The 144,179-nt window shown below is 36.5% G+C and overlaps 6 protein-coding genes across 10 annotated transcripts; 3 read left to right on the forward strand and 3 right to left on the reverse strand.

Moving 5' to 3' along the window:
- Positions 1–2,163: 2,163 nt before the first annotated feature.
- Positions 2,164–5,107, reverse strand: LOC126824154 (von Hippel-Lindau disease tumor suppressor). Its single transcript, XM_050553329.2, has 2 exons — positions 4,701–5,107; positions 2,164–4,471 (listed from the first exon to the last, which is right to left on the reverse strand). The coding sequence occupies exons 1-2, from the start codon at positions 5,014–5,016 to the stop codon at positions 4,317–4,319; spliced, it is 471 nt and encodes a 156-aa protein (XP_050409286.1). The 5' UTR covers positions 5,017–5,107; the 3' UTR covers positions 2,164–4,316.
- Positions 5,108–5,199: 92 nt separating this feature from the next.
- Positions 5,200–18,839, forward strand: LOC126823601 (DDB1- and CUL4-associated factor 7). Its single transcript, XM_050552528.2, has 9 exons — positions 5,200–5,283; positions 6,096–6,261; positions 6,943–7,044; positions 7,410–7,508; positions 9,401–9,514; positions 10,284–10,416; positions 10,926–11,077; positions 11,512–11,629; positions 13,320–18,839. Coding segments are annotated over exons 1-9 (1,059 nt in total). The 5' UTR covers positions 5,200–5,281; the 3' UTR covers positions 13,493–18,839.
- Positions 18,840–51,883: 33,044 nt separating this feature from the next.
- On the forward strand, positions 51,884–89,328 carry LOC126824621 (uncharacterized). The gene is made up of 2 exons (XM_050553887.2): positions 51,884–52,017; positions 87,308–89,328. Exon 2 carries the CDS (start codon positions 87,308–87,310, stop codon positions 88,211–88,213), a length of 906 nt encoding a protein of 301 aa, XP_050409844.1. The 5' UTR covers positions 51,884–52,017; the 3' UTR covers positions 88,214–89,328.
- A 7,807-nt stretch (positions 89,329–97,135) lies between these two features.
- LOC126824566 (1,5-anhydro-D-fructose reductase) lies at positions 97,136–114,292 on the reverse strand. The gene is made up of 10 exons (XM_050553802.2): positions 114,087–114,292; positions 108,705–108,872; positions 102,482–102,598; positions 102,218–102,295; positions 101,971–102,087; positions 100,774–100,880; positions 100,062–100,143; positions 98,600–98,683; positions 98,040–98,122; positions 97,136–97,216 (listed from the first exon to the last, which is right to left on the reverse strand). The coding sequence occupies exons 1-10, from the start codon at positions 114,165–114,167 to the stop codon at positions 97,177–97,179; spliced, it is 957 nt and encodes a 318-aa protein (XP_050409759.1). The 5' UTR covers positions 114,168–114,292; the 3' UTR covers positions 97,136–97,176.
- Positions 114,293–117,042: 2,750 nt separating this feature from the next.
- Positions 117,043–125,957, reverse strand: LOC130010387 (1,5-anhydro-D-fructose reductase-like). The gene is made up of 10 exons (XM_050553804.2): positions 125,824–125,957; positions 124,477–124,644; positions 124,109–124,225; positions 121,531–121,608; positions 119,957–120,073; positions 119,447–119,553; positions 118,758–118,839; positions 118,271–118,354; positions 117,582–117,664; positions 117,043–117,186 (listed from the first exon to the last, which is right to left on the reverse strand). The coding sequence occupies exons 1-10, from the start codon at positions 125,902–125,904 to the stop codon at positions 117,147–117,149; spliced, it is 957 nt and encodes a 318-aa protein (XP_050409761.1). The 5' UTR covers positions 125,905–125,957; the 3' UTR covers positions 117,043–117,146.
- Positions 125,958–128,973: 3,016 nt separating this feature from the next.
- On the forward strand, positions 128,974–140,922 carry LOC126823999 (cryptochrome-1). Of its 5 annotated transcripts, none has more exons than XM_050553076.2 (11): positions 128,974–129,049; positions 130,012–130,240; positions 130,876–131,070; positions 132,178–132,296; positions 133,428–133,582; positions 134,421–134,567; positions 135,126–135,290; positions 136,052–136,192; positions 136,961–137,112; positions 138,539–138,744; positions 139,675–140,922. In XM_050553076.2, the coding sequence occupies exons 2-11, from the start codon at positions 130,017–130,019 to the stop codon at positions 139,779–139,781; spliced, it is 1,611 nt and encodes a 536-aa protein (XP_050409033.1). In that variant the 5' UTR covers positions 128,974–129,049; positions 130,012–130,016; the 3' UTR covers positions 139,782–140,922. The 5 variants fall into 5 exon arrangements, with proteins under 5 accessions (XP_050409033.1, XP_055957969.1, XP_055957970.1 ...); XM_056101994.1 differs by having other exon boundaries at positions 128,977–129,053; XM_050553078.2 differs by lacking the exon at positions 128,974–129,049 and adding an exon at positions 129,107–129,184 and having other exon boundaries at positions 138,539–138,738.
- The last annotated feature ends 3,257 nt before the right edge of the window (positions 140,923–144,179 follow it).

Here is a 144,179-nt window from a genome sequence, read left to right on the forward strand (position 1 = left end):
TGTTTTCTAGTCATTTGGATGAGACAAAAAATACTCAGGTTCACGGGTGAAAACATAGACGTGCACATAACGAACTATTAACAGTTGAAATTTGATGTAAAGTAAGCTCAAAATGTGTTGATTATTTTCGAAAATGTGAAAAACAGATGTGCAAAAGAGATACTTTTGATTTTGAACAATTTCTGTGTATTGGTTTATAGATGCTGCTTCTATTTTGTCTTTGATTCGCCAGAAAGTTGTTTCAATGAATACAATGAAATATTAAACAATGTTTGCTTGACATGCATCATCTGCATCATTATTACTGAGATCCAAGCGCTTGCCCATTTTTCCACCCACCTACTGAATATTTATTAAGCAGTTACCGGTATTTTGTGGAAGCCCTGGGAATTCTTATTGTATTTGTTAGAAATATGTCTATATTATTATTTCGGATTGTTTTTTTTTTGTCAATAATATTTGCTTACAGTTTGCATAAAGTAATAATGCCATATATATATATATGTGATTAAATGGTGCTCTTTTTCAAACATTTAATGATATTGACAATAAAATTTCTTGAACTTGAAAGTTTTGTTTAATTCTGAAGTAAAAGAAAAATAGACCAACATGGTGTTCCACCTGCCAGGGGATCTTTTGCATGCATGCCAATGTATACACAGGACGACTATACGTTGTTCCTTGCCAGGCCCTCTGTCCTGCACCACTGACAAATTCGAAAACCCTGATTAACTTTCTCAGCAGGCGCAGGGATCAAAACAAGAGACCTCCTAGTTATTTCCGATAATTACTGCCAGAGTTATGGCCCTTGATCACTTTGAAAAATATTGTAGGCTAAAGTTAATATCCGATTAACCTTAAATTTATACACTTTTAAGGTCATGAGACAAAGAAGTCTATTCATTTTCAGCGATTTTCGATAATTACTACCAGAGTTATGGCCCTTGATCATTTCAAAAAATCTTGTGGACGCTCTAAAGGCCAAAGTTAATATCCGATTGACTTTAAATTTATACACAGTGTTTAAGGTCATGAGACGAAGAAGCCTATTGATTTTCAGTAATTTCCGATAAATACTGCCAGAGTTATGGCTCTTGATCACTTCAAAAAATCTTGTGGATGCTCTAAAGGCTAAAGTTAATATCCGATTGACTTTAAATTTATACACAGTGTTTGAGGTTATGAGACAAAGAATCCTATTGATTTTCAACGATTTCCGATAATTACTGCCAAAGTTATGGCCCTTGATCACTTTGAAAAATCTTGTGATGCTCTAGAGGCTAAAGTTATCATCCGATTGATTAATAATTACTTCATGAGATTTTAGTGTATGATAAATGTTTCATTACCAACAAAAGTAAAAATATGCGACAACACTTGTTGACTGCCCGAACGATTTAGCTGCTGTGGGCATATGTTTTGTTGCCTGGCAACCTATCTTTACAAGACAGAAAGAGAGATGGGGTTTAACGTCCACTTGACACAAACTAGGTCATTTCGGGACTAACACATAGTTCAATTTTTATTTCAATAATTCACTTGCGTGTAGGGATCTTTAGCAGTGAGAAGAAACCAGAGGACCTGGATAAAACCCATGAGGTTGGACAGGCGACCCTACTCCTTGTCACACACAACTGTGGAATCGAAACCATGCCAGTTGACTCAATGACAGATCTTATAATACAGCGCGCACGCGCTAACCATTCAGTCATCCAACCCCCTACTTTTTACAATGAATAGTAATAAACTTGAAATGAAAATGAAATGAAATGGGGTTTAACGTCCTATTGTTCTGCTCCGAACTGGGCTAATGACTGGGCTAATGAAGACGGGCATACGCCATACAGTGTGCTATGAGGGAAATTTTGCCCGGACAGCGGCACTATGGCCTACTCTTATATCGAATTCCAACTGTCAAGGGATCTTTTACGTACACACCAATGTGTACACCGGACCTCGGTTTTTCGTTCCATCCGAACGACTAGACAGCTATCCTTGTCAGGCCCTCCGTCCTGCATCACTGACAAGGAGAACCACATCGGAAAATCTGGATGAACTTTCTTGGCCAATGCAGGGATCGAACACCCGACCTCCAGGCTAGCGAGAAAACGTCTTACCCACTTAGCCACCACGATCCCCAGTAATAAACTTACACATGTATAATAAATGAATATAAATTTTATTACATGTTTGATTATGATATCAAAAAATATACAGTAATAGAATATTTAATTGAAGAGATATACATGTAGCCATAGTAAATATAATAGTGTTAGTATTGAAATATTTCAATGTGTTCCTTTTAAAAAAGGATTGAAACAAACACATTAGTTAGCAGATTTGCTTCCAGCAATGTACATACCATATTCACCTAAAAATGACCTACAAGTACCCACCTAAAAATTTTTCTTAGAAATATACTTTAAGTTGCCACTCCCCTCTTATGTAATAGTACAAATAACTATTTATCTAATTTCACCTTTTAAAGTAAAAGTAAATCGATTTGAAATGAAATGGGGTTTAACAAACATCCTACTGCTCCGAGTTGCAACTCCTAGTTTCCCTTTTATTTACAATATTTATGTACAACAACATTATCTTTCTTGACTGATAGCTGTCTATCAAACAATTCATTCAGATTCTTGAGGTCACCAGAAACTAGTGTCCGTGCAGAGAATATTTACAAAGGCTTTATGGTTGGTCAGTGCCAATTATCGCTGTGACCCGGGAATTTTTTTTTTTTTTAAATGGGGTTTAACGTCCACTCGACACAAACTAGGTCATTTCGGGACTAACACATGGTTCAATTTTATTTCAATAATTCGCTTGCGCGTAGGGGTCTTTTAGCAGTGGGAGGAAACCAGAGGACCCGGAGAAAACCCACAAGGTTGGACAGGCGACCCTACTCCTTGTCACGTACAACCGGGGAATCGAAACCCCGCTATTTGACTCAATGACAGACCGTATGATACAGCGCAGCACGCACGTGCTAACCATTCGGCCATCCAACCCCCGTAACCCAGGTAAATTTGATATTGAAGAAATACGGAAGAAATTTGGACTAAATATATAAGATTAAATTATAGCCGGTTACAGCCAACTTGCATGTTGATGTTAACAGAAGATTGTAAGAAAGCAAAATTAATACTGGAAGGCTATCATATACTTCCTTAAAATACCAATGTGGCATTATCCTTTGATGTTGGCTAACCATTATTTCAAATAATGGTATGAGCAACATCCCAATCGTACATTATTTATACTATTGTACATGTAGATGAAATATTTGACTCGTGTATGTATTATAAGTTGCTTAATGGTCTTGCGTAAGACTTTGCGTAATATACATGTATAGATATAGACCATAGGATTTCGTCCTAAACCAGTGACTAACTTTTGGACGGGTAAGTATATGCCCTACATATGACATTGTGAACAACAAAGAGAAGGGTTATGAACAAAGAGAAGGGTTATGAACATAAAGGCCCTTAATCAAATGAATGAGAATCAGTCTGCTTTTTATCCATTTTCCTTTTATAAATTTATCATAATATATTGTTTTTGTTATGCATTAATATATTTGGCCATTTTGACTAAAGATTTGGCCGTTTCAAACAAATTATGGCCGTTTTGACCATAGTGAATTTTAGACGTTTTTTTTTTTAGAGCCTATGACCACATCCCAAAGAAAACAATGATCAAACAACTTGATAATTTTGTGCGTACAGAAAACCAAACTTAACATGAAAACAATCTGAAATTCTGTAACTTACAATGTTTACTTCTGAGCACTTCAAAACAATTCAATAAATGGTGGTCCCACATGTGGGGTCAAAGGTCAAATTCAACACCACACTTATAAAATAAGTGGCATTAAATGCACTGAACAATAAATGCAGTGTGGTTTATAGTCCTACTACCCAATGAACAGCAATGGCATTAGATATAATTAAAATTACTTGTGGAATAGTCATTTCCATAGAATGGTTGATCAATTTTGACTTGATGAAAGAGAAAGGACCAACCATGTTTGAATTACCACAAGCTGCTTAAAGATAGACGGAGTGGATTTAAACACTATGTGTAAGTCCAATAGCTTTTTTTCAGTTGTAATACCACAGTGTCCATTTTGATGCAAAGTAAAAAATTGCAACCTTTAATAGTAATACTGATGAGCTGTCTACATGTATTGTTACTTCAGAGTTTTTATACACATATAGATAGTGTTCCCATGCCAATATGATGACATAATCTTGTAGGTTTACTGGGTGGTAGTTGAATTTTCACTTTTAAGTCTCTGAGTATAACACTGATAGCTAATCAATTATAATTCTTTCGTACTCTCTGAAAGTCATGTTTGATCTCATACACATTTCCTCAATAAGTGTATGAGGAATTTCTAACGATGGGATGTCATTCTTGGCAAGATAATCCTTCAGCACTTGTATACATCTATTCTTCAGATTAAACACTGAAAGTAGAAATAAAAAATTGAATGACAATATAAATATATTAAAATACTTTATAGGCATAGACCATACCTGTAAAAGGCCTGAAAGTGTCGATTTAAAAACTGCCTGACAAGTAATGAACATGGCACAAACAGGTGGCATACAACACCTTGCCACCTGAGTGCCGAATATTCTGGACAAACTTGAATGACTTCTTGAATTATATAAATATAATACAAAACCAGTTACCTGGAACATGTATCCTTATTTCATTTCTTGATTGCTCCCCATTCCATGCCGATGGATAAAAAATACTTTTGCCATTAAACATAAGAGCATCATTTGTCACAGAGTCTCTAGCTATCCACGGGTGTGTAACAAATGTATTTATGTGATGGACATTTCCAGGACTGAAATTCTTCAAGTACTTCACATATTTTCCTTTAAAATCAACCCAATAAACGTCCATTTTTCTTGACGTGACATTTTTAAAGGTAATATATGATGGAATATCAGAATTCTGTGAGCACACTTTAACCACGGTATTCTCTGTACAATTGGTCATTTCTTAATTTTGTCAAATGCTAGGCCCAAACGTTTCAGTAAATTACTAGTTAGTTCAGCTGTCAAAATGAGTCTAGACTAAAAACTAACGGTTGTCGTAAATATAGGTCAAATTTCGAGTTCTTTCCCCTGGTTTATAGACTTACTTATCAAGACTAATAATCAATACTCATTGCTATTTATGACTGAATGTTCGAGACTAATTTGCAGACAGCGGCCGCCATATTGTTTTTGTTGACAGTCAAGATAAAAGAAGATTACAGAAAATGTAAATTATAACTTCTTTTAATTAATAGATTTATTTAACATTTGGTATTGGAGTTGTCAGATCGGACTGGCTTTTAATTGCAAAAAAATGATAAAATTTTCTATATTCTTACAGCTTAATTACTCAAAATAATGTCAGATAGGAGAGAAACTGAGAAAGAAAACGAACGAAGACGAAATTTTAGTTTTTAAAAATTAAATCTAGGTCTCAATTTGTTATTTTATAATTTCTTTTACATTCAGATTGAATCGTATTTATTCATTTCAAATATATTGGTCATAATTTCAAATTTGTATGCTACCATGTGAGTGTTACCGCCCATCCATTCCATTGAATTGATTAGACCTAGATAATCATGATATTTTAGGACATTTTTATAAATCTGATTTTATGACTAATCCAGTGCAAAAAAAAATTACATTCATACGTAAACCGGTAGGCCTACACCAGGCTGGCAACCCATCGCAAATTATAGGCTTTCAAACTTGTAGGTTATAAAGTGGCACTGAGCAATATATATAATATAATTCGGGAATAATTACTGAGTCCAACTCAGACAGCGATAACAATAACTTACTTTGATACTTTGTAAACATAAACTAGACCGCGTGTAGCTGGCGACGTTGTATTTATAGACCCTGGTATATTTAGTCCCGGACATCCATCCGGTCCCCAGAATCACCACATTTACTTCAGATGAATTAGATTATTTTGATATATTTTTATTTCACTATCAGATTCATACACTACGATTGACAGAATTATATATTGTTAATGTTATATACATGTATTAATATGGTGTATTTTGACAGGATGAATACGCTGCCACATAATCACGCAAATGCTCCACCAGGTAAACGAAAGGAAATATATAAATATGAAGCTCCATGGACAGTGTACAGTATGAACTGGAGTGTTAGACCAGATAAACGATTCAGACTGGCATTGGGTAGCTTTGTAGAAGAATATAACAACAAGGTAATAATTAATTAAATCACTGACACAACAGTTTTATATTTTCATGCCCACATCAGGAATTTTTTGGGAAGAATGTGTACCATGATATGCTTACATGTACATATGTACCAATAATTCACTATTTAGTCCAAGCTCAGTTTCTACGCATAATTTTTGTTTGCTGTAAATATTGTGTTTTCGTTCTTTTGGCATCTTGACTTATGCTTCAAAATGCACCACTGATACGGGGGAACCACGCCAGAAAATCCTGATGAACTTTCTCGGTCAGCACAGGGATCTAACATCCATGGGACCTCTAGGTTAGCGACCCATTGTCCTACACATTGAGGCCTGGAAATAAAACGCTATCCACTATCAATATCAGACACAGTTCCTCAGACTTAAACGGTGAAATTTGACAGGTAGAACTTCAGTTTAGACATTTTGTCTAACATAACTATATCCATAACCCCAATATATATTTCTATATATTTATTTTATTTTATTAAAAAATAAAAGACAAATTCCTGTTGAAAATTGTTGATTTGTAAAAACAAGAAATGTTTTGGTAAAACAATGTAGGACATGGAATTGGTCATGGGTAATCACTAGACTCTTGTAAGACTGCTTCAGCAATAGCATGCACTATATTCTAAAAACGAAAATACTATAAGACCAAGTCATTATTTTTTTTATTTACAGGTTCAAATTGTTGCCTTAGATGAAGATACATCAGAGTTTATGGCCAAGAGTACATTTGATCATCCCTACCCTACAACTAAACTTATGTGGATACCTGACTCAGTAAGTACATGTATACCTACATATAATTATGTTATATTATACATGTACATTACATGCAAACAAAAATAATAAGGCAAATGTATCAGGTGGATATTTTCGGTGTACCAGCACATGTACATGTATTTTCAGTGTACCAGTACTTATATTTTCGGTGTACCAGTACATGTGCATGTATTTTCAGTATACCAGTACCAATATAAGTATTTTCAGTGTACCGATACCGATACATGTATTTTTGGTGTGCCAGTACATGTATTTTTGGTGTACCAGTACCAGTACATGTATTTTCAGTGTACTGGTATTTTAACAAAGTCAACTTAGATTTATTGGTAACCATTAATTACCTATGATGTTTTTTTTTCTAGAAAGGAGTATTTCCTGATCTATTAGCAACTAGTGGTGATTATTTACGTGTTTGGCGTGTTGGTGATACAGATACCAGACTAGAATGTCTGCTAAATAATGTAAGATTTTATTGTTTACTATTTTGGGGTTGGGGCTAAATGGTTTAATGCTTGAGCTTTAGATTATAAGGTCTGTCATTGAGTCGCCTGGTTTTGATCCCAGGCTTGTACAATATGTCAGGTTGCCTGCCAAACCCAGTGGGTTCTCCAGATTTCTTTCGACTGCAAAGCAAACTAATGAAATAGAGAGAGAGAAGAAAGGAATGGGGTTAACGTCCACTCAACTCGAACTAGGTCATTTTGGGACTAACATATGGTTCAATTTTATTTCAACAATTTGCTTGCGCATAGGGATCTTTAGCAGTGGGAGGAAACCTAAGGTCCCGAGAAAACCCACGAGGTTGGACAGGCGACCCTACTCCTTGTCACATACATTTGTACAAGCAAGAAATCAAAACCATGCGACGTGTTTATCATCTACAGAGGATGCAGAATGTTGACAAGGTTTCAATAATTCAATTCATCATATCTTTATTGGACTGATATTCCCATTAAAGATTCCACTTTCCTAATGTTGTTGTTTATAATGGATTAAAGATCCCTCATATGTTGATCAGAGACTTTAACCTATGTACATTGGGTACAATGATCTCGGCATACCAACCACTTATGTTGTATTGTGTTATTTATAAAGGGGATCACGTGGCTAAGTGGCTAAGTGCATTGGCCGAGAAAGTTCATCCAGATTTTCCGACGTGGTTCCCCCTTGTAAGTGATGCAAGACGGAGGGCCTGACAAGGACAGCTGTCTAGTCCTTCGGATGAGGCAAAAAACCGAGGTCCCGTGTATATATTGGAATGCACGTAAAAGATCCCCTGGCAGTTGAAATTCTATATAAGACCGGACTTTGGCGGAAAAAAGTATTGACTTATACCCCGAAAAATATGGTAAATGTATTTTTGATGTACCAGTACATGTATTTTTGATGTACCAGTACATGTATTTTCTGTGTACCAGTACATGTATTTTCAGTATACCAGTACCAGTAGATTTATTTTCAGTGTACCGGTGCCAGTACATGTATTTTCAGTGTACCATTACATGTATTTTGGACGTACGATTACATGTATGTATTTTTGGTGTACCAGAACATGTTTTTTTGGTGTACCAGTACATGTACATGCGACGTGTTTATCATCTACAGAGGATGCAGAATGTTGACAAGGTTTCAATAATTCAATTCATCATATCTTTATTGGACTGATATTCCCATTAAAGATTCCACTTTCCTAATGTTGTTGTTTATAATGGATTAAAGCCCCCTCATATGTTGATCAGAGACTTTAACCTATGTACATTGGGTACAAATGATCTCGGCATACCAAACAGTTATGTTATATTGTGTTATTTATAAAGGGGATCACGTGGCTAAGTGGGTAAGAATTGCCTCGCTAGCCTGAAGGTCGGGTGTTCGGTCCCTGCATTGGCCGAGAAATTCATCCAGATTTTCCGACGTGGTTCCCCCTTGTCAGTGAAGCAAGACGGAGGGCCTGACAAGGACAGCTGTCTAGTCCTTTGGATGAGGCAAAAAACCGAGGTCCCGTGTATATATTGGAATGCACGTAAAAGATCCCCTGGCAGTTGGAATTTGATATAAGAGTAGGCGATAGTGCCGCTGCCCGGGCAAAATTTCCCTCATAGCACACTGTATGGCACATGCCCGTCTTCTTCATTAGCCCAGTTTAGGAGCAGAACAGTAGGATGTTAAACCCCATTTCATTTCATTTCGTTATTTATAAATGTAATTTACTTTCAACAAATAAAAGTGTTTGAAGATCTCCTGAAGAAAAGCCAATATTTTAGAAGCAAGGTTATTAAGACATCATGGCTGTTAATATTATTCTTCTTAACTGTCATTTTTGTGTTATGATTTTGCTTTGTTTTCTTTATAGAATAAGAATTCTGATTTCTGTGCACCTCTAACATCATTTGATTGGAATGAAGTTGATCCTAATTTATTAGGTACATCTAGTATTGATACAACTTGTACTATCTGGGGATTAGAGGTAGGTATCTTTATTATACATATTGGAGTGCACATAAAAGAACCCTGACAGAATTCAATATACACGTAAGAGTAGGCCATAGTGCTGCTGTCTGGGCTAAATTTCTCTTATTGCACACCGTATGGAGTCCCGTGTATACATTGGCATGCATGTAAAAGAACCCTTGACAGATGGACTTCGAAATAAGAGTAGATCGTAGTGTCGCTTGATGCTCATCTTCATTAGACCAGTGTCAGTGCAGAAAAGTAGGACATTAAACCACATTTCATTTCACTTTTATATAGTATATTGTATTCTGAATAATATTTATGATTACAACCTGTATTAATAAACTCTTTGTAACTGAGCCGATAGTAGATTGGTTTATTATTCCGACGTGGTTTCCCCCTGTCAGCGGTGCAGGACAGAGGACCTGACAAGGACAGTTGTCTAGTCATTCGGATGGTACAAAAAACTGAGGTCCCGTGTATACATTAGTGTGCTTGTAAAAGGTCCCTTGGCAGTTGGAATTCAATATAAAAATAGGCCATAGTGCCGCTGCAAAGGTAAATTTCCCCCAATAACACACTGTATGATGTATGCCAGCCTTTATTATCCCAGTTGGAACAGAACAGTAGGATGTTAAACCCCATTTCATTCCAGATAGATTTAAGATATTATTGTATCTGGTTCATTGTTTTATCAATTATTTTTTCAAACATCAGACAACTGTAGTTGACTATAATCAACTGATTATATGTATTTATGTGATTTTTTTTTAAATCTAAAGACAGGTCAAGTTTTAGGAAGAGTAAATATGGTATCAGGTCATGTAAAGACACAGTTGATAGCTCATGATAAAGAAGTTTACGATATTGCATTTAGTAGAGCTGGTGGTGGTCGCGATATGTTTGCTAGTGTTGGTAAGTTCCATACTACTAAAATGCTTATAATTAATGAGTTATAGCATAATTTTACTGTTGTTAAAGTTCCATACTACAAAAATACTCATAATTAATGAGATATAACATAATTTTACTAGTATTGGTAAGTTCCATAGTACAAGAATACTTTGAATTTGTGAGTTATAACATGTTTATTAGTATACATTGCTGATAAGTTCCATAACATGAGAATTAATGAGTTATGACATGTTTATTAGTATACAGTGTTGATAAGTTCCATAATATGAGAATTAATGAGTTATGACATGTTTATTAGTATACAGTGTTGATAAGTTCCATAATATGAGAATTAATGAGTTATGACATGTTTATTAGTATACAGTGTTGATAAGTTCCATAATATGAGAATTAATGAGTTATGACATGTTTACAAGAATTAATGAGTTACTTCAACAAGAAGAAAAAACATTATTTTTTTTTTTTAAAGTGTATTTGATGTAAATATATGTCATATTATATTGTTTTAGGTGCTGATGGTTCTGTACGAATGTTTGATTTACGACATTTGGAACATTCTACAATAATCTACGAAGATCCCCAACACAACCCTTTATTACGTCTGGCCTGGAATAAACAAGATCCTAACTATTTATGTACAATGGCCATGGAAGCACAAGAGGTTGGTAATTAATCCTAAATCTTTACGGGCATTTAGGGAGCCAAGGTGGCTAAGTGAGTAAGACGTTGGCTCACTAACCTGGAGGTCCACTTTTCGATCTGTTGGCCCCTCGAGAGAGGTCTTCATGATTTTTCTTGTGTGGTTCCTGGAGGTCCTGTGTACACATTGGCGTGTATGTAAATGAACCATTGACGGTTGGAATTCGAAATATGAGTAGGTTGTAGCGCCACTGCCTGGGCAAAATTTCCCACATATCTCGCTGCTTGGCGTATGTCTGTCTTCATTAACCTCCTGATTAGCAAGCAAGTGTAATATGCACCTAGTTACTGTGGCTCCCCATTTGACAAAATAAAAATCTGTCCCACGTTATATTTTTTTTAAAGGATTTTATGATCTTTTCTTACTGTATATATATATATGTGTTGTTTTTCCAGTGTATTATATTAGATGTAAGAGTTCCCTGTACCCCAGTCGCCCGTCTCAACAATCATAGAGCCTGTATCAATGCCATTACATGGGCTCCACATTCAAGTTGCCATATCTGTACTGCTGGTAAGTACAATTTTTAAAATCATCTATAGATATTGATTAAAGGGACAATAACACTCTTGCTGGCTTGACAGCTCCAGAAAATATAAAAAATAGCCTTATTCTAAGTACTATATGTGTTAGTTTCCTACCTGTTGTGTAAATTATCCATTAAATCCTATTTTACTTGTCCAAAGGGTTCAATAATATTTTTAAATCCAAGTCACATTTGAAAAGCTTTACGTCAGGCTTTTTAAATCATTTAGTTGAATTTTCCATTTTTTTAAATTAGGTGTGTTAAGATGAATTTGTATCATCAATTAATTGGAATATTGTAAAATAGTACAATTTGTTGACCAGAATAAAGATTGGGACATATTATTCAGTTACAACAAGAGTGGTATTGAGCCTTTAAATGAAGGGTTTAACAGGTGCACTTTAGATCATAAGGTCTATTATTGAGTCAAGTGGTGTGATTTTGATTCCCCACTTGTAGGTAACAAGGAGTAGGGTTGTCTGTCCAATGTCCTGCAGTTTCCTCTCACTGCTAAAGACACCTATATGCAAGCGAATTATTAATATAAAATCAGACCATATGTTAGTCCCGAAATGACCTAGTTTGTTTTGAGTGGACGTTAAACCCCATTTCTTGCTCTTTCTCTCTCCATTTTATGTTAGTTAGAAACTGGTACTGAATGGAATGAAATGGGGTTTAACATTCTATTGCTCTGTCAAACGAACTGTGACATTGATGTTGTATGTCCTGTCGTTTTATTAGCAAAACCAATGCAGAAAACCCAGAATATTTCGATAATACAGATATCTGCAGATTTTGTGAAATGTATGTTGTGGTAGTATTTGTATTATTAGGAGACTTGGTGGCTCAGTGGGTAGGACACTGGCTTACTAACCAGCAGGGGGGATTGGATGGCCGAATGGTTAGCACGTGCATGCTGTATCATACGATCTGTCATTGAGTCAACTGGCGTGGTTTCGAATCCCTGGTTGTACGTGACAAGGAGCACGGTCGCCTGTCCAATCTCGTGGGTTTTCTCCAGGTTCTTCGGTTTCCTCCCACTGCTAAAGACCCCTACGCGCAAGTGAATTATTGAAATAAAATTAAACCATATGTTAGTCCCAAAATGACCTAGTTTGTGTCGAGTGGACATTAAACCCCATTTCTCTCTCTCTCACTAACCAGCAGGTCTCGATTTCACTCCTGGTGTTGGTAGAGAAAATCTGTACTGACAAGACCAAAAATGAGGTCACGTGTATACATTGGCATGAATGTAAAATAACCTTTGACAGTTGGAATTTTAAAAAAAGTAGATCGTAGTGTCGCTGGATGGACAAAGTTTCACTCATAGCCCACTGTATGGTACATGCCCATCTTCATTAACCCAGTCATTGTAATGTTTCTGGGCCAAGAAGAACCACCTGAATATGTCAAGCAGTTCCTTCATTGTCAAGGTAGGCACATGCAAGGCTGATAAGGAAAGAGTGTCTTATTGGTCAAATGTGGGTGTATAATGTTGTCACACGAGTCTGTTTTTAGAGCTAATATGAACAGCTTTTTTGCTGGTGGGTGTATTTGTCACTTCACCACAATATTAAAGTCAAACCTTAATGTTACGTACATTAATCTGAGATAAATTCACATCCCAAAAAATTATTTCAATATTTTGATAAACATTACTGATCTTTGACTTTTTAGCTGATGATCATCAGGCATTAATATGGGATATACAACAAATGCCGAGAGCTATAGAAGATCCAATATTAGCGTACACAGCAGCAGGGGAGATAAATCAAATCCAATGGTCGTCAACGCAACCTGACTGGATATCAATATGCTATAATAATAACATGGAAATACTCCGCGTGTAAAAAAAGAACAAAATTATGACAGTTTTATTGAGAGGAAACTTAATCTGTGTCGATCTTTGAAGAAACAAGTTGTGAAATTTTGCAAAGACATTTTCTGCAGAGTTATTGTCAGAGTATTGTGCATTCGGCAAACTTAGGCAGACTCCAATACCCTACATCTAGCCTTGTCTGTATGACGAATTCCACCATTGGAACTACTTTCAAGTTCCCGAATTACAAATGGTGGCACTAATGAAGACGCCTGTGAAAAGTGTTTTATCATTCATACAAAGCTTTCAATGTCGGAAGCTGTTTTTCTTTCAAGTTTATCTGATTTTCTTTAAGGACAATTTTGCAGCGAAAACTCTAAACACACTTCGAATGATGCTATTTTGAGAACTTCTTTCTAAAAGTGGCAAGTTTTCCTAATAATTAAATGGGTATTATGGAAAATGAGATAAAGAGCTGGCAGTTCTCACTATAATAGTTAAAAACTAGATAATGCAAAGGAAATATGCTGAAAATTTCAGTCAAATTGCTCCACTCTGAACCGTGATATTAGCTATTGAATTTTAGGCATATCCTCGATCATCATTACTTAAGTCAATACCTTAAAAAAAACTTAGTCTTGATTATTCATTTTTGCATTTAATCATCAATGAGTGTTGTGCAGCGGTCGGATTCAAATTCAGTGAAAAGCGAACACATAAGATGGCGTCAAGAGTTGATTACGGTCTTTTCATGGTAATAAATATCTAATAGTTTATATAACATTTCAGGCCTATAGAAAAACCTGCAATAGGCAGATTTAGCTCTTGCATAATGTATGTTTAAATCGGTAGCCGCATCACAATTGTATGGGTGTACATGTAGGTACCAGGCCCGTAGCTAGTGGTGGGCAAGGGAGGCAGCCCACCCAATGTCACTCAGCTTTATGGGGCGCCCATACTGATATGGGCACGTTGGTCGTTGGCTTCGTAATGTGTCCAATGGAAAGGACGCGGTTCAGGCTCCCTTGCCCCGCCCTGCTCCGCTAGCTTATATGAGCATGTTGGTCGTTGGCCTCGTATTGCATCCAATAGAAAGGATGCGGTTCGGGCTCCCTTGCCCCGCCCCGCTAGCTACAGCCCTGGGTACATATCCCTTACCATCATATAGTCGGGACTAGATGGAGGGTACTGCATTCTGCCAAGGTTTGCTGAGTGAGTATTGCGTACTCAAATGTAACATATATTCATGGAAACTTTAATGTCTTAACAATATAATGTAACTTAAAGCAGCTGATTTTCATTAGAGGGATTTTGAATCCTTTGCCAACTACAATATTATGAAAGCTGAATCTCTAATAGGAATATCAGTCCCAAAAATGGTTCAATTCCATTCTGTATTTATAAACATATGAATTGCAAATTTGACAACATTCATCATCCTTGGCAAACCATATATACAAGCCAGCACCACATATAAGTTTTGGGTAAAAAATTTGGATGACTCTTTAATTTAATACAAGCCGGGAGATTATCGACCATTGATATTTTCAATTTGTTTTCCTAATTTAATGTTAATTAATCGAGCATGGATTAAGCCTTGAAAAAATTAGATATTGTCTGAAATTTGCAAATGGCGATCAACAGTTTTAAAATCAGTTAGGCAGTATTTATCATTGACTTGTATATTGCCAGTTTTGTGGATGTGTGTCAGTTTCGGTGCCTGGATAATCAAGATAATTCTACTACTTGTCGCTCTATCATACACATAAATATAGTCTTGATTATCCAGGCAATATTTAGTTTCAAACATGGCTGTCAAACATAGGTGTCAGTGCCTGGTTAATCAAGATAATTCTACTTACTTGTCGCTCTATGATATACATAAATATAGTCTTGATTATCCAGGCAATATTTAGTTTCAAACATGGCTGATGAACATAGTTGTCAGCTTAACACTAATTAATTCTGTTGCAGAGACATGCAGTAAGTTACATATTATTTTCATTGTATTGCAGCAACAGAAATAAGTAGTGAAATATCTTAACAATGCGCCTTATCAGTGTGTCAAAAATTAACCAGGCTGGCATGGTTGGTGCTATATGCTGTGGCTCATTCTACTCTGATATATTTAATAATAGAAAATGAGTACTATGATATATTTAACAATAGTGTATACACTGTGTAACTCATTGTTCTCTGATATATTTAACAATACAAAATGGTGTATCTGTAACTCATTCTGCTCTGATATATTTAACAATAGGAAATAGTTAGTGTATACACTGTCACCTGTTCTACTCTGATATTTAAGTTAGTGTATACACTATAACTCATTCTGCTCTGATATATTTAACAATAGAAAATAGTTAGTGTATACACTGTCACCTGTTCTACTCTGATATTTAAGTTAGTGTATACACTATAACTCATTCTGCTCTGATATATTTAACAATAGGAAATAGTGTATACACTGTCGCCTGTTCTACTCTGATATATCAGTTAGTGTATACACTATAACTCATTCTGCTCTGATATATTTAACCATAGAAAATAGTTAGTGTATACACTGTCACCTGTTCTACTCTGATATTTAAGTTAGTGTATACACTATAACTCATTCTGCTCTGATATATTTAACAATAGAAAATAGTTAGTGTGTACACTGTCACCTGTTCTACTCTGATATTTAAGTTAGTGTATACACTATAACTCATTCTGCTCTGATATATTTAACAATAGGAAATAGTGTATACACTGTCGCCTGTTCTACTCTGATATATTAGTTAGTGTATACACTATAACTCATTCTGCTCTGATATATTTAACAATAGAAAATAGTTAGTGTATACACTGTCACCTGTTCTACTCTGATATTTAAGTTAGTGTATACACTATAACTCATTCTGCTCTGATATATTTAACAATAGAAAATAGTTAGTGTATACACTGTCACCTGTTCTACTCTGATATTTAAGTTAGTGTATACACTATAACTCATTCTGCTCTGATATATTTAACAATAGGAAATAGTGTATACACTGTCGCCTCTTTTACTCTGATATATTAGTTAGTGTATACACTATAACTCATTCTGCTCTGATATATTTAACAATAGAAAATAGTGTATACACTGTCGCCTGTTCTACTCTGATATATTAGTTAGTGTATACACTATAACCCATTCTTCTCTGATATATTTAACAATAGAAAATAGTGTATACACTGTAGCTTGTTCTACTCTAATATATATTTAATGATATAAAATAGTGTATAAACTAATATATTTAATAATATAAAGTAGGTTAGTGTATACACTGTAGCTTGTTCTACTCTGATATATTTAATAATATGAGCAAAATTTATATTAATTTGAAAATATTATATTATGGCCATCTATAGACATAATCTTACAAATCTCCATATTTCTCAAATATACGGTTTGAAAACTTGAATTCTGGCATTAGTTGGCAAGTAAAGTAACATGTGTTTACACTAAGTGATGTTATAGAGAAATAAACGCGGACATTATACGATAATATGGCTAGTATCTGATGTTAAAATTTTAGAATTTCTAAGTTGGTAGGAATATTTAACAATTAGTATGTTCAAAAACATAGATTATGCTGACTTACATAGATTTATAAAGAAGTTTGTGACCTAGTCTGACCTTTCATTCAGCCAATGAACAGGCAATTTGGTTCTTGCAAGAGTGATTTAAACCAATCACTGTAGCTAAAATTAGACTAATAGAGAATCAAAGTAAAAATTATAAAGCACTAATGTTGCTCATGGCATTAACTAACATTAAAGATGGATTATGTAAGAGCGAAATCTACCTATTGCAGATCTTTGGGGTTGTTTTTTTTGCTTCAAATATTATATAAATTATTAAATATGCATTATGTAACATTTAGATAAGGAGCTGACCTATCTGGCTGTAATATTTCAAAAATTGATAATGAAAAATAAATATATCTATATTACTTTATTCTGAGCAAAGTTATGAGTGTTGGAAGATGTAGCTTAGATTGTTTATTATCATAGCAAAGGTACTGGACAAATGAGACTAAGTCTCGATTATCCATTTTATCTTTAAAATTTGAAAATCTTGTGGCCTCTCTAATCCATTTAAATCTGGGCTATCTAATGATCTAGAGAGCTGATTATAGGCTTTACAGGTTAATAAATGTCTAAATAATAGTTTATATAACATTTGAAGCCAAAATAAAGACCTGCAATAGGCAGATTTAGATCTTAACATATCTTTAATCAGGCATTTATTCACTTGACAAGTTCACAATCAACTCTCTAGACCAGCGGTTAGCCATGATTTTATATGGATTAAAACACAATAATTTAATGTAAAAATAGATAATCAAGACTTTATTTAATATAGTAGTAGTAATGGGGCCTGACATTCAAGACTATATTGTAAAAACTTCACACTCTCATAAATTTGCTCAGAATAAAGTGATTTCACTGAAAAAAAATTATATCTATTTTTAAACTATTATGGCAAGAATTGTCAGCTCTTCATCTAAATCTCACATAATGCATCTTTAAAACACTAACGAAAAAAAAAAAAGATCAAATTTGTTCTCATCTGCGATATCCATTAGATTAATAGTAAATTCATGTAGTTGTGTATTAAATGTTTGTCTACATTGTATAAATCATGTTGTGAAGAATATTGATACTGTTAAAACATTGGCAATATTAGTATTAGTTTCATGTCTTACATTACATCATCTGTATAGGATTTTCTGGTTGATTAGGAAATGTGTGTAGACTTTTTTGTGAAAGACCCAACAACTTTAGATTTTATGTATGGTGTGAAATACCCAACTAAATATTATATAACACTTACAAATTTTATGAAAGACCAAACAGCTTTTGATTCAAATTTATGGTGTGAAATACCCAACAAAATATTTTTTTATTATATAAAACTATGTATTGCATATTTGAGTTGATATTTTGTATGGGGAGTATTATTTTGATTTAGTCCAGACTGATGTGTTTGATGAGCTCCAAACTAAATCTAAAGCATTTTGATTTTTTCACATAAATCTCTTTTGTTATGTTGTTTGTATTTGGTAGAGAATTATGGAAACATTTCTTTTAAAATTATTATCATCAATAATGATTATTTATTGTCTATTCCCAGTGGCATGCAGGGTGTGGGCAACTGCCAGTGGCAGAGCCCAGAATATGTCCTATGGCTACCGTGAAAAAGAGGCTTATTCCTTGTTCTGATCTTGGGAAGGCAGCTGCAAAATTTGTTGTTGCCTAAAAAGTACCTCAGCATGCCACTGGTCTATTAGTTTTAAATGTCTTTTCATGCATCATGTAAATAAATACATTATTTGTACTGTAAATTGGCATTTTTCTTTTGTATGGAGTTGCGGTGTTGATGGGGAAGGGTTTAATCCTACAGCCACCTTTTGTCGCTATCCTTAGTCATGGTTGCCAAATAAACAGTGTATGTGACAAGACCTGAGCACAAAATGGCACTGGTTCACTTACCAGAGGTGGGGGGATCACGTGGCTAAGTGGGTAAGACGCTGGATCGCTAGCCTGGAGGTCGGGTGTTCGATCCCTGCATTGGCCGAGAAAGTTCATCTGGATTTTCCGACGTGGTTTCCCCTTGTCAGTGGTGCAGAACGGAGGGCCTGACAAGGACAGCTGTCTAGTCCTTCGGATGAAACGAAAAATTGAGGTCCCGTGTATACATTAGAATGCACGTAAAAGATCCCTTGGCAGTTGGAATTCAATATAAGAGTAGGCGATAGTGCCGCTGCCCGGGCAAAATTTCCCTCATAGCACACTGTATGGTGTATGCCCGTCTTCATTAGCCCAGCATAGGAGCAGAACAGTAGGACGTTAAACCCCATTTCATTCATTCATTCATTCTTACCAGAGTTCTGTGGTTCATCCCAGGACTGGCCGAGAAATTTCCTTGGGATTTTCCAGCTTGGCTTTCCCTTGCAGCTGGTCCAGGATGGAGAGTCTACCACATGTATCTGTTGGCATGGAAGTAAAAGGACCTGTAACAGCTGGAGTTCAATGAAGAGTAAGCGGGCAATATTTCCCCAGTATGGCATATCTTTGTCTTCATTTTCTTACCATTATTCGGCGAATTAAACTTGGGGCTGGTCGGTTTGGAATGCAAGGAAGGTAACTCACTTGCAATTTATTCAAACAAATACTATATAAATTATTTTATTTTAGTATATTGTGTACAGTAAAAGTCGTGAAATGGTGAAATCTATTTTATTGCATCATTTATTTGATCTCAGAAATCGTTAAAGGGATATTCCGGATGACTGGCAGATTTGAAATAAACAACATTAAACATCTTTTTACATTATAAGTTCCAGTCATCATATACAGAATGAGTACGAGAAATGGGGACAAATTTATCAACAAAATCTGATGGAACCGATATTTGGTATGTCATACGCTCATCCATGATATTCTGGAGGGTGTGGCTAAGAATGCACATTTCTGGTATTTCGAAATTAACGGAGCCAAGTAAAAATTATTTTGTATTTTGCCCATCCAAAACCTCAGAGAAACACTTCGCCTTTGGATTACTAATTGACAGATATTCAGTAAATATTTTGATAGTTTTTATTTAGTTACCTTTATTATCTACATGTAGATAAGTGGATTTTTTTTTTACTAGAGATCCGCGTTGGAAACGACACATTCTACAGTTTTGAAATAATACAAGACACCAAGCATTTTGTAAGAGTTATATTAACATAGGTGTACGAGCTGGGGGGCTGCGGGGCGGCTGCCCCCCCCCCCTCATTTTGGGCACCAAATGCTGGGAAAATTTGGCACACAATCGTACTTTGTAAAAGTTGTATAAAAAAAAATATTGTGTTCTTGAATGTGTCCAATTTAACAGCGAATTTATTATTATTATGTAACATACTAAGAACCTAACTACATTTTTTGGGCACCAACCACCACCGCCCCCCCCCCCCCCAGTCAAAAAATTCCCCGTACGCCTATGGTTATATATTAATATTTTTATCCTCCAACAAATGGTACACGTTCGACATCCATAAACAAAACACACCATGATGCGAAAAAGAAACAAATAACAATACAACCAAATTTGGCTATTTCGATTTGCCGATGACAATTAGTCCAACATAACTCTATTACACACATGAATAATTTCTTTGGTTGTTCCAACGAAACATTGTCTGGGACACTTGGATTCCGTGTAATCTCCAATAACGGAACAGAACGAAACTTCGAGACCTAATTCCTTTGAATCATCAAATTTCAGGGTCGTTAATCTGAAACTCATGAATATTTGTAAAAACAAAAACCGATCATACAGTTTTAGTGGTGAATATATTGGTGGTTTGACGGACAAAACACAATAGATATTCATATATATTTATCCTTACATGGGATCTGTATAAACTCTTAAATTTCGGTCTAATGCCGCCATTTGCTTCATCTCATCTTCATTCAATTCAGTGTCAAATAACTAAAATAATAATAAAATAATAATAAATCTGTCTTTTATATAAAATACAACAATTAAAATAATAAAATGATGAACTTATAACTAAAATAATAAAAGGTTTAACCTCATAACTAAAATAATAAAAGGATTAACACCGCAACTAAAATAATAAAATAATGAACTCCATAACTAAAATAATAATATGATTAACCTAGAATAATAAAGGCTTAATCCCATAACTAAAATAATAAAATTGTTAACCCGAAACCCCATAACTAAAATAATAAAAGCGTTAACCTCATAACTAAAATAATAAAAGGATTAACACCGCAACTAAAATAATAAAATAATGAACTCCATAACTAAAATAATAATATGATTAACCTCATAATTAGAATAATAAAGGCTTAATCCAATAACTAAAATAATAAAATTGTTAACCCGAAAACCCATAACTAAAATAATAAAAGCGTTAACCTCATAACTAAAATAATAAAAGGTTTAACCCCATAACTAAAATAATAAAAGGTTTAACCTCATAACTAGAATAATAAAAGGATTAACCCCGCAACTAAAATAACGAAAGGTTTAAACCCATAACTAAAATAATAAAATTATTAACCCGAAACCCCATAACTAAAATAATAAAAGCGTTAACCTCATAACTAGAATAATAAAAGGATTAATACCGCAACTAAAATAATAAAAGGTTTAACCTCATAAGTAGAATAATAAAAGGATTAACCCCGCAACTAAAATAACGAAAGGTTTAAACCCAAAATTAAAGTAATAATATGATTAACTCCACGACTAAAATAATAATAGGAATTAACACCATAACTAAGACAATGAAAAGTTTAAACCCAAAACTAAACTAATAATATAAGTAACCCCACGACTAAAATAATAATAATACGAATTAACACCATAACTAAAATAATAATAGGAATTAACCCCATAACAAAATTTAAGGATTAACCCCATAACTAAAATAATAATAATACGAATTAACACCATAACTAAAATAATAATAGGATTAACCCCATAACAAAATTTAAGGATTAACCCCATAACTAAAATAATAATAGGATTAACACCACAATGGTTCCACTACTGATGTCTTCTGTTTTACGTAAACGCAGTTAAAACTTACTTTAAAATTTTCTTTAATTCGAGCGGGAGACGAACTTTTAGGAATGACAATACGGCCTCGTTGCAGCAAACATCGTAAAACAATCTGTAAAAGAACAAAAAGAAGTCTGCCTCATATACGTCTAATTCTATAACACAAATAGATTTTGTTTCAAAAAAGATCTTTCGTCTTTTTTCATATATTTACTCTGAATAAAAACATAAACCGGGGGTTCTCGGGCCCCATAATACGCGCACGATCAGCAAAGTCTTCCGTGCTAGCTCTAAAAAGATATACATTTCGTATAATACAGATATACATCGAATTATGTTTGAATAATGCTCAACCCATTACTTGTCTCGTCTAACCCACTTTAAAGGGGCATTATGTAAGAGCTAAATCTTTCTTTGGGCCTTTAATGTTATATAAATTATTAATTAGACATTTATTAACATCAACTATCGATACCATCCCCAGACAGCCACTCAGCTTTGGCCCAAGTATGGCCCACATCTGGCAGCATCTGGCTGGATGTGGCCCACATCCAGACAGATGTTGCCACATGTGGGCCATAGTCTGGCTAACACTTGGCAACTATTGGCTCACTACTGATGAATTAAACTGGTATCTAAGAATATCTTGTCAGTTTGTTTAACAGTTTTAAATTTTTTGTTTTATATTCAAAACATTTGAAAAAATAATATTATGTGAAAAGTTTGCAATATCTGGGCCAGTGGCCCACATCCAACTGGCCAAATGCCTCAAAATATCAACACAATAAATTTCGGCTCAGAATATGTCATCTAGTTTCCAGTAGAATTTTCCCTTGTTCTATATTAGTTTTATTACAAATAAATATTAAAGTCTTAAAATAATATTTTTTTTAATGTACCGGTACTGTATATAATATAAATGGAATCCTCTCACCCCACCCTCCCCCAAAAGCCAGTAAATGTAAATCTTTAAAGCAAAAATAATAAATTATTCTTGAAAGAAGTCAATGAAATAAAGACAAAGTTTATTTGAACACAGCCTGAGTGTTGGGTATCATGTTACAAAGTAGTTAGATTTTAATTATTATAGCAGATTCTGTACTCAGATTAAACAATTTGTTGAGGCTAGCAGGTCAACCATGTAAATCTTTCAACAAAGCATAATAAACAGCCCATTTACTATCTTGAAATCTGTTTGGTCATTGGCTGAATTTAAAATTGTAAAATTCAGTGTAAAACAACTTAATAGAATTTAGTACTAACAAGAAACTGAAGACATTGCAGTGGTACAAAACTGTTCATTATTTTCACAGAAAAAGATAAAAAGATAAGTACATTTTATTACTTTCTCTACAATAATATTAAATTAGATAGATTTATGTGATTTCATTATAAATATTAACTTCATTTAACTATTCTTTTGCCTTGGCAAATAAGAATTATTTAACTTAATACTTTGGTACTTGCATTGACAGACCCCTTGGCCATGCTTGATATAAAGACGGAAAAACATGTTTTTTTATGTACATTTTTTTTGCATTTATTGCAGGTGTGATAAATTACTTCACCACAAGGATGCAATGGAAAATAATTTAAAAAATGTTGTAAACAAAATGGTTGAATGGGGGAAGAACAAAAACACGGGGAAGAGGAGGAGGAGATAGCTGCAGAATGAAGAAGGGGAGAATGATATTGACATGGATAATTTGTATGCCTTATAACAACACAGTCTTAAGACCAACTAGAAATCAGCCGGATTTCTTCAAGTTTGGGAATGTGACCTCAAAGATTTGTTGAAGAGAATCCTGTCATCAACCTCTCAAAGACAATAAATAGTAGCCCAATTATTATCTATTCAGATGGTGTATTGTATAAGTGTCATATTACACTGCTCTATATTTAGAATGTAACACTAAAGCTAGATGGGTTTGGAATCAGATTCTATGAAATTTGAATAAAAGAATAAGAAAAACTAATCAAATTAAACACAGAATTAAACAAATTTAATAACAATTTAATACAATTTAAAAAAATTGATTCAAATATTACATAATGTAATAATAAGCTTATTAATTTGATGTAATATCTACAGCAGCTTGTCTAAGCCAGGGTATAAAATATCTTACATTATTTTACTCATATACTTTGATATTGACCAATTTGATGTTAACCAATTAAATGATTTTGGAACTTTTTCTTGGGGAGATAAATATTCACAAGTAAAACAAGGGTTGTTGAGCACATTACGATTGTATAACTCTTGCCAATTATATATTGATTTCTATAGAAAGGGGCCAATATCGAAATATTAATGGCCTATTGATCCATCGTACAATACTATTTACGAACTTATCAATTATCAGTAAAAGAAAATTTGATCCAAAATTATCTATTTTGGTGCAAAAATATGAACATTTACTGATTATTTACATACAGGGAAAATGTCACCCCAAAACAATCTACATGTATTTGTTATTTAAAAGAGCTAACTCGCTAATATTTAGGACCTAGAAATTGACACAAATGGTTCGCAACACAAATAATAATGTAATATGAATGTACATAAACTGATTTAGTATTTATTGCGCATGCTCTCCAGATAGGAATATGACGTAACCGTTTGAGTTACTTGTGGAATATATCTAGCCCCGTCCTTCTAGTCCCTTGTTATAAATGGCACTTAAAGGCATTCGTGAACCGATGGTAAAATGTTTATTTTGTCTTACAATCTTATGGAAGCCTATAACTACCATTTATAATTTCTACTTTTCGCCCCTTCAAAACACGAAAGTCGAAAAGTGACCTTGAAAGTAGAGACTACATCAACTTCTGAGGCGAAAAGACAACAGTACGACAGCAAGCCAAAATCAAAGGTCGCTAATATCGCCATCAATACTAGACTTTATAAACTATTTTGTTAACGCGAATTTATTGTCAATGTCAACAAAACAGTACACCTTTAATAATGTATTATAACAATATTACTTATATTCTCTGTCACCACAGGGGGATCACGTGGCTAAGTGGGTAAGACGCTAGCTCGCTAGCCTGGAGGTCGGGTGTTCGATCCCTGCATTGGCCGAGAAAGTGCATCCAGATTTTCCGGCGTGGTTCTCCCTTGTCAGTGATGCAGGACGGAGGGGCTGACAAGGAAAGCTGTCTAGTCGTTCGGATGGGACGAAAAACCGAGGTCCCGTGTACACATTGGCGTGCACGTAAAAGATCCCTTGGCAGTTGGAATTCGATATAAGAGTAGGCCGTAGTGCCGCTGTCCGGGCAAAATTTCCCTTATAGCACACTGTATGGCGTATGCCCGTCTTCATTAGCCCAGGTTAGGAGCAGAACAGTAGGACGTTAAAACTCCATTTCATTTCATTTCATTTCTGTCACCACAGAGTTCTTGATGTGGAAATTTACACGGAAATATTTATTTATGGCTAGGGATATGATATCATATCAGTCTTATCTAAATTAGATCCTGCTTCTTATCTAAATTATATCCTGGTTATATATATTATATCCAGGATATATATAATATATATAACCAGGATATAATTTAGATAAGAAAGATATGATATCATATCCCTAGCCATAAATAAATATTTCCGTGTAAATTTCAACATCAAGAACTCGTAGTATTATTCTTACAATTTCTCGTACAATAGGGGCCACAAGACAAGAAGTTAGGCCCGATATACGCGAACATCAAACCGAGATCTTTGATACATAAACATATAATATTAAGTTTTTTTCAAAACCGGATACAAATTGTTAGAGGGACCACAGCCTTCGATCCGATTATCACAAAATTCAAACCCAGGGTGTAACGGTGTATATTTAAACGGTTTTTAAAATCGGGTATAAACTGTAATTTTTGGTACACCCGGGGTCCATAATCTAGGAGGTTACAGACCGATATGTGCGAATATGGAAAGAAACAAAAATCCGTGGAATATAGACATATATTTTAAGTTTGATCAAAATAGGATAAAAAAATTGTGACTTCTACAGTGTCCACAACCTTGGTATTATATACTTTTATACTATTTGCGAACGAGGAGCGGGCAGTTTCAATCCGATTTTCATGAAATTCGAACTCAACCATCATAAGGGTGGAATGGTGATATGTTAGAACAGCTTTTAATATTGGATAAAATGCCAATATCAAAAGGAACCGCGTGTCCACAAATAAATTGTGGACTGACAGGGGCGACTCAATACACGTCCACTTGAAAATATGGGCGTACAAAAATAGCTCAGCATGATAAAACTTGGTTTTTGGAAGACTAAACAACTGATTTCAAAGACTTTTATATGAAATGAGATTTTTATTTTAGAAATTAAAATGTTAAGTTATTTGATACTCCCACTGGCAGGTTAATAGTTGTCAACGCTTATGTAATTTATATTAGGGCAATACTACTCAAGACGGACATGTTGTTTAGATCAGCATACCAAGCAATTAAAATCAGTGAACCGGACCAAACCCAAACATCCAAAATTTAGCACTTTTTTCTAGATAGTCCTAGCACTGAACAGTGAAATCTTGTCGAAACGTTGTGTGTATATAATATAGTGACTGTTATCCATAGAACTGTGCTGTGTTATATGGATGAATAAATTTATTATTTAAGATTTTGCTTTTGTTGTTAATGTATGTTGTTTGTGCTGCATGCAAGATATCCTTAATTTCTACTATCATTTTGGGACTAACATATGGTTCAACCCTATTTCAATATAGTTCCCTGAGATAACTGACGAAGTTGGACAGGCTACCCTACTCCTTCAGTCCTTGTCACAAGCAAGCAGGGATTCGCAACCACGCCATTTGACTGGAGGACCGACCTTTTAATTTCACAAGCAAGTGTGAAGGAGGAATAGGACAGGGAATAACGGGCTGCCCTATTTGGCCCACATCTGGTATGGTATGAATTTCATCTGTGGGCCACATTTGGGCCAGTGATGGCCCAAACAAGGGCCAATTGTGCAATCTCTGGCCCACACGTGGCATGCCATATCTTTGCCAAAGCCTGCCAGCTGTGTGCCATGCAAGGCGAGCGTGTGCATAAGCGAATCTGGGCCACGTCTGGCCCATGTCTGCCTGATCTGGCCCACATGTGGCATGCCATATCCGGCCCAATCATTTTACCACATGTTGCCAGATCTGGGCCAGATCTGGGCCAAATATGGTGTGCTGTCTGGGTCGGATGGCTCCGATTTTAAGTAGATTAGAACGGTTCTGCCATTTAATGATTTGATTTAACAATGGGAAAGTGATGTTAAGTCTCGAATAACCAGTACCGTTGTTACGATCAATGCACACATCTTGGCAAAACTACAACTATAATTGATAACTTCGCTAAAAATAAAGTAATTTGAATGAAATTTTCAATATATTAATTTTGCATTATCTATTTTTGAAATATTATAGGAGAATGATCAGTTCTTTATCTAAATCTTACATAATTCCCCTTTAAGTAATTTAGGGTATTTTCACGAGCTTTGGGGATTATGTGTGCATGCCATAGGTCAAAAGTCAAAACATGTGCATGTCATACAATCTACGCTGAATGCCCTGATTTAATTTTATGGCTATAATCGGATCAGTTCAAAAGGAATTTTTTCTCATCGGGTGTATATGACTGTATATTTTGATAAAGTTATATCCTATACCTGAGCAGGTGTTTTTCCTTTCGCCGACGCTAACTGTTTAACAACTGGTTCTTCTAACAAATCAGGTTCATCTTTATTCTTCCTAAAATATCAAAATATCAAAATAAAATATAAACCAGGATAACGATAATGAGTTTCTTTTTCAATTATTTAATAATACACCTGCTCAGGTATAGGATATAACTTTAGAGAAGTGTAACTATTATATCCAGCATCATTATGTACGATGTGAGTTATTTTATGTCGGGCCAAAACTCATTGCGTGTCCTTTTTACACAGCAGATCCCTATCATAAATCTAGTTTATGCATTTAACTTGTTTGGAAGTGGGTAATCCAAATACGGATTTTGTTTCGTTTCTGTTTATATAAAAGAAATTGGAAATTGCTTTTGAGTATGTAGTCCTCTGTTTAAGAAATGTTTTGTTCATGACAATTTCGGGAACAGATTGACATTATATGAACATTTAACGTCTCTAATAACCCTTAAAAAATGGTTTAATATGTATAATGTACGATAATGTTCACAAGAATCGGTCTCTTTTAATTATCCATATTTTGTGTACCATACACTTTAGGAAAACTTTCACTATTTGCGATGTCCCGCGAGGGTCCCTTAATTTTACAAAATTCCGAATATTTTGAGTGATTTTCTTTATTTTACATCGATTGTTGAGGTGAACAATACATGCTGCTACTAGATTATGATTAATAAATTCAACAAAAGCATTAAACCCCATTTAATTTCATTTCATTATTTTTAAATACAGGCAAATCGACACCGAGGCTTATCGTGTCACACGGAAGCGGTTGAAACACCGAGTGTTTATCGTGGCCTTATCGAGAACAAGTGAAGTGATAATCGCGTTTCTGAGACCAATCTCGATAGACACACTGAACACATTATGTTCTTGTTAGTTCTAACTCATAACACGTGAATCTAGCTGTCAATTAGAATCTCAAGACTGGTATTCGGGGCTGTGTTTTTGTGAAATTGGATTTTAGAATAGGTCACATTCTGTATCAGTTCGAGGGCCTAGCTTAGTGGTAACAAACAAATCTTCCCTTTTAGCAGCTCCTTCATCAATACTTTCTTTAATAGCTTGACCAACTTCTTCTTGGTTTTTATAAAACCAGGCACAATCAATATGACGATATCCAACCTTTATAGCTTCGTTAACAGCTCTATAAAATGTAGAATAATTAGATTAGTCCTTCAAAAATCTAACCATTATGATCCCAGGTGAGTAAACTAGTATCTCCAGGTGAGTAAAGCATTAACTCCAGGTAGAAAACCGACAATGAAGAACTTTACGCCGAGAAAATCTGTCTATATAGTCTTCATTATTACATCTAACCTTTACAATAGTATATTTAATATATATTCTACTTACTTGCCACACTGTCCAGGTACCAAAACCAACAGTAGGTATCTTATCACCACTCGGCAGTTGTAATTCCCGAGATACAGGCATTTTTAAAGAGGATAAATAGCTGGTATATAATGAGGGGAGTGGAACGATGCCTGCTATAAACTAACCCAAACGGTGACCTATATACTACTCAAGCACATAGCGTTTAAAAGAAACTTACAATACCAATTGATGACGTTTAAAGCGAGCACGTATACATAGCTTATTACTATGACGGGGGGATTTGGGTCAAAAGTCAGTGCTATGTTGTTAGTGATTTTACATCTGAAATGTTGCAAATGTTGAATGTTACATGTAAATTGAACCAAGTGAAATGTAACAAATCTTGTAATACTGACAAATACCATGGTTTTTTTTATTCTATGTATAAAGAATTAGCTCTGTTACATCGTGTAAATTGACTATTCTTTTTGTCATTTAACATTTCACATTAGAATTTTCACTATTTCCACAGCACGCCTAACGTCCGTAACCCGGAACTTTAAACTTTGCACTCTGACATCTTCTCATTTGGCACTCGCACCAAGTATTGTACCCTTCAACGTTTGTCTTTTGCATTGTAACATTTTACATAGAACACGAAATCAGACAATATGCAAATTAGTTCACACGGCACCTTTTTGATCACGTAAGATCACGTGAGATCTCGCGCGAAGAAAAAATAATTTTCAAGCATGGAATCAATGACGTATATATTTCTATGATTAACTAAACCATAGAAATCACACTGATCAGCAGTGAATATTCGCTAAGCCGCGACAATCACTGATAAGGATGACATCGATGAACCACAGATATTAACTATTTTCCTCCGACAAATTAAATTGTAAAAAATTTTTTTCATGTTTTAGAAAAATAAAGACGTTTGAAGTATTTGTAGGTAAATTTTTTTTTCCTATTTTAGTGTAAATGGGTATTAAAATGAGTAAAAGTCTCCATTCTGCTTGAAACAGTAACGTCTTATGTAAACAATGCACGCGCTATTGAGCCAATGATTGACGCCACGTGATATGACGTCATGTGTTGAAGGCAGTCATCTTTTACTGAGATATTAAAAGACTTTCGTAATACTCTGTGAAACAGATTGCATAAAAATATATACAGTATCTATTTCTTTGATTGGACATATAAATTTTAAGTAATAGTCAACGTCATAGTGTAATATTTATTATTGTCGAAATCTCATTTATTTATTACTAGAAGAATGCCCGGCTTCGCTCGGGGGTCATAACCCCGAAACCGGAAGTGGTAGACTTACGCCACCTGGCCTATGTTACTCCCCGGTCCGAGTTACCCCTATACCCCAAATTTCAGACTCGGGGCAGGCCTAGTGTAACCGCCAACCCCGAACAGACAGACAGACAGACAGACAAACGACAGTCACAAATATTAGTATAGATTATCATCGACTCATATGACGCCATATATAAATAGAGTAAATAGAGCCCCTTCACATGTCGTAGACTTGAATAGAAATCCCGTTCATCCAGCGCATGGTATTCTAGTCTCGGTCACCCAGAACCTCCTAGTCTTCAACGTACGGAGGATATTTGTCTGGATGATAGATACTAATGATATTCGTTTTTACGTATAAGCGAGTATCCCAATTAATTGTTTATATGCCCCTATTATATCTTTATAATTACCACCGGGTAATATTGTGCAGTATAACTCGCAGATTATTAGCCAGACTCCTTAAAGTGTTATTGAATAAACCATTTGACTTTTTTTAACAGGGGTGAGTAGGGGGGCTGAGGGAGCGGGGGCACGGTGGCTAAGTCGGTAAGATGTTGGCTCGCTAACCTGGTGATTCCGTGTTCGATTGAAGTAATATTGATAGGATTAACCAATCATCATCATTAATTACGTAATATTTGATCAATAAGATAATTGACAGCCAAACCTCAAAGCTAGAAAACTATCATATCTCTGGGCATTCGACAGACAGTCGCTAGATTCTGTGACCGGGAGGTCCGTCAGATATTACAAGAATCTGGAATGGTTCTTCAAATCTTTAATACTGGAAACTTATAATAACAATTATCTACATACACTTACAGGACCGCGGATAACCGACTAGTATCTTATACTACTAAGACAGATAGACCTAAAAGACTAACATATCAAGTACAATCACATATGTATATGGAATTACTTCTAATCACTTGGCTAGATCAAGTGTTGACATAAATAAGCATTGATGTAATAATGTGCAATATAAGAAATAAAACAATGGTAAATAAAACAATTAATAGATTAATCATACGATTGGCATGTTCACCTGACAGGCCATATTGTCAGTTACTTTCTATCTTTAACAGTTTTATGAACAACAATTGATTATAATATTGACACGTAAGATCATGAATTATTGCCCCCTGATTGTTGATACTCTAGGGGACGCTTTTTTATTATTATTATTATTGTTGATTTCAAAACCGGTTCAAATTAATCACCGTTACACCATAATCATGGTTGACTTTGAATTTCGGACCGAAACTGCCCATCAAAATAGCCTCTCCCGAGCACGTAGATGTTGGAAAAGCATGTTATACGTATACCAGTGTTGTAGACCATTCAGAGGTCCCCTTTTCCATCGACATATTGCACAATGTGGGCGTATCTTGCATGACGACCGGAGCCACGGCGGCTAAGTGGGTAATGTTACATAATGAAAGATGTTATAGACGCTTCCTACCATCTTGACACGTGAAAGTGATTTTAAACCTGTCTACTATCGACGTCCCTGGAGGTCTTGGTAGCATTCCTTATGTCATTATGTAACCTTAACTTGTTGTTGGCATGTTTTATTTAAGCTTTTTTTGTCTGATAAGCATGTATTCAATGTTAGACCTGTTAGACCTGATATGATACATTAGCCAGGTTTCTAATAAGATCATTTGTCTTGAAGGGTTTATAAACCCAGAATGGAAACGGCATAGTAAGTCAGGTCCGGGCAAGGACGTAGAAGAGTGGAGGCTATGGGCGCCTTGGCACGGGACGAGACGGAACGAGGGAGAGCGTCTTAGAGTACATATCAGTTACGATGTTTGTAACTGATATGTACTCAATACTGTAACAGTAAAACGCTGGCTCACTATAGACTTGAGGTCACGTGTTCGATCCCTGCATTGGCCGAGAAAGTTCATCGGGATTTTCCGAGGTGGTTTCAGCTTGTCAGTGGTGCATGGCGGAGGGCCTAGTCGTTCCCCCAATGCACTCATTAGCTCAGTATAGGAGCAGAACAGTAGGACGTAAAACCCCATTTCATTTCATTTCATTTCACTGCATGGCAACCTCTTGTTATTTCTAATTTTGTAGAATATTTTTTTTTTAATTTTGTTAATTCATTTTTAATTTTGTACATTCAGTTTTAATTTTGTACATTCAGGTTTAGTTTTAATTTTGTACATTCAGGTTTAGTTTTAATTTTGTACATTCAGTTTTAATTTTGTACATTCAGTTTTAATTTTGTTTTAATTTTGTACATTCAGTTTTAATTTTGTACATTCAGTTTTAATTTTGTAAATCTAGTTTTAATTTTGTAAATCTAGTTTTAATTTTGTAAATCTAGTTTTAATCTTGACATTTCACATATGTTACATAGTACAGGCTATAGGTACGAAAGCGTATAGGGGTCATGCATAGGAGCACAACAGTTGGATGTTAAACACCATTTCCTTTCATTTCATAGGGGTCATGCAAAATTTTGTAGAAGGTGTCGAGATCCTGCGATCTTGTGATACTTTCTCGAAATTCCGTGATCACCTGGCAATTTTCTCGAATCTCAATTTAATGTTCTCGAAATCCCCTGATAATTTTCCTGAGATATTGACATCCTGTGTAAATTTTCTCGAGATCCCGAGTTATATGAAACATTATATGATAGTGTCTCCACGTTGTTAAGCAACTATTGGCCCAATACTTTGCACCAAATTTGAAATATGATTAAAATCGATAGGGTTCATCGTCTTATGGCCCAAGTACTTCAAAACCCTATCACGTTAGCCTTAATGTGTGAGGCTTTGAATTACAGACACGCTTGTTAAATTATTTCAATTTAATGTTTGGGCGACGTTTAATAGAAAATGTCATTTTTTGCATGGTTTTCAGACTATATTTTGTTTTAGAATAAAACTAGACACATAGTTTATTGCGTTCACGTGTTTGTTATATCTCTGGGACAGAAATCTTATTTTGCTGAAACAGGGGTCATCCTTGTCGCGGAACACTGAATATCGAAAATCTATTAATAACAAGGTTTTCAAAGAATGGAGAGTATAACTCCGGAACGGAAGATCGCCAACCATTGAATATCAATAAAATTCATATGACCCAAAAGCTTCATACAAAATTTTAAAAGTGAAGCCTCTATGGCGTGAACAAGGCTTTCAGGGAGCGGACGGGGAGGGGGTATATGAAGGAACAGAAGGTCAAAGAATGCTGAATATCGATAGCGTTCGTCCTCTCATCGTCACATATTTGAAAGAAATACGGACAAAGAGGGTAACTGAAAATCGAAAGGTCCTAGTGCTTCACAACAAGTTTTTCTGATAAGGGGGATAGCTCCACAACGATAAGGTGCGCTAGGAGCGTCCTCTCATGGCCCCAATGCTTTACTCTAAATTTGAAACAAATCCGTTAAAAACTTAAGGCTCTATCGTACTATTAAGGTTTTCGGGAAAGAGTGTGTGTGTGTGTGGGGGGGGGGGGGGTCCGAAACGACAGGTTGTGGGGCGCTGAGAATACGTTAAAACTACGCGCACACATAAAAAATACCCTAGATACCGATAAAATGTACAGAGGATGGCAAGATCCCGAGAACATTAACTCGAATTCTCGAGATTGTTAACACAGGATGGGAGATTCTCGAGAAAATTATTAGGGGATTTCGAGAACATTAAATTGAGATTTTGAGAAAGTATCACATGATCGCAGGATCTCGAGGTCTTCTACAAGATTTTGCATGACCCCGTTCCGGAGTTACTTTGAAAACCTTATTTTTAACGGATTTTCGATATTCAGTGTTCCGCGACAAGGATGACCCCTGTTAATTTTCAGCAATATAAGGTTTTCGGTTCCAGACATATAACAAGCACGTGAACACGATATAGATTAGATTTCTTGTTGAATGCTAGATTCTTATTCAATTTATTAAACAACCAAGTTTTCCTTTCGTATAATCTGTTGTTGAGGCATAGATGCTGCGTGGGCGTATCTCCACATTTTGCGTGGCTATCGTTCAAATTTCTTTTGAATCATTAGTGTATAAGGAACCCTATTTCACTTTTAACAGTGTATCTCTTCGCGAGTGAAATAGGGCCGTCAGATAAGCCGCCCATATGAACTGTTTATATTCATGTGTAGGCAATTGGCCTGTTATTAACATACACTGGTTACCTCTAATATCCCCTACTTTTTTGAAGAGTAGATTACAACATTGGGTAACCTTTGCAGACGGTGTAAATACGTCTGCGCCATCTATAAATATTTGAAAAAACTTTTGATGAACCTATCTTAATTCCGATTGAATCAAAGATTATTTAGTTTTGATATGATAATTAATCGTAGAAAATATCCAGTCGTCGAAACACAACAGATGTCTAATTTTCTGACATCGGAATAAATTTATTCTTCTACTGATTCTTCAAAACTACTAACATAATATATCAGTACTAGAAGAATAACCCCGAAACCGGAAGTGGTAGACTAACGCCACCTGGTCTATGTTACTCCCCGGTCCGAGCTACCCCTATACCCCAAACTTCAGACTCGGGGCAGACCTAGTGTAGCCGCCAACCCCGAACAGACAGACAGACGAACAGACAGACAAACGACAGTCACGAATATTAGTATAGATAGATATATGCCTCTGCTACTGACTAAATTTACCATTCAGCTTTTTTTTTTTAAAAAAAAAACCTAATTATTATGACATATCAGAATAAAAGTACTGTTATGTGTTATACATCGTACCACCCACACAACGCCTGTCTGATTTTCTGATACATGGGCTAAATTTAAAATTCAACAGTTTTCCTTAAAGATGGCTTCCCGCGTACAAACTGGGCGATTTAATGGTATATATGGACTAAAAACATATTCAAACTAATTAATTTGTCAAAATTTTTCTTCAAATCCTTCTCAAACATTGTAATTGCGAAGGAATATCCTGCTATAAAAATTCGATCAAACCAGGCCATGTTATGTCACGTGACTTACCTCTCTTGGAAGTCAGAGGAGAATCCATTGCTTACATAAGACGATGCTGTCTTTAATCGCCTACTACTTATTACAAATATCGAATCCTAATTAAATTCTTGGATTATCCACTACCCGCGTCTTTTTCCGTCATTTTTATCTCAGAAAGTATTGTACGTCTAACTCTTCATAAAGTTTATCAACTTGTACATCAAGCGCTCAATGTTCTCGTGTGACATCACGCATGCAGAAATTCCTAATCGTCGGGCTGTCGATTAGGGGAACCCTTACATTTTTGTCCTGTATACGCTCCATGAGTGTTTTTCGGGGAATCCAGTATTTTTCTAGTAAGATTGGATATCTCTACTTACCATGTATACCAAAATTGCCATACTTTTATTGGCTGATGAAGACGGGCATATGCCATACAGTGTGATATGTGGAAATTTTGCCTCGACAGCGGGACTACGGCCTAGTATTATAGCGAATTTTAATTGGCAAGGGATCTTTTCCGTGCACGCCAATGTACACGAGGCATCGGTTTTTTTCCCGTACGAACAACTATACGTTGTCCCTTGCCAGGCCCTAGCTCTGTCCTGCACCACTGACATCCCGATGAACTTTCTCGGCAAACGCAGGGATCGAACACGGAACCTCAAGGCACAGGAATCTGACCTTCTATCCGTATATATATGCATACACCATGTCGTACCAGACAATATATAATAAAAAAACAACAGGAATGCAATGCCCGTTGAAAACTCGATCTTACCTGCTCCCGCTTCGGCTCGTTTTTTTTTCAACAATTCGTAATGTCAGGCAACCAAACCTCTGTCAATTCACTTAGATATGTTTTTTCTTCAATCTAGTCGTTTTGATTTGCATAAATACTCCCACAAAACAATATCATAGCCACTTGTTTCCAATATTTACATCGTTTTCGTCCATTTTCATTTTGTCACTGCCGCCATGCGCTGACGTTACACAAAACGATCCGCAGTGAATTTTAAAAATCATAACATATAAAAATTAGCCACAAATAAAATTTAAAATAGATTGAAATGCGTGTTTTGCATTTTTTATGCATATGAAGTTGATTTTTTTTAAAAAAAACAAACATTGTTTAAATCACAAAAATTAGACAAATTTTATCCTATAGCTCCCATATTAAAATTGCTTACATGAAAAGCTACGGTACTAAAAAAAGTAGGCAAATTTTATTCTTTAGCTCCCATTTTAAAATTGCTTACATGAAAAGCTACTAAAATGGCCGAATGGTTAACACATAATAAGGAGTAGGGTCGTCTCATGCGTCAGTGAAACGTCTATACATATTTGGCGACAATCTGTTTCACAGAGAATTACGAGTCTCGTATAATATCTCTGTCATAGATGACTGCTTTAACACGTGCTGTCACAGCACGCCGTGTGAATCATTGGCTGAATGGCGCGTGCATTGTTTACATAAGACATAACTGCTTCGGGGAGAATGCTGCATTTTAGTCAATTTAATACCCATTTACACTAAATCGGAAATAATTTTTACCTACAAATACGTCAAACGCCTTTATTTATTTTTCCAATATATACAAAAAATGTTTTAGAATTTAATTTGTCGCAGGAAAAAAGTTAATATTTCTAGCTCATTAAGCCGCATCAATGTCATCCTTATCAGTGATTGTCGCGGCCAAGCAAATATTCACTGCGGATCAGTGTGATTCGGCGAATATCGGTAGAATCCGGCAACCCCAGCAACAAAAAAAAACGAGGTCTGCCGAATGCGTCTATTCACAGCGGATCGTTTTCTGTGACGTCAATGCATTGCGTCAGTGACAAAAAAAAAAACGAGGTCTGCCGAATGCGTCTATTCCCTGCGGATCGTTTTGTGTGACGTCAACGCATTGCGTCAGTAACAAAATGAAAATGGACGAAAACGATGTAAATATTGGAAATAAGTGGCTATGATATCGTTTTGTGGGAGTATTTATGCAAATCAAAACGACTAGATTGAAGAAAAAAACACTGACAAGGGGGGGGGGGGGACCACGCCGGAAAATCCCAATGAACTTTCTCGGCAAATACCGAAATATGAAAATTTCATTCACAGTACTTTATGCTGTGTGATATTATCACTGTTTGAAGTTTTGACACAGATTCTTAATTATCGTAGCAACGTTACTTGATCATCGAGACTCGATCTTGCTTCTTCATTTCTAAATTAAATCAATAAATAGTGATCGTATTTCAATCCGTGTACATCTGCGTCATCCGATGGTCTAGAGAGTTGATTATAGGCTTGTAATGTGAATACATATCTAAATCATAGTTTATATAACGTGAAGCCAAAGTAAAAAAACTGCAATAGGCAGATTTTACTCTTAAATAATGTATCTTTAATGTAATAAAGGACAACGAGTCTATGAACCAAACGTCCTACTGTTCTGCTCCTATACTGGGCTAATGAAGACGGGCATACGCCATACAGTGTGCTATGAGGGAAATGTTGCTCGGACAGCGGCACTATCGCCTACTCTTATATCGAATTCCAATGTATACACGGGACCTCGGTTTTTCGTATCATCCGAAGGGCTAGACAGCTGTCCTTGTCAGGCCCTCCTTTCTGCACCACTGACAAGGGGAAACCACGTCGGAAAATCCAGATGAACTTTCTCGGCCAATGCAGGGATCGAACAACTGACCTCCAGGCTAGCGAGCGAGCGTCTTAACCACCTAGCCCCCGTAGCTCCCCCCAAACGTCAGAACCGAGTAAGGATTTCCTAAATGAGAAAATGTCAAATAAATAATACCTTCCCGTCTACGGTTACTGAAAAATTATTGACAAAATTTGGTTGTCATGGAATTGAAATAATAATGTAATAAAACGAAAAACAAATTAAACAAATATCATAGTAAAAAAGATAAAAAAAAACCCTATATATCTAAAGTAAACGATCACATAATGATATCCGTCTCCTTTTGTTGTCATGTAATTCAAGTAATAAAATGAAATAGATGTCGTATAGGCGTACGGGTTCGATGACAGTTAGGGGGTAGAATCCGGAGTGCCCGAAAACATTTCGGGTTACTGAAGGCAACACCGTTCGTCTGTGAGAGCGGAGGGGTGGAGCTTACCGTATAGCCCCCCCCCCCCCCTCCCCCACCCCCGCCCAAGAAAATTTTGGAAAATTTGACTGCCGCAAACGCGTTTTCTTGCTATTCTATATCAGTCGGTGAATACAGCAATATGACCCAATATAGCCTACCTTTGGTGGCTGAACTGAATCACCAACAACCAATCAATCGTCTCGGGGTAGGGGGGCCTCGCCCTTCCGGAGGAAATTTAACTACCTCAATTGCGTTGTTCTGCTTCTGTAGCCCGTGAGTTAAGCATCTCTAAAAGTTATCTAATGGTTTTGTAACTGAAATCCCACCCTATGCCGACCTGAATTCCAACTATCCAATCACACTGTTGCAGCTGCATTCACACATAATAATCGATGCCCGAACAATGTCGCACAGAGTAGAGTGACTCCAGACAAAAAAAATTTAATCCATAGTCAATTCTATGGTGGCTGATAGTGGCCATGTTAAATCTCGCCCTTTTCATAACGCGACAACACGACATCACGACAGTATTGACGCAATCATACGACACTTTATTCTGTCGTATCATCGTGTTATTTTTATCGTAACGTCGAGATGTCGACTTATTGTCCTAGTCTCTTTCTACAAGTCACAAAAATACAGCTGTACTCATTACATCATATATAGGCCTAAGTAGTAGATTTGATAAATATAAAAGAGATAGTAGGAAAACGTTGATTAATTATTTGTTTTCTCAAAATAATGAAACATTTTGTGTCCACAAGTGAATTATATTTGGTATTATATTTAAAAAATCTAGAATTACAATAGCAGGACCAAAGTGAGTTAACTAAGTTAATTCCTTGAAGAAAAAGTGGTGTCGGGAGGTATCACACAAGTAAGCATTCATTGCCATGTGTACGACACCCACCAATATTTATAGATGACTGGAGCGATAGTTTAAAAATGATTTCAGAAGACAGGGTGGGAAGGGGATTGTAAAAAAACCAAATCGGGTCACATTCTTTAAAATCACAGCATTATCATAGTGCAGCACGTCACCCCAATAGTTGCAGGAGTCTTTTTTTTTTTTGAATGAGGTGGAGAAAACGATTCACAGCCTGTCATTGAGTCAACTGGCGTGGTTTTGAATCCCCGGTTGTACGTGACAAGGTGTAGGGTCGCCTGTCAAACCTCGTGGGTTTTCTCCGGGTCCTCCGGTTTCCTCCCACTGCTAAAGACCCCTACGCGCAAACGATTTATTGAAATAAAATTAAACCATATGTTAGTCCCGAAATGACCTAATTTGTGTCGAGTGGACGTTAAACCCCTCTCTCTCTCTCTCTCTCTCTCCCCCTCTCTCTCTCTCTCTCTCTCTCCCCCATTTGACATCACTAATGGGATTGAGGCCTAGATGAGTAAAAATAGGCCCAGTAATATCTTCAACTATGAACACACTCTAAAAGCCTCATACCCCCCCCCCCCCCCACGTCACCCAAATAGATGCAGGAGTTTTTTTATGAGGTGGAGTAAACGATTCGCAGCCGTTATTGACCTTATCGCATATAGGCTTGCATCCGTTTGACATCACTGATGGGATTGGGGCCTAAATGAGTAAAAAAAGGCCAAGTAATATCTTCAACTATGAATACACTCTAAAAGCCTCATACCCCACCCCACGTCTCTTATTTAGTTTTACAAATAATTCCAGAATCAATAAAATGGTATCAATGATGTTTGATACAACTGGAAAATAATATGTCAAAAATTGATTAAACATGAGAAATATTATTACATATTGAATCCGTATCAGTGATAACGTACATTTACTCAATATGATCCTTCCAATGGATCATCATTTAACATGACACAAGGAAAGCAGCGATCAAGAAAAAGATTTAAAAACACACACATTTCAATATGACAGTAGTGATTCGGTCATGCATTTACATTCGAGAGTGTCATGCTTTCTTTGAAAGTAATGATTGTGCCAAATTTGAACAAAGTCAGTTTACATTCGCGGCCTATAGGTAGAGTGTTGACAGATCAAACGTACAAAAAAACAAAGAAAAAACCAGACCTATAAAAATATATTTCTAAAACTCTTTTAATTTTGAAATAATATTGTTTTCGCGTGTGCTAAGTGTTTCAGCGAATACATGTAGTTACAGAAAGGGTCTTGTAGATTAAGACTATAGCGCATGTGCAGTTTCAAACTTCCGAGACGACAAGTCGACAAGTCGATGATACGACAAAACCAAACTGTCGTATCATCGACTTGTCGACTTGTCGTCTCGGAAGTTTGAAACTGCACATGCGCTATAGTCTTAATCTACAAGACCCTTTCTACAACTATTCGCTAAAACACTTATCACACGTGAAAACAATATAATTTCAAAATTAAAAAAGGTTTAGAAAATATATTTTCATAGATCTGTTTTTTTTAAGGTGTTATCTGTCAACCCTCTGGTATAACTACAGACTGCGGAACTAGATGTTCAAATTTGGCATAATCATTACTTTCAAAGACAGGATGGCATGAAATGAAATGAGATGGAGTTTAACGTCCTACTGTTCTCTCCTAAACTGGGCTAAAGACGACGGGCATACGCCATACAGTGTGCTATGAGGGAATTTTGCCCGGAAAGCGGCGCTACGGCCCGCTCTTATATCGAAATCCAACTGCCAAGGGATCTTTTACGTGCACGCCAATGTGTACACGGGACCTCGGTGTTTCGTCCCATCCGAACGACTAGACAGCTGTCATTGTCAGGCCCTCCGTCCCGCATCACTGACAAGGGGGAACCACGCCGGTAAATCTTGATGAATTTTGTCGGCCAATGCAGGGATCGAACCAATCTGTGAAAAAAGTCGTCTAATATCTCTGTAAAAGATGACTGTTTTCAACACATGCAATCACGTCACGCGGTGTCAATCATTGGACCAATGGCGCGTGCATTGTTTATATAAGACGTAACTGCTTCGGGTAGAATGATGCATTTTACTCATTTTAATACCCATTTACGCTACATAGGAAATATTTTTTACCTACAAATACTTCAAATGTCTTTATTTATTTTTCTAATACATAAAAAAAAAATTTTTAGAATTAAATTTGTCGGAGGAATAATGTTAATATTGGGGACTCATTAAGTCGCATCGATGTCATTCTTATCAGAGGCCTAGCGAATATTCACTTCTGATCAGTGTGGGATCGAACACCCGACCTCCAGGCTAGCTAGCCAGCGTCTTGCCCACGTAGCCACGCGATCCTCTGAAAGGATGATACTCTCGGGTGTAAATACATGACCGAACCAGTACTGTCATATTGAAGACGGGCATACGCCATACTATGAGCGAAATTTTGCCAGGACAGCGCACTATGGCCTACCATTATATCGAATTCCAACTACCAAGGGATATTTTACGTGCCAGGCCCTCTGTCCAGCACAACTGACAAGACCTCGTCGGAAAATCTGGATGAACTTTCTCGTCCAATGAAGGGATCGAACACCCAGCTTTCGGGTTACCGAACCAACGTCTTACCTGCCTAGACACTGCGACTCCCCCGCAAAATATCAAGCACCAAAAACAATGGATCGAGGCCTAGATGATTACACACTATGAAAGCCTCATACGCCCCCCCCCCCCCACGTCTCTTATTTTGTTTTACAAATAATTTCAGAATCAATAAAATGATATCAATGAAGTTTGATACGACTGAAAAATAACATGTATAGCATTGATTAAACAACATAGGTAGTAATGAGAAATATTACATATTGAATCCGTCTTAGTGATAGCGTAGATTTACTCAATACGTTCTTTCCAATAGATCATCATTTAACTTGAAACAAGGGAAACAGTCGATCGAAAAAAACAGGTTTCAATGTGACAGTAGTGCTTCGGTCATGCATTTACCTCCGAGAGTGCCATCCTTTCTTTGAAAGTAATGATTGTGCCAAATTTGAACAAATTCCATCTAGATTCGCGGCCTGTAGGTAGAGTGTTGACAGATCAAATGTAAAAAAAACAAAAAAAACCAAAAACCCCAGACCTATAAAAATATATTTTCTTAAACTCTTTTAACTTTGAAATTATATTGTTTTCACATGTGCTAAGTGTTTTAGCGAATATTTATAGAAGGGTCTTGTAGATAAAGACTATAGCGCATGTGCAGTTTTAAACTTCCGAGACGACAAGTCGACAAGTCGATGATACGACAGTTTAGTGTTTTGTCGTACCGTCGTATCATCGACTTGTCGTGGCGATAAGTCGATGATACGACTGCACGACAAAATAAGGTCGATGATACGACAAAATCAGACGATCTTACGACAGTTTGTTCTGTCGTAAGATCGCCCGATTTTATCGTAAGATCGTGTGATTTTGTCGTGCCGTCGTATCATCGACTTGTCGTGGCGATAAGTCGATGATACGACGACACGACAAAATCACACGATCTTACGACAAAATCACGCGATCTTACGACAGAACAAACTGTCGTAAGATCGCGTGATTTTGTCGTGTCATCGACCCGATTTTGTCGTGCCGTCGTATCATCGACTTATCGCCACGACAAGTCGATGATACGACGGCACGACAAAAAGCGAAACTGTCGTATCATCGACTTGTCGACTTGTCGTCTCGGAAGTTTAAAACTGCACAGTGCACATGCGCTATAGTCTTAATCTACAAGACCCTTTCTATAACTATTCACTAAAACACTTAGCACATGTGAAAATAATATAATTTCAAAATTAAAATAGTTTTAGAAAATATATTTTTATAGGTCTGGGTTTTTTTTTACGTTTTATCTGTCAACACTTTACCTACAGGCCGCGAATCTAGATGGACTTTGTTCAAATCTGGCACAATCATTACTTTCAAAGAAAGGATGACACCCACAGATGTAAATGCATGACCGAACCACTACTATCATATTGAAACTTGTTTTTTAAAATCTTTTTTTCTTCGATCGGCTGCTTCCCTTGTTTTCAAGTTAAATGGTGATCCATTGGAAGGAACATTTTGAGTAAATGTATCATTGATACGGATTCAAAATGTAATATTTACTACCCTAAATGTATCATTGATACGGATTCAAAATGTAATATTTACTACCCTATGTTGTTTAATCAATTTTAGACACATTAATTTCCAGTCGTGTCAAACATCATTGATAGGGACCTACCATTTTATTGATTCCGAAATTATTTGTTAAACAAAATAAGAGGGGGGGGGGGGGTGCGTAGGGGACTTTCGGAGTGTGTTCATAGCTAAATGGCAATACTGGGCCTATTTTTAATCATCTAGGCCCCGATCCCATTAGTGATGCCAAACGGATGAATATGCGATAAGGTCAATAACAGCTGCAAATCGCTTTCTTCACCTCATAAAAAACCTCCCCTGCACTTATTGGGATGGCGTGCTACACCAATGCGGTGATTTTATGTGGTCTGATTTGAGGTTTTATATAATCCCCTTCCCACTCTAATAAAATAAATTGGAAATCTTCTGAAATCGCTTCTAAACTATCGCTTCAGTAATCTATAAGTATTGGTGGGTGTCGTACACGAGGCAATGCATACTTGTTCGATACCTACCGACACCACTTCTTATTCAAGGAATTAACATAGCTGACTCACTTTTGTCCTGCTATTATGATTCTAGATTTTTTGAATGTAATACCAAATATAATTCAATTTTGGGCGAAAAATGTTTCATTTTTTTCTAGAAAACGAATCAACGTTTTCCTATTATCTCTTTTGACGAGTCTTATTTATATGTATCTATGTATATGTATCTGATGTAATGAGTACAGCTGTATTTTTGTGACTTGTAGAAAGAGACTAGGACAATAAGTCGACATCTCGACGTTACGATAAAAATAACACGATGATACGACAGAGTTAAGTGTCGTATGATTGCGTCAATACTGTCGTGATGTCGTGTTGTCGCGCTATGAAAAGGGCGAGATTTAACATGGCCACTATCAGCCACCATACAATTCAGTATAAATTCGTGGTATTCAATTAAAGGTAAAGTAAAATTATTGTTTTATTAGATTTCGGGCACTTTATTTTGGCAACTAGATGAAATAATTTTTTTTGCACTTTGCCCGTCTGTCCGAAAAGTCAAACTGCCCGAATGTTAGGGAGGAAGCTGCCCCCCCCCCCCTCCCCCGCCCTCGTACGCCTATGAGAACTGAAATGAAATGAAATGGGGTTTAACGTCCCACTGTTCTGCTCCTAACCTGGGCTAATGAAAACGGGCATACGCCAAAAAGTGTGCTATGTGGGAATTTTGCCCGGGCAGCGGCTATAGTTTTGTACAGTTTGTTATCAGGTTATTTACATTAAAGATACATTATGGGAGATTAGATAAAGAGATGGCAGTTCTCGCTATAATAGGTAAAAACTAGATAGTGTAAAGGTAATTTGCTGAAAATTTCAGTCAATTTGATCCACTATGAGTCGAGAAAGAAGCGGGTGAAATTTTTGCGTAGGCTCGGTCATCATTACTAAAATCATTAATATAAACAGCATAGTCTCGATTATCCACTTTTGTTGATTTAATTATCAACGGCCGTTAGCGGCTTATAGGAATCTAATCCAGCCAACATCGAAGGCTAGCCTTGACATCGAGAGTTTATTATGGTCTGGATAAGTTAATTAATGTCTAATTGATAATTTAGATAACATTTCAGGCCTAAAGAAAGACTTGTAATAAGCAGATTTTGCTCTTGCATAATGCATGTTTAATAAATGACATTTTCATCTATCCAACCATGATTTTGTGTCTGTCTTATTTAGTTTACTTGTCAGATTTAAAGGTGTAATATACATAATTATCCATATTGCATTATGGTACAGCCCATCAGTCATACAAGTACATGACGTATGCTTTTTGTTGATTTGTAAATCCTAGATAGGGAGATGTAGTGGTATGTTCCCTTTAAATACCCTAAGGTCTATAACTGTCTATGTATGCACTGACGCTTGATGACGGATGGATTGTCGTTGCATGGTTTGTCTTATTATCTATCGGTAGCCAGCACTTATACAACAGCTACGGTACAGACAATTGTCTATTCTGGGGACTCTTAGTTTGGATAAATTGTGAGGTAAAGAAAGAAATACAGTCGTATCGTATCGTATCACAGTCGCCAAAACCTTAATCCATTTCACAAGGTAAGACGTTTTGTCATTGTCTACTACATGTATACGGAATAACGATAATATGCAAAAAAAATCTGCTCTTGCTACAGAGAAGTTAGTAACAAGTCAGTTGCTTGTATATACAAGTATATACTAGTATATTCGTTACTGTATAAACGGAAACTGAAATATATACATAAGCGGTCGAGGCAGATTAAGTGACTGAATCTAATAAAACACTAATTTTACCTTTCTGTTAATTGATTACCGCGGATTTGTACTGAATTTACTACGGATTAAAACATAGTTTGAAGCCACTCTACTTTGTGCGACATTTTCGGGCCTCGAATATTATTTGTGAATGCAGCTGCAACAGTCTGATTTGATGGTTGGAATTCTATGGAAGGGTATCGCTGCCAATAGTAAATGCTCTGCTATAGTGTGCCAGGTTTCCGTATATGTTGATAAGTCACGTGATATCCTACATTTGTATATGCAAGTTGATGTTGTGCGAAAGTTGCTATGTAGAAAGCTTGAAGGACAAATAGGATGTGGCAGAACGCAAATGTAAAATGTAATGAGAGAAATGTAAAATGTAGACACGTCAAAAAAGCATTTTCCCACAAAATATTTGTCATTTAACACTTAACATTTGACGTTTTACATTTAACTCTTGCCTTAGAGGTATTTTGACTTTATCAATATCGGTATTAGGACTTTGTACATTGTACTTTTTACATATAATCAATGGAAACGACATTGTCGCAGAGCATTTAATATTGGCAGCGATACCCTACCATAGAATTCAGGCCGGCATGGAGTTGGATTTCGTAAAAGGCTTCTGGTTATTAAAATAATTAAAAGCCACGTCATGATTCAAATGTATAAAAAATGAATTTATTTATCATTGATGTCATATATACGAATACAATATCACACACCGTCATCTTTATATTATTTTATTATATATTGGTATGCTTATTCAACAAGGGTGTTACTCAAAAATCTATTTTTATTTTTATCACATGTGACGACGTTAAGGAGCATAAAAGTTCTGACTATTAATTTAATTCCTGTATACTAGTGAGGTGATACAATAGTAACATAGAAATAGAAGATGTTAATACAATCGTCTTAATCCTGGGTTCCCACTATCACGATTTGCGGTCGTCAAACTTTACATATATATTTTTTTTTTTTTTTGTTCTTTTCTTTTTTTTGGTCGTCTGTATCCCGAAATTTGCTGAAATACGAACTATTTTTTGTTTTCCTATTTACTTTTAATTTTGAAAAATATTTTTTTATTTTTATACGCCCACAGTTCTTATGTGGACATATTCTGCTGTCACCATAATTTGTTTACGTTAGTTTGTAGACAATCTACAGGTCACAATTTTTATCTGATTTTTACGTACCGCAACATTTATGTTTATATCCCCACGATCTCAGTTCATTTAGATATTGGCACGTAAGTTCATGGATTATTGCCCCCTGATTGTGGACACTCTAGAGGACGCTTTTTTTAAAAAATTATTATTGTTGATTTCAAAACCCTTTCAAATTAATCACCGTAATCATGGATGACTTTGAATACCGTGAAAGTTGGACCGAAACTGCCCGACACAATAACCTCTCCCCTGCACGTAGATGTTGGAAAAGCATGTTATACGTATACCAATGTTGTAGACCATTCAGAGGTCACCTTTTCCATCCAAATACTGCACAATGTGGGCGTATCTTACATGGTAACCGGAGCCACGGCGGCTAAGTGGGTAAGACGTTGGCTCAATAGCCTGGAGGTCGCGTGTTCGATCCCTGCATTGGCCGAGAAAGTTCATCGGGATTTTCCGAGGTGGTTTCACCTTGTCAATGGTGCATGGCGGAGGGTTTAGTCGTTCGGATGGTACGAAAATCCGAGGTCCTGTGTACACATTGGCGTGCGTAATTGATCCCTTGGCAGTTGAAATTTGATATAAGAGTAGGTCATAGTGCCGCTACCCAGGCAAAATTTCCCTCATGGTACTCTGTATGGCGTATCACCCGATTAGATTTTATTACATACTTCGAGAAGGTATTTGTTGAGTAATAAAACGTTCTAGTAGTTTATCGAGGGCTGGCCGTCCTTACCGCACGGTACAAATAAAACCTTCTAGTAGTTTATCGAGGTTCGGGTGCTTCCGGAGGCCAAAATGACCGCTCTATATAAATGACAATTTTGGTAATAACTAACCCGAACCCTAACCCTAACCCTTTTTAAAAGACTGAACTTGGGTCTAATTTAGTTTTTACTTCTCTTAAAAGGGTTAGGGTTAGGGTTCGGGTTAGTATTCCCCTAAATACTCATTTGTAAAAAGCGGCCATTTTGGTATGAGTACTGACTTGTTCTGGAATTTGTTGCTTCTAGTAGTGATAATATTTGTACCGTGCGGTAAGGACGGCCAGCCCTCGATAAACTACTAGAAGGTTTTATTACTCAACAAATACCTTCTCGAAGTATGTAATAAAATCTAATCGGGTGGGCGTATGCCCGTCTTCATTAACCCAGTAAAGGGGCAAAACAGTAAGACGTTAAACCCCATTTCATTTCATTTAATTTCATTGCATAGCAACCTCTTGTTATTTCTAATTTTGTAGAATAAATTTTAATTTTGTAAATTCATTTTTAATTTTTTGTACATTCAGTTTTGATTTTGTAAATCTAGTTTTAATTGTGACATTTCACATAATATGTTACGTAGTACAGGATCTAACGCTCATTCGGGTAACATTTATAATATAGTGGCTGATAGATGACATTTAAAATCTTGCCTTTTGCATAACCCGACAGACAACGCGACAGTTGTCTCTCAAAAATAATAAAATATTAATGTACAGAAGAAAATTATTCTAGAAATTTTGCAAGATAATTATTAGTGTACTCTTTCTGTAACCTAATACTGCCATATATAGATAAATAAAAAAAATATATAGGAAGAACATTATAATATTAGGACATTATAATGAGTCAATAGAAAACAAAAAACCTTTTGTTGCAATTTGTTCTACGTACGACACCATTTAACCGTCGTTTGACCCGCCTAGACGTTAAACCCCTAGACGTTAAACCCCATTTCATTTCATTTATTCATGTAATAGACATACAGCGCCGCTTTATGTGAACAGCTTCCATATAACTAAAGCTTGATAATAACTAAAGAAGCTAGTCGAAATGTCGCTCAGTAATAAGCAGTAATTGTATTCCATAGAATTATGACCTATAGCTACCATATCATCGGGAACATAATCAGGTGTTGGATCGCTAAGAGGTCTCGGGTTCGCTCCAGGCCTCGGATTAACTCCTGGTGTTAGCCGACAAAAGTTCCTCTGGATTTTCCGGCATGGTTTCCCCTTGTCAGTGACAAAGGGAAGTGTCAAGTCGTTCCAATGGTACGAAAAACAATTTGCGTGAACGTTGGAATTGTGTGTGCAGAACGGTTCAGAACGGTAGGATGTTACACCTCAGTTAATTTCGTGCTCGGGTAACCTCAAGCTAAAAGGTAGACTACATTATTTGGGCATGTCATTGTTTTTGTTTAGTTTATATAATATATTGTCAAAAGTGAATTGTATATTTATGTTTTCCACCAGATCAAGCAAAGTTAGTATATAAAAGCAGATTGTATAAACGACCAGATGGTCTTGAAACAGTAGTTAAAGTAGCTAAATTTCTAACTCAGTATCATCCAATGTCTTACACGTTGAAAACACGAATTATTTGTCAATTCAAATCAACATTGATGTTGTAATCTTGCCGGGAAAAGGTAGGCTTCTAATATCCAATATTTAAGATAAAATAAACAGTTTACCATTGGTACACGAATCGTGTACCATAGTGCGTTTCAGTCTTACTTGTAACAATTGACCAGAAAGAACGAGGCTATACTAGACATATTATTCCACAACTCATGTCTTACGGTGACGTCATATTCTATCTGGCGAGCATGCGCAATAGACTGGAATAACCAGACTTATGCCGTATTTCGCTGGGCATAACTTATTTGAAATTAGAGTCAAAACGGAAACAATTGAATGTTAATCAGTTTATATACAATCGGATTACATTATTACATTATATACCCATTTGGATCAATTTCTAGGTCCCAAATATTGACGATTTAGCTCCTTTAAATTTTAGAGATGGGGTTTAACGTACACTCGACACAAACTAGGTCATTTCGGGACTAACATATGGTTTAATTTTAATTCAATAATTCGCCTGTGCGTAGGGGTCTTTAGCAGTGGGAGGAAACCGGAGGACCCGGAGAAAACCAACGAGATTGGACAGGCGACCCTACTCCTTGTCACGTTCAATCGGGGAATCGAAACCACGCCAGTTCACTCAATGACAGGCCTTATGATACAGCGCGCACGTGGTAACCATTCGGCCATCAGACAAATTGATCCTCTCTAAATCGATAATTAAGCGATTTAAATTTCGGCCTAGAATCAATCATCATTACTAAAGTCTGTACGATAATAAACACCCATCTGTATCCGCACTTGTGATGAATTACTGCAATATACGAACTGGCAGTTATATGTTCTTTACAAGTTTTTTATAACTTAAAGGAGATAAATTGCTTATATTTGAGACCTAGAAATGGACACAAATGGGTCGCAACACATATAATAATATAATATGAAAGAATTTAAACTGATTTACATTCAATCGTTTCTGTTTTTAATGTAACTTCTGATCAGTTATGTTTGGCGAATAATGCGTAGAGTCAGAATTGAATGGCAGTCTTTGTCGTCTGATTATTCCAGTCTACACCGGTAGTGTTCTCTTACATGGGATATGCTTAGCCTCGTTCATCGAGCCGCTTCATACAAATGGCCCTCGAAAGCATTCTGGCACGCTATTCGTGTGCCAGTTTTAAAATTTCCAATTTGTCTTAAATATTGGATATCAGAAGCCCAACTTTTCACGGTAAGATTACAACATCAATGTTGATTTAAATTGACAAATAAGTCGTGTTTTCAATGTCGAAGACTGTGGGTGATAATGAGTTGTTTTTATTTTGCAATTTTGTCAGGCGATATGCATGACTGATTTAAGATTATAAATTGTACAATGGCTAACAGATGAACACGTAGTGAATACATTACCGTAATGGATGGGAAATGTGACAAGCCTCTGTAATATGTATCTGTCAAAAATAGTTTAACACAAATATGTCTTTGATATGGCTGTTGGTAGTAAATAAAGTATACCTAGCATTTCATTTTTATACGCTCACATTCAATAATTTCTGTGTATTACGTCTAGAGTTATGGTCCTTGTTTCACTTTATTGAACCTTGTGAACGCTCCAACGCTAAAGGTTATCACCCAATCTTTGTGAAATGTATATGCATTATTTAGATTAGTGAAACGAAGAAGCCTATTGAATTTCAGCAATTTCTGTTTATTACGTCTAGAGTTATGACCCTTGTTTCACTTTATTGATCCTTGTGAACGCTCTAAAGCCAAACGTTATCACCCGATCTTTGTGAAATTTATATGCATGATTTACATTAAAGATACATTATGGGAGATTAGATAAAGAGATGGCAGTTCTCGCTATAATAGGTAAAAACTAGATAGTGTAAAGGTAATTTGCTGAAAATTTCAGTCAATTTGATCCACTATGAGTCGAGAAAGAAGCGGGTGAAATTTTTGCGTAGGCTCGGTCATCATTACTAAAATCATTAATATAAACAGCATAGTCTCGATTATCCACTTTTGTTGATTTAATTATCAACGGCCGTTAGCGGCATATAGGAATCTAATCCAGCCAACATCGAAGGCTAGCCTTGACATCGAGAGTTTATTATGGTCTGGATAAGTTAATTAATGTCTAATTGATAATTTAGATAACATTTCAGGCCTAAAGAAAGACTTGTAATAAGCAGATTTTGCTCTTGCATAATGCATGTTTAATAAATGACATTTTCATCCATCCAACCATGATTTTGTGTCTGTCTTATTTAGTTTACTTGTCAGATTTAAAGGTGTAATATACATAATTATCCATATTGCATTATGGTACAGCCCATCAGTCATACAAGTACATGACGTATGCTTTTTGTTGATTTGTAAATCCTAGATAGGGAGATGTAGTGGTATGTTTCCTTTAAATACCCTAAGGTCTATAACTGTCTATGTATGCACTGATGCTTGATGACGGATGGATTGTCGTCGCATGGTTTGTCTTATTATCTATCGGTAGCCAGCACTTATACAACAGCTACGGTACAGACAATTGTCTATTCTGGGGACTCTTAGTTTGGATGAAATGTGAGGTAAAGAAAGAAATACAGTCGTATCGTATCGTATCACAGTCGCCAAAACCTTAATCCATTTCACAAGGTAAGACGTTTTGTCATTGTCTACTACGTGTATACGGAATAACGATAATATGCAAAAAAAATCTGCTCTTGCTACAGAGAAGTTAGGAACAAGTCAGTTGCTTGTATATACAAGTATATACTAGTATATTCGTTACTGTATAAACGGAAACTGAAATATATACATAAGCGGTCGAGGCAGATTAAGTGACTGAATCTAATAAAACACTAATTTTACCTTTCTGTTAATTGATTACCGCGGATTTGTACTGAATTTACTACGGATTAAAACATAGTTTGAAGCCACTCTACTTTGTGCGACATTTTCGGGCATCGAATATTATTTGTGAATGCAGCTGCAACAGTCTGATTTGATGGTTGGAATTCTATGGAAGGGTATCGCTGCCAATAGTAAATGCTCTGCTATAGTGTGCCAGGTTTCCGTATATGTTGATAAGTCACGTGATATCCTACATTTGTATATGCAAGTTGATGTTGTGCGAAAGTTGCTATATAGAAAGCGTGAAGGACAAATGGGATGTGGCAGAACGCAAATGTAAAATGTAATGAGAGAAATGTAAAATGTAGACATGTCAAAAAAGCATTTTCCCACAAAATATTTGTCATTTAACACTTAACATTTGACGTTTTACATTTAACTCTTGCCTTAGAGGTATTTTGACTTTATCAATATCGGTATTAGGACTTTGTACATTGTACTTTTTACATATAATCAATGGAAACGACATTGTCGCAGAGCATTTAATATTGGCAGCGATACCCTACCATAGAATTCAGGCCGGCATGGAGTTGGATTTCGTAAAAGGCTTCTGGTTATTAAAATAATTAAAAGCCACGTCATGATTCAAATGTATAAAAAATGAATTTATTTATCATTGATGTCATATATACGAATACAATATCACACACCGTCATCTTTATATTATTTTATTATATATTGGTATGCTTATTCAACAAGGGTGTTACTCAAAAATCTATTTTTATTTTTATCACATGTGACGACGTTAAGGAGCATAAAAGTTCTGACTGTTAATTTTATTCCTGTATACTAGTGAGGTGATACAATAGTAACATAGAAATAGAAGATGTTAATACAATCGTCTTAATCCTGGGTTCCCACTATCACGATTTGCGGTCGTCAAACTTTCCATATATTTTTTTTTTTTTTTTGTTCTTTTCTTTTTTTTGGTCGTCTGTATCCCGAAATTTGCTGAAATACGAACTATTTTTTGTTTTCCTATTTACTTTTAATTTTGAAAAATATTTTTTTATTTTTATACGCCCACAGTTCTTATGTGGACATATTCTGCTGTCACCATAATTTGTTTACGTTAGTTTGTAGACAATCTACAGGTCACAATTTTTATCTGATTTTTACGTACCGCAACATTTATGTTTATATCCCCACGATCTCGGTTCATTTAGATATTGGCACGTAAGTTCATGGATTATTGCCCCCTGATTGTGGACACTCTAGAGGACGCTTTTTTTTTAAAATTATTATTGTTGATTTCAAAACCCTTTCAAATTAATCACCGTAATCATGGATGACTTTGAATACCGTGAAAGTTGGACCGAAACTGCCCGTCACAATAACCTCTCCCCTGCACGTAGATGTTGGAAAAGCATGTTATACGTATACCAATGTTGTAGACCATTCAGAGGTCACCTTTTCCATCCAAATACTGCACAATGTGGGCGTATCTTACATGGTAACCGGAGCCACGGCGGCTAAGTGGGTAAGACGTTGGCTCAATAGCCTGGAGGTCGCGTGTTCGATCCCTGCATTGGCCGAGAAAGTTCATCGGGATTTTCCGAGGTGGTTTCACCTTGTCAATGGTGCATGGCGGAGGGTTTAGTCGTTCGGATGGTACGAAAATCCGAGGTCCTGTGTACACATTGGCGTGCGTAATTGATCCCTTGGCAGTTGGAATTTGATATAAGAGTAGGTCATAGTGCCGCTACCCAGGCAAAATTTCCCTCATGGCACTCTGTATGGCGTATCACCCGATTAGATTTTATTACATACTTCGAGAAGGTATTTGTTGAGTAATAAAACGTTCTAGTAGTTTATCGAGGGCTGGCCGTCCTTACCGCACGGTACAAATAAAACCTTCTAGTAGTTTATCGAGGTTCGGGTGCTTCCGGAGGCCAAAATGGCCGCTCTATATAAATGACAATTTTGGTAATAACTAACCCGAACCCTAACCCTAACCCTTTTTTAAAGACTGAACTTGGGTCTAATTTAGTTTTTACTTCTCTTAAAAGGGTTAGGGTTAGGGTTCGGGTTAGTATTCCCCTAAATACTCATTTGTATAAAACGGCCATTTTGGTATGAGTTCTGACTTGTTCTGGAATTTGTTGCTTCTAGTGGTGATAATATTTGTACCGTGCGGTAAGGACGGCCAGCCCTCGATAAACTACTAGAAGGTTTAATTACTTAACAAATACCTTCTCGAAGTATGTAATAAAATCTAATCGGGTGGGCGTATGCCCGTCTTCATTAACCCAGTAAAGGGGCAGAACAGTAAGACGTTAAACCCCATTTCATTTCATTTAATTTCATTGCATAGCAACCTCTTGTTATTTCTAATTCTGTAGAATAAATTTTAATTTTGTAAATTCATTTTTAATTTTTTGTACATTCAGTTTTGATTTTGTAAATCTAGTTTTAATTGTGACATTTCACATAATATGTTACGTAGTACAGGATCTAACGCTCATTCGGGTAACATTTATAATATAGTGGCTGATAGATGACATTTAAAATCTTGCCTTTTGCATAACCCGACAGACAACGCGACAGTTGTCTCTCAAAAATAATAAAATATTAATGTACAGAAGAAAATTATTCTAGAAATTTTGCAAGATAATTATTAGTGTACTCTTTCTGTAACCTAATACTGCCATATATAGATAAATAAAAAAAATATATAGGAAGAACATTATAATATTAGGACATTATAATGAGTCAATAGAAAACAAAAAACCTTTTGTTGCAATTTGTTCTACGTACGACACCATTTAAACGTCGTTTGACCCGCCTAGACGTTAAACCCCTAGACGTTAAACCCCATTTCATTTCATTTATTCATGTAATAGACATACAGCGCCGCTTTATGTGAACAGCTTCCATATAACTAAAGCTTGATAATAACTAAAGAAGCTAGTCGAAATGTCGCTCAGTAATAAGCAGTAATTGTATTCCATAGAATTATGTATGACCTGTAGCTACCATATCATCGGGAACATAATTAGGTGTTGGATCGCTAAGAGGTCTCGGGTTCGCTCCAGGCCTCGGATTAACTCCTGGTGTTAGCCGACAAAAGTTCCTCTGGATTTTCCGGCATGGTTTCCCCTTGTCAGTGACGAAGGGAAGTGTCAAGTCGTTCCAATGGTTTGAAAAACAATTTGCGTGAACGTTGGAATTGTGTGTGCAGAACGGTTCAGAACGGTACACTGTAAAAAAGATCCATTTTTGATGTGGCCGAATTCCGTAGTTTAACACCTTTTTTCTTTTAATCGAAGGATTTTTTGGTAAAATTGTGTTAAAAGCATGAATTATTTCTTCAAATTACGTGTTTTATATATTTCTGTGGAATATTCAGTATTTAACAGGAACTTTCCGTGAAATTTAGGGATAAAATGTTTTATTCCCTTCTATAATCCTGTTATTTTACGGAATATACGGTGGAATGACAAAGAAGTTCCGTGAAATTTAGGGATAAAATGTTTTATTCCGTTCTGTAATGGACTTAATTCTGTTATTTTATGGGATAAGCGGTACAACGATAAGTAATCGTATACATATATAATCATTTATAATAATGATCATGTTAGGACGTTACACCTCAGTTAATTTCGTGCTCGGGTAACCTCAAGCTAAAAGGTAGACTACATTATTTGGGCATGTCATTGTTTTTGTTTAGTTTATATAATATATTGTCAAAAGTGAATTGTATATTTATGTTTTCCAGAAAGAACGAGGCTATACTAGACATATTATTCCACAACTCATGTCTTACGGTGACGTCATAACTTATTTGAAATTAGAGTCAAAACGGAAACAATTGAATGTAAATCAGTTTATATACAATCAGATTACATTATTATATGCGTTGCGACCCATTTGGATCAATTTCTAGGTCCCAAATATTGGCGATTTAGCTCCTTTAAATTTTAGAGATGGGGTTTAACGTCCACTCGACACAAACCAGGTCATTTCGGGACTAACATATGGTTTAATTTTAATTCAATAATTCGCCTGTGCGTAGGAGTCTTTAGCAGTGGGAGGAAACCGGAGGACCCGGAGAAAACCGACGAGGTTGGACAGGCGACTCTACTCCTTGTCACGTACAACCGGGGATTCGAAACCACGCCAGTCGACTCAATGACAGACTTTATGATACAGCGCGCACAGGTGACCCTACTCCTTGTCACGTTCAATCGGGGAATCGAAACCACGCCAGTTCACTCAATGACAGGCCTTATGATACAGCGCGCACGTGGTAACCATTCGGCCATCAGACAAATTGATCCTCTCTAAATCGATAATTAAGCGATTTAAATTTCGGCCTAGAATCAATCATCATTACTAAAGTCTGTACGATAATAAACACCCATCTGTATCCGCACTTGTGATGAATTACTGCAATATACGAACTGGCAGTTATATGTTCTTTACAAGTTTTTTATAACTTAAAGGAGCTAAATTGCTAATATTTGAGACCTAGAATATAATATAATAATATAATATGAAAGAATTTAAACTGATTTACATTCAATCGTTTCTGTTTTTAATGTAACTTCTGATCAGTTATGTTTGGCGAATAATGCGTAGAGTCAGAATTGAATGGCAGTCTTTGTCGTCTGATTATTCCAGTCTACACCGGTAGTGTTCTCTTACATGGGATATGCTTAGCCTCGTTCATCGAGCCGCTTCATACAAATGGCCCTCGAAAGCATTCTGGCACGCTATTCGTGTGCCAGTTTTAAAATTTCCAATTTGTCTTAAATATTGGATATCAGAAGCCCAACTTTTCACGGTAAGATTACAACATCAATGTTGATTTAAATTGACAAATAAGTCGTGTTTTCAATGTCGAAGACTGTGGGTGATAATGAGTTGTTTTTATTTTGCAATTTTGTCAGGCGATATGCATGACTGATTTAAGATTATAAATTGTACAATGGCTAACAGATGAACACGTAGTGAATACATTACCGTAATGGATGGGAAATGTGACAAGCCTCTGTAATATGTATCTGTCAAAAATAGTTTAACACAAATATGTCTTTGATATGGCTGTTGGTAGTAAATAAAGTATACCTAGCATTTCATTTTTATACGCTCACATTCAATAATTTCTGTGTATTACGTCTAGAGTTATGGTCCTTGTTTCACTTTATTGAACCTTGTGAACGCTCCAACGCCAAAGGTTATCACCCAATCTTTGTGAAATGTATATGCATTATTTAGATTAGTGAAACGAAGAAGCCTATTGAATTTCAGCAATTTCTGTTTATTACGTCTAGAGTTATGACCCTTGTTTCACTTTATTGATCCTTGTGAACGCTCTAACGCCAAACTTTATCACCCGATCTTTGTGAAATTTATATGCATGATTTAAATTAGTGAAATGAAAAAGCCTATTGAATTTCAGCAATTTACAATAATTACTTCTAGAGTTATTGTCCTTGTTTCATTTTGTTAAACCTTGTTAATGCTCGATTGATGAAAGTTATCATCCGATATGTATGAAATTTAGATGCATTATTTAATTTAGTAAAACGAAAAAGCCTGTCAAATTTCAACAATTTCTGTAGATTACTTCCAGAGTTGAGACCCTCGTTTCAGTTTTTAGAACCTTGTAAACCCTCAAACGACAAAATTTATAATCTGATCTGTATGGAACTGTCTTGTAAAGGCCCCCCAATTACCTACAAAGGAATAAAAATGCGACAACCCTTGTCGACCGCTCGGACGATTTAGCTGCTGTGGGCGTATGTTTTGTTGCCTGGCAACCTCTCTTTATGAGTATAGGTAACAACCCATTTGAATTCTAGTTCTGTCCTATACTGACGTTTAGTATAGAAACATTTACTATCAATGGTCATAACTCTGGCAGTAATTATCGGAAACCGTTGATAATCAATTGGACCTTTCGTCTCATGACCTTAAACACTGTGTATAAATATAGGGTCAATATATTAATTTTGCATCTAGAGCGTCCATAAGCAATTGACTTCATAGGCGTCGTCATGGGTAACGCCGTTGGTAATCCGGGAACTTGAAAGTGGTTCCAATGGCGGACTTCGTCATACAATCGAGGCTAGATGTAGGGTACTGGAGTCTGCTGGTGTTTGCCGAGTGGAGATTCCCGACATGTGAACACGTTAGATGTCACGTAATATTTGACGACACGGTAATCCCGACAGGTACGTCACCGGAGGCAGGCCATTCTCGACATATGGACACGCAATCTGTTTCACAGAGGATTACGAAAGTCTTATAATATCTTTGTAAAAGATGACTGCCTTTAACACGTGACGTCACATCAGGCGGCGTCAATCATTGACTCAGTGACGCGTGCATTGTTTGTAATAAGACGTTAGTGGTTCGGGCAGAATGGTGCCTTTTACTCATTTTAATACCCATTTACAGTAAATACGAAATAATTTTTACCTACAAATACTTCAAACGTCTTTATTTATTTTTCTAATACATAAATTTTTTAGAATTTAATTTGTTGGAGGAAAAAAGTTAATATTTGGGGCTCATTAAGTCCATCGATGTCATCCTTATCAGAGATTGTAGCGACATATCAAATATTCACAGGAATCCCAACAGATACATCACGTGATTAGCGAAACCAGAGCAATATACCAGTCCAAAATTACGTCGTTTTAATTCACACATATTCCTATTAAAATTCTCTTTTAACAGGGTTAGAGATTAAGAATATTATGAGCTTTTCTCGTAATTAAACCCATTGTTTAACCTTAATTTTATAACTTGACAGAGTTACCTTAAGTGATTAAGACAGACAGTTAATCGGCAGGGTAATTGAGTGAAGTCTCTGAGGCTAATCCAATTAAGGCTAGCAGGTTAATTGGGATTGAGCAGTGACGCTTAAATTAATCTATATGCTGACCAATGGTAGGCCCATATACATTCCATCTCAACTGTATTCTTGGACACACGAATTAGGTATATAAGTTCATGTTGCCTCTGAGATTCTCAGGGGGGAGGGGGGCTAGTGGTCTAGAGTGTCACGCTTCGACCTCTAGTTAGCCGGTCACCTCTGGCTTGCGGTAGCGGTTTCGTTCGCTGGTGTGAGCGTATGTGGCTTGGAGATAGGGGCGCTTTATCAACTTCGCGGGTTTACTCCGGTTTCCTCCCACAGCAAAGACCCCTGCGCTTGCGCTAAGATCATTAAAATGAAAATAAAGACAACTTGTCTGCGATATCACCTTCGGTGGAAGCGGACGTTAAACACAAAGAACAACAACATGAGATTCTCATAATATACTTTACCAACGATTTAAACAACTGTCTTCTTGTCATTTAAGATAATATACTTTACCAACGATTAAAACAACTGTCATCTTGTCATTTAAGTTAATTTAAAAAATCCAAGAAACCCCCAAAATCAGACTTGCACAGCAACATGAATATATAGTTAATATAAATATAAACACAAATATATAGTTAATATAAATATAAACACAAATATATAGTTAATATAAATATAAACACAAATAAATAATGAAGACTTTTAACGATAATACGCTGAATATTCGTAGAACAATACAAACATGTGTGGATATAATATATACATAATCCTATACGTGTAATTACAATCACGAACCTCATTAGGTATTTCACGTGATTGGAGATAACAAGAGCAACCACCAATATCTTGAAACGTGTAAACAAAGTGTAACTAGGTAATAACATACCTCAATATTCGTAGATCAATACGAATACATGTGGGAGAATATAAATATGTAATCCTGTATGTAAGCTTAAAGATACATTATGGGAGATTCGGTAACGAGTTGGCAGTTTTCACTATAATAGTTAAAAACTAGATAATGTAAAGGTAATTTGCTGAAAATTTCATTCAAATTGATAAACTATGAACCGAGAACTAAGCGACTGAAAGTTCCCCCTAGCCTCGGTCATCATTACTGAAGTCAGTACAATAAACAGCATAGTCTCGATTATCCATTTAATCGTTAAATCGAGAAGGAAAGTTATGCAGTAGATCGGCTCCCAATCCACTAAAGATCGCAGGCTAGCGCTGCCATCTAGAGTTGATGATGGCCTGGATAGGTTAATTAATGTCTAATTAATAATTTAGATAACAATTCAGGCCTAAAGAAAGACCTGCAATAGACAGATTTAGCTCTTGCATAATGTATGTTTAAACATGCGTTATGTAAGAGCTAAATCTGTCTATTGCAGGTCTTTCTTTGATGTTATTTATATAAACTATTAATTAGACATTTATTAACACGAATAGACCATAATCAACTCTCGATGCCATCGTGTCTGTCCGATTTTCAATGGACTTGAATCCGATCTGCTGTTCAACGTCCGTTGATGATTAAACGCAAAAATGGATAACCGAGTTTTTGTTACTTATCGTGGCAGCGCTAGCAATGACAATCGAGGCTACAAATATTTTAAAATAAGATTTCTTCGGCTTAGGGTGAAGCAATTTGACAGAAATTTCTAGCATATTCCCTTTACGTCATCTAGTTTTTAAATATTATAGTGGGAACTGCCAGCTCTTTATCTAATCTCCCATAATGTATCTTTGAAGTAGCTAAGTCTCTAACACAATATTGTAACAGTGTAAATCTTCGATAATAACTAAAGACTGGAACTATCCTTGAGACTATTTATTACCGGAAAACATTAAACATCATATACGGAGAACAGCACGTCCGACAAGCAGAGTAACTGTCCTGGAAACGGAATGAAACCTAGAATATTTTGTCAATGTACAAATCGGTATTTATAATAAAATGGTATCTTAGGAATTAACAATATACACCAAGGTTACTAATAACAATTAAAGAGGAGAGATTAAACTATACAAGACATTACAATAACATAAACAATAAGATAGTAATTAAACTCATTAATGTGTCAGCTGTCGACGATCAGTCATTAGATAAGTAGCTTAACGTCTAATTACCAACGCAGGATTAATAGAAACATAAGAAAAATAGAAATGTTTAAATGAACGAATGATATATTGAAAGAAGGAAATACCAACAATTCACAACATTATCACCATTATAATATCACCAAAAGTCCTCGACATTGAAAACACGAATTATTTGTCAATTTAAATCAACATTGATCTTACCTGGAAAAGATGCGCCTCTGATATCCCATGTTTAAGACAAAAAAAAAACATTTTACCATTTTACACGAGTCGTGTACCATAATGCGTTTCAGCACCATTTGTAACAAGGGACTCGAAGAAAGAGGCTAGACATATTCCACAAGTCATATCAAACGGTGACCACATATTCTTATTTGGAGAGCATGCGCAATAAATGCTAACGGTTTAAACTGGAATAACCAGACGCTAGAGATTGAGATTTGATTGAGACTTTTGGTGTATTTCGCCGAACATAACTGATTTAAAATGAGAGTAAACACGTCCCAAAGGGGGGGGGGGGGGGGGCGTGGATGGCCATATGGTTAGTGTGTGCGCGCTGTATTATACGTGGTCTGTCATTGAGTCAATTGGCGGCGGGGGTTTATATTCCACGTTTGTACGTGACAATGAATAGGGTCGCCTGTCCAGCCTCGTGGGTTTTCTGAAGGTCCTCCGGTTTCCCCCCACTGCTAAACATTATCACCATTATAATTTCCTCTGCGGTGAAAATGATTCGTCCTCGGATCATAATAACAAAAAAAAAATTAACATTGATAATACCGCTAAAAGGTCAGGTTTGTTTTAAATGTATGAAGCCTTTTCACTTTAATTTACATTTAGTATATAAACAAGATAAAGATATAATGGGGGGGGGGGTAAACAATAATAATTTGGGTTACTCGCTTATAAACTCTGTGAATAGGCAATAACTGTCCGTCATTATGGATATAATCTGAATGGCTTATGACGTCATATATATTTGAGTCCGCGATAATAATAAATAATTAAAATGTCGACAATAATAAGATACTATACTATGAATTAACTAAAATTTGAAATTAAACGATTAAATGAAACATAATATTCCAAAGAAGCTTTTATGCTAAAGTGTTTATGAATTAATCTACGTCATCGATAATATCGATTTAATTGCTTATGCAGAATAAATAAATTATAGCAACATTCGAACGGGAATGTAATAATAAATCTTATCCAAAACATTATAAAATAAAGGCAAATAATTAGTGAATTCATAAATCAGTGAATACATAAAAAGTCAGTGGTTTAAAACAGTTCATACAAATTCACATTTTTTTAATAACACAACATAAAACAATATTCAATCACTTTAATGAATAATTCCCTGGGGGTAATGCATGTTTGATACTCCGAAAGAATACTGGATCTTCTTTAGCAATAATGTCCCAGTCCTCTAGGTCAAATCGACTGTAAACATCTCCCTCATTCGGACCTGGACCCTGCCTTTCCACATTTAACTGTAATTTTCCAGATTTTTGATTGATTTCCATTCGGGTAAATCCTGCTAATTTCAAACTTGATTTATCTGGATATGTCCACCTGCCTCTCGGGAAGACCTTAAGCTCTTCCTGATTCCGTTTATGTTGATTTATCAACGTTTCTACAAACCACTGCTCTGGGCCAGCAATTTTATTCGGATAGTTAGCTATAAAGGAAACAGCTTTCTGGTCCAACTTGTCTTCCTTCACCCACAAATTTTTGGTTGCAGGTTGATTCTTCCATCGGATTAAGTATTCAAGCTGTCCCTTCTTAACACGCCTTTTTAACACCTTTTCTGTTTCTTGGATCTGTGGCGTTGAAGCTACCATGACATCCGGTTTGACCAAATCTGTATTGGTTTTTATGTCAAGGGTTTGGACACTCTTTGTATATGTGTCCGGAATAGCCATTATACATTTATCCGAATGTCCAAGACAATCTGTTTGACATTCACTAGATTTGGTTGACGATATCTTGCTGGTCTGAATTGCGATGTCGGCCTTTGTAGAAATCGAATTTATTGATGATACGCTCGATCTTTTCGCAGAAATCATCTCCTTAAAACGCTGGCCTCTTAGAAAATCTCTGTTCTGTTTGCTAGTAGATTTTCTATTCGATATATCTGAATCACGATGAAAACTGCACCACGTTAAAACTATGGAAGTGTTACTACCTTTATGGTCTATCCTCCATTGGTTGGCCTTCGAGTTGATCTTCATTACTTTCATTATTTCCGCCAATTCATCTGGTATCACTATCTGCTCCATATCTGATTTTTCTTTGGGATACTCGCTTGAAAGAGGTTCAGAGATCTTGCCTCACAAAGCACTCCACCAATCTGTAACAGTGTAAATCTTCGATAATAACTAAAGACTGGAACTATCCTTGAGACTATTTATTACCGGAAAACATTAAACATCATATACGGAGAACAGCACGTCCGACAAGCAGAGTAACTGTCCTGGAAACGGAATGAAACCTAGAATATTTTGTCAATGTACAAATCGGTATTTATAATAAAATGGTATCTTAGGAATTAACAATATACACCAAGGTTACTAATAACAATTAAAGAGGAGAGATTAAACTATACAAGACATTACAATAACATAAACAATAAGATAGTAATTAAACTCATTAATGTGTCAGCTGTCGACGATCAGTCATTAGATAAGTAGCTTAACGTCTAATTACCAACGCAGGATTAATAGAAACATAAGAAAAATAGAAATGTTTAAATGAACGAATGATATATTGAAAGAAGGAAATACCAACAATTCACAACATTATCACCATTATAATATCACCAAAAGTCCTCGACATTGAAAACACGAATTATTTGTCAATTTAAATCAACATTGATCTTACCTGGAAAAGATGCGCCTCTGATATCCCATGTTTAAGACAAAAAAAAAACATTTTACCATTTTACACGAGTCGTGTACCATAATGCGTTTCAGCACCATTTGTAACAAGGGACTCGAAGAAAGAGGCTAGACATATTCCACAAGTCGTATCAAACGGTGACCACATATTCTTATTTGGAGAGCATGCGCAATAAATGCTAACGGTTTAAACTGGAATAACCAGACGCTAGAGATTGAGATTTGATTGAGACTTTTGGTGTATTTCGCCGAACATAACTGATTTAAAATGAGAGTAAACACGTCCCAAAGGGGGGGGGGGGCGTGGATGGCCATATGGTTAGCGTGTGCGCGCTGTATTATACGTGGTCTGTCATTGAGTCAATTGGCGGCGGGGGTTTATATTCCACGTTTGTACGTGACAATGAATAGGGTCGCCTGTCCAGCCTCGTGGGTTTTCTGAAGGTCCTCCGGTTTCCCCCCACTGCTAAAGACCCCTACGTGCAAGCAAATTATTGATATAAAATTGAATCATATGGTAGTCCTAAATGACCCAGTGTCGAGTGGACATTAAATCCCATTTCTGTCGCTCTCTCTATATTTAAAGGCTCAATACCACTCTTGTTGTAACTGAATAATATGTCCCAATCTTTAACAAATTGTACTATTTTACAATATTCCAATTAATGATGCAAATTTCATCTTAACACACCTAATTTAACAAATTTAGCAAGAGTGTTATTGTCCCTTTAACTAATGGGGGCTAGCATATCACAATTTAACGTATACGTTGAAAATAAAGCAAGTTATATAGTTTATGGTCGCCTGTCAGACTGTTTGAATTACACCCCTCTTTGTTATAATCTCTCTAAGAAAAACAACCAATGAGAACGGTTAGTTGTTCCAGTTCAGGTTAATGTTAACGGTATAAGACCCACCTTTATGATAAACTGCGCGGCTATACAGTTTGTGTTGTGGATTTATTGACCAGTGCGCCTTTTCACATCTGCAATTTAAACAAATTATCATCAAATACACAGTAAGTTATGGTAATACTTTTTATAATTTTATTAAAATAAAGATGATGTTTCAATATATATATATATTTAACGGCTTGGTATATGTAATGTACATTATAGTGTAATCGATTCGATATATCGGTTAATCTTCACTGTCCCGCATACCTTTCATTCTGCGATTTCTTAAAATATTGTAGCTTGAAATTTCAGTGTGACTGTTTATTTGAATAGCACTTTGAAACAGTCAAAAAGAAAGCAGCCCCCATTTTTACAGGTTTTTATTTGATTGAGAGAGCCACTTAAAAACAACTTTCCCATTTATCCGAATTAATAAAAACATAAAGAATAATATGATCTTTTAGAGGCATTTTGTTACGACATTGAGCAATAAACTTCTCTCCGAAACGTCGCCTAAATAAATCAGTAATTGTTCTTCCATACGTATGTGTTATAGTTATTATATTTTACGTCATAGTAAAGAAATCACACCCATATTATTATAGTCTTAAACTCTGAGATTAACTCACAATTTTTCCTTGATATATTTATATTTATTTTGGATCCATTCACTTGATGTGATATTTGTTTTTTTGGTGCAATGTCTATTTTCTGTCTTGTTTTGCGTGTAGTGCAGTCCTCCTGCACTTAGTAATAGGTTAAACCAAATATTATTCTAGATTAAAAGAAATTATGTTTTGATATACTATATTCATGATTGTACTTCTGTAAAGCGCCCAAGAGCAGCTTGCTGAGTTGAATTATTGGCGCTATATAAATCAATTATTATTATTATTATTATTATTATTACCAAGAAAAATAGAAGATGCACACGTGCAGTAAATTCAGTAATTGTTTGTAAATGTGAATAAAAATATTTTCAGTTACGACAACTTTTATACTTTAATTATCAGGTTTGAAAGATAAAATCAATTTTCGCTGAGTCTGATGCCAGGATATGATGACATTAATGCATTATTTTGTCCTAATGGGTGTCATATGTTGATGCCTTTTATTTTCTTTGTAAAATGTTATGTGGATATTTGTATGCTGCCTCTTATGGGGTGTTTAGATACAATAAATCTATCTATCTATATATGAATGTTCATACTAAACTTACGCAGACTGTTTACAATTAGCTCCGTTGAACGACGATTTTAGTCGAAAATGTTAAATACACTTCGATGATTTTGAGAAGTATTTATTCGGTTTTCAATTAATAAAATTAGATAGGGTAATTTAGTCTTTACGTGTATGAGATATGTGAAACGGACTAAACTCACATTAGAAAGTTCACTTTTGAATACTCGAAAAAGAAGGTGAATTTCCTCGATGTTTTGATCTCTGTAGATGATAAGGTGACATTTCTACTGATCTTTATATCAAGCCTACAGACACGCATCAATACCTCTTGAAAATAAGTTGTCATCCTCCTCATATCAAGTGGAGTGGGCCTATTATTAGAATTTGCTCACAATTGGATGTTGCCCGTTTACGCTGTAATGAACCAGCGGAGTTCCTATAGTACAGCGTGGCTACAGTAACAAAAAAAATAACTGAGGCGTAAAGCCTTCGACAACTATCTGCAACCACCCCAACCTAGTGAGGACAGTGACCCCAAGGCGAAGGTCAAGAATGTAGGTTATATCTAACGGTCGAGTACCATCGAGGGCTTCTAGATCTTAAAGGTATACCCACTCACTACCTACCACTTCTACACCTCTCAGAAGATGAATAAAGCCGCTCCAAACACGCCGACCATCAGTTTTTCTCAACCTACCAATCTACAACGGCTACTCACCAGAGCCAATCTCAGAAATACCACCGATAAAGCCCCGATTGAGCGTTGCCGACCGTGTCTTAAAGGAAAAACGAAACCTTGCCAGTTATGCACCATGCTGAATGCGGATAATGATATCAAAAGCACTACTACGGGAAAAACACATCGCTGCAAAAATTCCGCCACCGGCTGTGACTCAAAATGGCTCATCTACGCGATAGCCTGTCTAGTCTGTTCCACACAATACGTGGGACAAACAAACTCACATTACGCATGAATGGACACAAGCATCCCCTACGTGAAAACAACAATTAATCAGTTTTGTAATTTGTCAGTATTCCACTCTTAAATGTCTTTCGACATGTGTTAGCTGCGATGGCTCTACGCTTGGTTCTAGATTTATTTTATTACATAATTATCTTTGATAATTAATTTTTGATATCTTTCAGCTTTAACCCACGTTTCGTTTTGACATCTGTTAGTTGACCTTTTGACACCGTCACCTGGTTAGTTTCTATTTGGTTCAAACAGGTTCAAAGGACCGTGGTTACTATGTCAAACAAATAACAAATAGGTGGTTACCTATTTGTTATTTGTTTGATCTACACAGAATTCCGTGTGACATAGTAACCACGGTCCTTTGAACATGTTTGAACCATATAGAAACTCAGGGCAGATATCTACCCTCTAAGTAGACAATCTCTGAATGAAGAATGATTTCATTCATTTTCATACACCCTCATCGAAATGTGATCAATCATTGTCACCTGATTCTCTCGATTCACCCGTTTGGCGTCACTATGGCTGTACTGAATTTAATCAAGGAGATTATGTTTATGGGAAGAAAGAGACCGTTGGCTTTCGAAGATTTGCGATAATTACTGGTGAAAGTTGTGGTTATTGGTCTTCGCCCCTGTCCGTCCGGACCCCACGTACAGATAACAATTTTTATCCGATTTTTACCAAACATGAAATATAGGTCCATCTCCCAAAGATCTTTGTTTAGTTCGATATTCGCGCATATCGGATCGTAACTTCCCGAATTATGGCCCCTGATTGTACGAAAAATCGCGTTTTTAGCTTGTGGTCTCTAGAGGTCAAAATTTTTATCCGATTTAAAAAACCGTTTTAGTATATCACCGTTACACCCTAAGGTTGAGATCGAATTTCGTGACAATCGGACCAAAACTGTCGAACAAAATGGCCGCCCCTTGTACGCAAATAGTGTAAACATCTAGTATATCAAGGTTGTGGACCTCCTCGAGTTCACAATTTGATCCGATTTTGATAAAACTTAAAATGCATGTTTATAACCCAAAAATCTTGGTTTGTTTCGATATTCGCGCATATCGAATCTTAGCTTCCTGAATCATGGCCCTTGATTATACGAAAAATAGCTTTTTATACGCCCACATTGAAATGTGGTCGTATATTGTCGTCGCCCCCGCCCGTCCGTCCGTCCGGCGTCCACAAGCAATTGTGGACGCTCCAGAGGCTAAAGTTAATATCCGATTGACTTTAAATTTATACACAATGTTTAAGGTCATGAGATGAAGAAGTATATTGATCTTCAATTAATTTTTATGACCAGAACAGCTAAATCCATGACATTAAAAGTTTTGTATACTAAATGTTAGCATGGGGCAGAACTTTATAAAAACCAAACAAATTCTAATGGTTTTCTGATAATTAATTCATGAGTTGTTACTCTTAATCAGATTTTAGTGTATTATAAATGTTTCATTACCGAAAAAACTAAAGATATGCAACAACACTTGTTGACTGCGCGGACGATTTAGCTGCTGTGGGCGTAAGTTTCGTTGCCTGGCAACCTATCTTTGAGCTTGTGGCCTCTATAGAAGTCACAATTTTTATCCAATATAAAAAAAAACGTATGAATATATCACAGTTATACAATAATGATGGTTGAGTTCGAATTTCGTGAAAATCGGACTAAAACTGACGGATATAATCGCCACCCCTTGCACGCAAATAGTGTAAAAAATATGGTATATCTAGGTTGTGGACCCTCTAGAGAGACCACAGTTTTTATTCGATTTCGATGAAACTTTAAATATATGTTTTTATCATAATGATCGTGATTCTTTTGATAATCACACATATCCGAACTTAACTTCCTGAATTATGGCCCTTGATTGTTCGAAAGCGCATTTTAAGCTTTCTCTATATCCACCTCTTACAAAATGTGGGCGTATCTTGCCTGGCAAACGCTGGTTGTAGATTATCTAGGCCCTACCCTACTTATAACAGGAAACTGTGCGCTATATGCATAATTTTATTATCTAATGAACATTAACTTTCCTTCCAGAAGCCCTATATTCGGTTGCCTAATCCGCTCACATCTATGTCAATTTTATTTGACTTTCAAATGACAATCTGTGAAAATCTGCAGTTTAAGTTATTGTAATTAGACTGGTGTAGGCCTAATTTCGGCAATTGTAACAAACACTTCTATCGTTCATTTTTAATTCGCTTTTTAATCAACCAATTTATAATTTGCCCCTTTATGTGACACTACGGGGACAGATATGACTGTCCTTCGTCACGGCACCAAAAAGCGGTAATCTGACACCATAAATATTTGGAACTAACTTTGGCGTTGTGTATAAAACTATTTTCACTGACCAATTGACACTGGAACAATGTGTTGTTAAAACTATGTTTATATATCAAATACAGGGAACTACAACATCTGTGATAGTATACCAGTCCAAAATTACGTCATTTTAATTCACATATATTCCTATTAAAATTCTCTTTTAACAGGGTTAGAGATTAAGAATATTATGAGCTTTTCTCGTAATTAAACCCATTGTTAAACCTTAATTTTATAACTTGACAGAGTTACCTTAAGTGATTACGACAGACAGTTAATCGGCAGGGTAATTGAGTGAAGTCTCTGAGGCAGAACTATTGCTAGATTAAAACAATAGGCTGGCTAATCCAATTAAGGCTGGCAGGTTAATTGGGATTGAGCAGTGACACTTAAATTAATCTGTATGCTGACCAATCGTAGGCCCATATACATTCCATGTCATGGAAACCTCAACTGTATTCTGGGACACACGAATTAGGTATATAAGTTCATGTTGCCTCTGAGGTTCTCATAATATACTTTACCAACGATTAAAACAACTGTCTTCTTGTCATTTAAGTTAATTAAGAAACCCCAGGAAACCCCCAAAATCAGACTTGCACAATAGTACATTAGTAGTTATTATAATATCTACAGTCTTGGTTTAACAAGCCTAGCACCCAGACCTAACATTGTCTCTATCCTTCTTAGAACCCCGCATGATGTCGGTATCCCGGCCTCTAAGCCGAGGCGGCTAGTCGTACAGCTAGGAACGCCGGATGATGTCTAAAGGCAAATTACACCAGCTCTTTCTTATATAGAAAGAATAGATGCGTCAGGTATTAGGGCGGGACAATTATCATTTTTGGACAGGTGTTTCCTATGGGCCCCGTTTTACGGCAACATTATTCTATTTAATTGGACTAATGTGTGCACGAGATGACTGTACGATAGTACCCTACTTTCAGCAAAATGTATGTGAGTTAGTCTAACAAACTTGAATCTTGCACAATATCCACTTAGCCTTTTTCTCGTTGTCACCCATTTGTTTAACCACTTCAATATATTAAACAGAGCGCCTTTCCTAGAACCAAAATTATGGAAGACCAAATGGAACAATATTCATGATTCTTGTTTCTCATACAGTTTGAACATTTTAGACACGAACGCAACATTCTAAACTAATGATTCTTGTCTCTACATTCTTATGTCAACATTTCATGCACAAAATCAACATTTTAAAAAAAAAATTGACTTTATGTTTCATTTTCGGCGTTTTATCGGTAACTTTTATATATCATTAAATATTAAAATTAAAAAATTATTTCTTAATTTTACACGACAAAGAAATCAATTCATTGGTTTTTGAAAGTATCTAAAAAAAATCTGGAATTTGAACTCTTATGAAAATATTTTCTACGTTTCAAAAAGTCTTGAAGTTAAAATCTTGAAATGAAAATGTTCAGAAAAATATAATGAATTATCAACATTATTACACCAGAGGGCGTTAGCGTGTATGTGTAAAACTTTGATACAAACCAAAGCCCTGTATAGGGAAAGTTACAACTCATTTACAGGCGACATTTTGGGTCCCAACTATGACGCCACAAAAACTATGACGTCATGGCGTCATATAGCTTTACTTAACAAAACGTTTTATTTTTTTCTTGGTATAACGTTTTACGGGCTACAATTTATACTTAACAAATTGCAAAAGAAATCAATGCGGTTTGGTTCAATGATAATATGTCAGACAAAATCATACTCAAAATCGGCCAAGGCAAAATGACATGATTAACATAATTCAATTTGGCGTTCTTCGGGAATTATCGAGAGCGCTATATCGTAATCAGTGTCTTTCAGTGGTGGTAGGATAAATAATTTATTTTTAAATTCCTCAAACACAGAGTGGTTATGCAAGCGAAGTGTGTCGAAAAATCGAATTTGACAAACATCAATTTAAAAATGTATTTTTCATTTGATGGCGGGCATTTCTTTCAAAGTAACTGCCAAATTAAAAAAAAAAATGAAAAATAAAACCCCATTAATTTGGTAATAAAAGGGCAGCGATAATCTCAAAAATTTAATTTCGAGAATTCTTGATGGTAGAAATTCAAAATTGTGGAATTTTCATTAATCGTTATTTCTTTCCGTTGGTTATGACTAACATGTGGTATATTAGTCACGAAATGACATAGTTGCTCTTAAATGAATATATTGTTAACGCGCTTTAAACATCTAGATGCAAAAGACAAGGTGTAAAAACTTGATGTTATGAAACACATAATTTATTCAGCTCGAGGCAAGATTTGAAATGAATAGATGCGGTTCGTTTAACTTGAATGTAGATATATCATGCATATATAGCAGGGCCTAAAATAAGGTTAAATTCACAGAGCACGGTTTTAGAAGCCGACCGCCCGCGAACGCCGCAGGCGCGAAGCACGCCGGCGGGGGGTCGGGGGGCCTCCCCCAGAAAATTTTGAAAATTGAGAGCTTGAAACCGGCATCTGTGGACTATTCTGGTGCAGTTTACATAGGAATTTATTTTGTCGCGAGCAGCTTTTTTCGCATGAAAACTCAGCTCTAGGAAGACAACACACCACTTTCGTTACGATAATACAGAACTGGAATTCAATTTCTACCATTCTTACATCAAAACTCATATCCCATGATATGAATCCTATCATTAACAAGGGTACAAAATAAAAATCTGATTATTGTCTTAAAAAGTCTCTTTAGGGAGTGAATTTATGGAACATAGGTTGACATAGGCGAAGTATTTCTATTTTGCCTCCGGAAAAACTCCTTTGAACCATGCCTGCTCAAGAGCCTTGGGTGCCGGTTTGTCTCTCCGTTCTACTTTCTTCATCCAGTCATGGGCTGCTGGGCGAACATCAAATTCAGACAACGAGGGCATATTGATGCGATTGTTTATGATGCGTCCATGGTCTCCTCAGACAAGCTACAGCGATCTTTATCTTTTAGTTGGTTGTATGGGCTTACTAAACGCTCTACATCACATGGATGTGGCTTCGCTGCTACTACACGAGCGATCGCCACGGACACAGGTAGCCAATTTTCATATACAACAATAATTTTCAATAATATGTCCTCCAAAGTTTTCAATTTACCCGAACAAGTAGGCCTACCAAGATAGGTAATTACTTCATCATATGCCGACATAAATGATTTCTTACACTGGTCCTTTGCTATTGTCTGGTGAGCTCTCTCTCTCTATGTCCTCGTTTGACGCTTTGCAGCTGTATAACATTTCAGGCGACAACGCTCTCAGCACGTGCGACAATGGCATGTCGCTTACGCTCTTTTCGACGTTTAGTCTGTCACTCAGGAACGTTTTGAGGCTTTCGAAGATCTCCGTTTTCAGAGCGGCGTTTTGCTTCTGTTGTGCAAGATCATTTTCGACGTTCCAAAGTAAAAGTTTGGTGCTAAGACCACCTAAAGATAAATTATAAATGTTCCTATCATTAATTAGAACAGGTTTCGCTTTAGTTTTTATATTTTACGCCGACATTTATTACTTTAAATCTTCCTAGTGCTAAAACGGAAAATGTGACCTTTTGACCTCTGGGGTCACAAAGAACAAAGGTGAATTTAGCAAGTTTACATTTTTATTGAAAGTGTGATTACTTTCGATCATTCTCAGCTTATTTTCATGATACAAGCACAAGAATGACCGCGCGTTCACTTTCAGTGCAAATGAACCCATTTGACCTTTGACCACGAATATCTCGAAAACGCCCCAACGGCGGACTGATTACCACTCGGCATCGTATTCTACGCAAAATTTTACTCTAGAAAAGTTGGGTCTGGTTTTGTGCCTATTTGATGCCCCCCCCCCCGCGCTGAGCCTCCAGACTATTTGTATTGTTTCTGAATATCCCCTACTTTTTATGAAGAGCAATATTTGATACTAGTTGAGCATCAGAAAAACATGATTATTTCACTGGGTATGGGACGCAAATACCCAAAGGTGTCGGACAAACACTAAAGCAACTGCGTCTCCTTCACTGGGCACCTTCATTGTATGTCTACCTGTGGAATAACATGTACATTATTTGTATCTGTTAAATTTGTGAGGTTTATATATTAGATTAATATTATTATTTACTCATGGACGCATGAGCGGCCCCTTTTGCTGACCGCGGAGCCCGGATAGGGGGGGTCCGGGGGCTCTCCCCCATTAAATTTTGAAAAATGGAATCCCAAATATGCGATTTGGTGGCATATCTGATTATAATCTCTGTCAAATAATATATCTCATCAATCGATTAATTTAGGCCAAAACCCCAACCTGCAAGTAATTTACAACCATCAACCTGTGAAAATATCATGTCGTCATATTATCATTGTATCGTCAAGACCAGAAACATCAAATTATGCTGAGGCCTTAAAATTGATTTTTTTTTTGAGTTACGAACTATCGGCAGACGTTTCTGGCGACAACGTCGGGTGAATCCGATGAAATTTTCGGATGAAATTCGGAATCCCCTTCGCAGGATTCCGAATTCCGGCCCACACCCAGCACACTCGGCCCAGAAAGTCTATTATACCAGCCCATTCCATACCCCAGTGATGGCGTGGCGGCCCGTTAAAGTCACCGGCCACATACGACATGATCATCATCGGTCCATGGCCGGTCCAATACCCCCCCCCCGCCATATAATGTTCAGCAGAAAAGTTTTTTTTAGACGAATTGGACAAAACTTATTTTTTTCATTTTTTGTCCGACCGGCCCTTCGCCCGATCGCCCGATGGCCCAATCCGCCCCTGCATGGGCGGGGAGAGATAACGTCTTACCTCAAACAAATTGCAAAAGACACCAGGAAGTTTCGTAGAGCGATATCTCGTCTCACATGTCACTGATGAAACAATATGCCCGAAACACATGTTACAGACACCTTTTATTTAAAGGTAAATCGCTAATATTTGGGACTTACAAATTGACACAAATGGGTCGGAAATAATGTAATATGAATGTAAATAAACTGATTCGGTATTTCGCCGAACATAACTGCTTTGAAATTAGAGTAAAAACGGAAACGATTGAACGTAAATCAATTTATATACATTCATATTACATTATTATATGCTTTGCGATCCATTTATGTCAATTTTTAGGTCCCAAATATTAGCGATTTAGCTCCTTTAAATTACACTGATTTTAAGCTACACTGATTTTAAATGTTTTATCTAGTCAATTTAAAGAAATTTCTATTTTCGAAAAATTGATGATACAATTAATGATTGATGACCCAATCCGGAATGGCTCCAGACCAAAAAATAATGGAATTTCAGGCATTTATTTTGACGGCTAGAAGGCAATAAGGTTTTATCTCCCAAATTACTATATAATTTAAATTTTAATTTTTCACTTTACCCGTCTGCACAAAAAATCTGATTTTTAAAAGCGTATGCAAGTTAAATATATTTAATAGCGCTTTTATCTGGTCTATCATTCATTTCATTTTCTTATGAATTGGACTATATTATTATAACAATAATGTGCGCTTTTTGTTTTATAATAATAATAATAGTTTGTTCAGCTATACTTTTCGTTTAAAAAATGTATGTTTTATCTCTTTTTCGCGGAATTCTATGAGATATCCATCTACATCCCTGTCATTGGCAGCCAACATAAACACAACAGTATGATAGGACATAAAATAGAAAGTGAGTAGGTACAAATACTTGGGAGCCAAGATGGCGTCTTTGTGCACATGACGTCATATTTTCATGACGTCATATGAAATTTCTGGCTTCACAGTTGTCGCAACTTTATCTATATACGGCTTTGATACAAACTATAGATTTATCATCCTTTTTGCCACATTCGAAACACGCGTAGGTCTAATTTGCAAACGCTATCCTATAGTTATAATTAATAAAAAAAAGTAAACAAATAATAGTGAATAGATTCCATTTAAAACACAGCATTATCATTCAATTTTTGCCATATTCGAAACACGTGTAGGTCTAATTTGTAAACATGAAAAAGTAAACAAATAACAGCGAATATGTAAGAAAGGCCTTTGTCCTAATTTTTCTAGCTGTTTAAATTATAGAAGTTATTTGTATTGTTATTATATCTCGAGCTTAATTTCTGTTTCAGCAACTAATTACTGTAAACACAACAGGGGCCCACTTCCACTCGTGGAAAAGTCTACTTTTGATTTCTAATATATAGTCTGTATCAAAGTTGTACACATACGCTAACGCCCTTTGGTGTAATAATGTTGATAATTCATTATATTTTTCTGGACATTTTCATTTCAAGATTTTAACTTCAAGACTTTTTGAAACGTAGAAAATATTTCCATAAGATTTCAAATTCCAGATTTTTTTAGATACTTTCAGAAACCAATGAATTGATTTCTTTGTCGTGTAAAATTAAGAAATTATTTTTTAACTTTAATATTTAATGATATATAAAAGTTACCGATAAAACGCCGAAAATGAAACATAAAGTCAATTTTTTGTTTAAAATGTTGATTTTGTGCATGAAATGTTGACATAAGAATGTAGAAACAAGAATTATTAGTTTAGAATGTTGCGTTCGTGTGTAAAATGTTCAAACTGGAATGCAGAAACGAGAATCATGAATATTGTCTCATTTGGTCTTCCAATAGTTTCTCAGACAACGGGATTATCCCCATATCGTTTACTTTTCGGACGCGAGATGCTCCTACCGTTTGATACAAGTTTGATTCCAAAGGACACAATAGGCCAGAATAATAAAGCGTATTTAAAGGAATTAATTGAAAAGTTAAAAATTTCAAAAGCAATTGCTAATGACAACATAAAAATCTCCCAGCAACGCAATAAAGTAAATCATGATAAAAAGGCTAAAATACCCGAATACCAAATAAACGATAGGGTTTTGTTAACAAATGTTAAGAAAGTAAAAGGTCTTTCGCCTAAATTACAAGCAAAGTATATCGGTCCTTACTATATAACAGACATTGGTCCAAATTACACATACAGAATAAGATCATGTTCAGATGATAAGGATTATGGCTCCTATGTAAACGCAAGTCGTTTAAAGCTATTTCTGAACAAAACGGACAACAATCCGGATAACTATCAATCGCCTGAACAAGACAGTGATGAGGAGAGTGTCAAAACGTCACTACAAGACGCCCAAATTAAAGATAATGATGATGTGTCTGATGACGACAGTGTATATGATCAACCTACACAAATTGATCCCTGTCAGGCAAAAACAATTGATGTGAAAAAAATTATTCGTGCAAGATTTCGAAAACACAAAAAGGAGTATCGAGTAAAGATCAAAGGTCAACGAGAATCCATGTGGATATCTGCAGAATCCATAGACCCCGATCTTGTTCAAGACTTCCACACCAGACGAACTCTATCAGGCAAGAGGCGCAGGAAACCACGCAACAAATTCTTTGTGTAATTTTTTTGGTTCTTGACGTCTTTTCACAAGTGCTAATTTTTTTTATATTTTTTTTCCCTAGGATCTCATTCGTCTTGGATTTTCACTCTTTGTGTACTCCTTCTCGTGCTCCCGATTTGTTCTAAAGAAGTAATTCATCGGATCAACTATGGAATAATTTTCAAACCAACATTGCCTGTGGAAACTGTAACCTTCGGTGTTAATAATTGGATACATACATTTGAGTTCTCCTTGCCAAGTGTTCCTCACAAATCCGAGGATGTTAGATGTAGCAAGGGCAACTCAACCTGTGTATTCTTTCAGCAAATCCTGCATGATATTAACAACATCAAAAAACGCACATCTACCATCTTGAACAATACCAATATCCACATCAAAAAGCTGGTTCCCGAACTAAAAATGCAACAAACTCGAAAATCCAGAAGATCTATTTTAGGATTCGTGGGAGAAATATCCAAAACTTTGTTCGGAACTGCAACAGAAAGTGATGTCGAGCTATTGGCAAAGCATATAAATGCTTTGGCAAATCAAAACAGGATAATAACAAACGAATTGAGTCAACACGCAAATCATTTTTCATCTTTTATGTCTACTGTTAACACACGATTCGATAATGCCGTTAACGGCATCAGACAGAACCACGAGGCCATTTTATTTGCCACAAAGAATATTGAAAAAACATATAAAAGCCTCGAAGAAAGCTTCTTGGCAATGTCTCACCTGTTAACAGACCAGATGCAACAATCGGCATTCATTGAATCCCATTTAGATGAACTGAAATTTGGTGTCAACAGCTTGATTCAACAGAAATTATCCCCACTAATCATTTCACCACAGCAACTACAGCACACTCTGCATAAGATTCAGGCACTGTTAACTAGTAAATACCCTAATTTTCATGTTATTCAAACTAATGTGCAATATTATTATTCAAGTTCCAAATTCTTTATTTCTCGTAAGCGTAACAATAATTATGTATCATTATCGGTACCTATTATCAGTAGTTCCAACCAATTAAATTTATACGAAATTATTTCGTTGCCTATTCCCTTTAACTCCACGTCGCCACACGCTACACAATTACTCGATCTTTCGAGCTATTTAGCTCTATCACATGATCACCAACATTATGCGAAATTTAATTTTGACCAGATTAAGTCTTGCAATGGCGATGCACATCTCTATTGCAATAATAGGTTAGCCCTATCAGCAAGCACGGTGCCTTCTTGTGAAATTGCTTTATTTTTAGACAATAAGCAGATGATAAAGGATTTGTGCAACTTTAGATTTAGGGTAAATGCTGTGCCAAGTTCTATTATTGAGTTATCACCTACTTCTGTAATTGTCTACAATACGCCGCTTTTAACTTTGAATTGTAAAACAAATCAGAAAATATTACAAGGATGTCAATTTTGCATAATTTCATTACCATGTCAATGCTCCTTGTCTACCCAAGAATTTTATTTGGCCGAAAATCTTGATACATGTTCCCAAAATTCATCACACGTAACCAAGCTGCATCCCGTAAACCTTGGTCTTTTGCAACACTTCTTTTCTAACAAAGAACTTCTAGCTATTGCAGGAGATACCACATTTCCTGCTCCCATTAACATAACTAACCTTCCTAAGTTTCGTCTTTATAACCATCATATTTCCACTATCATAGCTAACGATAACAGTGAACACCTGAGTTTGAGACGCATGGTTAAAAGCGCGAAGCATGATGAAACAATATTCAAATCCCTGTCAGAATCCATGCTTGACAGTCACATTGAAATGCAAACATCCTTTATGGATACGAAATCAATCCTTACCCTCGTTTCCCTTACCTTGTCAATTATAACAACACTTGGGTGTATGTATTTATTTTGTAAACTTCGTACAATTACAGCTGCGCTGTTGTTGGCCAAGAAGGTACAGTCCGCATCGTTGACTGATTCCAAATTACCATCATTTTATTATCACGCAAATAATAACATGGTAGAAAATAGTAAGGACGATAATGGTCCATTGGATCATTTTGGCATTCTCACTATTCTTATATGTATTATGGTTATAGCTATTGTCGTGTATTTGATTTTAAAACGTCGTAGAAGTAATACACTTTTAATGCTTGAGCTGACTACATGTTCTATATGCATTGCTCTTCCTATAATTAACCTTCCACTATGTCCCGCTCACTATGATATCATTCACCCTTCTACTCTCGATAAACTTTCTGTCACTTATAACCCTCTACCTTGTCTTAATATTAACTGGCCAAACTTTCAGGCCATTAACAAACTAACGGCTAACTCGCATCCTATACCAAATAGCTTCCGCATTTCCTTCTATCACGCCTTTAAATTGCGATCATTTTTGAAAAAACGATATACAGCGTATTTGTTTATCGCCCACCACGGCTATTTACTTCCCATTGTAAATAATCCCTCGTATAAAAACATTTAAGCGACCTTCATGTGTGAGAATTATAGTACTTTACCCACTATTTTGCATGTATTGTATATAAATGTATTTCTTCTTTTATTCTTATCGTGTATATATGTATGTATGTTTAATATTTAACTTTTGAGGACAAAAGCCAAAACGACATGGAGGAATATTATACCAGTCCAAAATTACGTCATTTTAATTCACATATATTCCTATTAAAATTCTGTTTTAACAGGGTTAGAGATTAAGAATATTATGAGCTTTTCTCGTAATTAAACCCATTGTTAAACCTTAATTTTATAACTTGACAGAGTTACCTTAAGTGATTACGACAGACAGTTAATCGGCAGGGTAATTGAGTGAAGTCTCTGAGGCAGAACTATTGCTAGATTAAAACAATAGGCTGGCTAATCCAATTAAGGCTGGCAGGTTAATTGGGATTGAGCAGTGACACTTAAATTAATCTGTATGCTGACCAATCGTAGGCCCATATACATTCCATGTCATGGAAACCTCAACTGTATTCTGGGACACACGAATTAGGTATATAAGTTCATGTTGCCTCTGAGGTTCTCATAATATACTTTACCAACGATTAAAACAACTGTCTTCTTGTCATTTAAGGTAAGCCAAAGTTAATGTAATATTTCTACTTGTCCTCTATTGTGAAAATTGAACTTGTTCGTATATATAATTATTCGCCTTTAGTTATCAAGTTTTATATATTAATTATTACGTTTTCGTTCAAATGTTGCGATAAGTATGCACGTTTTTATTTATTCTACAAAAGCAATTAAATCGATATCATCGATGCCGTAGAGTAATCCATAAACGCCTTTGCTTATAAGCTGTGTTGCAAGTAATAGTCAATTACGGTATAGTAATAATTAATAGTGTCGATATTCCATTCATTATTATCGACTCGAACATATATGACGTAATATATGAAGACATTTAAATCGTGCACATGTAAATAGTGCCTCTTCACATGCCGTAGACTGGAATAGCAAGTCTGCTTCTACAGCGCTTGATATCCGTGTCTACGTATAAGCGAGTATCCCAAATATTTGTTTAAACCCCCAATTTATAATTACTTCTTGTTTATCTAGTTTATATATTTGTTCTATTGCTCTTTTGTTACTTGTACTTATAATTACGTTATAGATAATATACTTTACCAACGATTAAAACAACTGTCTTCTTGTCATTTAAGTTAATTAAGAAACCACAGGAAACCCCCAAAATCAGACTTGCACACTATTACATTTGTACAAGAGTATTCTGCTCGTCTCAATGGATGTTTTGGTTCAATAAAAATCTGATCTTATCTATCATCTATTCCAATCGCATTTTGACAAGTATGCGTCCAAAGTGTAGCAATAATACATTCTACAGTAGATATCGTTTGTGTGATATATTTCATAATCTACTGCTTTACATGAATTTGATTGGTCAGTTGAAAAGGAACTACTTTTTTTATTTTCAAAGAACAGTTCATTTCTTATTAAAAGTAACTTTTTTTAATATTAAAAATGAACTATTGTTATTCAATTGACCTTGATGGAAACACTGGGTCAATACAAAGGACTTTGCAATGGTTGAATTGCTGTCAAAAAATGATGTATCTATACGCCATAATGTTCAGTAAAAGTTAAATCTACAGCAAAGAATTATTTTTATCTATTTGTGCATGTAAGAAGGGATTGGGTGATAAATAAAATCTCCTACTCGTCTTTTTTTTATATCAAAAAATATCAACACTCGTTGATAAAGTAAAAAAAAAAAACTCGGCAGAGCCTCGTTTTTTGTTACTTTATCAACTTGTGTTGATATTTTGTGATATCAAAAAAGACTGGTAGGAGATTCTCTATTTATCACCCAATAATACATTCTACAGTAGATATCGCTTGTGTGATATATTTCATAATCTACTGCGATATCTCCTTAGGAGATTTGATTGGTCAGTTGAAAAGAAACTACTTTTTTTATTTTCAAAGAACAGTTCATTTCTTATTAAAAGTAACTATTTTTTTTAACTAAAAATGAACTATTGTTATTTAAAGATATATTATGTGAGATTCGATAACGAGTTGGTAGTTCGCACTAAAAAAGTTAAAAACTAGATAATGTAAAGGCAATTTTCTGAAAATTTCAGTCAAATTGGTCCACTATGAACCGAGAAATAAGCTATCTAAAGTTCCGCATAGCCTCGGTCATCATTACTAAAGTCGGTAGGACAAAAATCATAGTCTCGATTATCCATTTAATCGTTAAATCGAGGAGGAAAGTTATGCAGCAAATCAGATCATAATCCAACAATTATCGCAGGCTAGCGTTGACATTGAAAGTTGATTATGGTCTGGATACGTTAATTAATGTCTGATTTAGTTTATATAACATTTCAGGCCTAAAGAAAGACCTACAATAGGCAGATTTAGCTCTTGCATAATGTATGTTTAATTGACCTTGATGGAAACACTGGGTCAATATAAAGGACGTTGCAATGGTTAAATTGCTGTCAAAAATGATGTATCACTACGCGGTAATGTAATCAGGTTCAGTAAAAGTGAAAAAAGAAATATATCTATTTATTTGTGCATGTAAGAAGAGTTTGTGTGATAAATACAATCTCCTATTCGTCTTTTTTGATAACAAAAAAGACTCGTAGGAGATTCTCTATTTGTACTTATTAAAAACAAAAAAAAACCAAACAAAAAAAAACCCCAGTGAATTTATCATTATTTTTTAATGGATCGAGTTTTATATTGTTATTTGTTATATCTCTTTTCAATACTAAAATATTAAAACATTTGTTAGCTATGTAAATTCATGAAATCAAAATTTCTAAAAAGATTTGGAATACTCAGATTCTGTAACGAATGTATTTTTTTTCTCAAAAAAACACTATTTATGGATAACAATTACTATGGTTTATTTCACTGCGACGTTTCAACAACATTTCACATATCTTTAACATACATATAGCACAAATAAATAAAATGAAAAGAATATGGTGCTATATTCCTGGCAAAATGACGACATGCGCAATTAATGCGTGATTGTAATCCTGCTCCTATAGACGAAATGGTGCCTTTACACATCGAGCAGGATTCAAATCAGATATATTATTAATAACAGGATTCCAGGCAACGAAACAACCCATGAGCATTTGTTTGATTTCAAGTTTTTTTGGATGCTAACATGTATTATACATACCAGTTAATATCAGATTATCAGAAAACTTTGAATACCAGACGGCTTCTTCTTCTCATCACCCGAAGCACTGTATGAAATCGAACGATAACTTTGGTCTCTATTAAAGTGTCCAGAAGATTCTTCGACGTTAAACACTGCGTTAAAAGTCAACTGGTGGTACTCTCCGAAACCACTGACCAGAAGTGGCCCAAAATTTGACAACATTGAGATATTATTGTTATCATTAGCTCTAATCCTAACCCGTGCCCTAACCTTATTTACATCGAGTGACCTATGACGAAATCTGCAATAGCTTTTAGCCCCAACCATCATATTATGTAAGTTTCATATACATCGGTTGATAATTGCAGTCTGCAGTCGTGCCACATTTTTTAAAAGCGCTGACCGGAAGCGACCTAAATGTTGCCTACTCGCATGAGATATCGTCGTCATCTTCTGTAAGTTTCATTTGCAATCGCAAATAAGGGGTAGAGGTGATGACTTTATTATAATCTATGCATGTAAAACTATAATAAAGAAACGTTTGTATTTGTTGTTCCTGTTAATCATACTATTAAAGATGCAGTATATTCAATCACCACGTGAAGCCGTCATTAATGTGGCATATCAGAGTGGCATTTAAATAAAATAAAACCAAGTACGAACAATCCAAACCATAAGACAGAATTCGAAGTCCTAAAAAACGTTATAGGCAAAATAGTGTATTAAAGCAAAATAGTGTAATCAGCAAATGGACTGCTCCCCGTGTACAAAATACACGACAAACAGTGGTAACAGGTGTCCGGAAGAGTAAGCTTACCCTGCCTGGCGCCACACCCGCCATAGCTGCATCCAAACTATTAGGCGAAATGTCGTTAAAATAGCGTGATTGGCCAATGAACTATCGGTATGCAAAATGCACGCGATGAACTAACCAGTTAAGGAATTACAAATACAACCAGAGACAATACTAGACGATTAAGGGCTGTTCCAAATATGTAGTAAGAAACGATGCTTGGGTAAGACGCTGGCTCGCTAGCCTGGAGGTCGGGTGTTCGATCCCTGCATTGGCCGAGAAAGTTCACACAGATTTTCCGGCGTGGTTCCTCCTTGTCAGTGATGCAGGATGGAGGGCCTGACAAGGACAGCTGTCTAGTCATTTGGATGAGACGAAAAACCGAGGTCCTGTGTACACATTGGCGTGCACGTAAAAGATCCCTTGACAGTTGGAATTCGAAATAAGAGTAGGCCGTAGTGCCACTGTCCGGGCAAAATTTCCCTCATAGCACACTGTATGGCGTATGCCCGTCTTCATTAGCCCAGTTCGGAGCAGAACAATAGGACGTTAAATCCCATTTCATTTCATTTCAGTTGTCCGCTCTCCACGTCTGACAGGTACTACAAAATTTAGCTAGCACATCATTATATTTTCCCCTGTCTTCCTTTACTTCGAATACAAAACTAAGGAAAATATTTCCAGCTTCGTTTTTCCTTGGCGTAAATCAAAAAACTAACCTGGACGTCGCCTTCTTCTCTGTAATTTTGTAGCTAATCTGAACCTTGAAAATCTTTGTTTCCACTCTGATCACTCATTAAGTTAGTCAAAATGAAAATTCTCTGGGGTTAAAACTTTTTCTATCTTCTGTGTTCTTTATGTCATGACTGTTGTGTCACAATTCACTGTCGCATCATCCCCGAGACCCTAACCAGCTTTACACTTAGGCCTATTACTATATAACTACAACTTCTCTGACACCATATCAGGTTCTAATCGACCACATTGACTTAACTATTTTATTCTCAAACATGCATCATGGACAACTTTATAGTTTACTTCTGTTATGTGTTCATACTTTACTTTCTCAACAGTCCATTGCCAGCGGATAAATTTATTTGAAAATAACCTACTCAAAATACAAAAGAAAATATTTACACGACGGACACGGTTATTAAATAACCAATGCAATGTTTATTAGAATAATGTCGATGTACGTCTTTCTATCAATCTGAAACGATTTTAGTATAATTAATCTCCCCTGCGAAATTATGTACACAATTATAAGTACATTGTTTAAAAGTAGAATTATATAAAGAGTCTGATAATTATTATATAAATTTTTATACGCCCACATTTTCATGTGGACGTATATTGTCGTCGCCCCTGTCCGTCCGGACGTCCGTATGTCTGGACGTCCGTCCGTTCGTCCGTCCACAATTGTTTGTGGACTCTCTACAGGTCACAATTCTTATCCGATTTTGACGATTATGGCCCCTGATTGTACGAAAAATCACGTTTTTAGCTTGTGGACCCTATAGAGGTCACAATTTTTATCCGATTTTGTTAAAAAATCGAAATGTAAGTTTATAACCCAAAGATCTCGGTTCCTTTCGATAGTCGCGCATATCGGACCGTAACTTCCTGAATTATGACCCCTGTTTGTACGAAAAATCGCGTTTTTAGCTTGTGGAACCTATAGAGGTCATAATTTTTATCAGATTTTAAAAACCGTATTATTATATCACCGTTACACTCTAAGGACGGCTGAGATCGAATTTCGTGAAAATTGGCCCAAAATTGACAGACAAAATGGCCGCCGTTCGTTCTCAAATAGCGTAAAAATATGGTATACCAAGGTTGTGGACCCTATAGAGGTCACAACTTTTATCCGATTTTGTTGAAACTTGAAATGTAAGTTCATAACCCAAAGATCTCGGATCCTTTCGATATTCGCGCATATCGGACCGTAACTTCCTGAATTATGGCCCCTGATTGTACGAAAAAATGGCGTTTTTAGCTTGTGGACCCTATAGAGGTCATAATTTTTATCCGATTTAAAAAACCGTATTATTATATTACCGTTATACCCTAAGGACGGCTGAGTTCAAATTTTGTGAAAATCGGCCCCAAAATTGACAGACAAAATGGCCGCCGTTCGTTCTCAAATAGTGTAAAAATATGGTATATCATTGTTCTGGACCCTACAGAGGTCACAATTTTTATCCAATTTTGTTGAAACTTGAAATGTAAGTTTATAACGCAAAGATCTCAGTCCCTTTCGATATTTGCGCATATCGGACCGTAACTTCCTGAATTATGGCCCCTGATTGTACGAAAAATCGCGTTTTTAGCTTGTCATAATTTTTATCCGATTTAAAAAAACGTATTATTATATCACTGTTACCCCCTACGGATGGCTGAGTTCGAATTTCGTGAAAATCGGCCCAAAATTGACACACAAAATGGCCGCCCTTCGTTCTCAAATAGCGTAAAAATATGGTATATCAAGGCTGTGGACCCTATAGAGGTCACAATTTTAATCCGATTTTGTTGAAACTTGAAATGTAAGTTTATAACACAAAGATCTCGGTTCCTTTCGATATTTGCGCATATCGAATTTAATTTCCTGAATTATTCCCCTTGATTGTAGGAAAAATCACTTTCTTTTTACTTTGTTCTCTATCCATCTCTCGAAAATGTGGGCGTATCCTGCCTGGCAGCCGCTGGTTACATTAGAAGGAATCGTATACTGCAGTTACTGTTTTATCGCTTTGTTTCGTTTCGTAGCCAGCCCACCACAATTTTTATCCGATTTAAAAAACTGTTTTTTTAGTATATCACCGTTACACTCTAATGATAGTTTAGTTCTAATTTTATGAAGATAGGACCAAAAAACTGCCGGACAAAGTGGCCGCCCATTGTACGCAAATAGTGTAAAATATGGTATATCAAGGTTGTGGACACTCTAGAGGTCACAATTTTCATCCGATTTTGATGAAACTTGGAATACATGTTTATATCACAAAGATCTTGGTTCCTTCCGATATTCGCGCATATCGGATCGTCACTTCCTGAACTATGGCCCCTGATTTTAAGAAATTTCGCGCTTTTAACTTGTGGTCCCTCTAGAGGTCACAATTTTTATCCAATTTCGAAAAACGTTTTAGTATATCATCGTCACACCCCAATGGTGGTGGAGTTCGAATTTTGTAAAAATCGGACCAAGACTGTCGGACAAAATGGCCGCCCCTTGTGTACGCAAATAGTGTAAACATCTTGTATATCAAGGTTGTGGACCTCCTAGAGGACACAATTTTGATCCGATTTTGATGAAACTTGAAATGCATGTTTATAACCCAAAGATTAGGTTTCTGTCGATATTCGCGCATATCGGATCCTAACTTCCTGAATTATGGCCCTTGATTGTACGAAAAATCGCATTTTGAACTTGTGGTACCTATAAATGTCACAATTGTTTTTATCCAATTTAAAAAAAAAACGTGTGAATATATCACAGTTATACACTTGTGATAGTTGAGTTCGAATTTCGTGAAAATCAGATAAAACCTGACGGACATAATGGCAAAGAGTGTAAAAATATGGTATATAAGGTTATGGACCCCTCTAGAGACCACAGTTTTTATCCGAATTGGATGAAACTTTAAATATATGTTTTTATCATGAAGATCTTGGTTCCTTTTGATAATCACACATATCCGAACGTAACTTCCTGGATTATCGCCCCTGATTGGTCGACAAATCGCAATTTTAGCTTATGGATTCTCTAGAGGTCACAATTTTTTTTCCGATTTTAAAAACCGTTAAGATATATCAATATTCCACCATAATGAAGGTTGAATTGGAATTTCGTGAAAATCGAAATGAAAGTCCCTGAAACGCAAATTTACGTCTAAGTATGTAACACAAAGGTTATGGGCCCTCTATACTAATTGTTTTTAAATTAATAAACTTTTTCTGTATCTTTTAGATGAAGCTGAAGCATGCTATTGTCATTATTCCCGTTTTGGTGATAATCATATTTATTTCTGCCTTAACCAATCAGTTAAGAAGCAACAGGGTCGTACGAAGGATGATGAAGACTGTCGGACTTATCCAAACATTGCCAGAAAACAACAAATCGTGTGAACAGATACATGTGATATGCACCATGCCTCTACTTACCAGTAACGACATCAAAACGACAAGCTATTCCAGGTACAAACCAGAAAATATACAAGCAAGAATGTCAGAATTTATGACAGGGTTACAGAGGACTCTCGACCACCAATGTGTCTATCGTGTTCATTTTCTATACAATCAGTCTGCAGTAGTAGAGTATGTTAAACTCAACCTCGAAAGTAATCTGCACAAACTAGTGTTTCATCTCGTTCCCAATCCACAAACACAAACCGCATATTTTGATTTTGCTTATGATAATCTGCAAGGTGAAATAGCAATGTACACACCTTCTGATGTCTATCCAGGAGAAGGGTTTGAATTAATAAAAAAAGATGTTATGGTGAAAAATAAGTTAATGTATATTTTAACCAGACATGGCAAAAAAGAGAAATATTGTGACATGCGTAAAGAATTATCGTCTAACAGCTGTGATGAGAAGCGTTATATGGGCTCCCATGATACCTATATTTTCGTGCCGATTGGAAAATTTCCAGCAGAAGTTAAAAAAGAGTTATCAGTATTTGCCATTCATTATGGAGTTGAAAATATGTCGATCTGGGCCTTCAGAACTTTAGGACATTATAAAGTGACTAACCCTTGCAAAGTTCTTAAAGTGTATCATTTACATTGTACGGGACTACGTGATGCTAGACGAAAGCGTCTTAATACTAGTAAAAATACGGGCATGGCTATTCCTACAGATCACTTAGATTAAACTGGCCTGAAGATTGCTTTTGTGTTTAGCCAAGTCTGAACAGAACGGGCTGGACGATTTACTCAATACTAACTAAATACTACCAAATACCACCACATACTAACACAATATTGTGAAAAACTAACAGAATGCTTCAATTATTTATTTAAAAAAAGAATTGAGTTAAGTCCTGGAAAACTTGCTAAAATGAACTACAGTGTCTCGTAAATTCGAAAAGTTTGTATTCCTATTTAAAAAAAACCGGTTTATACCCTCAAAGAAGAAGGGTCGCGCTTAAAGTAGCTAAGTCCGTAACTCAATATCATCCAAAATCTTCGACATTGAAAACACGATTTGTTTTTGCAATTTAAATCAGCATTAGTGTTGTGATCTTACCTGGAAAAGATGGGCTTCTGATATCCAATATTTAAGACAAAATAAACATTTTACCATTTGGTACACGAATCGTGTACCATCGTGTACCATAATGCGTTTCAGCGCCATTTGTAACAAGGTGCTCAAAGAATGAGGCTAGGCATATTCCACAAGTCATGTCAAACGGTGATATCATATTCTTATTTGGAAAGCATGCGCAATAAATAATATCGGTGTTGACTGGAATAACCAGACGCTAGAAACTGACTTGCGGTTGAGACTTCTGGCGTATATCGCCGAACATAACTGATGACAATTCACAGTAAAACGGACACGATTGAATGTAAAACAGTTTATATAAATTCATATTACATTATTATATGTGTTGAGACTCATTTTTGCGAATTTCTAGGTCCAAAATATTAGCGATTTAGCTCCTTTAAGAAGCGAATGTTATTTTTTGTTTTATGTCTTATTCCAAATGACGTTTATATCGTGTGTGCTGTTATTTTATTGTGTGTGCCATCATTTAATCTATGTGAAGCCAGTGCACCACCTGTGAGCAGGGCCGTATTTAGGATTTTAAAAGTGGGGGTGCAGCAGAGTAGTGGGGCGCCATAGCCTCCACGTATGTGATATAAGATAGTTTCGATCAGGGCAAACGAACCCATTGGCGTGTGGGCGCCCTTAAAACCGACCGACTGATCATTGCCTTAAGAGCATCACTGTTTGATCATAATAAAGTGTATTATTTTATAATTGAAAGATTGTCAAATATCTTTTTTGGGGAGGGGAGGGGGATGGGTCAATTTCTCGGGGCGCCTTATTTTTTTGGGGGTGCAATGTATCCCCTGCACCCCCGCTAAATACGGCCCTGCCTGTGAGGATTGTGTTAGTAAGTTATTTACTTTGGTAAATATCTCGTGGGTAGTATAGGAATGTGACAAAGTTCTCTATAACTTTCATCAAATTGAACGATCAATTGGGTACATAGAACTTATTAACCCCAGCTGATTTGTGATAATATACTATTCAAAAAAAGTAGGGGATATTTGATTTTTAAGTGTTATTAAAGTCACCTAATGAAACTGACGAAGAAACAAATGACAAAATGAAATGAAGTTCACATTCATCGATTTATTCCAAATGATCGTTAGACTAAGTAAGGCACAGACTGACCATTATAAGGGTAAAATGATACCCGGGGTCAAACAGCAAAGTTACCACAGCATCACAACCAAGTCAGTAACGGGTAAATCCTCCTCTGTTTGCCAAACAAGCATTGATCCGACGTGGCATACTCCTAATGAGACGTCTAAGGTCATTTTGGTCCAGATTGTCCCATTCCTGTTGCAACGCAGAAGCAAGTTCTTGGACATTGGCAGGACGTTGTTGACGTTGACGTAACCTCTGTCCAAGCATGTCCCAGACATGCTCGATGGGGGAGAGGTCGGGACTCAGTGCTGGCCAAGGTAATGTGGTGATGTTCTGTTGTTGGAGGTAACCTGTAACGATCCTGGCCCTGTGACATCTTGTGTTGTCATCCTGGAAGATGAAACGGCGGCCATGACGTCGTGCGAACGGCACAACATGGACTGCCAAGATGTTGTCCCGGTAGTACTGGCCTGTAACACGCCCTGCAACAACATGTAAAGCCGTTCTTCCAGCAACAGTAATGCCTCCCCACACCATAACAGAACCACCCCCAAATCGATCATGTTTGATGACGTTAACGTCTTGGAAGCCCTCGTTTCGACGACGCCACACCCTCCTACGTCTGTCCAAAAAATCAACAGTGAACCTTGACTCATCTGAAAACATCACATTGCTCCAGCGTCGATTATCCCAGTGTTGACGATCCCTACACCAACGACGTCTTGCCTGAATGTGATGATCTCTCAAACAAGGGATCACGCGAGGACGTCGGGCGCGAAGGTGACCCCTATGCAGTCGATTCCGAATCGTCTGGCCACTCACTCTCACACCAGTGTCTGTTTGAAGACGAGCGCTGATCTGATTTGCTGTGATGACACGATTTCTCAAGGCCAAGGTACGGATAAATCGATCCTGGGCTTGAGTTGTCGCCCTTGGTCGACCTGAGCGTGGTCTGTCCTGTACAGATTGTGTATCACGGTATCTGGACCATAGCCTGCTTATGACAGACTGAGAAACATTCATCGTCCGCGCCACAACCGCCTGTGTTGTGCCGATCTGTAGCATGCCAAGGGCACGTAACCTTTCATTTTGGGTAAGCCGACGCATATCAAAATTTGTTTTCTGGTCACTAAAACAATTAAACTGATGTTTCCACCCTGGAATTCAATGCCACAATGACTGTAACATTCAAAGTCAGAGTCGTGCAAATCTTGGGTTGGACCCCCATGATGATCCCAAGCATCACCTGCATTCCATGCGGTAGCTATTGGTGCGTTTGGGCGTCACATGTAACTGGAAATGTTTCTTCTGTTAGGTTCTATAGTGACTTTTTTCGTAGTCATTTGCATATTTTAGTATTATGCCCCCAAAATCAAATATCCCCTACTTTTTTTGAATAGTATATATGATATTGACTTTTCAACTCTGTACTTACTTCTGTGAGGCACGAAATGGCTATGGTATAATTAAACATGTAATTAATCACTTATGTTATTTACAAGCTACATATGATCTAACAACACAGTTTATATGGAAATATAATCACTGGTTGATAAGTATAGCACGACGTTTCGACAAGTATTCTCTTATCGTTATCAAGCACATTTGTGTGTGCTTGATAACGATAAGAGAATAATTGTCGAAACGTCGTGCTATACTTATAAACCAGTGATTATATTTCCATATAAACTGTGTTGTGTTTTTTAATGCGTTCAATCGCTAAATGCCACTCAAGGATTATACATATGATCTGTGTACAAGCTCCGCATGACTTCAAAGGAAATACTCATCGGTCAGTTAATCATACCATGACGTGATATATAGACAAGGGAGGAGAAGAGAGGAAAAGAGACCGGCGAATCGGCTCATCTAAGTTCAGTCGCTGTCGAGGCAGGGGTCGGAATGGTTGAAATATAGTCATATACTATATTAATGTACCTTGTTGATGTTGAATTTATGTTTCTATTGTAGTTTAGTTCCTGTTATATTTATGTAGCTTGTGTATATTTTGTTCCTGATGTAGATAAATGATATTTTTACTAAACATATATCTGTTATTACTAAAACAGTGTTACACATTTTGCTAGACATTTAGACGCCGCCTGGGCTACCGGCTACTGATAGTGTAAATAGACTTTTCCGAGATGGCCGCCAAGAATCCATAATGGTTACCAGAATAGCTAAAATGGACTCAGACTAGTAATTATTTGCCCATTGACTTCAATGTTAAATGGCTGTAACATCACAGGCTGTAGCTTTTTGCTCAACATTCCGTTGGTTCCAATCTTTATAGGCACAATGGGGACCACATTTGGCAATCTCCTCATCATAAACTTGTAGGGGGTTGACCGTTTAGATTTTTTGCTACGGGGATTTGAAGTTGACTGGGGTGAAAATCTCACTTCCGATACAATGATTGCTCGGCAGAAAGACATTTTAGACCCCCTATCCCTCCGCTGTAATATCATCAGTATTACCGAAAACTGCTATAAAATTACAAATTTGATCCCCTTTCTCCTATTCTAGACCAAAAAGTCACCCCAAAAATGCAGGAAGAGGGGAGAAAAAAATTAAGGGAAAAATTGTCTATTTATAACTCGCACTACATTCGTCCATCATGAAATAAGGGGAAATAATTACTAGTCTTAGTCCTATATACCTCACATATTCTTGCTGTTTGAACAAAATCGGTTGTTATCTAATAAAAAAACATATATGCAATGCCCTGGCCAAAGAGTATGAAAATCCATGCATTTTCAGATGAGCAGTGCAGCATTCTGCAAACACTATAATACATCAGAAAACTGGAATTTCAGACAGAAATTTAAAAGCATATGAATTTTGAATTCCACAGAACATTTTTATTTTTGAACATAAATGCATTCTGTAAAAAGATGAGATAAATTCAATATAAATCAAACACGAAAATACTTTAAAACAGTAATCATGATGCAATATTAGACTTTTTAACACTTTCATCGAAAACCACACAGTTTTTCTCTGTTAACGTAGTTTCAAGTGCCAAATTGTGGTCAAATCTAAAATGTTGAAACATGCAGTGTCTATGAATTTCAAAATATCTCCTATATAGCTACATTTCCACAGGATAAGTAAGTTGAAATAATCTGATTAGGTAACACTACAACAGTTTTTTCATCCCCAGCCCCCAGTATGGAATCTGATACAATGCTGACCAATCACAGGTCTTCCTGTTCACTCTGGCCTGTCAAATGATTTACAATGGCAATGGTGCCTACAACTTTCCTGACCAAGAGATATGCAACACATAAGCCATTTCTGTTATCTTCCAATATGAGAGGCGTTGATAAACACAAGGGTGTCCTTTCCAAGCTCGGAAATGAAGTCATCACCAGAAAGCAAAGTTTACAGAGGTCCTCGACTGGAACCCAAACTGATTACGATTTGCCTTGCACTTCCACCATAGGTGTGTCCTAGAGATCTGGGATGAAATTGATATGCATCATCGTTCTACTAAAGCCAGTCCAGGACGTCATCCGGTTTTGAGATGTAGACCTGAAATGTTAAATTTGGATGAGAATGAGAATTCTGGGGCGAATACTATCCAGGGAAACTGATCATTGACATCCAGAAAATGGTCAAAATGTGGAATTCTCTCATTCAGTTACATGCCAAGGTGAGAGGAAAGGCCTGTGCAGTACCAAATTTGCAGCCCGTTAGTGAGCAGAAGTGGGGATCAGGTTGAATGTACTTGGTAAAGTGTATGAAATGCACATTTATCTCACCTGTTTTGCTTCTTTTTTTCTAATACTTGTGTTCAGCTTTCTATCATTTCACTGTATATGAAACATTTCCCTGGCACCTGAAATGATAGAAAAGCAGGGGATAAATATGCAATAAAAAACAGTGAGAAAATAAGAATGAAAAAAAAAATGGTTTCAACTGGAAATAGAATTAAACCTCTTTATTTCTAGCGAACACCTAGTCACTGGCCCTCCGACAAGAAACCAGTTAACAGTCAGTTAAAAAAAAGTAAACCTTGAGTGTCACATAAGTCTAAGCCAATCTCAATGGCAGACACCATGTTTTGAGGTTTGGTCTAAATATTAAGGCCAACTGCAGGTTTGGTCAAAAGTCACACAGATGTGAATTTTGGAGTGTACACATTAACATTTCATTGTATGATGTCAAAACATGTTAGGTCTAAATATTAAGGCCAACTGCAGGCTTGGTTCAAGGTCACAACATGTAACTAGAGTTGTGGGCACACGATTTTTTGACAAGATTGTGGGTTAGGGTTAGGGCCAGACTACGTCTTGCCTTAGGCCCGCGGCACAAGCTTGTTGACGAGGTCGTGGGTTAGGGTTAGGGTAAGGCCTCGGTCTTGGGTTAGGGTTAGGGTTAGCCCTGTTTACATCTCGGGACCTTAGACCAAATCTGCAGTTGAGTTGGCCTTAATATTTAGACCTAACCATGTTTTGACATCATAGTGAACGAAATGTTAACATTTACACACCAAATTCACACTCAGCCAACGGACCCCCAATAATGGCTATTTTGATCTCAAATAGTCAAAAAACCTATTGTTGGGCAATAAAAAAGCAGTTTTCTTTTCTGACACTTCTTATTGAAAAATTCAGGAAATAAGTGGCTGAGAATAAATCTATGTTTCGACCATCGTATCATATACAGGACTCAGACTAGTAATTATTTGCCCATTGACTTCAATGTTAAATGGCTGTAACATCACAGGCTGTAGCTTTTTGCTCAACATTCCGTTGGTTCCAATCTTTATAGGCACAATGGGGACCACATTTGGCAATCTCCTCATCATAAACTTGTAGGGGGTTGACTGTTTAGATTTTTTGCTACGGGGATTTGAAGTTGACTGGGGTGAAAATCTCACTTCCGATACAATGATTGCTCGGCAGAAAGACATTTTACACCCCCTATCCCAATCTGTTTCACAGAGAATTACGAGTCTCGTATAATATCTTTGTCATAGATGACTGCCTTAACACGTGCTGTCACAGCACGCGGTGTGAATCATTGGCTGAATGGCGCGTGCATTGTTTACATAAGACATAACTGCTTCGGAGAGAATGCTGCATTTTAGTCATTTTAATACCCATTTACACTAAATCGGAAATAATTTTTAACTACAAATACGTCAAACGCCTTTATTTATTTTTCCAATATATACAAAAAATGTTTTAGAATTTAATTTGTCGCAGGAAAAAAGTTAATATTTCTAGCTCATTAAGCCGCATCAATGTCATCCTTATCAGTGATTGTCGCGGCCAAGCAAATATTCACTGCGGATCAGTGTGCCCCTATCCCTCCGCTGTAATATCATCAGTATTACCGAAAACTGCTATAAAATTACAAATTTGATCCCTTTTCTCCTATTCTAGACCAAAAAGTCAACCCAAAAATGCAGGAAGAGGGGAGAAAAAAATTAAGGGAAAAATTGTCTATTTATAACTCGCACTACATTCGTCCATCATGAAATAAGGGGAAATAATTACTAGTCTTAGTCCAAATGCTACTTCTCAGAGTTACTTTTATCCATTGATGATCTTTTTTCAACTGATTACGACACATTTTGATAAAGAAAGATAACCCAGTCCATGAAGCTTTAATCAAAGTCCTGTATAGGGAAAGTTACGACAACTCATTTACAGGCGCCATTCCTTCGCAATTACAATGTTTGAGAAGGATTTGAAGTATAATTATGAAAAATTAATTAGTTTGAATATGTTTTTGGTCCATATATACCATTAAATCACCCAGTTTGTACGCGGGAACCCATCTTTAAATGAATAAACCGAAACAACTGCACAATGCAGAATTTCTTCAGACCAAAATGTCATGTGATTTCGGACCTTTCATTTTGTTGACTAGCAGGCAAAAGAATTTTTCCCCAAAAAATATTATATTTCTTCTTTTTTCACATCAGGCGTACACCTGGAGCAGCCCGGCATATCGTTGTTTTTGGGTTTAAAAGCAAGATGGCGTCGATGGCATATGGCGACGTAACATTCAACGTTTGCAACATTGGAGATGTAAAATCACTAACAACATAGCACTGACTTTTTACCCAAATCCCCCCGTCATAGTAAGAAGCAGCCATATAAACGCTGTAGCTATCGTAGTTCGTGCTATGTGACACGATCATAGCGCAAAATAAACAGTAGATCTTGTCATAAGCTTATATACAAATCAATAACGTGAAACTAACCTGGTCACCAGCTTACAAATCCATAATGTGACCCTCTACTGGTCAACAGGTTACAGATCCATAATGTGATACTACCCTGGGCCCGGTTCCTAGGAAATTCTTAAAGTAAGCACAAAGTCATGCTTCACTTTTTCTTACGTAAGAATCTTATAAAAATACCGTCCCTAGAAAATTCTCAAGACCATTCTTATGTAAGCACAAGTCAAGTATAAGTCTAAGCACATTGTGACTGGTAAAGTTTACCATAAACTGAGACTATGATGCTCTTTAACGTCATAAAAACAACTTTGGTATGCGAAACGTCATAAATTTGTCGCCTGCTTCATTGACGTTATATATATATATGGTTGATTTAGATGCATTTGCCATGTCCCCTAGGCTATACACATATAAAATGTGAGACAAGATAAAAAAAACGCAGACACATACAAACTAACTGATTAATTGTGAGAGTGCCTGATCTTAAAGTAGCCTGTGTATTTGCAGCCTATTGTTTACTAATTGGCAAATAAATAAAATGGTTTCAGGGTAGGCCTAGAAGCGAAATTTTCTATAGTATTCTTAATTTGAAATTTCTTCTGGAGAAGGATTTTCTCTGTCTTGTAATTGTCTCTTTGGTATCAAAAGGTGTCGGAAATGCCGTCGAATAACTCTACGGTCAGCCATCTGTTTGAAGCAGAAACAGACTTAAGGTTGGTAAGCAAGCCGTATACCTTGCTTGGGACTTGTGCTTAGATTGACTATGTTTAAGAACGAAGTTTTTTCTTGGAACGCATAATAACGTTCTTGTGCTTACAATGAAGTCTACTTAAAATCTAAGCACATGAACATTGTTAAGAATTTTCTGGGAACACAAAATAAAGGTAAGTTTACTTAAATGCAAAGTCTACTTAAATCTAAGCACAAGAACGTGCTTAAGAATTTTCTAGGAATCGGGCCCTGGTCATCAGCTGTACATTAAAGCACATGTGACAGTTCAAAGAAGGGTAGGTTGAAACACTGTTTTCAGGCAAAATGTCCCTCCTATGACATATGATCGTCTTCATTTCATTTCCTAACCATTATTAGGTGAGTTAAATTAATAGCAGGTCGGTCTGACAAGCAAGGGAAGTAACTCATTTGTAATTTATTCAAATATATACACATTATTTTATTTAAGTATTATATCGTGTACAACAAACAATAAAAATCGTGAAATGGTGAAATCTATTTTATTGCATCAATATATTTGATCTCAGAAATCGTTAAAGGGATATTCCGGATGATTGGCAGCTCTGAAATAAACAACAAGACAACATTCAGTGATAAGTTCCATTAGTATCTTTAAATACATCGAGTAGAATGATTACCAGTGACAGATCAATTCATCAAAAGGAAAGGATGGAACAGATTTTTGACATGTAAAATGCTCATCTAGGCCCTTCTGGCGGGTGTGGGTTGGTGGGGAGTAGGGCTATTTACGAAACGTCAAAGGTCCAACATAATTCCATCACAAGCATCAATCATGTCTTTGGATGTGCCAATGGAACCTTGTCTAGCACACGAGGATCCCGTTGAATCTCGGGGCCACGGTGGTTTAGTGGGTAAGACGCTGGCTCGCTAGCCTGGAGGTCGGGTGTTCAATCCCTGAATTGGCAGAGAAAGTTCATTCAGATTTTCCGGCGTGGTTTCCCCTTGTCAGTGATGCAGGTCGGAGGGCCTGAAAAAGGACAGCTGTCTAGTCGTTCGAATGGGACGAAAAACCGAGGTCCCGTGTACACATTGGCGTGCACGTAAACGAGCTCTTGACAGTTGGAATTCGATATAAGAGTTGGCCGTAGTTTCGCCGTCCGGGCAAAATTTCCCTCATAGCACACTGTATGGCGTATGCCCGTCTTCATTTGCCCAGTTCGGAGTAGAACAGTAGGACGTTAAACCCCATTTCATTTCCGTTGAATCTCAAATAGTAAGCATCCAAACGAAACGTGGAGGTTGAATTTTGTTGAATCATCGAATTTCAGGATCATAAACATGAATTGTGTTGAATACTCGTATAAAGAATATATTAGTTGGTTTTAAAGACAAAAAGAAAAGATAGTAAGAAAAGTTTACTCTTACATCGGCTCTATATAAACTCTTAAATTTCGGTCTAATGCCGCCATTTGCTTCATCTCATCGTCATTTAATTCAGTGTCAAATAACTAAAATAATAATAAAATAATAATAAATCTGTCTTTTATATAAAATACAACAATTAAAATAATAAAAGCGTTAACCCCATAACTAAAATAACAAAATGATTAACACCATCACTAAAATAATAAAAGATTTAACCCCATAACTACAATAATAAAATGATTAACCCCATAACTAAAATAATAAAAGATTTAACCCCATAACTACAATAACAAAATGATTAACCCCATGACTAAAATAATAAAATATGTAACCCCATAACTACAATAACAAAATGTTTAACCCCATCACTAAAATAATAAAAGATTTAACCCTATAACTACAATAATAAAATGATTAACCCCATAACTACAATAATAAAAGATTTAACCCCATAACAACAATAATAAAATGATTAACCCCATAACTAAAATAATAAAAGGATTAAACCGCAACTAAAATAATAATAGGAACTTTTACGTGCACTACCAATTAAAACTTGCCTCGAAATTTTCTTTAATTCGAGCGGGCGTCGAGCTTTTGGGAATGATAATAATGCCCCGTTGCAGTAGACATCTTAAAACAATCTGTAAAAGAAATATCAATAAGCCTGTTATATTTTTAATTCTATAACATAAAATAGTTTTATATCGCGTATTTAAAAAAAATACCTTTCTTCTCTTTCCATACTTCTTCTGGATTTAAAAATAAACGAGGGGCTTGTCAGGCCCCATAATACGCGCTAGCTCTAAATATCAATATCATCTCATAAGAGACAGACAATTCGTACAATAAAGATATATACTTTTAAAAAAAGTAGGGGATATTCAGAAACAATACAAAACGGCTGTTTTTATTAGAGGTAACCAGTGTATGTTAATAACAGACCAATTGCCTATACACATGAACATAAACAGTTCATATCGGCGGCTTATCTGACGACCCCATTTCACTCGCAAATAGATACACTGTCAAAAATGAAAATGGACGTTATTTGTTTTTGTCTTAATAATGAGTAATTGCCCCACCAATCCTCAGACATTCAGCAATTCGTCGTGGCATGCTCCTAATCAACCGTCCAATCACGATTTGGGGCAATCTGGCCCACTCCTCTTGCAGTGCCATGGTCAATTCTTGCAGCGTTGTCGGTTGACGTTGACGTCGACGAACACGTCTCCCGATCAAATCAAATTAAACGTAACACACAAAAGCAAAGATACACTAAACAGTAAATCTTATGCTAGAACCGATAGGAAAGCAAACATGGATAGGATAAACCAGCACGCGGCAGTTTTCATCAACCCTTCCTTGAAGTGTAAAATTTGAAAATGAACCCCTCCCAAGTGTATGGCGTTATTGCGTGTCGCACATGCAGCCCAGTGGTTCTGTTGGGGCGATAAGTTCTTCATCTGTGAACATACTCTCAAAGCATGTCAAGTGTCCATGACCGTTTATCATATCACAACCTGCATATGTATTTGCATTTCAATATCCCCTAGGTTTTTGAAGAGTATAAATCGAATTAAATTTGAATAAGACTCAAAGCAACACTTGTCTCGTCTGACCTACGTTTGTTCAAGCCAGGGGTTGGGTGACCGAATGGTTAGCGCGAACGCGTTGTATCATAAGGTCTGTCATTGAGTCAACTGGCGTGGTTTCGATTCCCCGGTTGTACGTGACTAAGAGTAGGGCCGCCTGTCCAACCTCGTAGGTTTTCTCCGGGTCTTCCGTTTCCTTCCACTGCTAAAGACCGCTACGCGCAAGCGAATAATGGAAATAAATTTGAACCATATGTTAGTCCCAAAATGACCTGGTTTGTGCCGAGTGGACGTTTTTGTTCAAGCCCGTGTGCAACCCATACAATAATACTTAAAACATGTGTATTCCCAATTTTTCATGTCAAAAGGACTGGGCGTCGTAGACGGGACTAGTGTGGTATATTTTGATTAAAGTTATATCCTATACCTGAGCAGGTGTTTTTCCTTTCGCCGAGGCTAACTGCTTAACGACTGGTTCTTCTAACAAATCAGGTTCATCTTTAGTCTTCCTAAAATATTAAATAAAATAAAAGCCACTGACTACCTAATCACTGTCAAGTGCGGAAGTAGGATAATTAATGTGTTTTTTTTCAATAATCCGTTAAATCCCATTTCATTTCATTTTTTCAATTATCTATTAATACATAGTCTATTAGGAACACCAAGACAAGGTGTAACTATTATATCACCAGTGTGTATTAGTATTATATCATGGTTCGGAAGTAGCAGCAAGAAAAGGTGTAACTATTACATATTACCAGGGTCTATTAGGAGCACCAAGAAAGGTGTAGCTATTATATATACCATGGTCTATTAGGAACACCAAGGGAAGGTGTAACTATTACATATTACCAGGGTCTATTAGGAGCACCAAGAAGGGGGGAGCTATTACATAATTATACCATGGCATTTTAGGAACACCAAGGGAAGGTGTAACTATTACATATTACCAGGGTCTATTAGGAACACCAAGCGAAGGTGTAACTATATCTTACCATGGTCTATTAGGCGCACCAAGAGAAGGTGTAACTATTATATCTTAAAATGGCCTATTAGGAACACCAAGAGAAGGTGTAACTATTATATCGTACCATGGTCTATTAGGAACACCAAGAGAAGGTGTAACTATTATATCTTACCATGGCCTATTAGGGGCACCAAGAGGAGCGTAGGCTGTTACATGTATATTCCTTTTCTGGCAATATTCAACCAACTGACTGTTTGAAAATAGTGGGTTAATTTCCAACTGTAAAAAAAAGATATTTTCCTATGAAAATTAATAATTGTTCCAATCAACAAATAGATTTGTTTGTTTTGTATGACCAGCAAAATGGAAGTATTTTAAAAAAAATGACGCATTGGAGTAAATAACTTTGTTTAAACAGTGGTTGGATAACGTGAGAAAATGACATAATGATGGCATTTTATTAAAGGGTGGAATTATCTCTACCAATTATTTAGTTTCGTTTACAGCCTGGGTCTTATTTTTGGAGATTTAAGCTAAAATATTTTAAGAATACTGGAGGTTCATTGGCTGGGCACTACAAACATAGCACAAATTTGAGCTCTTCTTCAGTGAAAAGACTGCATGCCTAAATTTGAGGTTTTCTTGAACAAGGTTCCTTGTTTCTATATATTCCAGTGTTGGCATACCGATGGAATTGCGTCGGATCTTCCTGCCAGGTTACTGATGCAGGACGGGAAAGTTTAGTGTTCGAAAGGGACAAAAGCGTGTATACCCCTGGCAACATGATAACGACCCCCCTTTTACTTTAAAATCAAATTATGGACAGGCTGTTGCGCCATCATCCGGACCAAATTTATATCCTAGCACACTGTATATCATATACCCGCCTTCATTAGCCTGGATGGATAAAACACAGTGTGACGTTAAACACCATTTCTTTTCATATTTTGAATTAAATCAACCTGACTAAAACACAGATCCTATTTCGTTTCGTCTGTTATAGTTCAAAATTTTGTTTTATTTGTCTTTACTACACTAGGATCTGAAGTTGTTATATAACCTGCGTTCTGGGTAGCGTGAGGGATTAGCCAATGAAACTATCTGTTACGGCGACTTCTTGGCGTGCGATGCACGGAATTAAGGGTAAACCTCCAGAAACGTCAACGCTGATGGATTTATCAATGTCTGACCTCATTGGATCAAAAGCCGTTCATATGACACCTGACACGGCCTTTTACTACAACCGGTCAGATCTTCTTGTAGTGTAGGCCATCGAAAGTATAAAAAACGAAACGAAATATTCATCTGTATTTTAATCAGATTGGTATTAAATGTACTTGTTCTACAAATAAACAATACTTATAGTAACCTGTATAACAGATGGTCGTATTCTTGAAGCATCAATAATTCTCTGTACTTGTAAATGATTAAAATTAGATAATCCGATATTTCTAGCTAGATCAGCATCTACACAATCTTCCATTCCCTTTAAGTAAATATATATAAAAAAAACCCCCACAAACATGTGCAAATATATAAATCGAAACAAATGTCTGAGCACTAATTACACGTGTATTGATTAAAAAGTTATCTAATAATGTTATGAATTAGCTTACCTTCCACGTATCTACAATGTCATGGTATGCAAATATAATGTTGCCATCGTTATCTTTAGGAAAAGGATCGTCTCCGTCCTGAAAATAAAAAAAAAACAATCAGCGTGCCAGAAGGGTAATAAACATTCCCCTTTTTTAAATTTAACAAACATAAAGGTTGAAAAGGGTTCTTTAGATAGTAATCTAGTACAGTAAACAACTTAGATGTTAATAGATAGAAATGAGATATATTTAAAGAGTTTTAAAAAGCACAAAACATGTTACCTTAAAAGAAACTGGATAATGAACTAAAAGGAGGTTGACATAACTTAATCCAAGTTGAACCAAAGATTGCTTCAAGTTTTCCTTTACGGCATCACGACGATGTGCTGTGTCCCAAACCTTTTAAATGAAAGTAGTGTCAATTTTAAATACTGCAGTAGATTCATTTAAAGATACATTATGGGAGATTTTTATAGAGAGTTGGCCATTCTTGCTATAACAGTTCAAAAGTAGATGAAGAAAGAAGAATATATTGAAAAATTCAGTCAAATTACTTTATTCTGAACATAGTTATCATCGTTGGAATATTTGCCTAGAAATGGTAGCGAATTGTGTCTTCACCTTCGCTGATCGTTTGATTGACAGGCGTTAACTCCACCTACATATCTCGATTATCAAGTAAAGTTTTCAATGGCATACGGAAACGCTTTACAGCGGCCTCGCTAAGTACACTCTATCATTTAGCCTCGATCTAACAGACGTATTTTCATCAGGTTACCCCTTATCTGATTTAATCAATTAGTGAAATCCTATTTAAATCCGAGCTGTAGCCGAGCCATCCGTGGGTCTACAGAGTTGATTTTGGTCTAATTTATAATTTCTATAACATCTGAAGCCTAAATTAAGACTTGCAATAATCAGATTTAGCTCTTGCATAACGCATGTTTAAGGCGGAGTATGATTTTTAATTTTGCTTAAAAATCGTACATTCTTACCGTAAGATGTAGTCACAATAGATTGTGGGTATTGTAGGGGGACATAATTCATATAAGATGGTAGTTATCTGATATCCGGTCATCACGCATAGAGTGTCCTTTTTACAAATGCCCATTACTTATTATAAACCCAGTTTATGCATATAACATGTTTGGAAGTGAGTAATCTAAAAACGGGTTTGTTTTGTTGTTAGCTATGACCTCCATCCAATCATTAATTTTATAAAGATAATAAAATTGAATTTAGATTTCGTAGTCCGGTCGTTATTTTTGCGTTTATTTGTCCGTGACAATTTTTGTAATAATATTGCTGGAATTTTTGCTCTTGAAATAAGATGCCTTTATATTTCATTAATTAATATCTTTGGCAAGTTAGTAATTTCAAACATATTCACATATATAGTGTGCACTAAATCAACTTAGTCTGTAATTGACAGTTGACTCATAAAAAAGAGTTATTTATCGAAAACATATGTCACTCATTTACCACCAGAATTACACGTGAGTGGAATTATTCTAATTGCATCATTTGATTTAAAGTAACCAGTCATTTTGTTAATTACACAAGTTCAGGGCCATGATCACGCTTTATGGTGCATGATATTCATTTACCTTTAAAAGAAACCGGGGAACCCTGTAAGTCAGACTTGCATTAGATTCCAGAGATCGAGGGTACATCTGAGTTCCTAGACAGCCGAGAGACTGCATAGGGTGGAGAAGTGGTTTTAGCTATATAGTATTGTAATTTGTGCTATGCTTGTATACCTGTATTCAGTTATATGTTATATAAAATGTAGAAGCGAACTATGCATTATTATACCTGGTATGACAAACGTCTTAAGAAACTGGAAGACGTAAATACACAACGTGAAGCAGAAGTAAAGACAGCTAGAGACAAATCCTAGACGATCACAAGGCTACAGAAATATGTAGTAAGAAAAGATGCATGGGTCGTACGTAGGATGTGGCGACCGGTTTCCCATAGACGCTCTCCACGCCAGACAGAAGGCTCATGGTGCTACATATTCTATTTGGTTCCCGCGACAGTTTCGACCTTTAGGGTAAGCAGAAAATTTGGAAGAAGATTAGAAGAAAAGAGAGTATGCATCACACGTTGGATGTGGGGAGTTCTCCCGTAATATTTTCCACATCTAACCAGTGACTGCATAGCACTGCATAGCACTGCATAGTCTTACATATTCCATTTGGTTGCCGTAACGGAGTTTCGACCTTTGGGGTAAGAAGTCACTTTAGAAGAAGAATACATATTTGAAGACGTTAAGAAGAAAAAAAGATCTGTACAATCCAGCAACAGAGGAAAAGTTCTGGTGGAAAAAAAAAATCTGGTGAAGATATTCGAAAAATTGGGTAAATACATTTTGTTTGGAAAATTAAATGTGTTAAATTTGTTTAAAGACCAAATAATATTAATTTAAAGTTAAAATCTGATAAGAAACTAAATATTTAAAATTTAACTGTATAGAGAATAAATTACAGTCATTCATAAGTTAAGATTGAAAGGTTTATTAAACAATATAATATCACTGGTTAGGTGTGTATATTATCGGGTTATCATGACCTGTAGTAAAATTAAAGTTAAAGTTTAGGGAGTAGGTTTTAAAAAAAAATGTTTTGATATAACTAATATATAATAAGGAAACGGAATAGGGAATAAAATAAGGAACTAATGTTGTCTCCGGATCGCAGTGACAACGACGGCAGAGCTCAGGATGAAATTTGTGAGTGATTAACTCTAGTTTCCTAGTTGGCCGTGTTTCAACTGTGATTCGTTAATTTGTGTTTTTTGTTGTTTCGTACACTATATAATTTTAGGGCCCTTAGTCCAGGCCTTAGAGTTGTTGTAATTTAACTTTTGTTTAAAATGTTAGGTTATGTTGAAAATCCCATATGGTTAATCTAGGGATGTTGGTTATAGTTTTCCTGGGGAAAAACTAAAATTAAAGGCTCGTTAAATTGTGAGATTATCGCAAAGTCATTAATACGAGTTTTATAGGAGGTTAAAGTTAAGAATACGACACTTTTTAGAAAAGTGGAGGAATACGGTAAATTTTGTCCGTATATAATTTTATGTAATTAAATTTTTGCTTTAGAAACGTAATATTAACGTTTAGTATATACTGCTAATTGCTTTAAGCTGTCGACACGAGAGGATTAGAATGTGTAATTTGACATGAGGTCGAATTATTATAAACAATAGGTTCTAACACTGTGTTAAATTTGATGTGTGTAAAAGTCGCTTGACTTCAGTGGTTAGTGAGTGAAATTATATGTGTGATTAAAAGCTGGGTGTATATTCTGATTGTCATGATTATATAAATATGGACTGTGTTCTGATTGAACGGAGCGTACGGCCATTTTCTCTCAACATAGTTGTAGATAAATTAAATAAAATGGGCTTTAACGTCCTACTGTAGGATAAAATGGGATGTCATTCAACATAGTTGTAGATAAATTAAATAAAATGGGCTTTAACGTCCTACTGTAGGATAAAATGGGATGTCATTCGGATAGTGGCCATATCTGTGTGTCATCCTGGCTAATGTAATAATAAAGGGAATGTTTATGTAATAGTGGAAGGTTTGTAAAAAAAAAAACGAAATACAAAATTGTAAATGATTAGGTCAAAAAGGTCACATTACTGGCGGTGAAAAATAAAATAACAGTGTAGGAATTCTAAAACAGAAACGGAAATTATAAAACATAAACGTAATTCTAAAATTGTCCATTACTCAGTTCAGGTCAAGAGGTCAAACTTAGTTTGAAAATTTCTAATTAAAGGGACACATCAAAGTTTATTAATACTTAAATAAAGTTTAATTTTAATTACAGTAAGATTTGCTAATACGTTTTCGAAATAATATATTAATAATAACGTTAGACTAATAGCAACATAAAGTTTTTTAAAAAAAAAATAGTAATAGTTAGTTCTTGGTCTGATGGCAATGACATGTTTGATTGACGGATAAAATTGTACAAACCAATCATACTTAGAAGAAAAAAAGAAAGTTTCAACTTGATACTATGGTAGCTGAAACAGACCAATACACATCCAAGAAGAAGAAATGGTTTACCAGTTTACCAAATTGACATTTCCTGAGACAGAATTTAAAGTGAAACCTGAACTTTATAAATATTACGTGATGTGTTATAGTGTTTTGAAATTAGGGCACTTGAAGATTTAAAAAAGACAATTTGTGTTTTCTGTGTTTAGGCTTAGTGAATTTTCATAGGATTTTACAGTGATGAACTTTTTGGAGAACTTTTGCATGCAACTTTTGATTTTTGATTTTTGATTATGTGTGTCTGTGTTTTCACAGTTTTGTTATATAGTATAGTATCATTGATATTTGCCTGTTGCCTGAATAATTATAGGGTTTAGCACATAGAAGTTTTTAAGAGTCTCCTACCTGTTCATTTAGCATAAATCTTGCAAGTGGGGGAGGTGATATATGTTGATTTTCTAGATTTCTGCTACATTTATGAATAGTTATATAATTCTACAGATGTTGGTATGATTATTGTAAAGGATTCAAGGGATCTTTTACCCAATACCGAGCAAAAAGTCTTAAAGGAAGGGACGAATGTAATAATATTGCTGGAATTTTTGCTCTTGAAATAAGATGCCTTTATATTTCATTAATTAATATCTTTGGCAAGTTAGTAATTTCAAACATATTCACATATATAGTGTGCACTAAATCAACTTAGTCTGTAATTGACAGTTGACACATAAAAAAGAGTTATTTATCGAAAACATATATCACTCATTTACCACCAGAATTACACGTGAGTGGAATTATTCTAATTGCATCATTTGATTTAAAGTAACCAATCATTTTGTTAATTACACAAGTTCAGGGCCATGATCACGCTTTATGGTGCATGATATTCATTTACCTTTAAAAGAAACCGGGGAACCCTGTAAGTCAGACTTGCATTAGATTCCAGAGATCGAGGGTACATCTGAGTTCCTAGACAGCCGAGAGGCTGGATAGGGTGGAGAAGTGGTTTTAGCTATATAGTATTGTAATTTGTGCTATGCTTGTATACCTGTATTCAGTTATATGCTATATAAAATGTAGAAGCGAACTATGCATTATTATACCTGGTATGACAAACTTCTTAAGAAACTGGAAGAAGTAAATACAAAACGTGAAGCAGAAGTAAAGACAGCTAGAGACAAATCCTAGACGATCACAAGGCTACAGAACTATGTAGTAAGAAAAGATGCATGGGTCGTACGTAGGATGTGGCGACCGGTTTCCCATAGAAGCTCTCCACGCCAGATAGAAGGCTCATGGTGCTACATTTTTGGAGACGGAAAAAGGATAATTTTAATGGACATGGGCAATTATCCATAATAAAATTTTAAAAAATGGTTTAATATGTATAATACACGTTTGTTAACGTTCACAAGAATGGGTATCTTTTAATCATCCATATTTTGAGTCTACCTACGATATTCCGAGAGGATTGCTTTATTTTATATCGATTATTGCGGTGAAAGTTGAAAGTATACAGCTACTATACTAGTTTATAATTAATAAATTCAAAAAGGCAGAACTTAAAACCCTGCAAGTAAATAGACATCCGAGTCTCACCGTGTCACACGGTAGCGGTAGCGGCTGTTACACCGAATTTTTGTCGTGTCTTTATCGAGGACAAACGACACGATTATTCCGTTTCTTAGACCGATCTCGACAGGCGTACTGAGTCCATTGACATTATGCAATCATTATGTTCTTCAAACTCATAACAAGTGAACCTAACAGTCAATAAAAATCCCAATACTGCTGTTCCAGGCTGCGTTTATGTGAAGTGTGGGCAGTTTGGTTAGCGCTAAATGATAAGGCCAGCTCAATTTTTCATCACAGGTCAAAAGTTGTAAACAGGGCTAGCGCTAATCCCAGCCCTGACCCTAAACCTGGAGCTAGCCCTAATGCACCTCTAACCCTAACCTACAATCTCGCCAGCAATCGCATGCCCTTACCTTATTTACATCTCAGCGACCTTGACCAAAATTGAGCTGGCCTTAACAGATAGGTTTAGCCACTTTAGAACCCAAGAATGAACACGAGTGATATTCTGTTTATTTGAATCAATGACTGACAAAGACAGAACTCTCACTGGCTGAAGAGGCCTCTAGTAGATCTGTGCGTACAACGCCTATCCATGCACGAACTTCTAAACGAGGCATGAAGCACAGGCGCCTGTAACGTGGAAAGTATGTGTCTAAATTCTGTTACGTCCATGTCCGTAAGCGAGAATATCAAATAACTGGTCTCATTCCATAAAAAAAAACCGGAACCGAAGAAGATATTATGGGGTTTTTTTAAATTGTAAATTCACCAACTGAAACTAGGAGAAATATTTGTGGTATGTTAGGTATTTCACCCTTCCCACCCATTCTCTTATTTTTTGAAGTGCAAACCCATTTTGGATGACGAAAACACGCCAACGACACATTCTGTACCAGTCCGAAGGCTTACCTTAGTGGTAACAAACAAATCGTCTCTTTTAACAGCTCCTTCATCAATACTTTCTTTAATAGCTTGACCAACTTCCTCTTGGTTTTTATAAACCCAGGCACAGTCAATATGGCGATATCCTACTTTTATAGCTTCTTTAACAGCTCTATATATCTCGCCCTCGCCACCCTGTAATAAAATGTAGAATAAAAATATGATGGTCAGGTTTCTTCTGTTTACTAAAGTGAACTATCTATTAATTATAATTTCACAAATATTCAGTAACCATTATGATCCCAGTGGTTTCGATAGTACGTCTAATCACCGAAGTCATTAAAGGAGCTACACCTCTAACATAATATTTTCCATAAGATTAGAAATTAAAAACATGAATCAATATTCAATATTGGTCCATTCCAATCAATATTGATGTTGTTATATGCCGTGAAAATATTGGATCCTAATATCAAATATTTCGGATATAATAAACAACTTAAAATCAATACACGAGTCGTGTATTCTGTGCTTTCGGGTGCCATTTAGTAGTGGTAGTGGGGGACTGGGGTGGGTGTCATATCATAAATGTCAGGCTCGGATCCTGGATTTAGTCGAGGGGGGGGGGGGGCATACATTGGAGCAAAGGGTAATCATCAGAGTGCCGCATGCATTAGTGCCCCCCCCCCCCGGATCCGCGCCTGAATGTATTGTCCAGTTCCCAAAATCCCCAGTATTTCCAAATTTAATGGATAGCCAAGCCCCTGGCTAGTTACTAAAAGGTGTACACCACACCCAAGCACATAACCCCAAATAAAACGGTGGGCTATATTTAAAGAGGCATAGGGCAAGATTAGATAAAGAGCTGGCAGTTCTCGCTATATTAGTTAAAAATAGATAATGAAAAGGGAATATGTTGAAAGTTTCTGTCAAATTATTTCCTTCTTTGACTAGTTATCGGCGATACAGTATAACACTGTAGTCTCGATTGACATTGCTACTGTAGTTACGATAATAAACATCTTATCCATTTTTACGGTTATTTCTTCAACCACAAGGCGTATTCAAATTCACTAAATATCGGAGCCATCCGATGGAATCGCAAGTTGATTATGGTCTTGGTAAGTTAATTAATGTCTAATTAATAATTTATATAACATTTAAGGCATAAAGAAAGATTTTAGAAATCATACAGTTGTGTGGTTTGGGAGAGAGAGAGAGAGAGAGAGAGAGGGGGGGGGGGTAACGTACATTCGACACAAACTTGATCATTTCGGGACTAACATATGGTTCAATTTTATTTCAATAATTCGCTTGCGCGTAGGGGTGAGTTTGAACTAATTTACTAGTAAAAAGTTGGAGTCGGACAAATATTAACCAATTTACCGATACTGAACAAGAATAGTACTGACAACAATATTTTATTAAACTTTCAGAAATGACAGATTTCAACCTAACTACGGTTATAGGTACCATCTGAATGACTAGACAGTAGTCCTTGTCAGGCCCTCTATCCTGCATCACTGACAAGGGGGAACCACGCCAGAAAAACTGGATGAATTTTCTCGGCCAATGCCGGGATCGAACACCCGACCTCCGAGCTAGCGAGTCAGTGTCTTACCCACCGTGCCCCCCCCCCCCCACACACACACACTCCTACGAGATAAACCTGCGGACAAAAGAGAATATAGACATTGCAAACAATAAACAAATATCAATTCAAGTGAATGGATCCGCTGGTCAGCCGCAAGATGGGATGGTACACGCCAGACTATAGGCGAATAAGCAGACTACACAATTAAAATACATCACAGTCGGTATGACGTTACATGTTAATTATGACGTCACAATCATTCGCTGCAATTATCTTCAAGATCAGCTGCTTTTTACAAATTATCTTTAATAGTTTTTCATTCTCTGTGAGAAAAATGTATATTTTTAACGATCCGTTAATATTATCTGAGAAGAGAGTTCCTGTATTATTCGAGGTTACTTATTATCCTAAATTCGAAGGAGATACACCGCGGTTGGTGGGTTCTTTAAAGGAACTTGGTAACTGGAACTATCATAAAGGGATTGAAGCCAAGAAGATGGATGATAATTTTGTTTGGAGAATCATAATGAAACTTCCCACCAAAAGTTTCTTCTACTTTAACTGGTTTTCGTTTTCCAATAAAAGAGAATTCCAGATAGAAGACACAGGTAGCCGAAAAGGTAACATTGGAATGTATGGAGGGAACATTTCAACTGTTTACGGAGATACAGAATCGTCGTTTGTTTCACGTGCTGGGTGCATTGTGGATATTACTACGCATTATATACTGAACTACAATGAACGAATTGGTGTAGTTGGATCTGGTCCAGGTTTAGGTAATTGGCAAGCTGATGCCGCCATCACTGCCGTGAAATACTCGTGGGGATACTGGACAGTTACATGTAGTGTTGAATTAGAACGAGGTAAAAGACATGAGTATAAATGGGTTGTAATAGATAAAGATAGTAATCAAATAATAAGATGGCAGGAAGGAGAAAATAGAGAGATAGAAATAGGTGCAGGATTAAAGGAATTAAAGATTACTGTTCCATGGACTGGAAACATAATTGACGAGGCTCATGAAGAAATTAGACAGATTGAAATAGATACTGAAATAAAGGAATTACAGAATGGTGATGTATGGACTGAAGAAATAATTGACGAGGCTCGTGGTGAAAATAGACAGATAAATGATGGAATAAAAAAATTAAAGATTGATTTTGAGGATAATAAAGAAATCGACGCTTTAAGTAAGTAACCCATTTATAAATTTATTATTTATCTTCTTGTTTTTATCTATTCTTAATTTGTCGAAGCGATCAGAAAACAACTGATATTGATAATCGAAAATTGTCAATGTATAGGCAAGACTGTACCAACAGCGGATCGAGCCTCAACAGTTACAGTGATTTACCGAACGGGTTCTCGGTTAAATTAACTACCGGGCCGAGGCTAACGGTACATGTTTTTACCCAGTGGGCAGTTGCTTTGTCACAGGGATCAACCGTTATGACTGGTATCGAGGGAGTTGCCCCCCTTGTCAGTGACTCCGGGCAGAGGGATTGGGAAAAGCCGAGGCTCTGTGTACGCATTGGCGTTCACGTAAAAACAAAACCCTTGACAGTTGGAATTTGATAGAAGAGTACCTCGTAGCGCCGCTGTCCGGGGGGAATTTCATAGCACACTGTATAGCGCATACCCGACCCGACTTGTTAGCCCAGTCAGACCAGAACAGTAGGACGTTTAACTCCATTTCATTTTATTTTTGCATGCTTTGATTTTGTTTGTTTTGTTGATTATTCTGGTGGTATGTTAAGGCTTAATGAACAACCTAGACAGATAGTGAAAGATAGACGGCAGACATGTCACCAGATTTTTATAGTTTTAACAAGAATTTACGATCAGTGGAGATTCAATCAATAAACAGCCAGACCTTATCGAGCGTGTAATCATGATTGTTAATTTAATACACTTATATTTGGGATATGGAATTTAGTTTCAAATAACTTTACGCGATTTTAAATTAAATCAAATATTCGAAGAACATTCAAATAATGAATTATACTATTTGAATTGTAAGATCATCATTCGATGTGAGCATTATTTGGAACATAAATCTAATTTTTAATATTTCAATAAAGTGTCAATTTAGATATAATAAGGACTGCGTGTACACGCGTGCAATAAGGACTGCGTGTACACGCGTGCAAGACTTTAATCAGGCATATATGGGTGGGGCGAGAAGGGAGTTGGGTGGGGTAGATATATGTCAGACACATCTAGTGTCTTCACATCATGGATTACAAATCATCGCAAAGCCAAGACAGTAGCAGTAATATTTAAAGCCTATTAATATTAATATAAAAACTATTTATTTGTATTTAGTAGATTTGTTTTTCTAATATTTATATTTTAACATTTATAAAAATTTAAATATATTTATTTTAATATTTATAATTATTAACATCTTAATTTAAATAATATATATAAATAATTATATTATTTTTATTTTTATATTTATAAATATTTACATCTAAATTTACATAATATATCTAAATTTACATAATGTATCTAAATTTACATAATATATCTAAATTTACAGTAGCAGTAATATTTAAAGCCTATTAATATTAATATAAAAACTATTTATTTGTATTTAGTAGATTTGTTTTTCTAATATTTATATTTTAATATTTATAAAAATTTAAATATATTTATTTTAATATTTATAATTATTAACATCTTAATTTAAATAATATATACAAATAATTATATTATTTTTATATTTATAAATATTTACATCTAAATTTACATAATATATCTAAATTTACATAATGTATCTAAATTTACATAATATATCTAAATAATAATATTTTTTATTTTTATATTTATATATATATGCATATATTTACATAAATAATTATATATAATATTCTTATAAATATTTACATCTAAATTTACATAATATATATAAAAATTATTATAAATTTTCTTATAAATATTTACATATTGTTATTTAAATATTTTAGATAATTATATATTTTTATTTTAATATTTATAAATATATTTACCTATATTTTTTTTAATATTTATAAATAATTATATATTTTTATTTTGATATTTATAAATGATTACGTAATTTCATATTTTATATGGAACCAATAAAAAATGTATAGAATAAAGAATGTTGTGTGGATTATGTTCATTTGTTAACAGGAGCCACGGTGGTGCATGGGGGGGGGGGGGGCGTGTATGGTGAGAAAATGGTCACATATTTTGAGAGCGTCTTAATTAATTGTTCTTCTACTTCCACCATGTAACAACAATTTGATGTGCTAATCCCGCGATCCCGCCAACAAACGATCTGGTTGTCCAAAAGGAACAATAAATAGATGTACTAAAGGGTTTTTTTCGTGGGGGTCTAATAATTATTTTTATTTAAAAAAAAAACTCATTTAAAAACACAGCTACTGGAGGAGGGGCTACGTTGTATTCTCGTTGGAAATTCAATAAAAAGTGTTTTTTTTTGTTTTTTTTTTGTTTATTTTTAATTTCTTAAAAACTAAGTGTTTCTTTAAATGTGACCTTTGGGAGCTTGACCTCTACCGTGACCCAATATACGCTTTAAGTATCAGTCCGCACCATTGACATCATATTAGGCGACCCTACTACTTGTCGGGTACAAGCGGGGAATCGAACCACGTCATTTAACTCAATGACATACCTTATGATTTAACTAGCACGCATTAAACCATTCAGCCACCCAACAACCCCGCAACCACGAAAGAACTCTATACCGAAAACAATTTGTCTTCATTACTATGGTTATATGCTCTTGACTCGATTGTGACATATTCAATATATATTATACTTACTTGCCACACTGTCCAGGTACCAAAACCAACAGTAGGTATCTTATCACCACTCGGCAGTTGTAATTCACGAGATACAGGCATTTTTAAAGATGGATAAATAGCCGGTATATAATGAGGGGAGTAATACGATGCCTGCTATAAAGTAGGCTAACTAACAGGGTGACCTATAATTCAAGAACATGGTAAATAGATAACGTATAACTTACAATACCCATTGATAACGTTTAAAGCGAGCACGCATGGCTTACAATACCCATTGATAACGTTTAAAGCGAGCACGCATGATATATCTTGTCGTTCTGTGAGAATTTGAAATGAAATGAAACGGGGTTTAATGTCCTACTTTTCTGCTCCGACTCGGTTAATGAAGACGGGCGTCATATAGTGTGCTATGGGGGAAATTTTGTTCGTACAACGGTATATTGTCTACTACTATATCGAATTCCATCTGTCAAGGGATATTTTACGGTCACGCCAATGTAAACACGGGATGTCTTTTTTTTGGTCACATTCCAACGACTATATGTTGTCCGTTGTCAGGAGTGACGCCCTATGGCAAGTTTTCGGGGTCTGAAGTTAATTCTCGTGAGATGTTTTACTAAAACGAACAAATTCGCAACAACAACCAGGATACCTTCTACGTTACAAACTTAATATTCCATAAATAAATAGGGTTTAACGTGTGTGTGTGTGGGTGTGTGTGGGGGGGGGGGGGCAGCGTCGTTTCTGTCCACTTGTCATCGAGTGCTCGGCAACGTGAATACAGTACCTCGACTTTTCGTCCTATGAAAACATTAAACATGCTGGAAAATAACGAAGTACTTTTTCAGCCAACACCGGGATTGTCACGAGATCTTCTGGTAAGTGCCACACTGATCAGCAGTGAATATTTGGCTAGGCCGCTACAATCACTGAGAGGGATGACATCGGTACGGCTTAATGAGCTCGCGAAGTAATAGAAAATTAAATACTGGTGTTTGAAGTATGTCTGAAGTTTTGACAAGATGTAGCGTAGATTGTTTATTATCGTAGCAACGGTACTAAGTGTCGATTATTTATTCTTAAACTGTTTCAATCTATTTAAATCTCGACCATCCGATGGTCTATAGAGTTGATTATAGGCTTGTCATGTGAATAAATGTCTAATAATTTATAATACATTTGAAGCCAAATTAAATACCTGCAATATGCAGATGCAGCTGTTACATAATGTATCTTTAACAGATAAGGTGATAGAAATCAAATCAAAAGAAATGGGGTTTAACGTCCTACTGTTCTGCTCCTAACCTGGGCTAATGAACACGGGCATACGCCATACAGTGTGCTTTGAGGGAAATTTTGCCTGGGCAGCGGCGCTACGGCCTACTTTTATATCGAATTCCAACTGCCAAGGGATCTTTAACGTGCACGTCAATGTGTACACGGGACCTGGGTTTTTCGTACCATCCGAACGACTAGACAGCTGTCCTTGTCAGGCACTCCATCCTGCATCACTGACAAGGGGAAACCACGCCGGAAAATCTGAATAAACTTTCTCGGCCAATGCAGGAATCGAACACCTGAACTCCAGGCTAGCGAGCCAGCGTCTTACCCACTTAGCCACGTGATCCCCGATAGAAATCAGATTATATTATCTTGACCATATTGTATCCCGGTGGTCCTATGTTTGACGCGCTTTGTTCAGCATTATCAAATAACTGCATTCAGATTATGTACAGGATCCAGGTAAACCATGTAATGCAGCCATGCGTTAATACGGCGAAGATCATTCTAAACACAGAGACACGCTTCATTATTTGTGATAATTTTTTAAAGAAAGATTAGGGCTGAACATTTTTAACACGGGTAAATTAACTAACAAGTTGCTGTCTGCTGTCTATGAAGTTGTGATTGTAACACAGCAGGTGTGCCAAACGAGAATGTTCTTGGTCCATAACTATGGATTGAACAAGGATCATAGAGCCCTGAACACAAGGGAAATTCACTCACTGCACCACAGGGATACAGACCGTCAATATTCGCTCGCGAATGTTTTTCTGGTCTCTCTTACGGGCTTTAACTTTTTCCAATATCTTGCTTACGAGCTTAGATGAGGTTACCCGTGGCAATTTTGAGATATAAAACTTTGTAAGTAGCATACCAATTAAAATGTACACACTCGGCGTATATATCACCATACCAAACCACTGATCTATGTTTCCTCCTTGTCAGTGATGCAGGACGGAGGGCCTGACAAGGACAGCTGTCTAGTCCTTCGGATGAGACGAAAAACCGAGGTCCCGTGTATACATTGGAATGCACGTAAAAGATCCCTTGGCAGTTGGAATTCGATATAAGAGTAGGCGATAGTGGCGCTGCCCGGGCAGAATTTCCCAAATAGCACACTATATGGCGTATGCCCGTCTTCCTCATGAGTATTAACAAAAATCGGACAGAAAATAGAATCAAAAAGTCAACCGGAGGAAGTAATTAGTGGTCTGCATCCACAACAAACCCTTCATACCTGTAATATGTGTAGGATAAAGCACGAGACTGAGGTTATGCTGGGGAAAGAAAGACTGAAGAAAGCAACCCGATGAAAAGAAAAACCGATCCCGACAGGCGGAGGTTTTTCTGTTGAGGCTTTTTTTCGGACGTCTTTCTTCACCAGCATAACCGAAGTCGAGGACTTTATCTTGCTTATAAACCGTCTATGTTTACATATACGCAAGATGAGAATATCCCAGAATTCCCACAAGAAAAACCTTATATCATGTTTTCTCATGGGAAAAAAACCTACCCTGGAAGAATAATCTGTTACAGGTTTAAAGAAAAACTTTCAGAAGCATAACCCCCAATTTACCTGTATATATCCAAAACCTCCCCCGACTTTCCGACCGCAAGTTATTCCGGGCATAGAATATAACCCAAAGATTAAAGAGATTTACTGTTACAGGTTTATAAATGCAGATGAACGCGAATGGCAATTATTTTATTTCTGTTTTGACTATTGTGTACAGAAACAGTATATTATTAAGTATAGGAATGGTGATCTCTGTTATTACATCGCTGTGGTTGATCTCACCAATCGTTAAAGGGGTATTCAGGATGACCCATACATCTGAAACAAACAAGTCGACATTAGACGTTATAATTCAGTCATATCACACAAATTTGGTCAAATGGTTAAAATAGGATTAATGGACTGCCTGGATGACCCTGACTCCTCAGTTGAAATGCTTCTGAATAACGACAGTTAGATTCATCTGATAATTCGTACAGTAGCCTAAGAGTGCCGAGTGCCGGACACAACTTTGCGACTACTCATATTGAATATATTCTATAAGACAACTTCTGATAACGCCTTCAAGATTTGAATAGTTACGAATGCAGCGTTACCAACTAGTCTTCTTCGAATTCCAACTTCAAGGAATCTTCTACGTGCACCACCCATTTGTAAAGTAAATGTTGGCAATTGAATTTATACATAAACAAGTAAATTAAATTAGTCCTTACAATTCCTCCAAATAAGCTCTGAAGTTTTGGTCTAACGCCGCCATCTTCTTCATCTCATCTTCATTTAATTCAAAATCAAACAACTAAATTGATAATAAGATATAAATCATAACAACTAAGTCAACATGAAAATAATAATAGGCTGAATTTTAGGTTACTTCTACCAATATTATCAACGTTTAACAGTGCGATGAACATTGCCATGGGAATTTTAAAACTAAACTTTATTTTTATGGTAAGTGCAGGGGGACCGCGCCACACACAAATATTGGCTACAAGACAAGCCTACGGACAGGACATAATATACAGAAACCACAGCCACCAGATCAAGTGAATGGATCTGTTCCGGGGGATAGCCGTAAACGTCCACTGTATTTGTCTGGTTCTGGAGATTGCAAATTGCAAATCGATCTTTCGCGTGCACTACCGATATGTACATGACTAGGTATCAGACCCGCGAACGTTACACTAAGAGTTGTTTCCCTTTGGACCAGCTAGACAACGCCTTGCTTGCCAGACCCGCAAGCACCAAACGGACTTGTAGAACCTAGGATCCGAACTGAGACCATTTCCAGTTTTGAGTTTCTGTATTGAAATGATGTTTAAGAGTTTGGATATCCTAGTTGGAATGAGGTTCCAGTGGATCAATACTTGTTTTTAAAGGCATTTCACAAATAACTAAGGCCTACCTCGAAATTTTCTTTGATTCGAGCAGGATTTGAACTTTGAGGAATGATAACCAGACCGCGCTGTAGTAGACATCTCAATACAATCTGGAAAACAATGGAGTGAAATTAGGTTTAACTTTTGCTGGCAGTTTATTTTTAGACTAAAGTACGGTACATTTTACTTCTTTGGTTACGTGTGCAACTCGAGGTGGAGATTGTTTTTGCCGAACATTAGCGCTTCCGCCACCTCTTATTCGAATTTCACCCCCAACGATAAGACGGGGTTACCTTGCCATCCCTGCAATCGACACCCTTGACAAGACGCACTTTTTTGTCAGCCCTGCAGGCGACACACCCGACAAGACGCGCTGAAATATGTGAACTGGACTAGATGAATTCCTAAGTTTCTTTTCGACGAACGCCACCACCACAGAGGCCGCTTATCTAGAAAACATCTCTGGTTTTATTTGTATATCACAAGATATATTAATAAAGTTAAGTCGTGTACCTGAGCAGGTGTTTTTCCTTTCGCCGAAGCTATCTGTTTTACGACTGGTTTTTCTAACAGATTTGGATCATCTGCGGTCTTCCTAAAACATCAAATAAAACATGACCCAACGAGTACATTCAGATGGACCCGAAAACCTGCATGGCGTATGTCCGCCTTCGTTAGTACCCATGTTTCATTAGGTGCACCAAGAGAAGGTGTAACTATCATCTTATCATGGTATTTTAGGAACACCAAGAGAAAGTGTAGCTATTATATCTTACCATGGCCTACTATGAATCCCAAAAGAAGGGGTGTATTAGTAGCACTAAAAAAGGTTATGAGAAGGTGTAACTATTATATCTTATCGTGGTCTATTAGGAACACCAAGAGAATGTGTAACTATCATACATGTATATCTCACCATGTTGTATTAGGAACACCATGAGAATGTGTAACTATTATATCTTACCATGGTCCATTAGGGGCACCAAGAGAAGGTGTAACTATTACATATTACCAGGGTCTATTAGGGACACCAAGAGAAGGTGTAACTATTATATCTTACCATGGTCTATTAGGAACACCAAGAGAAGGTGTAACTATACCTTACCATGGTCTATTGGGGACACCAAGAGAAGGTGTAACTATACCTTACCATGGTCCATTAGGGGCTCCAAGAGCAGGCGTGACAAATTATTATATCTTACCATGGTCTATTAGGGGCACCAAGAGGACCGTAAGCTGTTACAACTATATCTCTCTTCTGACAGTATTCAACCAACTGACTGTTCGAAAATAGTGGGTTAATTTCTACCTAGAAAATAAATATTTGTTATCAAGAAAAATCCTAATAAATTATTTCACACTTTCAACAAATAAATTTATGTAAATGATATTTGATATAGGTAAACCAATATTAACGTGTATTAGAAGGGAGGAACTTGACATGAATGGTAGGATTTCGTCAGTTTAAAGGAGCTAAACCTCTAACTCAATATTGTCCAAAATAATATTCCAAATTAAAAACACGAATTAGAATTCCAAATTGGTCAATTTCAATCAATATTGTTATCTTTCCCTGAAAATTAGGGATCCTTATATCTAATATTTAAGACACGGTGGACTTCATCCCGTCTTCCTTAGCGCAGTCATTTACTCGTTTTAGTTGATTTTAAATTAAATGTACTTGTTATACAATAAACAATGCTTATAGTAACCTGTATAACAGATGGTCGTATTCTTGAAGCATCAATAATTCTCTGTACTTGTAAATGATTAAAATTAGATAATCCGATATTTCTGGCTAGATCAGCATCTACACAATCTTCCATTCCCTTTAAGTAAATAAATAAATGATATAAAAATAGTCCTACCCCAATATGTGTGATAAACATCAACACGTCAATAAAGATTTTGATTTATTAAAAATAATATAGCTTGCCAGCCAGTAACTATGGTTACTCAATGGATTTGCAAACAACGGCGAAACTGTCGTCAGATATTGTGATATAAACAAATCAAGATGCAAAAATGATGCGCCATTTTGAATTTCACGTAAACCTGCAGGTTGGGATATATATTATTCGCTGCCCTCCAAGTTATTGATTGTCCTTGAAACGCGATGAAGAGCAGACGGCTAAAAAGAGCATGTCACAACAAATGCGTTCTGTTTTTAAAAGATAACATGAGCTAATGTCACGGGATTCGGTTTAATGAACTGAAAAAAAACTTGCACCATACATTTGTATATATACACGCTATCAGTCCACCCGGTACATCTTATTATCGTTTAATATCACGACAACATTTAAAGATATCATTCCTGAAGCCTGTATGAGCCGAAGTGGCTCTGGGAGTAAGTCGACGGCTCGCTAAGCCTGAGTTCCCGTGTTCGATCCCGGTGTTGGCCGAAAGAGTTCATCGGGTTTTTCCGGAGCGGTTTTCTCTTCCCAGTGGTGCAGGACTGAGTGTCTAGTCGTTCGGATGGGACGAAGCCCTGAGGTCCCGTGTACACATTGGCGTGCACGCAAAAAGAACCTGTTGACTGTTGGAATTCAAAATTTCGAAATAATAGTAGGCTGTGGCACCGCTGTCCGGGCAAAATGTACCTCATAGCCCACTGTACGGTGTACTCCCATTTAGTCCAGTCGGTGCAGAAAAGTGGGACGTTAAGCCAATGTTTTCAAAAGAATAAAAACATCTAAACGGAGCGACTAATCATAGCAGATATCGTTGAGTAACAAAGCAGGTCATATCACACAATCATGTCGACTAACAGATAATCCGGGCTACCTTAAAGTGCAGATCGCCATTCCGAGATAAACTGAGGCGTGTTTGCCACGAAACAACCGGGAATGGATCTTCTAACAAATAATTAAATCACATAAGAGGAGTGGAAATGTAATTTGTTGAAACCTTTCATAAAGTTAATAATTTCTTTGTACAGACAATCCACTGTAACTAGTTTAAAATTAAATGGCTTCCCAATAAATGTCTGTATTTATCATATTTCTTTTTATTGTTCATCAAACTTAAATCGTCGACATTCAGTTAAGAATAAAATGAAATGGGGTGTATTAACGTCCTTCTGTTCTGCTCCTACTGGGCTAATGAAGACGGGCATACGCCATACAGTGTATCAGGACGGAAATTGTGTCCGGTGAGCGGCGCTGCATAACCTATATCGAATTCCAACCGAAAACAAAGCTATAAAAGCGATCGCTTTCTGTTTAACAAAATTGGCACGCTGATTCAGTGAACTCAATCCCGTTCACTCCGAAACTAAGCTTACCTTCCACGTGTCAACAAGGTCATGATGGGCAAATATGATCTTGCCATCGTTATCTTTAGGAAAATCGTCCTCACCTTCCTGAAAAATGAATAAACAAATGATAAACAATGCTAATCTTTAGCAGGAGAGGGAGAGGGCGGGGAGAGGGCGGGGGGGCTAACGTCCACTCGACACAAACTAGGTCATTTCAATAATTCGCTTGCGCGTAGGGGTCTGTTTGATTTGAACTACTTTACTAGTAAAAATTGGAATCGGAAATCTTCCCGGACAAAAATTAAGCCGTTTACCGACACGGAACAAAAATAGTACTGACAGTAATATTTTATTAACCTTTCAGAAGTGATAGATTTCAACACAATTACCACAATTTAAAGGAGCTAAATCACTAATATTTGGGACCTAGAAATGGACCCAAATGGGTCGCAACGTATATAATAATGTAATTTGATTGTATGTAAACTGATTTACAGTCAATTGTTTCCGTTTTGACTCTTTAATTTCAAATCAGTTATGTCAAGCGAAATACGGCCTGTGTCTCAACCCAATAGCAATTTCTAGCGTCTGGTTATTCCAGTCTATTGAGCAGGTTCTCCAGTTGAATATGTCTTGCCTCGTTCTTTCTGGTCACTTGTTGCAAATGACGCTAAAACGCACTATGGTACACGATTCGTGTACCAATGGTAAAATGTTTATTCTGTCTTAAATATTGGATATCAGAAGCCTGTCTTTTCCTGGTAAGATCACAACATCAATGTTGATTTGAATTGACAAATAATTCGTATTTTCAACGTGTATGACTTTGGATGATATTGAGTTAGAGACTTAGCTACTTTAAATAACGAACAGAAAGCGATCTCGGATTATAACAATTATGAGATGATAAAATCTGCCTGTTCACTAGTTTGAACCTTAGTTTAAGGTTAAAGCAATTGTAATTTAGAGAGGGGGGGGGGGGGGTAACGTCCACTCGACACAAACTAGATTATTTTAGGGCTTTCAGGGGTTCAACTTTCAAAATAGATTATTTTGAAAGTGGTTCAATATTCCTCAAATAATGGCCATGGACCCTATTCACGAAAAGTTAAACTAAAATATTTTAAGAATACAGCCTTTTTATTGGTTAAAAGTTAAAAACCACGAACAAATTTTAACTTTTGTCCACGGTCGGTCCTGGGGTTTAACGTCCACTTCCACCAAGGGTGATATCGTAGAAATGAAATGGGGTTTAACGTCCTACTGTTCAGGGCCCTTATTCACGAAAACTTAAACTAAGATACAATCGAAATTTTAAGAAATACTGCAATTCGATTGGCTGACCAGTAAAATCAATATGCATATATCCAATGAAGTTGCAGTATTTCTTAAAATTTCGATTGTATCTTAGTTTAAGTTTTCGTGAATAAGCCCTGCTCCGAACTGGGCTAATGAAGACGGGTATACGTAATATAGTGTGCTATGAGGGAAATTTTGCCCGGACAGCGGCACTATGGCCTACTCTTATATCGAATTCCAACTGCCAAGGGATCTTTTACGTGCACGCCAATATGTACACGGGACCTCGGTTTTTCGTCCCATCCGAACGACTAGACAGCTGTCCTTGTCGGGCCCTCCATCCTGCATCACTGACAAGGGGAACCTACGCCGGAAAATCTGGATGAACTTTCTCGGCCAATGCAGGGATCGAACACCCGATCCCAGCCTACGAGCCACCGTCTTACCCACTTAGCCACGTGATCCCCGTGATATCGTAGACAAAACGTAGACAAAACTTTTGTCCAGTGAAAGGGTTGTATTTATGTTTTTGATGCAGTTAGTCTCGCTGTAGCACTTAGTGTAATACATGCTCGCAAAGTAGTTTAAATTAAATGAGATGGGATATAAGGTCCCGCGCTTCTGCGCCGACTGGGCTAATGAAGATGGGCATATACCTAGCAGAGTGCTATGGCTAGGACCGACCCTTATTTCGCATTCCATCTGTCAGGGATTCATTAATATGCGCGCATATGTATACACGGGACCTCGGATTTTCGTCCCATCCGAACAACTATGGACACTTCCTTTCGGGAACTTTCTAGGACAACACCGGGAACGAACCCGAGACTTGTTAGCGAGCCAGCACCCTACTCACTAAGCCACCGCGGCTCCACAAAGTACTGTTATTACTTAGAACCGTTTTATTACACTAATCGATTTGACCCGTTGTTGCCGGAAGTAGAATAACTCTGAAACCAAAAGTGATGCCCAGTTACCTATGAGACCCCCTTGGCTCGAGCTGCCTCTATACCCCAAATTTCTGCCCGGGACACCCTTAGTGTAGCAGTCATTACCGAACGAATACCAGATAAACAATCGGACAAAGCCAATCATTAATACTGTATAGACGCTGTCTACAACATAAATATTGTTGAACAAACATACAGAAATGTCCAGGTTTACTATAATAAACATTATTTAACGTTAACAGAAATAGCATATGTTAGTAATTTAGACGATTATTGCAAAAAAGTAGGTTAATTACCATCTTGGCGACGATGTTAATGCATACAAATGATGCTTAAGTAACTGTTTAAAATTTTACCTTGAAAGAAACTGGAACATGAATTAAAAGAAGGTTGACATAACTTAATCCAAGTTGAACCAATGAGTTCTTCAAGTTTTCCTTTACCGCTTCACGACGATGTGCTGTGTTCCAGAGCTTTCAAAGAGAAATAATAATAATTAGAAATCTCATTCACTTTAAATTAAATCTATATTTAAAAATAATACCGGAGGGCGGGTGCATAGCTGATTGGTCCTACAAAGGTCCTAATTTCTGCCATCTATGCAAGTTCAGCCCTAGTAGGGTCGCCTGACTTTCATGTTGTCTCACACTGCCAAGTAGAATCCTATTCTTTTGGTGGTCTGAAAATAAAGTCAACGTCTCATATTAATCAATTGTGAACATACCTTAGTGGTAACAAACAAATCTTCTCTTTTAATAGTTCCTTCTTCAATACTTTCTTTAATAGCTTGACCAACTTCCTCTTGGTTTTTATAAACCCAGGCACAGTCAATATGGCGATATCCTACTTTTATAGCTTCTTTAACAGCTTTACACATTTCACCCTTGTCACCCTATAACAAAAATGCAAGTTCAATTTGTCGCATTTGTCTGACATCTTGTAATAAATCACTTCACCCTCGCAAAAATATAAACTCAATTGGAAGCATATGTCTAAATATATATGTATAAGCTCAATTCGAAGGATTGGTCAAAATATAAGCTCAGTTCGAAGCATAGGTCTAAATATAAGTTCAATTCGAAGCATTGGTCTGAATATATGCTCAATTCGAAGCATTTATCTGAATATAAGCTCAATTCGAGAACTAATAACTCATTTTCAAAATTCGAGGTTTTTTTAGGTGTTATCATCAGACTCATTCGTAACGTAGAGTAGAGAACGCTGTGTGATTAAATGTCCTTGAAAATAAAAAAAAATAATTGATCGAAATAGATAAGTCGTATATATTTATTTTTTGCAGCGTCATCTATACGTACTGGGTCGCTGGAACGACGGGGCTATGGGCACAAATGCGCCCCTGTCCCCATAAGCACGGGTCCATTTCCCCACAGCCCTTACATTTTTGTCGGCTGTCCTTTAGATACTCAAAAGTACAGAAAGGGTAATAATTGAGGAGAACTGTCAAACGACAACGAAATACTCGATCTGATTTCGCTCAACAGGAACTGAAAGACTTTCTTGTTCATTTAAGACTTAATAATTCTCGGAATACAATCCCTGTAAACACAGTGACTGTCTACCACACGCTAAATTCTTCTCCTTGTAGTAAGAAGTGCACGCCCTCAAACCCCGTCCCACCCCCACCCAGAGTTTATTTTAACGTTCAATTTCCAATGATCCAAAAGGAATTGACCCTCGTCAGGTGTTCCTGTATTGGGTTTATACAGCTTCGTTCGCCTTTTAAGACTAAATTATCACTGTAATAATATAAATCGGGTGGGGTGGGGGTGCTTGACTAGCGGAATGTTCGACTGCTGTTCTTTGAATGCCAATTGTACTTGTGCTGCCACAATAACTTATACACGGGAAATCGTTTTTTCATTGTCAGTCTCGTGGGTGCCAAAAGGGAACTAGGTAGGTCTACTCTTTAGGTGCCATCACAGAAGAACTGTGCCGAGAATGTCTGCCCAGTCCCTCGGAATAGCAGCATTGAAAAATGCCAGAAAGAGAAGCATCGAAAGGTCGATCACCCAGCGGTTGCCTTTATGATAGTATAATATAATTTACTTACTCTCCACATTGTCCAGGTACCAAAACCAACAGTGGGTATCCTATCACCACTCGGCAGTTGTAATTCCCGAGATACAGGCATTTTTTAAAGATGGATAAATAACTGGTATAGAGAGGGGAGTGAAACTAGACGATGTTGATAAGTTATACAACAAATATAGTGTTTGATTTATTAACTTGCTTCTATTGGATAGATAACAACAATTTATTTTAAAAATACAAATACGTAACCACATTGATAAGATAACGGTTGTTCAAAGCCAGCACATGTACATTGTATCTTATTCATAAAATTCACGCTTTGGTCATTTATTTTTTGTGGGTGGTGTGAGACAGGGGACGTTGCAGGACAAACCCGTCAAGTCAATCATGGGTAGTTACAGAGGCGGATTTAAGGGGGGGGGGGGCGCGAGGGGCGCCCCCCCCCCCCCTAATTTTCGACAGTGCCCTTTTTTACTGATGAAAGTGCCTTTTCTCAGACCCAAATATGTCCGTTCCCAACCCACTGCAGGGATCCCAAATGACTCAAACCATCGATTCAAACATACCAGTCTGGTCTAATTAATGCTTCCACTTTCAAACGAATTCTTGTTGTTTAGATGACGGTGCCCTAATCCTTTAAGTGGCTCTCACACTCTGCCGTGTAGGCCTACCGTGTGCCACCGTGCGCGACGGTGTAGAACGGCGAGGGCACACGGTGGTTCGTTATCAAAGCGGGTAACACGTTAATAGGGCGTTGGCGCTTATTTACACCCGGTGGGACCCGGCGAAAGTTTTGGGCATGTTCAAAACTTTGGCCGGCTGGCACCGGCCACAAGTAAGCGGCAAGAGGACGGTGTTGAACGGTATGAGAACGGTATGAATACGTTATGAAAACGGTCACACTGTATGAACGCGTTCATAACACGCTCATAAACCGTTACAGAACGGTGATGAACGGGCAAAAAAAAAATCCACCGTCTGCAACGGGTTGTAAGCGGGTTGTGAACGTGTCATGATCGTATTGATACCGTGCCACCGTTTTCATAACGTATTCATACCGTCCTCATTACAGTGTTCATACCGGACTGCCAACGGGTGTTTCCAAAGCGGTACCGCCTGATTCTGACGGCGCCGCCTCCCTAACGCATGGGTAACATCCTGTTAACGCCTTCACGTTCCCATAACGTCATATAACGGGTCCATAACGGGTCCATAACCTGTCCTTACCTTCACAGTAGCGTCATATGAACGTGCCATTACCAACAAATTTACTTTTGTCACCGTGTGCCACCGTTTGTCACTAATTATTGGGTATATATAGAGGGGTTTCGTCAAATGAGCTTTACTTTTTCTTGTGTACATGGTCGTATGAGTCGGTGACCAACTGACCATGGATTGTCCTGACAGGGTCCGACTCATGTACATGTTGGCTATTGCCCAGCGTGAGCGTGATGAGTTGGACCACATTGTCAGGAGAAACCAGAGAAGGGCACGGAGAGGCCAACGCAAGAGATGCGCTTGGACAAGGGGGTGGGTGAGGCGTCGCCGTGAGCGGACTGACCGTTGCCGTTCAAATCGGGGTATTTATGGCAGTCGGGGACTCGCTCACAGGACGCTCCGAGCGTTGAGGGGACGCTAAGTGACTGGTAGGTGGCTGCTACAAACCCGGTGCACACGTTCGAGACCCGGTATGGGCCCGGTATGGAAACGGCCGAAATTTTCAACAAAAGTCAATCTGGGCGGTGAAGACGGTAGAAGCACGTTCAACACCCGGTATGCGCCCGGTGAGAACGGTCAGAAGATGGCAACGAAACGGTGAAAAGATTAATTTTTTTCGCTCAAAACCCAACGTTCTGCCAACGTTCTGGACTCTGTTTTTTTTAATAGCCCGGCAGGTGGACGGTAGGCCTACACGGCAGAGTGTGAGAGCGCCATTAGAGTGACTATAGACAGACATCTTGTGGAATCGGCGGCGTATACACTCATGCCCATCACCGACGCGCATGAGTGCAACTTGATGTAGCATTGTTTCATGTGTGGACAGTACAAAGTACAAGTTACAAGGCTTAAATAGTGAAGTGGCTAGGGAATAGATTAGTCTTTTTTCCCATCATTATGCCTCGCTCGCCTTGATAATTTTCGGGTCGCATGTTCAAATGGCTTTTTTGTTCGATTTTAAGACTCTTTTCAACGATTTCCGAACGTTTACTTAGACGAAAATATCAGCCAAATAGCTCTTGGAATGGCTATAGATGCAAGGAAATGACGGATAATTTTCTTGCCCCCACCCCCCCAAAAAAAAAAAAATAATCCCCTCTCAGCGGCGTGCCCCGTCTCCGCAGTCAGTGCCCTCATTTTGCGGCGCCCCCCTCCCCTTTTCAAAATTCCTAGATCCGCCCCTGAGTTATCTATTAATAAGACTAGTGTTGGCTTTACTGTTTCGGTCAATAAGAAAGCGTCCAGGGTTTGATTCCGATGTTTATCGAGAAAGCTCACCGGGATTTTCTAGCGTGGTTTCCCTTTGTCAGTGGTGCGGGACTGACAAGTCAGCGTCTAGTCGTTCGGATGGAACCAGAAACCGGGGTCCTGTAGGCCTACATGTTGGCGTGCACGTAATAAGAACCCTTGATATTTGGAAATAGATATAAAAGTATGTCGTAGCCCCGTAGCCCTGTGTTTTTTTCGTCCCATCCGAACACGACTAGACGCTCTTAGGACTACTTCCAATTATTAAAGGCCCATCGTCTTGTACAGCTGGCAACTGGAAACGACGCGCCTGTGTGTTGAATTATAGGTAACAGTTCTCCGGTGGTAGGCCTACTCACTAGAATAGCCACTGCACATTGTCACCATGATGATTGATGGTGCCTAGAAAAAAAAGCAGCACATAGTCACATACAAAACTCTTTTTAACGGAACTTAGCCTAATATCGGGATGTTAATTTGTTAGATAAAATTAAATTATTATTCGTTTTGAAGAAAACTTACCGTACCGGTATTTAATTCTTTACCTTTAAGTTGAATTTATAGTCTTCTCTATTTGACATTCTACACGTCTGTGTGTTTATTAAATTCATATTGTGTATCTTTCACGTTCACGAAACTTTAAAACGAGACACGACTGGCGATAGAATTTAACACAGAGACTGGACATCATGACAAGGGCAAGTAACTCTAGTGTGCAATGGCATGGATTGCAAGAAAGAAAATTGGAACTCCGTTTGTCAAATAATTTTTTCGGGGATGTGGGTTATATAACTTTTTGGTGAAAACAAATTAATATGATATATCTTACTCTAGTTTTACAAGTTTTTGACTGGCATACATCAAATGATAATGTGGTACACTAGACCTACAGTGTACATCATTCAAGTACTGAAGTAACCGGCAAATTTCAATTTTCAAATATTGTTTTTATAACTTATAATAATACTAATAGTAATAGACATTAGTTTTTAAATACTGGTACTAATATATAATGTTTTTCGAATCTACTGTTCAAACCAAAATTAGGACATAGATACAGACACTTGAAGGAACTAAATCCAATTATTGCTAGAATTATGACCCTGGGGAGAAAATGACCTGTGGATCACTTATTTAATATGTAGACTATTGTCACTATAGGCCTAGAAGGCAGTACCGTACCGTAGGCCGATTTTAAATCATTTCCCAAGTACAATGATTGAATGATGCCATCCTAAAGGACTCCTGCCCTCCTGCCCTCCTGACTGGACACAAAATAAGACAAGCCGATCGAAGGTCTTTCCTATTCCATTCCTGAATAGGCTACTTATCGTACAATTAAACAAGCATTATGCAAGAGCGAAGAGCCTTAAATGTTATATAAATTATTAATTAGACAATAATTAACTTACCAAGGCCATAATCCACTCTCGATGCCATCGGATAGTCTAGATTTTCAATAGATTTAAATACGAACTGGGGTTGATAATTTAATGTAAAAATAGATTAGCGAGACTTTGTTTATTATCGTAACAACTTAAGAATTAACAATCGAGGCTACACTGTAATTTCATCGGCAATAACTTGGCTCACAGAGTGAAGTAATTTGACTGAAATTTTCTACATATTTCCTTCTCATTATCTATTTTTTAACTATTATAGCGGGAACTAGCTGTCAGCTCTTTATCTAATCTTACATAATGCCCCTTTAACTATTTATTTTTTTATTTTTTTTTTTCAGAAAAGATGGCCGGTTCGTCATGTAACTCAATCCATTGGTTTAGAAAAGGCCTTCGACTCCATGACAATCCAGCGTTATTAGCTGCCCTAGAGAATTGTGTGGAATTCCATGCCATTTTTATACTTGATCCATGGTTTCCAAAAAATTATAAAGTTGGCATTAATAGATGGCGTTTCTTGTTGGAAGCCTTGCAGGATTTAGATACAAATCTTAGAAAATTAAACTCGAGGTATGCATAGTTTGTGACCTGAATGGTAACACCTTTGTACAAAGTGAAAATAATGCTAATTGGGTAGCATTATTGGTGTACATTAAACAATCTTTTATGTAATCTGTCCAGATTCGTGCTGTGTTAGTTGTATTTGTAACTACTGCAAACAGGACTGGGATGTCCTAGAATTGATCCAACATGGGTAGTAGGAAGAACCATTTAAAAAATTTTAAGGTCCAGCATCGCATTTGGACCGGGTGCTCTATTTGACTAAAACAAAAGTAACTTTAACGATGATATAATTGCAATTCAAATGGTTCTGTAGATGCCTTTCCTTGACAGGCCCTCCGTTTTGCACCATTGACAACAGGAAACCATCTGGAAAATCCTGAGAAATTCTCACAGCCAAATGTAGGAATGAAACCCGGGGTCTCCTGGTAAGTGAAACATACTCACCGAGACCCTATCACCCTTCACACATGTTGCTTAATCATCCTATTTGATTATAATCTACTGTGACAAAGGTGGATGTTTGGTTCATTTGAACTAGAATGACCAAACATTCAACAGAATTTTTTTTTTTTTTTTGCAAAAAGAAAATCTAGACATCACTTGATTACATTAGTTCCAAATGTCTCTACATGTATTTTCAGATTGTATGTTGTTCGAGGTAAACCTAAAGAAGTTTTCCCAAAATTATTCAACAAATGGAAGATTACACATTTATCTTTTGAGTTGGATATTGAACCGTATGCTTTGAAGCGTGATTCAGAAATAGAGAAACTTGCCACAAATCATAAGGTGAAGGTCATCAAACATGTCAGCCATACCCTCTACGATACAGAAAGGTAAGATTCATTAATGCTGTTTCACCCATATATGCCAGATATATCTTACACAAGTTGACAAACATCCAATCAGGAATATTCCCCATTGGACATCTAGATATGGTGAATCGTATTCAAAATTTCAAAATATAGTTACTTTACTGAGGGTAATAACTATTACAAATCTCAAATGTCATTGATAATTATAGACAGGATTGATTAAAGAGCTAAATTCTACCTATAGCAGGTTTTTCTTTAGGCCTTAAATTATTAATTAGACATTAATTAACTTACCATTACCTTAATCAACTCTTGATGCCATCGGATGGCTCTGATATTAAGTAGATTTAAATACGTTTTGCATTTGATGATTGCTGTAAAAAATGGACAATCAAGACTTTGTTTATTATCGTAGCAACAGTAGCAATGACAATTTATGTTACACTATAAATATATCGCCGATAACGTGGCCTTGAGTTAAGTAATTTGACTGAAATTTTCAACATATTCCCGTTTCATTATCTATTTTTTAACTATTTTAGCAAGAAATGTCAGCTGTTTATCTAATCCTACCTAATATCCATTTAGACATACACTATGCAAGAGCTAATTGCCTATTGTAGGTCTTTCTTTAGGCCTGAAATGTTATAAATTATTAATTAGACATTAATTAACGTATCCAGACCATAATCAACTCTCGATGTCAATGCTAGCCTGTGATATTTGTTGGATTATGATCCGATTTGCTGCATAACTTTCCTTCTCGATTTAACGATTAAATGGATATTCGAGACTATGATTTTTGTCGTACTGACTTTAGTAATGATTACCGAGGCTATGCAGAACTTTTGATTGCTTATTTCTCGGTTCATAGTGGATCAATTTGACTGAAATTTTCAGCAAATTGCCTTTACATTATCTATTTTTTTAACTACTATAGCAAGAGAACTGTCAGCTGTTTATCTAATCTTACCTAATGTCCATTTATGTAATAAATGTTTTTTTTTTAATGTACTAGCAGTGAAATTATGAGGATTTAAATACAGCAAGAGATTTTTAAATGGTTAAAGCATTTTGTTTTCTATGGATATTCTGATCTAAAATTTTATGTTTTTCTAAATATTATAGAATTATTGAGAAGAATGGTGGAAAGGCTCCACTGACTTTGACACGACTCCAGACAATTTTATCACAGCTAGGACCACCATTAAAACCATTGGATGCCCCAACTATTGCACAGTTCAAAGGTCAGTGCATTAGGAATAAACTCTGCTGAATACATTTACTCAATTCATTGTCCAATCAGATGCCACCAGTCTGATCATGTGACACACAGTGTTACTATAAATTGTAGATATTTTGTGGGCGGGTGGATGGCCTAGTGGCCTAGAGTGTTGCGCTTCAAGCTCTAGCTGGTCTGTCACCTCTTGCTTACGGTTGTGGTTTTGATCCCTGGTGTGAGCGCATCTGACTTGGAGATAGGGGCGCCTTTTCAACCTTGTGGGTTTACTTCAGGTACTCACCTTTTCAAACCTACTGGATTTACTCCAGGTGCTCTGGTTTCCTTCCACAGGAAAGACCCCTGCATGTGTGCTAAGCATAATAAAATTAGACAATTTTTCTGCGATATCACCATCGGTGAAAGTGGACGTTAAACACTAAAAAGAAAGAAAGAAGGTATTTTTTTATGCCTTAATCATATGTGGCTATTTTTGACCTGTCCTGCGCCACTGACAACACTAGGGACTGGTTATCATTCAGATTTGACGAAAAAAGAAAAGAAACAGCTTACCGTCTAGAATCTAATACACATATCCAGTTTTAAAATAGATTGCCTTCCAGAAAGTGTTAAATGCCATCAAGTTTCATAAACAAACGGCCAGTTTCTGTTACTGTGTAGTTTAAGAAACACCGTTTAGTTTTGACATTGGTTGTCCAGTTGATGACCATTTAGTTTAGTTTTGACATTGGTAGTCCAGTTTATGACCATTTAGTTTAGTTTTGACATTGGTAGTCTAGTTTATGACCATTTTGTTTAGTTTTGATATTGGTCGTCTAGTTTATGACCATTTAGTTTCATAAACAGTGTTTTTTAAACTACATGGTAGCACAAACTGGATGTTTTTTGATGAATCTTGACGGCATTTATCACTTTCTGGATGGCAATCTATTAACTGGATACGTGCATTAGATTCTAAATGGTAAGCTCAGTTTCTTTCTTTTTTCGTCAAATCTGAATGATACCTGGTCCCTAGTACAAGGAAGAACCTGTCTAATGAAAATTATGTGCATGTCCCTGTTCCATTCTTGGGATTTTGAAATACGAGCGTAAAACCTCTGCAAATTAATGTTTGTTTGATATTGTGTAAATTTGACAGATATTTGTAGGCCATTAAATAAAGATGATGGAGAGAACTATGATGTACCAACTTTACAAGAACTTGGCCAAGATCCATCAACATGTGGTCCTGTTTTATATCCTGGTGGAGAGACCGAGGGGTTACAACGACTAGATAACAACATGGCTAAAACTGTAAGAGTTTATATACTTCAAGACCGTAGAAAAGTCATCAATGACAAATTCATTTGTCAGGCTTATTCTTGCATTTGTAAAAGAAAAGGAAAAATCTGTCGGTTGAAATGAACTCAAATGCCTCTGCATTTATAAAATTTTCAATATAACATCATTATTGCAAAGGTTGAATTGACCCTAGTTTGAAGTTCAGTTCATGCCCATGGGCGTGGGATTGAGAAACCGGATTCTTATCATAATAATAATGATTAATTTGTTAGTGACTAAAATCCATCTGCATTCACTCGGTGGTGCAATATTCTTGAATAAAGCCCATTGTTTAACAAATGTTATTTTGATTGCCAACTAATTTAAGAATTAAGAGTTTTCCAAAATTGTGTTTGAGAAATGAAATGAATTGAAATGGGGTACAATGTCCTACTATTCTGCTCTGACTTGGCTAATGAGGAAAATTTTGCATAAAAAGCAGTGTTACGTCCTACTCTTATATCAAATTCCAACTGTCAAGGGATCTTTAAGTGCTTGCCAATGTGTACACAAGACCTCGGTTTTTCGTCCCATTTGAATGACTAGACAGCTGTCCTTGTCAGACCCTCCACCCTGCATAACTGACAAGGGGGAAACCATGCCGGAAAATCCCGATGAACTTTCTCGGTCAACATTGGGAGCGAACCAGCGTCTTACTCACTGAGCCTCCATGACTCCCTTTTGTTTGAGAAATATAGAGGTTTGTAGATGGCCATATTATGGTACCTGTATTTTTTAACTCCATTTCCGTATAATTATTAACTAGGTCTCTCAAGTTGTAGATTGTAAAGAATATGTTCTTATATTTCAGAGTTGGGTGGCTAATTTTGAAAAGCCCAAAACAGAACCAAATAGTTTAGCACCAAGTACAACTGTATTAAGTCCTTATTTAAAGTTTGGCTGTGTTTCTGCCAGGTTGTTTTACTGGAAAGTTCAAGATGTTTATAACAAAATAAAGGTATAAGTTTACAAAGAATAAATTATACAAAATAAAGGTATGGAATAAGATATAATGTCTCGTTAATGTAACACTTTGGTCGTCTTCATTAGCCCAGTCGGGGCAGAACAGTAGGACGTTTAACACTTTGATTATCTTTAAATTAACATACCTTTTATTATTATTCTGTTGTAACATGTGCGTGGGAATTTTGTCAGGACAGTTGCATTTCCGCCAACTCTTCTTTGAATTCCAATGCTTAGGTTTTGAATCCCTTCCAAATAACTAGGCATTAATTCCATGTCATTCTATTCAAGAGCTATCTAATCTCATGACCATCCGTCCTACACCACTAACAAGATGAACTTTCTCGGTCAACACCATGATCGAACATAGGATCTCCAGGTTAATGTACCAATATCTTACTTGCTGAGCCACCGTGGCTCCCGATCACAGTATTGTGTCTAATGAATTTGTGTCTCAACACAGGTGCCTTATTTTCAGACTTCCTTTTGTTTGATGACCAGCAAAATTTCCCTAGTACAAATTAATGAAACAATTTTTTTTTTTTTACTTTAGAAACATTCTCAGCCTCCTGTGTCACTACATGGACAGTTATTATGGAGGGAATTCTACTACACTGTTGCATCTGTTACACAGAATTTTGATAAAATGGAAGGAAACTCAGTTTGTACTCAAATTCCTTGGAAAACTAATGACAACCATTTAAAGGCATGGAAAGAGGTAGTTTTATTAAACAATTTATATCCTATTGTGGGGGGCGGTTGGCCGAATGGTTAGCTTGTGTGCTTTGTATCATAAGGTCTGTCATTGAGTCAACTGGCTTTGTTTTGATGCCCCGGTTGTACGTGACGAGGAGTAGGGTCGCCTGTCCAACCTCAGGGGTTTTCTCTGGGTCCTCAAGTTTCCTCCCACTGCTAAAAGACCCCTACGCGCAAGCGAATTATTGAAATAAAATTGAACCATGTGTTAGTCCCGAAATGACCTGATTTGTGTCGAGTGGATGTTAAACCCTCTCTCTCTCTCATTCCAATGGGCGTGGCATTAGTACAGCTTTCAGATAAGTTATGTTAACTGAATTATCTGAAATCTTTGAACAGTCATAGGCTTAGTCGTCTCATGACCATAGACACTGTCAATAGTATAATAATTTTATCCTTCAGTTCAGAGCGTTCAGGAGGGATAGGTGGCTGACCGGAAGGTCTTTCATTGAGTCAAGTGACGTGGTTTTGATTCCCCTCTTGCATGTCACAAAGTGTATGGTTGTCTGTCCACCCTCTGGGTTTTTTCCGTGTCCGCCAGTTTTTTGCCACTGTCAAAGACACCCACGTGCAAGCTAGGCCATTTTGGTACTAACACATGGTGGTTCAGTTTTATGTCAATAATTCGCCTGCCTGTAGGGGTTGTGTATAAGTTGATGTTCAATATTCATCCAACATGTTATAACTTTGAATTACCTCCCCTGTTTTCTGCTTTTTTTAAAGGGACGTACTGGTTATCCATTTATAGATGCTATTATGATACAGTTACGTACAGAAGGATGGATTCATCATTTAGCTCGACATGCTGTTGCTTGTTTTCTGACACGTGGTGACCTCTGGTGTCACTGGGAAGAAGGTCAAAAGGTTAGATGTGTTTAATGTCTCCCACAAATATTCTGTATCAGGGAGCTAGCTGCATGAAACTCAACAACAAGCAAGTCACACACCAGAAAAACTTGATATGGCTTTGAAAGTGGCATAACAGCCAATCTGATTAAAACACAGATCCTATTTCTTTTCGTTTTATTTTTTTTATAGTTCAGAATTTTATTTTACTTGTCTTTACTACACTAAGATCTGACAGAGTTGTTGTAAAATCCTCATTCTAGATGATGTGAGGGATTAGCTAATGAAATGGTCTGTTACGGTGAGTTTTTGGCGTGATGTGCACGGAACTGTGGGTAACACACTAGAAACATCAATGCTGATTGGTTAACCAAATGTCTGATGTCATCGGGTCAAAAACCAGTCTCTTTAACATGCTGCCCATGGTTAACACAGGAACTCTACTTGTCGGGGGAGAGGGGGGTGGTGGATGGCTGAATGGTTAGCATGTGTGCTCTGTATCATAAGTTCTGTCATTGAGTCAACTGGCGTGGTTCATTTCCCGGTTGTAAGTGACAAGGAGTAGGGTCACCTGTCCAACCTCGTGGGTTTTCTCTCATTGCTTAAGACCCCTACGCTCAAGCGAATTAATGAAATAAAATTGAACCATATGTTAGTCCCGAAATGACCTAGTTTGTGTCGAGTGGATGTTAAACAGTGAGATCAAGACCAGGACCTCTTAGTGAGTCATCACCATGCTGGTGCCAACAAGTTAATCATTTTCTTTTTATCATTAAAATATTACAGGTATTTGAAGAATATTTATTAGATGCTGACTGGAGTTTAAATGCTGGTAATTGGATGTGGTTATCCGCTAGTGCTTTCTTTCATCAGTATTTCCGAGTTTACAGTCCGATAGTATTTGGTAAAAAAACTGATCCTAGTGGCAGCTATATCAAGTAAGTTTTGATAGGAAAGTCCTAGTAGGACCCCAGTGGCTGAGTGTGTATAAAACGTTGGCCCACTAACCAGGATGTTCTTGGTTCTATCCAGGCCCCGAGCTAACGAAGCATTCTCAGACTTCAGTTAAGCATTTACTCAAAATTGTTTGCCTTATTTGAACTAAAATATAGCCCTTTATAAAACTTTTGTTGTTTTAATTTATCAAAAACATCAATAAAAAAACTATGAGCAAAGTTTTGTGTTTCTGGACCAAAGATATTTCTCATAAACAGTGATTGAAAGTTGAGTAAATTCTTAAGTCTGAAAATGCTTTGTGGCGCGGGATGGAGATCCTGGCATGGGAAGGTGTCAAGATTTTCAGATGGGACTAATGAAAGTTTCCCTCATAGCACATTACATGGCTATAATAATGCTCATCTTCCTTAGCTCATTTGTTGTAGAAAAGTACATTCAACTCCATTTCATTTCATCCACAAGTCCAAAATGTAAGAAAGAGAGAGAGAGGAATGGGGTTTAACGTCCACTCGACACAAACTAGGTCATTTCGGGACTAAAATATGGTTTAATTTTATTTCAATAATTCGCATGCGCATAGGGGTCTTTAGCTGTGGGGGGAAACCGGAGGACCCGGAGAAAACCCAAGAGGTTGGACAGGCGACCCTACTTCTTGTCATGTACAACCGGGGATTCGAAACCACGCCAATTGACTCAATGACAGACTTTATGATACAGCGCGCGCACGCTAACCATTCAGCCATCCAACCCCCCAAAATGTAAGAGTTAAATGCTGAAATTCAAATGATATCATGTAAAATAAATTGGGTTTTTTATCCCCAATTATTTTTTTATCTCCAATTTTAGGGGGTTTTTTATCCCCAAATTTAGGGGATTTTTTATCACCAATTTTGTTTTATTTTATCAAAAAAAAAATCTTTGTATTTTTTATCACATTTTGGGACTAACATAATAAGTATTTTTATGTTGACAAGATGTTAAACTCCATTTCATTTCTTTCATCTACTATTCATTCTCTTTGTTTAGACTTCTGCCTGGAGGTTGGGTGTTTGATCCCTGCATTGGCCGAGAAAGTTCATCCAGATTTTTCAAAATGGTTTCCCCCTTAGTCAGTGATGCAGGACAGAGGGCCTGACAAGGACAACTGTCTAGTTGTTCAGATGGGACGAAAAACCGAGGTCCTGTGTACACATTGGCAGGCACGTAAAAGATCCCTTGACATTTGGAATTCGATATAAGAGTAGGCCGCAGTGCCGTTGTCTGGACAAAATTTCCCTCATAGCACACTGTATGGCATATGCCCGTCTTCATTAGCCCAGTTCGGAGCAGAACAGTAGGACGTTAAACCCCATTTCATTTCATTTGTTTGGACTTCTGATTTAACCTCAATAAATTATATTTTTCCAGAAAGTATATTCCTGTTTTAAAGAAGTTTCCACCAAATTATATCTACGAACCATGGAAAGCTCCAGTGAAATTACAGGAAACAGCAGGCTGTATAATCGGCAAAGATTATCCTAAACCAATCGTTGATCATGACACAGTTCGACCAATCAACATCAAGCGTATGTCTGAAGCATATGCTAAAAATAAAGAAGCCAAATCTGGTAAAGGTAAAACAAATATAAACATTTTTGAGACAATGTACAAAGTATGGCCAAACCAATTTATTGTGTAGTTCTTCGGGGTGTTGATAAATAATATAATCCTTAAGTGGCATTTAGCGATTGAACACATTAAAAACACAACACAGTTTATATGGAAATACAATCACTGGTTTATAAGTATAGCACGACGTTTCGACAAGTATTCTCTTATCGTTATCAAGCACTCTCTCAAGCAATAATACAATTATAAAAATTGATAGGATATTATATACACGTAAACAAATCTGTTTGTATTATATTAGAATATAATTATAAAAATTGATAGAACATTTTATTCTATAACTACATGCAAATCAGAGCAAATAATCATTGAATACAGCCATTGACTACAGCCACTGAATACAGCCACTGAATAACCTATGGTTATATTCAATGACTTGGACAGGTACTACTTTTGTCCCGAATGAGTCACTTTCAGAATTACGTCACCACTAGGCAACAACAATTTTTGTAAAAAAGGGAGGAACCTATGATGAATTTTAACGTTATTAATTATTGATGATGATTTTTTTTTTTTTTGATAATCTAAATATAGTACAGTGTATTTTGAGATTTCATGTAGTTAAAGAAAAAAACAGACAGGGATACACTCGAGTGAACCATTGAATAACCTGAGCGGTATTCAATGGTCATTGAGTTCTGTCTATATATACATATAAACAAATGTTATTACATGTATAACAATTTAATGAATTATTTGTACTTTTGGCAGTGTTTTATTTTTCATGCTACTGTACCAAGCTTTGTGGATTAATTAAAGGAAAAGTCAAACCGTTGCAGAAATTATGAATGGAACTGTCATCCACTGTTCATAGTGTATGAAAACATGAATTACAATCAGTTATAATTAATAAAAATCTTGAAATGTATTTTCAGCTGACAGTTCCGACAGTAAACGTAAAGCAAGTGACTCGACTGAAGAACCCAAGTCCAAGAAAAAGAAATTGAAAGAAAATAAAAAGATAACAGATTTTATGAAGTGAAAGATTCTGGAAGATAAAATTATAAAATGGGCAACAATAAAAAAAGACATTAAGAGGAAGACATTATTTTGATGGCATTTGTGAGATTAATAAACAGAATTGTGCAATATGAAGAAATAAAATGAAAGTTGCTGATCCCTGTCATGCATTTTTCAGACATCTAAGTTTTCATAACTTAATCAGGCATTATTAAAGAGCTAAATCTGCCTATTGCAGGTTTTTATTTTAGTTCAAGTTTTATATAAATTGTTAATAAGACATTAAGTAACTTAGCAAGACCATAATCAACTCTCGATGCCATTGTATATTCTAGATTTTGAACAGATTTAAATATGGATAATCATATTGTAATAATGGTAGCAATGACAATTGAGGCTGCACTGTTGTTTTTATGCTAATAACTCGCCTCTGAGTGAAGTAATTTCACTGGAATTTTCAACATATTCCCTTTTCATTACCTTTTATAGCGAGAACTGTCAGCTCAAATTATCTAATCTTACATAATGCACACTAAAGTGTACTCTAATTGATTAATTGGAAATTTAGTAAAGAAAGTCAAATCCAAATGTCAGATAATATTGGATTAAGGCCAATCAGAAGGTGGCTCTGGTTTGTTTATATAGTCTGCAGAAGACCAGCGACTTTAAAGATATATCCCCTGCATTTAGACAACAACATTTAACAACCATTTCAACTCCACTGGTAACTCAGTGGTCTAAAATGTGTGCTTTAGATCATAAGGTCTGCATTGAGTCAAGTGGCATGATTTCAATCTCGGGCTTACCTGACAAAGGGTTGAGTTGCCTGCTTAAACTTGTGGGTTTTCGCTGTGTTCTCCGGTTTCCTCCCACTGCTAAAGATCCTTATATGCAAACAAATTATTGTAATAAAAATGTAGGGTCCCGTGTACATATTGGCGTGCACGTGAAAGATCCGTTGACAGTCGGAATTCGATATAAGGGTAGGCAAAATTTACCTTATAGCACACTGTATGGCGTATATATTGGTCTTCATTAGCCCAGTTCGGAGCAGAACAGTAGGACTTTAAACCCCATTTCATTAATTCCATACAGAGTTAACCTACTTTGTATAAACTCTCTAATAGAGCCAGGGGATTATTAAAAAGCATGGTTCCATGAAATGTTTTGTCTGAGTTTGTAAAACTTGTAGTCATAGAGTCTTAAATGTGAGTATTAGAACTTAACAATTAGTACAGTCCATCCATAAATAAATAAATGTGTCTGTACTTGCTGAATATGAGGAAAAAAAACAACATTTATCACCACCATACTGGTAAAGTGTTATAAAAACTGACTGACATTCAAATATTGATGTGGAAACCCTAATTTAGAACCCTACCATTATAAACAATATCATATATATATCTCAGAGCGACTGAAGAACTATGTTGACACAATATTAAAGCCCACCCCATTCCAAAATAAAATATGGAACTACAAAATAAAATATTGTTTATATAAATGGAACGTCAGCTGTGTCATCACTGTCATTGTGACCTTCAGGTTACTTTCATGAAGATTTTATACGCCCACTCGACACAAACTAGGTCATTTTGGGACTAACACATGGTTCAATTTTATTTAAAATTTTTTTGGTCTTTAGCAGTATGTGGAAACCCACAAGGTTGGACAGGCGACCCTACTCCCTGTCACGTGCAAGTGGGGAATCGAAACCACGCACTTAACTAGATGGCAGACGCGGATCTTCTGGTCGCCCCCCCCCCCCCCGATGCTCTAAACTGAAGGATAAAATTATTATTCTATTGAAATGGTCTATGGTCAGCCTATTGCTGTTCAAAGATTTCCGATAATTACTGCCAGAGTTTCCACCTTTGATCACTGATAAATATTGTGAAAGCTGTAGAGGCAGATATTTTCGATAATTACAGCTGTCAAGAGTTGTGGCCCGTTATCTCTAAAGTATGGAATCCCTTCAATGCAGAATCATTGGAACCGATAACTGCATATCAATGAAAACTCTGTATTATAAGGTTGTTTTTTTTATTTGAATCGTCAATCACTTGTTCGTAAATACAAATTCTAGGGATGCGAGAAGATATGGATGTATATATAATAATTTGTTTTATATCGTAATGAATAAACTGAAGCCAACAGTAGCTTCGCAAAACGAGCTTGTTGGGAAAAGGGTTAAAGATGCGTTATGTAAGAGCTAAATCTGCCTATTGTAGGTCTTTATTTTGACTTTAAATGCTATATGATGAACTATTATTTAGGCATTTATTCACATGACGAGACTATAATCAACTCTCTGGACTATCGGGTCGCAGGGGTTTAAATAGATTGGGACGCCCCGAGATTTAAAGATTTAACGATAAAATGGACAAACGAGACTAACTCTCGATTGTCCAGGACCGTTACTTGGATAATAAACAATCTGCGCAATATCTTCCTACACCCATAACTTGGCTCTGAATAAAGTAATTTGAAGAAAATTTTCAATATATTAATTTTTCATTATCTATTTTAAACTAATATAGCAAGAACGACCAGCTTTATCTAAATCTTACATACTGCATCTTTAAGGAACACAACTCTCCTGCGATATCATAATTGGTGGAAGCGGATGTAAAGCTTGGATAAACTGATGCGGATCACAGTTGTGACTTAGGGGTCAGACTACTTGTGATGAAGTGACAAAAAGACTAAAAACTGAGATTTTATATCAACTTATTAAAGGATTGATTTAGACTATATACAAACAAATGTAGGCTTTCATCCAACGTCTCCATGCGTCAATGTAGCGCTATAGAATCACTTCCAAGCTGAAATATTGTGAACAACGAATATGTAATAATATGAATATCAGTCAATAATGGCCCAATTCCGTTCAGTATTTACAAAGATCAGAGCCGTAACTAGCTCAGAGCAACGAGGGTGGCGGGAAGTGTTCTCGGGGTTGCAGTAAAATTGACGGACAATACATATCTATTGATTTATTGTCGACATTTTTTTAACAATTTTGCGCCCCCCTAGTTACGGGCCTGACAAAGATAATGTGGAATTCAAATTTCATCGATCTATGCTGTTCGCTATGTAATAAGCCCACCGCCATTTTGTTTTCCGCGAAAAAAATAAATTTGACAGGCCTGTTATTATAAATCCGATTGAATCCAAGCTGGGACATTTTCTAACATTGGTATTTTGATTTTATTTTCTTAATTAAGGGAGAAATAATCAATCTGAGTACATATTATTAGTTAAATTCATATAGGCTATATTACATATCCTGAAACTAAATGATCTCTAGAAAAACAATCAAATAAACTGGGCCCAAAAATATGACTGACTGTTCTGACTCTCATATTAATTACTCATGACAGGGATTGACAAACACTAAAAATAGGTACTGGCTATTTTATATGGTATCTGATTATTTTTTTACCTTTGTGGTCAATAATATCACTGTTATGACTCTCATATTAATTACTCAGGACAGTCATTGACAACCACTAAAAATAGGTATAGGCTATTTTATATGGTATCTGATTATTTTTTACGTTAGTGGTCAATACCTGATGCGTCATTGACTTAAAGAACCTGAACAATACTAAACAAGTAAAGGTGTGATCTAGATACATGTATATTATTTTACTTATTAAAAAAATGACAAAAGAGAGTTGTCGGAGTAACTGTCGTCATTTATTATATGATGATCTGTTAGATTATAGAAATTATGATATACTCTTGTGGTCAACTGGTTCATCGCCCTCACTGAAAGAATGAAATGGAATGGAGAGGAATGGGGTTTAATGACCACTACACACAAACTAGGTCATTCGGGACCAATTCAATAATTCGATTACGCGTAGGGTTCTTTAGCAGTGGACGAACCCGGAGAAAACCTTCAAGGCTGGACCGGTGAACTTGCACCTTGTCATGTGCACATTGGGAATCAAAACCACACCTATTTTCTTTGATTCAATGACAGATCTTATCATTCGGTCACCCAACCCCCAAAATGAAATGGGGTTCACCGGCCTACATGTTTGTACCAACCGAGCCACTGAAGACGGACATGTCACACAGTGTGCTTTGAAGGAAATTTACCCGGACAGCAATTGAGTTCAAACTATCAAGAGTTCTTTTACGGGCGTGCCAACGTGTACTCTGAACCTCATTTTTTTGTCCCAACCGAACAACAAGAGACTGCTCCTTCCAGCCCCCCCCCCACACACACACACACATACACTGCACCACTGACAAGGGAGGAAACCACGTGAGAAATTTGGGCCAACGCCTCAATCGAACCTGGTTTCCTTTGATTGATGAGTCAAAACACCTTATGTACTTTACTGTTGACGTTGTTGTTCAAGCCCTCGTTGACCCTTGATCATTCAATAAATCGTGACTCCGTGAA

Source organism: Patella vulgata, chromosome 6 (genome assembly GCF_932274485.2).
Source record: "Patella vulgata chromosome 6, xgPatVulg1.2, whole genome shotgun sequence".
NCBI classification, from domain to species: Eukaryota; Metazoa; Mollusca; class Gastropoda; family Patellidae; genus Patella; species Patella vulgata.

Coding starts and splice junctions, on each gene's coding strand:
- LOC126824621 (XM_050553887.2), top strand. CDS start 87,308: ATGAAGCTGAAGCATGCTATTGTCATTATTCCCGTTTTGGTGATAATC.
- LOC130010387 (XM_050553804.2), bottom strand. CDS start 125,904: ATGCCTGTATCTCGGGAATTACAACTGCCGAGTGGTGATAGGATACCC. Junction 121,609..124,108: donor ATGTTCCAGTTTCTTTCAAG/GTAAAATTTTAA, acceptor TTCATTTTTCAG/GAAGGTGAGGACGATTTTCC. Junction 117,665..118,270: donor GAATCAAAGAAAATTTCGAG/GTAGGCCTTAGT, acceptor TTATCAATTTAG/TTGTTTGATTTTGAATTAAA.
- LOC126823999 (XM_050553076.2), top strand. CDS start 130,017: ATGGCCGGTTCGTCATGTAACTCAATCCATTGGTTTAGAAAAGGCCTT. Junction 133,583..134,420: donor ATAACAACATGGCTAAAACT/GTAAGAGTTTAT, acceptor CTTATATTTCAG/AGTTGGGTGGCTAATTTTGA. Junction 135,291..136,051: donor ATTTAAAGGCATGGAAAGAG/GTAGTTTTATTA, acceptor CTTTTTTTAAAG/GGACGTACTGGTTATCCATT.
- LOC126824566 (XM_050553802.2), bottom strand. CDS start 114,167: ATGCCTGTATCTCGTGAATTACAACTGCCGAGTGGTGATAAGATACCT. Junction 108,873..114,086: donor GTACCTGGACAGTGTGGCAA/GTAAGTATAATA, acceptor ATTTTATTACAG/GGTGGCGAGGGCGAGATATA. Junction 102,088..102,217: donor ACATTGTAGATACGTGGAAG/GTAAGCTAATTC, acceptor ATTTACTTAAAG/GGAATGGAAGATTGTGTAGA.
- LOC126823601 (XM_050552528.2), top strand. Junction 11,078..11,511: donor TGGCCATGGAAGCACAAGAG/GTTGGTAATTAA, acceptor TTGTTTTTCCAG/TGTATTATATTAGATGTAAG. Junction 11,630..13,319: donor TTGCCATATCTGTACTGCTG/GTAAGTACAATT, acceptor TTGACTTTTTAG/CTGATGATCATCAGGCATTA.
- LOC126824154 (XM_050553329.2), bottom strand. CDS start 5,016: ATGACCAATTGTACAGAGAATACCGTGGTTAAAGTGTGCTCACAGAAT. Junction 4,472..4,700: donor AATAAGGATACATGTTCCAG/GTAACTGGTTTT, acceptor TTCTACTTTCAG/TGTTTAATCTGAAGAATAGA.